This window comes from Myripristis murdjan, chromosome 13 (assembly GCF_902150065.1).
Source record: "Myripristis murdjan chromosome 13, fMyrMur1.1, whole genome shotgun sequence".
NCBI classification, from domain to species: domain Eukaryota; kingdom Metazoa; phylum Chordata; class Actinopteri; order Holocentriformes; family Holocentridae; genus Myripristis; species Myripristis murdjan.
Window position 1 is genome coordinate 23,212,371 of NC_043992.1, and position 137,688 is coordinate 23,350,058.

Here is a 137,688-nt window from a genome sequence, read left to right on the forward strand (position 1 = left end):
AGCTCATCAGGCAGCTTCTTCCTGAACCTGGAGACCCTGATAAGGCTCTTAGGGAGTCACCAAGGATGGTGGAAAAAAACAAAGGTTGTGGACTTCATAGTGAGAGGCTGGCAACAGCTAGCTGATGTCAATGTCTGATCCCATGTGATCCATCTGCCCTGGTTTGTCGGAGCAGACCCATACTTGCAAACTAACATTGTTATTTTTTCTCAGCTGTGAATGTCTTTGGTGATGTCTTTGGAAAATCATTTTTGTGTTGTGCTTAGATGTTGCTGCTACTATAGCAAGTTTCCTACATTTCCCATTGATGCCAACTCAATGTGGAAACTTGCGGAACTTGCCTGTTCTGCAAGTTTCCACATTGGATCATACATTTGTAGCAGCCTGTTTAACAGTGTTTGATAAACTCCCAAGTTTATCAAAAAAACAGGTTATGATTTTGGAAAGCTGCATTGGATGATCTTAGATTTGTCCTCATTTGGTTGTATACATTTTGGAGATATCTAACATTTCATATCTGGTAGTGAGCATTAAGTTGAGACAAATCACTAAATGTGTGGATTTTAGTGGGACACAATACTGAGTGTCATTAGGGTAAACGTGATGGTCATTTTCATATGACATGATCCAAAGAGAGCATACGCTGTATATCAAGAACAGTAGAAGACCAAAAATAGACCTTTGAGGAACACCACAAGAGAACTGAGCCATAGAAAATGAAACATTCGATACAGGTAGTTAGAGCTAAAAACACAACAGTTCAAGGACAGACCCGGTTGGACCAGCCCTTTTCAGGTCAGTGCAATAAAACGGTGTCATTAACAATATGAAAAGCTACAATGACAGACCAAAATGGAGCAGTGACCTCTATCTGCTGCATGAAACAGGACATTACTTTTATTCAGGAAGACAAAGGTCCAGACAGCCAGTTCTCAAAGATACCATTGTTGTTAATAAAAATCTATTAGTAGGGATGAGACCACTTTCTCCAGCATCTTGCACAAAAAAAAGAAATCATTTGGAGATTAAATTAAGGGGGGAATATGCCATTGTACAAGGAGCAGTTAGTAATTGATTAAAACGAAGGACTATCTGTAGGAACAATATCTCATTGGCAAGAGGATGATGTCGCTTTCTCTAAAATCTAAAGGGCAAATGTTCACAATGGGTTCATATTTGCCAAGTGACTGAAAGGTTCACTGATGAGGAGGTAAGAGAGCATTGAGAACAAAAGCACTGTGATCAGATACATCCACCAAGTTCCCATTTTCTGGTGCTAGGACTAGTTTAATGTGAGGCTCCTTTGACAGAGTGAACTAGACTGAATGTCTCATTGAGATTTAAAAATTCTCAAGAGAGGAAGAGAAGAACATATATGAATGCTGAAATTACCAAGAATGAATACTCTATTAAAATAAGCATGACTAGTGACAAGAGCTTTGAGAATTTCCGAATAAAATCACTTCTCATGGGAGGTTTGCATAATAAGACATAAAGCATGGGACTTGGCCGGTAATTAAAAAACTCAACACTTCAAAGGAGCTGAGAGTGCCCAATGATACAAGGCCAATAACTCCAGTGAAGGTGAATGTGTAAGAATTGTGGGGAGGCGGCCTCAATCAAGGAGACCGACTGCAAAATTTTACATTACAAAATGGTCATTGGTATGAGCTTCCAGTCATGGTGCCAGAGCACACAAGTGTTTCAGTTCCTCTGAAAAAAGCAGACATCTTGACAGATATTTTCAGTCGTATTGTAACACTGACATGACAAGTACTCTGACCTCTAAATTCTTGGAGAAAAAGCATACAATGGTATTCATTTGACAGCAGGAACGAAACAGATAGAAAGAGAGAAATGAAGGAAGGGAGGGAGAGATGGACATGCGGAGAGAGATCATAAAAACTGAGACAAGGATGGAGAAAATGGACAGATAGAGAGAGATAGAGAGGGGGAAATGGGAGAGCCAAATAAACAGAACAGAGAAATTAAATGGAAAAAAAAGCCTGAGTGAGAGAGAGCAAGAGAGAGAGAGGGAGAGGGAGAGAGAGGGAGAGAGAGAGAGAGAGAGGAATAGAAGGTGAAAAAGGAGAAAAGAAGGAGAGACAATCAAGGGATGGAGAGACAGAAGAAAGAGGCAGGCAGAGCCACAAGAAAATATAATGAGATCTGATATGAGAGCAACAGCAGCGACTGCTGAACGATAAAACACAGCAGATACACGCACAAGCTGATCAAAAATACGCACACACACACACTCACACAAATACACACACACACACATACGCACGCACGCACGCACACACACACACACACACACACACACACACACACACACACACACTGCATATCAGGGTAAATGGAGCAGTGAGCAGGACTCCCAATGGCCCCGAAAGGCAGTTAGAGAAGAGAGGAGAAAAATAGCGTGATGAGGGCTGGCAGAAGTGACATAGTGCATAAAAACACACACACACTCATAAACACACACATCTGCTTGCACTCGCTGATTACACAGGATACACTGACATTTAATCGGGTACCCCTTACAGTGCTAATGTGATTTTCCATGGCAAGGTAATTAAGAAGCTCAGCAACCTGTAGACTCTCTGTCTCTTTCTTTTTAAACCACTCAACAGTCCCCCCCTCCCACACACACACACACACACACACACACACACACACACACACTAAACAATTAGCAATTACGATGTGATAAAAAAAATAAAAATAAAAACAATTAATAAAAAGATCAATCAAAAGACAAAATAATAAGAACAATAAGAATAAGAATAATGAAGCGTAACCAACAGCCAACAGCCGAGGGAAGTGCAGTTTCAGTACATGAAAAACACAATATAAACAACAAAATTACAGGTCCACGTCATGTGAGGAGTGGTGTCACAGGTTTTCCCTTCAGCTGTGGCAAGCAGAAACATATTTTGTTGCCAGAAGTGCTGTGTCACTAATCTCCGCCAAAATGTAGGGAAGTTTGCCTTCTTTTGTGCATTGAGGGAGAGCAGATTGCACTGGCTTTGAGGAGTAAATCTTCCCTTCAGTCTTTGTATTTATTCTGCATTTACTCTGTGATGAGCTGCAACTCTGACTCGATTTCTCCATGCTTGCACTGAGTACATAGTCTTTCTACTCTCAGCTTCCAGGTTTGCCTGTGTCCTCTTGTTTCAGTGGCTGGATTGTGAATGTTTTCTTAAGCGTTTTGTCAATTAATTTAGTTAGGCACGGTGCTACTGCATATGTATGATTAAAGACCAGATAACAGTCAAGTTTGTGTTGATTTTACTCAATTGGTTATGTAGCTTTCTTTTTCATTTGGGCTATTTACAATTTGGGTTGGATTTTTTTTGTGCTAATCTTAACATTGTCCTATCATTGCCCTCTCTCTCTTTCTCTCTCTCTCTCTCTCTGTCTCACCAACTTGCTAATTCTCACAGAAAACACGTTCTCTCATACAGACGTGTTTTAATGAGTCCAGTTTATCTTTATCTCATTTAATCGTCCCACCATTCATTAACAATGACAAAAGACGAAACGTGCTCCAGGGCACTGTGAGTGTGTGTATGTGCATGCAGGCATATGTGTGTGTGTGTGTGTGTGTGTGTGTGTGTATATATGTCTGTGCATGTGTACGTGTGTGTATCAAAATCTCTGCTTAAGCAGCCAATTAGACCCTTCATCCTAAGACAAAATGTAGCAGCTTACTCCCCTTATCTTCTTTGCTGACTCATTGTACGGCAGCATATGCGAGCCTCAGTGTGTGCGCATGTGTGTGCACTTGTGTGTGTGTGTCAAACTGATTACCATATATCAGTACGTGCATGTGTGTCTCCATGTGTGCAGGAGCTTCAACACCACACTGATCTATGACAGCATTTGAATTTACAGCGACTGCTAAGACAAGATCAAAATATAATGAAGGGCAATGAAGGTTAATAGCAGCCCAGAAAGCACCTAATAACATTTTACACACACTCACACACCTCACACACAAACACATACACACACACACATACACACGCTCTGTCCGTCACATGCATACACAGTCACAGTCAACACAGTCTCTCTCATAGCCACATACACATTGACATATTCACACAATGACACAATGACATTTTGGAGGTTAATAGTCTGTTCAAATGCCTTATGCTTCCAGTCATTTGTCCACATTGGCTTGATAAAGGGGCAGTTTATTGATATATAAGGGACCAGCATTTTACACAGTCAGAAACATTTATTATCAATAGCTTTCATGAAATTATGGAGGAAGTGAGGGAGTTCAGGCAAAGGAAGAGTGGGAGGAGAGGGGTGTCATCAATTAGTGGCATCTTAAACAAATGATGAAATTTCGTATCTTTGTGGCATAATTTAAAATCAGTCATGGTATGAAAGCACACTACTCATGAGATTTGGTGCAATATTCACAAGGATGCTTTCTCAGCAGTCATCAGACCAATCCAGATGCTTATATAATGGGTGTAGCCTGTTTCATCAGCTCCAAGAAGAACTGTACATGAATTGATTTGACTGACATAATTTGATTTGTTTTATATTCCCCTGCCATCAGGAGATGTTGAGAGTGAACTGGCACCAAGGTGATTGAGAGACATTTGGAGACAAATTGTGACACACATTTTGATTAACAGGGTTTGGGATTGATGGATTACATGTAATGGCATTACATAATTAAATTACAAAACAAATGTAATTGTAATCTGTTACAGTTAGTATTATTATTATTATTACTATTACTAATTTCTAGGGGTGTAACGATACACAAAAATCACAGTTCGGTACGTACCTCGGTTTTGAGGTCTTGATTTGGTACATTTTCGATACAGTATGGGAACAAAATGCAAAACATAAAATTGCTTTAAACAAGCAATTTTATGTTTGTTAGGAACTCTATTGTAACATTATACAAAATATAGAGAAAAAAAAATAGAATACTGCTGCCAAGTGCTGGTAATAAGTTTTCCAATAAATATTATCATTATAAACAAAACATATAAAAAATAAGTTTTCCAATAAATGAAATATTCTCAAATAAACAAAATATATATAAAACATGTATTTATAAAAACTCCGATGGCAGTTCAGCTTTGGCCCGATCTGAACAGCTAGGGAGAGGCTGTTTGAATGCCGTAGTCAGCTGCGTTTGCACTAGGATGTTTTTTTTCTTGTACCAGAGATAATCACACTTGAATTAAATGAAATAGCATTTTTGTCATGTTGCCATGAACGTACCCGATCTCAGCTGAGCAATGTCAGCACACTGCCTTCGTTTTATCCACTTGTCTTTGTCCGTTGCAACATTTGACCAGGAAGCCGAAGTGTTCCCAAACAGCGAGATTTTAACGACAAGGGACGGTCTTCAAGCTCTAGTTTCTCGCTGGTGCCGGTTTCGGTAGCATTAGCCGTAGCCATGACATCAGTGCTCAAGCTTCAGGTCATGCTTCAGGTGTAGCTTATTATGCGACTTCTTCGAGAGACTAGACGCTTCCCTGGCATACTGCTGCCCTCTACTGTTTCACACGTGTAGCTGCAGGTGGATATGGATAAATGAAAATGAAACTTATATTCCACCACCTATTATACTCATGTGGTAACTTACCTGTGCTGCACACCTCTGTACCGAACCCAACGCCCTGTACTGAACCGAACGCCCTGTTTCGAAAATTTTTAATACAAATACATGTACCGTTACACCCCTACTAATTTCTGTATTAAAGTACAGTTACTAATCATAGTGTCGGTGATTACAAAGGGGTTACATCTGAATATCTATTTCTGTAAAAAGCAAACGTAGAATATAACATTAATTTTTTTGCATAAAATATTTTAGCAATGCAGGCATGCCGTGTTTGTATATGCTCTGTTTAAGTCAGGTATCATTCATTACCATAAGCAGCAGAAAAACACAAACAGCACTGAAGACGCTAGGCTACAACAGCGTGGAAGAGAGGTGATTTGCAGCTGTTCGCGACAAAAAAGTAAGCAGGCAGCAGCTGGGTTGTTAAACAGAAGTTGTCACTAATTGGCTGTCCATTGTGTTTCCAGACTGTTTCTCTTCAAACGTTGGACTGTTTTCATCTTTTTTAGCTCGAAAATAAAAAACGACATACAAAAAAGTGTTGCATTGTTCTCCAGCACTAGACCAGTGTGAGCAGCTGCATCACTGAAATGAGTGGAGTTCAAAGTGTTTCTCTGAAGAGAATGGCGCATTGCCTTCTGCTGTTACGCAGATGATACGCAGGTATATGTGCCGATCACTCCAAAGGGACTAGCCTAGCTACACAACTGTCTAAATGTTATTAAGAGTTGGATGTCCCAAAACTATCTACAGATAAATGACAACTAGCCTGAAATAGCGCTAATTGGCCTGCCGAACTACACCCACACAAGGATCCTGGGGGTGATTTTCGAGGAGAACCTTAACTTTGAAGAGCAGATTAAGAAAGTTGCTGAGGCATGGTTTCTTAAACTCAGAACTATTTCTAAAGTTAGATCTTTACCATCCTTGAACAATTTGCAGAAAGTCATTCACAGCTTTTATATCCTCTCGCCTGGGTTAGTGTAATTCATTCTACTCCTGCCTCACTCAAAAGCGAATATCATTTCTTCAGCTTCTGGGCAATTTCCAGACAATTTGGGTCAGCAAAGTCACTGGGGGAACATATTTCAGCTAACTAACACCAGGCTGCAGGACAGCAAGGAGCTGGCTCTACTTAGCCTGGACAGGCTCCATTCGTTTGGCTAATGCTTAGCATGGCTTTTATAGTAGATAACCCTTGAAATGTTGCAACCTCAAGGCATTGCACACTAGTTAAACACCCTAGATAACAAAATAAGATGACTCTTCTCATTCATTAGATGCTCTGGCTGTAAGAACTGTGTTAAATTTTAACACAGGGTTTGTAGCTAACCCTTGACTTCAAGCTGGCTACAGCATCAGATATCTCTGGCTCTTGGATATTTTTATTTATTTATTTATTTGTATAGCCCAGAATCACAAATTACAAATTTGTCCCAAAGGGCATTACAGAAAAATACAACATCCTCTGTCCTTAGACCCTCACATCGGATGAGGAACAACTCCCTAAAAAAAAAGGATAGCACTTGGAAATATTGGAACTACAAATAAAACATGCATAGCCAGTTGTAAAATGGTAAATATGACTGAGAAAAGCTTAATCTTCAGGCGTGCTTTAGAAACAAAACATTAGAATGGTAATTTGTGTTATGTTTAAGAAACGAAAATAAAAGACAGCACTGAGTGCTTTCCTGAGGTTTGCACTAACTGGTTTACATATTTAAAGCTGCACCACATGATTTCTGACCGGTAGAGGGTGTTGAGAGGTCAAACTCCATCTGAAAACAGTTAGTCAGTCCTCCTTCTGGGTTCACAGCAGCTTGGTTGAACAGAACTAAAAGGTAGGGCAAAAAATGCATTTATGGGATTGAAATCAGGGATACATTTCACTCTCAAAGGGCTCTTGTTGGAATACTTGGATTATTTTGTCTCTGACCTCCGATTCAAAAATGTGGTGAAGCTGCAGACTTTCATCTGCAAGGTAAGCTGCTTTCAATGAACTTTGTCACCACAGTGCTAACTGCAACAGAGGCACTCACATGACTGAAATTTGAATATCTTTATCTGCATAAGGTGCAGTTTCAGAAAAGCTTGGAATGATGTTGAAGTGGCAAAGAGGTAAAGAGGAGGGCAGAGGGGCTTATGCAGGCCACACAGAATTTTAGAAAGCTGGCTATAAATTGTATTGTGGAAAGAAGACCCCCACTGATGACTGTCACATTGCAAGAGGTCATTTTACTCTGAAAAAATGCATGTAATATTCTGGTTGGTCTGGTTTAAAACATTCATTCATAAAGTAATAAAATGTACATTACTCAAAGTCACATTACTTTGATGAAGTATTCAGAATAGTATACAATATTTGTGACATGACTGAGTGACTAGTGATCTGTAACCCAATAAAAAATAGCCTACACTGCCGATATATCTCACTAAAGAAAGATGAGTTCACAGACACGCAGGAAGGACAGATGACTGATGCAGGACGGAGGGCGCTGTGTGTCCAGGCTGTGACGGTTCTATGTTGTCTAATGTTCCTGTGTGTCCTTCCTGTTGGGGAGCTGCTGGAAGACACACCTAACAGCTGTCATCATTTGTACACCCACACACTCAAACATACACACATATGTATACACACACTGACGGGAAACAATTTGGCAGCTCACTGGGCAAACTGTGGTCGTTATAGGATAATATAATGTAATGGCCATCTCACACCACCATCAGCTAGAACAAACACCGCTCTTTTCCACATTAGGTTTCCTGTATGGGAGGAGTGTCCACTGGAGAAAGAAAGGATTTACGCTCAAGCAGAGATCTGGGCTCCCTGTGTAATGATCAAAATAATAGTATTGAGAAGAAGAAGAAGAAGAAGAAGAAGAAGAATACATTTTATTTATGGCACACTTTTCAAGCAATAAGCCCCAAGAGCTTAGCAATGAGAAATCTCAAAACAATTGCAGCAGAACAATAGCAACATTAAAGAACACTTGCTAGAGCTGGACATATGCATACAGACACACACGAGTTAAAACATAAGCAACAAAAAGCAGCAAAACAATGGCTCATGAACCAAGGAAGAAAACAGTTGTTAGGAAAAGTCATTTTGGTGAGTTTTAAGATGAGCTTTAAAAGAAGATGCCAGATTGGGGAAAAAGTATCAAATGAAAAGAATTCATTATTTCTGTGAGGCAAAACGTGACAGGACACTTTTTTAGACATGCAACGTGATGAAGCTGTTTTACGGTGCATCACATTTGGTCATGTTTTTGCTTACAGAGAAGCAGCATAAACAGATGCTCTTCGTAATCCCCCTGTCTCCCTTTAGTCTCTCCTATCTCCCACACACTGTTTTCACATCCCAGGCTCTCAAACACAGACATATTCCAGAAACGTTTGGTGGGATTACCATAGCAAACACAGGTGCTCCAAGAGAGAAACGGTTGGAAAAGCTGACTGAAACTGATCTTACAAAGTAGAACAGATTGACTGTTTTTGTGGATGACAATTTTTGCTATCTATAACTAAGCAAAAGCTGATATTAAAAGTGTCAAAACTAATAACAGAACCTTTAATAAAACTACACCTAAAATGTAACTAAACCTCAAACCTAAATCTCCGTAAAGCCTGACTAATTGTAAAAAGCATGCTACTGAAATAGCCAGTTCCTACTGGCTGATCTTCGCTGCAAAGTGACGTCACCATGGTGACATCACATGGCACCATACTTTTGAGTGACTTAGGTTTAGGCTGAATTATGTGTGCATGCCTGTGCACATACACACACACACACACACACACACACACATACACACACACACTTTAAGCAAAGTGTGTGTCTCCGTGTTGTGCACAGACTTTCTGACAGTAGTTTAGTAGTAGTAGTTTTAATTGTTTTTTTGTTTTTGTTTTTGTTTTCTTCTGTAGTGGTAATTATGTAGCATCTCCTGTGACTTCATATACTCTCATAAAACAGCAACCTGAAGACAAAATGGATTTCTTTCTACTCTCTGCACACATTTGATGAACAAAACAAAGTCTCCCCTCTTTCAAGCTTAACTCCCACACACATCATCACATCATCATGAACCAGCGGAAATCCAAATAACAGCCATGACAAAAATCAAAATTTGGATCCAAACACTTACACAAGGATTAATTCTAGCAACACCAAAGAAAGTAAAACATCTTTCAGTAAGGTCTGCTCTACCCCACCATAATTTGTCTCAAAATCAAAATTGAACAGAATGACCAAGGTGTCTGTTGAATTAATTTAAACTAATGCACCTCCACTCTACACTGACAGAAACTCACATGTAGAGACCATGCACAAACACACACACACACACACACACACACACAACACATGCCCACACACATAAATACACTCATGAGCACACTTTAAACAAGAGTCAGTCCAGCCCAGCTGACGCACTGAACAATGTGGTACAGTACACAGCCAGCCAGCGCATCACTCAACTTATTATGGTTCCCCTGTGGTAGAGAATACACTGCTTTCTGCTATACACACAGTTTTGCCCCAAGTTCCTTGTGAGCTTACGGGAAAAAATTGAAACAACATGCTTCATTTTTGCCCTTAAAGCACATCACATCCGCTCAAATGCCCCTCGGATGCCCCCACAGAAGAAAAAAAAAAAAATTCTGCCCCAAGTTCCTTGAGACCTTAGGGCAAAATTAAGCATGGAAGTATCCCATTAAGATGGTCAGATGAACAAAAGTCACAGTCTGATGTGCTACCAGGGCGTTCCTATGGTGGAGGAAACACACTTCATCTTCCCTCTTGAGGATACAAACGAAGCATGAAAATGTTCCATGAGCCTAATGAGGTTAAATAAAGATGAAAAAAAAAAAAAAAAAAACATGTACATCACAGTTTATCCATATGCCATTGAAAATCATTACTACTATAGCATGATGGTTTTAATGGCATACAAGATTAGATACAAGATTTAAACATGAATTGCTCTTGTTATGTAGATAGCTGGCCATACATAAGCAATTTACGAAAATACTAATTTGAGGCTAGATTTCCAGTTACTGTTGCTTGGGAAACAAAAATATACAATAAGCTAAAGTCATTACAAAGGTATTAAATAAAAGCAGAAGATGCACATCTGCCTAGGTTATTAAAAAGACAAACTGACAAAACACATATTGGATACTGAAAATAAAATGAACCTCTAACAAGAGAGCATCATAGTAAAATTGTGCACATGTCAGGAGTATTGGATTGTCTTGGCACAGGGCCAGGAACTGCAGTGGATTCATTCTTTAATATAATACCGTGAAACAAAATGAGAATATCCCAGCTCAAAACTCAGGTTGCTCTTACAGGTTGTTGACAGATCGTTCCCTGCACCTCCTGGCTGCTGAGAAGAGAGCAAAAATTTAATTTTGTAAACACTTCCTCTGTGGTTTGGAGCAGCGGCAGAGAAAACAAATATTAAAAAGTATGGCTTGTCTGTGCACACAGGCCAAGACTCACTCTCTCTCTCTCCCTCTCCCTCTTTATATTTTTTTTCTATTCTTCCTCTACACTACCTTTTCCCTCATTTTTCGTGAGTTCCCTCGCCATCCCTCCATTCTGAAGAAGGTCAGAGCACCCGGCCCAGTCGCCAGGAAAACATGCTGGCATTTTACGTTTCTGCAAACCAAAGATGCATTGAAATGTCACATTTTCAGGTTTTGCCACATAGCATTCTGTTCAAGTCGCGTGTCAAGCTAGAGAAGTGTTGGTTTATTAGCGAATGCAAGCTATATTTATTATTCGCAAACGTTCCTAACCTTAACCAAGTGGTTTTACTGGCTAATGAAGCAAACGAAAGCAGCTAAAACTGCTAGCAGGTTCATGTTGGCTCCGGTCACCTGACATTGACTCGGATGCCACCACACTGGCTGTAAATGTGTAAATGTTGACATGCAACATATTTTCGTTCAGAAACATTGGCAATTCAATATATTTGTTGTTTTACAGAAATGTAAAATGTCAACATTTTATTCTGTTGGGTGTGGAGCACCTCAATGAATAAATTACGTTAATTAAGTGGGACCTAACAATGCAGTACAGAGAGAGGAGCAGGAGTAGGTGAGAGAAATTGAGAAAAAGAGGAGGAGCAGGGGAAGGGAGAGAGAACGAGAGAGAGAGAGAGAGAGAGAGAGAGAGAGAGAGTGCATTTGGTCTCAGTTCTAATGCATTATGTATCAGACTGAGTAGATGAATAGGAAAAAGCATATGGGGCGTGTATTCTCATATGCCCCAGTGTTGTTTGTTTGTTTGTTTGTGTGTGTGTGTGTGTGTGTGTGTCTGTGTGCGCGCACACGTGCACATGCTCATGCATTTGTTAGGTACGACAGACAAAAATGAGTTGAATTAAGGTTAACAAGGGAAACATATCACATGCATCACAAAAGTAGAAATATGGCTCATCTATGAAAGCTGAAACTGAAAGGGAAAGATGTAACATGATGTAAAGTAGCAACGAAAGGAGCAAAAAAAGGAAACTGACAAACCAGAGGACACAGAGAGGGAGAGAGAGAGAGAAATGGAAGGAAAGAACAGCAAAGAGGGCAAAAGGACAACATCTTGACTTTTTAGTTTTGTAATGACACATCGAACATCAAAACAAGAGAAAAATAGAACAAAGAGCTCCTTAAAATATCAGCAGCTCCCATCCACAAGCACACAAAGAGTAAGAAGAGGAAGAAAGGGAGACGAGAAGACAGAGGGATATGGAATGAGAAAGACATACAATGGGAAGTGAGGAGTCGACTGGAAGAGAACAGGGAGGAAAAAAGGCAAAATGAGAACAAAAGAACAATGGAAGAAATAGAAAAATGAGAGAGGAAGCTGGACCGAGTTGGAGAGAAAAAAAAATAGTGACTTTTCTTGACTCCTGATTAAATGAAAAAGTCACCGCACATGCACAAACACACACACGCACACACACACACACACACACAGGCTGTAAGTTATTATTACAATCTGTCTGTAACTCATTATTCCACCCATCCCTCTGTGTCTCTCCATCTGTCTGTCTCCCTGACAATATGTCTGTCCACTGTCCTTCTCAACATTTCTCTCATTCACAGGGGCTTTTTTTTTTTTTTTTTTTTTTTTGCACTTCATTAGACGTTTCACATGTCCTCGTTAAATTCCCCTCAGAACTTGCTCTCTGGCGAATCCCTGCCGCCGCGTAAATGTCATTGAAATTTGTCTGGAAAAAACCCAGGTGGATTCCACTATGTCAACTTTTCAAGGACGAATGGAGCAGGTATACAATGACAGTCACTTCAAAGGTGAAAATTAACCACAGAGCCTTAAAATTACTTTTTATTTGTGATACAACATCAACACCATGGAAGTCAGAATGAAGGATGTACACAAGTCAGTAAACAAACCAATAATCCTATGTCATATCGTGGAATTTACCTCTCTACGTAATTACATCACCCTATACCCTCACAGAACTTTAATAGCAGTTATTTCTGGTTACCTGTGAAAGTGTCACGGTGCTACAGTGCCAGACGAACGCTGGTACCGAGGGATAAGGGCAAGTCAACAAGGGGAGATGAAGCAACTAATGACATGCAGCACTTTTCGCTATGTATTCTTCTAAGATGTAGAAGTGGTTGCAAAGGTGGGCATAGTACCAGTGAGGCAGGTACAGTGGATTTCAAAGTTAAAAAGCCTGACCGGTGGATATTTTATTATTAACCCTTTATTTAACCAGGTGAAGACACACTGTGATACGAAATCTTATTCAAGTCTGACCTGGCCAAGAGGAAGCAGCACACATATACAACACAGAGGTTACCAACAAACCATGAGAAACAAAGTTTAAGACAGATTTACAGTATGAGAGTTAGCCGTATCAAAAACTTTGAGTACACAACACCTGTGAATAGAGTCTGCCCCCAATTCCTTTGTGAGGGCTTTAAATGAAATGTTACAGATAAAAGGGGCACAGAACCTAAAAACTCTCTTACCCACCTCGCTTTGTACCTGAGGTAATTCAAGTAAAAGTAAACTTTTTGAACGCTGAACAGGGAGTTACTTTTCTGTGAAATACAAGAGATCAAACAGGACGGGAGCAGACCAAAGAGAGCTTCATAAATAAAGAAGTACCAGGGGCGCAGTCTCCTTGTAGACAACTCAGGCCAACCAACATGAGCATTAAGGGAGCAATGATGGGGAACAGCATTACATTTTAACATAAACCTCAGTGTCCCGCGAGAGACCGTGTCTGTAGTCTGTAAGTATTGAAGCATGCTGAAGCATGCATGTATAAAACATCGCCATGATCAAGGACAGGTTACAACCATTACTGCAATCAAATCACATCTAGTCTTTTGAAGAGAAACGAGTCTGGTTCTGACAGTAAAAACCCAGCTTCAGCTTCAGTTTGGACACCAACTAATGGACATGTGACTGCATAATCTAAATGACAAGAGAAAATGATGGATTTATTCTTAATGGGTGTGCATATCTTTGATTCCTGCTCTTATACGACCAGATTCACGCGGGACAACATGCACACTGCCAACGTCACCCTGCACAGTGACCCTGTCACCAGTGGACAATCTGTCCAGCAGGGACAGCGGGTCGGTACATTGTTGTTTCCCCTGAAACAAGGTATCTGTGAAGAGGGAAAAGTCAGAAACATCAAAGCCATGCAGTGTGAAAGTTAGCTGGAAACAAACTCTAAAGCCTGCAGCACAATCTGTATTGTAGCAGATGGAAAGCCCAAACCTCTGATTTCAAGCATAACTTTGAAGCATATTTTCCTTACAAAGTATCATCTGCTAAACTTTTTTGGGGGGATGTGATGACAACGACAAGACACTGTCCTCCACCACAGCTGTGGAGGTAAGCAAACAGAGCTCTCCCTGGAGCTGATACTGTTCAAGAAAATCTGTCAATTTAATCTGTCTTGTTTTTGCTAATCACAGTTAGTCTGCTGCTTTGCAATTAGGCAGTAACAAAGTTTCAAAATGAAGATACCTCCCAAGTTTCAATATTTCAAAATTTTTTCCCAACATATCTGCACAAATTTGTGACAAATTTTAAACTCTGAATATGTGTTAGAAACACTGTGAAGCGTGCCACAGTTGTGCAAAATGAAAACTCAAAATCATGTTTGCAGAGACTTTTAATTTTTTTTCATCAACACTTCATGGAAGCCTTTAAAACTTAAGATTCCATCTGACGTAGATTCAACCTTTTATTAGATTTCAAGGTTTCAAACACTGGATTTTGACAAATGGCAACATTCGTCCAACATCATATCACTGTCTGTATACAGAGCAGTGTGTAGTAAGAAATATGTGCGACAAATATCAACTCATTCACCTCAATGCATGATGCAACATCAGCAGCTGGAGCCGTGTATGGTACGTGCTGGTTCCTTAATTATTATTATTTTTCACTGGCATTCAGCTTCATTAAGTCCAGCTGTGCATAACGTGACCTTCTAGTCAGAGCCATTGTCTTGTGTAATTTTCAAACGTGTGACTTTCACTCCAGCCTTTCTTTAGCTGGTTCTGCCAGCACTTGCAATATGCTGTAGTTATACATTTGCCAACTCTCCTGGGGAAATTTTTTTTTAGTTCGTCTGGACTCCTGGGAAAAAAATTCCCAAGAGTCCAGGTTTCTGTGCTGCTCTCCTGCTGTTTTCATGGACTTTCATTTCTCCCAGTTTTCTCTCATTCTTTGATAAGAGTTCACAATCTCTCCATCTGTCCTGACGGTATCTTGGACATTTCAATCTGCTGTACAGTGGGTACATGTGTGGTAAATTCCTTTTTTTGTGATAAAGGGCTATATAGTCAAATTATTTACTGTTTTCTGAGCTTGTCTTTTTCAAAGACAATACATTTCTACAGGAAATAAAGATATGAAGTTTTTGTACTATATTTTATATACTTATACGCTTAAGAAGTCAATAGATTGCAGGAAATGAGGTTGGTGAATTATCCTCTATTTCTGGATCCTCCAAGTTGTAGTTAGCAGTGTGACTGAGTGGCTGGTAGATAATCAGAATACAAAACAGAGTCAGGTGGCATCCAGATCATATGCCAGCAATAGTGAAAGAGCCAGAGGACTGCAATATCAACAAACATGAGGTGCAACTGCTTGACTCAAAAAGGGATGGCTCCAATCAAAACTAAATCCACCTCCTCATTACCAACTCCAAACTGCTGGCCACATCAAAGCAGCCTCCCAGACTCTTCCCCGATGAAATCTCACTAAGAAGAGGATGGGAAAGGGTATGACACACTAGCTCGCCTCCTTAGCAGCAGGGCAAGGACTGAGGATAAAAGAGACAGACAGCGAAGGAGAAAGGATAAACAGACTGATGCAGATGCTGACAGAGAAAGACAGAGCGAGGCAGTGCGACAGATAGAGAGGCAGAGACTGAGATTGATAAAACAGATGAGAGCCGGCATCTAAGTGTGCCCCCTTTTAGACATCAAGCCACTCCAATGTGAGAAAGCCTCTCACAGGAGACTTTAAAAAGGTGCAATGGGCCCATCAAATTCAACAAACTCTCCCTCTTCTCCTTAAAACACAGAAGTTAGTGCCATCAAAGACAGACCAACTCTCTACTCTCTGACTTTGATGTTAATAAGGAAGTTGTACCCGGAGATACCACCAAAACTAACACGCTAACACCTGTAGGTACCTGAGTAGATGTAAACACATCAGGCTGTGTGTATGCACGGACAGAGGCACGCATGCACACACATCTAGAGACATGCAGCAGCCGCAGTCATAACACATACACATGCAAACACACATATATTTTCAGATATAATACATTAAAATGGAATATACACGCGTGAAAACTCACATGGATTACAGTGTTTTAAGGGATGGGGTCTTTAACATGCACTCTGTTTGAAGCACACACACTTAGATACACACATGCAAGTATATGCGAGCAACATACACATACTGTATATACTGTACAGAGAGGCACACACACATATACACCCACACAAACAAACACACACACACACACACACACACACACACAGCAAGCCCTGCCAGGCGCCTGCTGGGATCAGAAATTGTTCATTTTTTGCCTGAGATGACTTGAAAGAGAAATTTTTAAAAAGTAAAGAGAACGAAAGACAGGATGAGAGAAACAGAGAGAGGAAATGCCTCTAGGCAATTATGATTGTGTGTGTGTGTGTGTGTGTGTGTGTGTGTGTGTGTTGATGCATATGCATTAGGTTGTTTAGCTATACTTGTATAGACCAACCTTTGAGACACCACTGCTCTGCGAGGACAGTTTCAGTGGTCGACACAAAAGATGAACGTAAGTCAATACAGTGTTCCCATGAAGATAGAAATACCAGCATGTATGTGTGTGTGTGTGTGTGTGTGTGAGAGAGAGAGAGAGAGGCTTTGCCGCTGTGTGTGTTTACTGGTGTCTGTCTCTGTGTGTTATCATTCGGAGGTTATGGGAGTTTGACTGACGGAAATTGTCGGAGGAGTGCTCCTTAGCATGTGATTAGCATATCATAGGGATGCTGATTCAACAGCCAATCAAACTGAGAAAGTACTGTATGAATGCAAATGAATTCTGTCCTGTCTTCGCCAAGTTTTCATGTCACTTCTGCAAGAATCTTTCAAACAGTTGGGGTATGGGTATGTGTGTGTGTGTGTGTTGGTGTGCGAGGGTCACGTGTCTGTAACCTTTCCTTTAGCACAAATATGTTGCCCAGGGCATGGTGTGCTCATGTTGGAAAACAAACAAGGGTCAAGGACAAAGGACTTTGTGTGTTTGTGTGTGTGCGTGTGTGTGCGTGCGCGTGCGCACGTGCGTGCATGTGTGTGCATGTCTGGGAGCAGTTTGTGGTCTCTGCCGCTGTGTTATGTGCATGTGTACTCACATGAGACACTCATAAACAAAACAAACCCTCTCCATTCTTACAAAACCAGCGATGCTTCTTTTGGAGAATTACTGTGTACTGTGCAGACATGGGGATGAGGGTGGGGGTGGGTTTTGCCCTGTCCCAGCAGTTTAAAAAGTGTTTCAGGGGATCTTCTTGCCTTAGTTTGGTATTTTGTATAACAGTTTGCATAAGATACGCTTAGCATGACCTTTTCTTGACTTACACTCCACCGCATATGCTCTCTTTTCTGTCTAAATTAGAGTCATATTTTTTCTTTGGACTGGTATGACTCAGTCTGGATAAATTAGGCGTTCTCCCTCATCATGAAAATAAACCCAAATATATTTGTCAGCACAGGCCCTGCTCACTGATCTGTCATAAAAACTGGACTGGTGATGAGGTAATACAAAGTGGTGCAACCACATTGCCACATTGGTATTTCCACATTTATAGCACATTTAAAACTGAGGTGCTATTATCACTAAATCTATAATCTCCAGCTTTAGTAACACCCCTTTAGGTTTTCCCTTTTAAATGATTTCCCATTCATAATGCTGATAATCAGTCAGCTATGAGCTTTAAAAGAGGAATGAATACAAAAAGAGGTTGGATTTTTAGTTTGCTTTTATCATCATCAGACTGGTAACTCTTGTCATCCCAGTCATACACAAACAGAACAAAAGCAGAACAAATAAACTGCCCCTCTTTAACTGATATTATCAGGGTTATGGACCGATCTACCATTAGTGAATGAGCTCATTGGCTGTTAGCCTAACTGCCAAATCAATGCTACAATAGATGGTAAGATTGTTAACAAAAGATTTAGACAATCTGCAGCCTTTGTAAATATTGATTCTATGTGGTTACCAGTGGCCTTCACAGACATTTTATAATATTTTAATGCAGCAGTTCAGGAAAACATAGAAGTCGATCATAACAAACCTAATGCAAAGTGCCAAAGTAAACAATGCAGAGGCACTTACATTAAAGGTTTTATATCTCTGCACTGATGAATTCCTGTGCCCAAACATTCACAATATATGTAGAAACATTTCTATATCTACGGAAATTCCCCGACCATCAACCAGTGTGTGACCGCGTATAGACTAGATTCCAAATTGAGATTCTTGAGTAGTAACTTGACACCTGTGCAGAGACCCTTTTCAACTATAGTATACAATGTGCCTCAGTACGTTAACAGTTACAACTAATAAACAAATTAGTTAAGCTGGTTTAGGTTGTTTACAGATGAATGAGTCATTCAGTAAAATTAGCGTTAAACGGCATTACCATTTAGACGATTTAGGTAGCCAGACCAATATCCATGAATATGAAGCTTTCTCTTAATGTTACTATCATCTGTGGATTATTTTCCCGCACTCTTTAGTGAATAAAGTTTTTCAAGTGTACTCTGCACATCTTCAGCTTCCTTTGGACATACCAACGTGGCCCATCCCCTGTTTCTGGTGGCTTCAACTGTGAGGGACAGTCTTTTATTATGTTAACCATCCACCATATATTATAAATAGTGTTGTGCACGCGTACTGAAAATTAGTAATTAATTAAAATGCAAGTTATTTCTCTCAAAGGTAATTGAATCAACAACTGCTGCATGTAAAAGTATTATGGAAAGTAACATTTGTGTTACTTTTAAATGTAAGCTTCAGTTGTCTTATTAATGCACCTGCAGGCTATTTGTCGCTGGTATTTTGCTCATTAGTTGTCTGACGGCAACGAACTCAGCTGCTGACCCAGGTTGCAAGTCTTCAGCGACATTCCTGGTAATCAGTCTGTTTAGTTCTGCCTGGCTTACAGACTGTGAGGACAAATTCTTGGCTTTAAAATCAAGCTTTGGCTGTTTGGATGGAGGTGCTCCTCATTAGAAAGCAGAGCCAGCGCTGGGTCTTTTGCGATTAGCTTTATAAAGCGTGTTGTTTTACTAGGTGCTTCACAAGATTAGAATTATTATTCTTTGATGTGGATAAAGTTCTCACACCGGCACATAGACTACAACTCACCACTATATTTTTGTGCTTGATCTCCAGGAGGTAAAAATAATGATCATATTTCCAGGACAGAAAGCTCACACAGCACATATCCGAGGAATACGCTGCATTTGTGTAATATCAAGACAAAAGTAATGAGTAACGAGCCCATTTAATTTCACTAATTGTAACTGAATAATTTAATTTGAAAGAGTAAGTAGTTACATTTCTAGTTACCACCAAAGACCGTAGAATTACAGTTTGTAAGATGTTATTTCCAACACTGATTATAGGTCACTGGTTCAGCTCCCCACATGTATCCAAGCAGCATTCAACAGGGAGCAGAGTCAGCCCTCTGGGGGGAAGCAGAACTGAACCCAACACATATTTCTGACATATGACATACTAATTTTGAAAGACAAGCCTACAGGAACATACAATCCTATATGTCTTTAATAAGGAACCAGAAGAAGAGGAGGCTGGGGTGGCGGAGGGAGATAGCCGGCCAACAACATCATGCAGGGGTGACCCAGGAGCATACAAGTTAAATAATGCTGAACATGATTGGTGTTTGTTTGGATCAGTCAACAATCAGCTGATATGTGGCACATGACTTATGTACCTCTGATATTGTCCTGCACAGTGCTTTTGAAGTGAGCGAAGGATGATAAGCTCCGCAAATAATTAATAGACAGCCATTTCTCTTTAAAGTTGGATCAAAGCATTGAATTGCAGCCATTTCAGATGCTCACTGTATGATATACTGGACTCCAGAGTGCTGACTGATCATGCATTCAGCCTTAAAGACACATATTCTGATATATTCTGATTTATTTACCCATCCAACACTGGGGAGGTTATATTCCTATACTGTATGTTGTTGAGCTGAGTTTCTCAACCTCTTATCTCCTCAAGGCCTACTTAATTCTCTCAGAAATTAGTCAAGGCCCCATTTCCCTGAAATGCTCTCTCTTTAATAAAAACGTATCAGTGCCTAGGCTGGCATGAATAAAAGAAAACTACATTTTTACTCCAGTTTTTAAAAACGTTACTCCATCTTTACAACAAATTATGTAAAATTATATACTGTATGTAAAGACACACTATCAATATACAGAAAAGCCAATCAACCACAGGAAAGTTAGCTTTAACACAATAATATAATAATGTAAATCCATTGTGGGGCAGTGAGGGGGCAGGGGGCGCCATACAGCTTCATAGAGCTACTTTGAAATGACAAAATACATTATATAAGAGCTAAAAATAAGAGGAAAAAAAACTTCTCCATCTGACATTTTTCCAAAGAAGGATCTAGATGTTTGGATGGTGGCTGACACAACCATCTAAACTTATCATAGTTTAAATTTGATCAAATAGAGATTATGGCAATAGATTGTAGAACTTTCTAATAAATCTATTCCATCATCATTGTTCTTGTGGGAATATATCTGTATATGTGTCATCTTACAAACTGATGGTGTGTGTTTACTTGTGATGGTTTCTATTACAAAGCGCTCTGAAAGGAAAGCAGCCCTTCTTTTTGCACGCTGCTGCCTGTTTTGCAAAATGAGCCTGTTTCAATGGCTTAATGGTGCAGACAGCATGAACATAGTTATACAAAATGTGTCAAATCAACTGTGAAACGCTATAAAGCAGCCACCCAAATTTCACCTCAAGTCAAGCCAAGTCATATCCAATTTTATTATCCCACCAGGAGAAATCATCATAAAAATCATAACCACACAATGCAACAATTCTAGACGGATCACAGGGACAAACGGTGCAAATGTGAGAATGAATGGAATGAAATGAGGACAAAAAACAGCTGAATCCCAAATACATGCAGGAATACATAGGAATACAAGTGCTTTGCATGCAGGGGGGATCAGGACGGACCCTACTTAGGTCCTGACCACTGTAGAGGTCAGAGAGCTACAGCTGACTCACCCCAATGACTTTACTGGCCACTTTGACAAGCCAACAAAGCCTGTTCTTACTGGCCAGATTCAGGCTCCCAAACCAGGCCACGATACAGACGGACAGAACAGACTCAATGAAACGTCTATAGAGCAGAGTCATCACTGTAGTGCATGCCTTAAAAGAGTTCATTTTCCTCAAGACGTGAAGGCGCTGTTGGACCTTTGTAGAAACTGCATCTTGAGTCAATGTACTCTTTTCTGGTTATTTAAGTGAATCATTTTGTGCAGTTCCACTTATCGAGCTGACAGCCCGACAGTCAACTCAGCAGTCTGCAGCGTAATTGTGTTTTCAGAATGAAAAAAAAAATGAAAAAGGAGTGCTTGCAGGTTTGGCACATTTAGATTGTAAATTTCCAGTCTTTCACATGAATGCAGCGAAGCCTTACCAAGGGAGTCACCTTACACACACACACACACACACACACACACACACACACACACACACACACACAGAGGAGTACCTACACACATAATGCATAAACAGAGGTGTTGATTCATGTTTGCGATACAGTGACAGACAGAGTTTCAGGCAGACCAAAAGATGAAAACACTGAATGTAGTGCTGAAAGAATACCCCTATATAGAGGGCAACCTGTGACACCATTAGTTGCCAAGCAACCTGAACTGCTCTTTTGATAAAACATCTGCCCTTCATCTATCAAACCATCTCATCACCCTCGTCCTCTCTCCATCACACCTGTCCCCCTCTGCCTCTCTCTGTCTCGCACAGGACAGGCGATAGAAACATGACTGGAGGCTGGGAGGGGGGCAGAGAGGGTGGGATGAAGAATTAATCTCTCTGAAACAACAACAAACAAAAACAACAAAACAAATCTCAAAACCAAGAGCCATAGCCAGACACAGAGGTAAAGTGGCAAACACAAATGCAGACGAAAAGACGGTCACACTGTCAATGGTTCCTCCGTCCATGTGATCAATGTAATCATCCCCATGTTTCCATTTAGCCAGCAGCAATAACATACCCACTGAGTGTTAATGGAATTTATGTCACAATGTGTGTCAATGTGTGATACTGTGAAGCAAATACGATTACTGAAGCCATCCCACACACTTGTTTGTAGCTTAGTCAGCCTTTTTGAAATTAATTAAGCATGGTTTATGAGCACTGAGTATGTCTGGTATAGTGTGTGTGTGTGTGTGTGTGTGTGTGTGTGTGTGTGTGTGTGCGTGCGTGCGTGCGTGCAGTCAAATGCGTGCCCATCTGTGTCTGTGCTTTTCTGTTCTGATGTGTGTTCATGTGCTCTCGAAGTACTCATTTCATTCAATACTACAAGAATCACAAAATCCCAGAATGCCCCAAATGCGACACTATACAGCTTATTTGATGGCTTGATGTCTGTGTGAGGCAATCAATAGAGTCGATCAATAAGAAAAAAAGCCCACAGACAGAGCGAGGCACTGGAACACATTCTGCTACTCTGCAGAAGAGAGCGAGCACAACAAGGACAACGATAACAGCACCGATAACAACCACTGTGAAGACTTCTGTAACAATGACAGACCAAAACTAATGCTACAGCTGCAGCAGTAAAACAACAATGATACTAACAGCAACAGCAAGGACAAACAGAAATATTAATAACTCCCACAATAACTGCCACAAGAGCAACAAAAAACAACTGCGAAAGTAACTGCAAAATCAACAACAACAGTGAAACATACTGCAACAATGCAACAGCAACAACTAGTGCAATAACTAGTAGAACAGCAACCATGATAGCAGCTACGGTAACGCAGATCAATATCAGCCATGACAGCAGTGACAGAGATAACAACACAGCACTAACAAAACTAACAAAACTATATATTGACAACATTAACAAAACTAATTAATACCAACAGCACTAATGAAACTAAATAATAGCACCACTAACAAAACTAAATAATAACATTAACCAAACTAAATAATAACAACAACACCAATAAAACTAAAAATAGAGTGCAGCTATGTAGAGTCATGGGTGAAAGACTACAGTATCACTTGCCATGATCAACAGCACAAAATGAACACAACTACTGTGCTTTTTCAAAAATAAAAGCACAGGTATGAGAAATAATCTCTCCTGAATGTGACTTTCCCTGTGAATTTGACTTTTGTGATGCTATCATCGTCATCATTATTTTTAATACTGTTATTATGACTAGTGGAAAACATCTCATACACAGGTATAAACCCTCTCATAAATATGAAATCAGATTCCTGGCGGTGACAGTTTCTGATCCATGATCTCATGACCCTCTCAGCTCTCTGTTCTCTGATCCCTCCGTGTCTGTGACCCCTGCAGCTTTCCACCTGTCTAAAGGACAAAAATACACACTGGCTGCCTGCAAACAGCAAATGGGTAAGCCTTGTAAAGGCTTAAGCTAAATAAGACAACACACACAGCTGTTCACCCCATCATACCGTAAGGATGCTTACTTCTGTCCTTTCAAGCACCGTTGTTACACATTTACACTAAATAAACCATAAATAAACAATACACTCAGAGGATCGGTCTCTTTTCTTTGGTATTCCCAACAGAGGAAAATTCAGAGTTCCTTCTTGTTAGCGTTCATTTCTCATATCTTCACACTGTGACCTCAAGTTATCACAGGTTGGAAATTTAGACGGTGGAAATTTCACAAATCTGAGTTGAGGTGATTGCAGCATGAGCTCCAGAATGGTGTGGATGAATACCAGCCAATATGTGATTGTAAATGCTAAATAAAACTTGCTATTAAGGACTGTTTGCAACTACTTTTTGGGTGGACACTTTCAAGATGTAATTGGCTGTGCTGTGAGTTCCACATTTTCAAAGAGGATGTTCATAATGTTTTTTTGAGTCTGAAAACGAGTGTCCTGCTGGGCTGTGTTTACAAGTAGCGAGAAGCTGCAGGATACTGGTAACTTTCTTGTCACTAAACTAGCGGTGAGGTTGTGCTCTGTACAGTAATTAATGATGCGCATCAATATTTTAATGCAATCCGGGTTGACCAAAAAAAAAAAAAAAAAAAATTCACCCAGACTGTAAATGCTAAGAGCCTGACATTAAACCTAATTTGCCATTATGTCACCATTTTGGAGGATTTCGCATATATTTTCATATGAGGCTATTAACTACTCTGGACATACTGTAAGTAAAGAGCGCACACACACATACAGACAAGCACACACACTTGCACTGCTTTCCAATGAGGTCTCACCAAACATAGAGAGAGAGGCATTCCTCATTAAGCCAAAGCTCTGTGTCCCAAACACAGCTGCCTCAACTCCCACCTCTATCTTCCAAAGGAGAAGACACACACACACACACACACACACACACACACACATACACACACACACACATACACCTGTCTGTGGCAGCGCTCCATTGAGATAAAAAGGCTGACATGAGCTGCTGGAGCTAAAGCCGGGAATCATGGGAGCTGTCAGGCTCATTTCCTTGTGACACCACCAAGAGTGCGTGCACACACACACACGCACACACACACACACTCTGATCTATTCATGTATTGACCTCACAACAGCAACAGTATAGATCACTTACCCACACACTTACACACACGGATAGCAACACACTGTGGAGACACACACATTCCTCACACACATACAGGATTCTATCTACTGAACCAAAACACAGCATTTATTTAGCATTTCTGTCTGCCTGCTGTGCTGTTAGCCCTGCCACTGTTCACAAACTGCAAATTGGTAAGAGTTAATCATTTTGCTTAATTTCAGGCATTAAGGAGGCAGTGGCAGCAGCACTAGCAGGTTAGCTGTACCCTGCGAGCACGCAGAGATCCTGTGTGTACAGTAAATAATGTATGCACGTTCGCTCACACAGAGAATAGTATATTTTATGGAGGAACATAGAGGTTGGACTCACCACAGTGCTGCTCTTCACAGTTTCAAGCAGCGATCTTTGTAGCTGATGTCTTCATTAGCCATTCAGTGTATGTGCAATTGTGTGTATGTTTGTGTGTGTTGTATTTATATATTATGTGCATTTTTTACTGGGCTGGAACTGAGCAACTGGCAATTCTAAGGAAATTTTCTGACCGTGTTTTACTATTCAGCAGCCTGTTGCATCAGGTAATATTCAATTCAAATAAATTCTCACAAAGCCAAGTTTACAAAAAAAAAAGTTTCACCAAGTAAATAAATAAATAAATAAATAAATAAAAAGTTCCAATAGTTCCAGCTGAGACATAAGTAATTACTGCATAGACAGGGAAACTTGCTGAAAAATCCAGAGGGACGAATTGTGATGACACTGACGGTCGTTAAGGACAATAACTCTGATGCAATCCAGGAGCACTCCATCTTCCACTGCTCAGCGTCACCAAAACAAAAGAACAGCTTGTTACCAACTCTGGCCCAAAACACATTCCACATAATCTCAATGAAAATGAAAATGAAAATGAAACAGGCGACACGCTAGAGCACCTCAAGTACCTGGGAAACGCCCAGGCACAAGATCCTCAGTTTTGATCAATGCACCACTGACAATGACAGCAAAGACTCTCTGCCATCCATGAACTCCAAGCTCTTTCTATTGATCTTCATGTTATACTTCTACTCTACAAAAGCATCAACCAGCTCATAATACTCTACTGCTCCCTTTGTTTCTTTATCATGTTACCTGACACCAGCAGAAACAAACCTAACCACATCTCCCAAAAATGCACTGGCCTCCCCGGTCCCAACCCCTCACATACGACCCTGCACATCCTCTCAATCCATACTTCACCATGTGCAGACCTCTGTCTTGGAAGCGGGCCAACCTCAGCAGGAGTTTTGTCTCCTCAGCAATTAAGGCCTTCAACACTATCTGTCAGTGAGGACTGAGGGGCCCTGTCAGTGGATATGGTGCTGATATGATGTGCTCACAGTGTATATGGTGTTAATTATGGGGTAATTAGGGTGAACCAGTAAGAACAGTATATGTGTGTATTATGATGCATGAATATGTGTAGGCAAATGTATATGTGATGGTATGTATGTGTGTGTGTGTGTCTGTGTGTGTGTTAGGGATGGGATTTGAAAAGATTTTAGCGATTCCGATTCCATGATCGAATCTGCTTATCGATTCATTTGACTGGAGAAGTTCTGATACTACCTGGTACTGGATTATTTCGCTCGATAGCTTAAAAGGTATTGAGTACCGATACCCAGCCCTACAACGTATACAGTATGTATAAATAAATAAATTTAAAATAACCTTAAACAAACCTAAAGCATAAAAAAAATCTTCTTCCCTTGACCCAAAAACAAAACTGATATATATATTTTTTTTTAAATTAAATTCTTATGTTGAAATTAAAATCCAATAACACTTTAACATGATACTAGACGCTCCTTCCTTTTTAAAAGGGTATATGAGCTGAGCTGCCAAAAATAAAACCAGTCCAACAGTGGCAAATACAATCAATGTAGAAAACAGTAAATTAATGTAAATTAATGTAATGTAATGTAAATAACAGTTTAACATGTTTCTAGACAATGCTAGCTTTAGCTGCGATAGCTTTAGCCACGATAGCTTTAGCTGCGATAGCTTTGGCCACGCTAGCTTTGGCTGCGTTAGGTTTAGCCACACTCCTGCTGTTGCTTGGTTGAAATTCATTAATGTTAACCATTAATGAATTAACCGGTTAACCGGTTCTTAACAAGAACCGGTTCTTGAATCCCATCCCTTGTGTGTGTATGCATGTAGCTCTAAGTCCATAAGGCAGAAGAAAAACAAATAAACAAAACAAATGTAGAACACTAACACTAACTCTGTGCAATACCATCTGTATATTTCACATCTCACATCTCATATTCTTAGGTTAGTATTTATTGTATATACTTAGGGCTCTATCTTGTGCCACCCACTACCCGCTGCCACTACCCGCTACCCGCAAATTGCGGATTTAGGAACTTCCGCTATCCCTAAACGGTATCTTGCGCCACCCGCTACCCGCTATCCTTTATGCCGACTCCGTCATTTGCGCCTGGAGGTGTGTCCATGGGCGTGTTTCATGCGCTATCCCTAAAGCTGCTATCTTGCGCACACACTGTAGGGAAAGCGGATAGCGGGTGGTCAGCGGGTGGTCAGGACCACCTCCTAACAGCCCAAAAGTTTGGGCTGTTACGAGAGCGCGCCCAGGCGGCTTCAATGCGCGCCCCGATGGAGCCTCGCCACGCACACGGTCGGACTGATACCGGGACGCCGCCGGAATGGACTGAGTATATTACTCATATAGACTGTTTAGAGGAAAGACTGTTTTAATTGGACACTTACGCCAGTGTGTTTTATTGTTTTATCATAAGCCAGCAGCTGTGCTATATTTTTATTTTTAATATTTTATTTGCCCAATCTACCTTGTCAATAAATTAGTTTACACATAGTTCCACCTCTGCCTCTTGTGTGTGTGTGGTGTGGCCCGGGGATTTTACTCAATCAGTACAACCTTGTGACACGTCCACTTGGACACATGTGGCTCCACCTCCCAAATTAACTCACCTATAATATAATATATAATATGTATATATATAAAGCCAACTTGCTTTAGCCTCAGTAGAACCCCTGAAAAAATCTACCTCCCTCTCTCCATCGCGGGTTTAGGATTTAGGATTTAGGATAGCGCATCCTGCCCTTAAAGGCAATGGCACCTGGCACACTGATTGGTTTAACTGGCGTAACGCCCAAAACACGCCTATGCATAATATAGCGGGTAGCGCAGGTGTTTTGCGGCTAGCCGGAGGTGCACAAGATAGCAACTTTTACGGGGGAACGCCTCTTCCTAAATCCTAAATCCGCAAATAGCGGGTTTAGGGAGTCTGGCGCAAGATAGGGCCCTCAGTCTTTATAGCATGTATTTAGTCTTTATTGTATATACTTCTTAATTTTACTTATGTTTCTATTGATGCTGCTGTAATGTGGGAATTTCCCAGTTTGGGATCAATAAAGTAAATCTATCTATCTATCTTTCTTTCTATCTAACACTGCAGATGAAAAGTAGCTGTAAGATAAAGCTGGAATGCATCAAACGGTGCTTAATATTGTACATGGCCCTCTACAAATGAAGAACATAAATTAATTAATTTAGCGAGCTTGCAGTAACATGCATAATGCTCAGAGTTTGAGGATGTCAACACTGTTTATTTGTTGCTTTGGTCAGGGGTTCCTTTCACCCTCCACTAGTGGAGATGGACTGTAAATCTTCTTAGTGCAGCTACACAGAGACAAAATGACTTATGATCAAATGCACATCTAGCTGGTTCAATGGCCTGCAGGTGTCTGAGTCTTTTTTTATTGATGCGTGCAGGGACAAAATATAACCATGATGTTTTTCTTGTTTTGGAGACTGCAGCTTAACTGAACTGCAGCTGGCTAGTCCCATGCCAAGCACACTTAAAGGAAATGACATAAAGCTAAATTCTGGACCACTACAAGTGAATTCTCTAGTCTTCATCCCATCCATTAAAATGTAAAAGAGAAAATACAGTACAAAATACAGTACATCCGACCTGTCCTGGATGTGTTTTTTCTGTTCTGTGTATCATCTGACAGCCTGGTTGTTCAAACATCTTTAAATGTGTCTGAGTGAGTGTACTTGTGTGTTAGCTCAATTGTGCGTGAAAATAATGTGTATGCATTTAGGCAAAATGTGTCTGTGTGTGTATGTGTGTGTGTGTGTGTGTGAGTCTGAGGATGACACTTCAGATACAGCAGGTAATGTGCGGATGTGTGTCTGTGTGAATAGGAGATAGCTTTGAGCCATTATGTCAGTATAACCCAAATGTGTTGCTGCAGCACACACACGTACTGTAGACCCTTAACACATACGCACACACACATGCAAACACACACACACACACAAAGTGATTCTCTCTGCTTTCTCTTTGTCTCCCTCTTCCCTCTCTGACTATTTTCCACCCGCTGTCTCTCTCTCTCTCTGAATATTTTAGTATTGATGAGCCCATTATGGATGATAACACAGTGCAATGTCAGCATCTTCACCAACACACACACACACACATACACACACACACACACACACGCTCACTCATCACGTGTCAGGTTACAACTCTGCTGCCTCTGTGTACTTTTATACATTTCTGTGTGTGTGTGTGTGTGTGTGTGTGTGTGTGTGTGTGTGTGTGTGTGTGCAGGAGGATGGGAGGTCGGACTTCCTGCTGTCAGTCCAGTAAAGTGCAATATTTTTTCAGATTGAATTCAGCTTACACACACACACATGCACACATGTTACAAGGTCAGCGCCTGCTACTAAACTGATGATGCCATATTAATAAAGAGCACTGAATATTAACATGTTCTCCTCAAACCATGTTTATCACTCTCTCTCTCTCTCTCTCTCACACACACACACAGAGCAAAACAGATAGATAGTTTGAGAAAGTGTGTGTGTGTGTGTGTGTGTGAGAGAGAGAGAGAGAGAGAGAGCGAGAGAGAGAGCAGCATCTTGGCACACTGCATCAAACGTTATGAACATCAAAAGCATCAGCTTCCTGATGAACCAGTGACATCACTGACTCCTGACTTGTTAATAATAACAGAGACTCCAAGCTCACGCACCTCTAATATATGCTCCTCTTGATACTGAAGAGTTTGTTCAGATTTTGTGGCCATGAACAACTCTCTCTCAAAGCTAAAAATCAAGGATACACAGCTCAGCTCTGTGATGCTGTCAAGCAACAGTTTTGACAAACAGCAGCAGGCACAACAATACCAGCTCCACCAAAGCAAAGATGAATGCAAATAGGAAAGAATATATATGAGAATAATAATCATGTTTATGCAGTTTTCCCTCCAAAAGTGCTGTATGAAATAAATCACAGTAAGAAAGCTGATGTAACTTTTCTAAATAGCTGCATTTTTTCATAGTGTTGACAGTCTTTCACCAGAAAAAGAAGCCCTCTATGAGTATGGTTCTACCCTCTACAAAGTCAAGCTTATGTTTGCTGTCAAAGGAGCTCTGAGAAATATTTACTGGCAGCATCACAGTTTATGATTTTCTCCAGCACTAAACTTGTAAGCCTCACCTCTGTCTGTAAGCCTGCACAAGGTGAAGGATGGGAGAGGGGGAGTGTGTCTGCAGGTGAAATCAGCTTTACAACGATTGCTTGTCAGAGATCACTAATGTCCACCTTATAAACTGGTCATGACACTAATTATTCCTTCACAGCATGGGTAAACTGCCCCAACAGGGGCCAACAAATGTCCACATGTATTAAAGGGCATCTTGATTTTGATCCAACTGAAGTTTTTTTCTTGAACACATTATGGAAGGCAGCTACATGAGGGAGACTTAACTCGTCAACAGTATTACTGCAGCAGACGCAGATGAGTGCATGTAACCCCAGTAAAGAGTTCTCACCAATACAGTGTCCACTGTACATGCGCACGGTGTTTGATCTATTACACTTTTTAATTATGACAATAAAGCTCAGCAGACTTTAGCAACAAACGTTGACATCTCATCAGCCGTGGCGTGAAATCTCACTTCATTTGGGAGCCAACATAGTGTGTTTCCATGGCAAAGAGTTCACTTCAAACAATACAAAACCTGGTTCAAGATCAGTGTGGACTTTATTATTTACTGTTTATCTAACTGACATTTAAAATGTCTTTTAGCAAAGCGGTGAACACTATGACAAACATAAATGTTGCACACAAACAGCACTACATGGCCTACATCACAAGTACTGCAGGCTAATGAGACTGTCTCTTATTGAAGCACAACTCATAATCCTAAACTGAGTTTTAGAAGGACCTTGTGACAAATCTGGAGGTCCATATAGGAAGTATGCAGGAATATTATTGGGATACTTGTAGAGAAATCAGTGTGGTGCGGTCACTGTGGACTACAGACGCACAGCATGGCCCTCTCTAAATATTTCTGCTGTGAGACGGCTCTGTTGAAAACTGATAACACCAGCCGCCTGCCCGGTTGTGGTCGGCTGTGTTGTCAGGGGGTAAAATGCCACCAGCAGTTCAGACGACTGACCACATTTGGCTCGGGCGCCATGTGAAGCTCACAGCCGCTCCGCTCGTGCGCCCTATCAAGAAGTAGCAAGAAGCTTCACGAAAAAACCCAAGCCCGCGCGCACTCGCATACTGTACGGAGCTGTACAGTAAACACAACACACACAGAGACGGGCTACACAACGCCACGCTGTAGCCAGGACACACACATAAACACACACACACTCACAGACATATACACATGCCGCACTTACATCTCGGAGGACGGCGGCTGGCTACGACATAGGAGCGCGTGTCCGCACGCTTGTCCCATCGCGCATCCTGCCTCGCGCCTCCCAGGTAAAACCAAACAGCTGCAGTCAATCTGTCAGTCTGGGGGAAACCGGCGGGTGAGGGGCGCGTGGTCTGCACGGAGAGGAGAGAGGAAGCTGCAACCATGTGTGTGTGTGTGTGTGTGTGTGTGTGTGTGAGAGAGAGAGAGAGAGAGAGAGAGAGAGAGAGAGAGAGAGTTGTTTAAGTATATGTTTGTTTTCTTACGTGAGTGAATTCGTTCGCGTGCGCGTGTCTGTGCGTGTATGTGAGTCTGTGAGTGTGTGTGTGTGTGTGTGTGTGTGTGTGTGTGTGTGTGTGAGTGTGTTTGTCAGGCTGGGATGGGGAAGAGAGGACGGATGGATGGGTGTGTGCTCCTCTTGGTTTTTCCTCCTCTCCCTCACCACCTCTCTCCCCCTCTCTCTCTCTCTCTCCCTCTGTGTGTGTGTGTGTGTGTGTGTGTGTGTGTGTGTGTGTGTGTGTGTGTGTGTGTGTGTGTGTGTGTGTGTGTGTGTGTGTGCTCTCAGCTGTCTCCTCTCGAGCCCTGACAGCGCGCGGGGATTGGTCGGGATCCGGTAACTGATACTCGAGCTGCAGTGAGCGAGGATAAAGCGGCTGAGCGGAGACGGCGGCGGCACACAGAGGCAGAGTTCAGGCGGCAGCAGAGACACGACAAATGTCGCGTCAGGCTGGAATTAGGGGAGAAAAATAAACGCACCCTGCAAACGATGCTATGGGTATACCAGTTTGCATTTCCTAGGATAGCGACGGGATTTTTTTGTTTGTTTGTTTGTTTTTTTTACATCCTGGATGGTCATTGTGGCGTTTTGGTTAAGGTTAGTGTTAGGAATAAGTTGGTTATGGCTCCCATTAGGGAAAGGGCTGTCGAGAATGAACAGAAGTCAGTTAGGAAAGGCAAACACCATTGGTATCGTTTTATTTAGGTGGCCCACTGATGACTGAGAGCAGCCTGTCTGTCAGCAGGAGTTGTTCCAGCATCAAATGATCCACAAACTCTCTGTATCTTTGACAGCTAATTATAAGTTGACTGTCAAGTTCACATTAGAGTCAGTGCAATCGACTGTCATTACACACTCATAAGTCAAGGTTTAGTTTAACCCAGTGGTTCCCAAACTGGGGTCGGGGGATCACCAGGGTGCCTCGAGAGGGTTGCAGTGGGTCCCCAGCAAACCTTTTTGCCATTCCCTGGATAATAAAGTAATACTGGAATATATAATGTGGTTATTTTGACAATAGCCTAATTATTAAAAAGGTTAACCTCGTCTGGTCATTGGTTGACAACTTTTGTTATCCCCACACAACAACAGAATCTTCTCAGTAGGGATTTCTTACCACAAAATCCTTTCAAAAGGGGGTCCATGGTCTACTGTGCATGTATTTTGAGGATCCTTGACATGAAACAGTTTGGGAGCCCCTGGCTTAGGCGCAGGAGTCGTTACCATTGTTAAACATGATGTTTTTCTTAAAGGAAAGAACAAGAAAATCTGCCTGTTGGATGAGATAATCCCACTTGTTTCCAGTGCTAGTTTCACAAACCAAGTGTCACTTTCTTGACACAAGTGGGCTAATCTGCTTTATTCTGCATTGTTTCAACATATTTACTTGTTCACCTAAAAAAAAAATTCAAATAAGTGAAACTGCTTTGGAAACAAATCATCCCACTGCCTTATTTTTTCACTTAATAAGATTTTAACACTGACTGTGAGACTAAATTGAGCTTTTGTTTGCAGTGTAGGGTTATTAGACATTAAGTCAGCAGTGTCAGTAAGGCTGACAGTAAAAAAAGATACAGCTGATGAAGTCTGTTGATCGTCCCTGTAGTTGGTTGAATACATACCTGTGTGTTGGTCGTGTTGGCAGTCAGCTGACATGCAGAGAGTCAACAATGAACTGCTGAAGTGCTGCCCTATCTCCTTTATCAAAGGAAGTAAAAAGGTGTGTTGTGCAAACTTTCACTTTCACAAAGTGTGTATCATCACACCTTAGCTGCAATTTTTTTACACAACTCCCACAATCCTCCTCTGGTACTCAGAGAGGACTATAGTGTGTGCCCCAGTGGGTCAGCACGCAGCCTGCAGGTTACTGGTTTCCTCTCTGTTCCCAGGAGAACAGATTTTATCAGGTCTTGCTGGCGCTGTTTCTTATAAACTACATGTTGCTCTCAGCCCCATTGTGTATATTACATGTCAAGGTCCACCACTGATCTCCTTCCTTATATGGACTTGCTAATAAAAGCAAGGAAGCAGAAGGGACTCGCTGGAGCAATGTAGGACAAAACAAGGTACTGACAAGGCCCTTGGAGAGTCTTCAAATGTTGTCAGCTGAATTATCTTGATTCAATGCCTTAAAAGGTCTGAAATATTGTCAAATCTGGTTTTAGATATCTTGAAATGTTTATTTCTGTTGCATTATCCTTCTCGTGATACATTGCTGTTCTGCAGATGTGCACTTTGTCTATGTCGTCATTTCTTTTCAAGTCTTCTGACCGATTTTGGTGGTGAAATTAGTTTAAATTACCATTAAAATGGTCATGAAAAGGCAGAGTAACCTGGATAAAACTGTAGAAATTCCCTCCCTCTTTTAAGCTTCAATATGCCAGATTAATGTTTTGTATTTAAAACAGCGTATGGAGGAAGCACTAGAAGCTCCATGTTGCGCTCCACAGTTGTCTATAGGTTGCATGAGCACACAGGTTGCTTATATGTAACCACTGATAGGCTATCATAGTTCAAAGTTCAGAGGTTTTCTGGAAGGTTCAAAGACTAAATCTGTTTATTCGCATTTCATGACATGTGGATCGTCTTAACATTGTCTAAACAGGTTAAATCCTATTCAAGCCAGACTATCTCATCATAATAGTCAGCCAACAGAAGATCAGGGGTGAGTCAGAACATTAGATGTGCTGCGTTAGAATCAGGATCTTAAATGCATATACAAGAAATTCTACTCGGTTGCTCTAAATACACATCTAAAATCTAATGTAATGAATATAAAAAATAAATAAAGGAGGTATCAGCAAGAACTGACAAGTGTATAATGTTAACAAGTGTGTAATGTCAATCGGGGTGACCCGGTGACTCAGCGGATAAGAGCATGTACCACTTGTTAAGGCAGAGTCCTGGGTTCAAATGTAGATGGCATTTACACTTTAAAGTAAGAAAAATATTTTTAAAGACCCTCTCCACTCAAAGACATGTTTTGCTTATGTTTATGTCCCCTAAAACGTCTGAGCTTGACTATACTGACTTGTATCTGTGCAAAGTTTGTCACTAGAGAGATGCTGTCACAATCCTCTGCTGAAGGTGGAGGCGTCTGTGCTCGCCACTAAACTCTGAGATTCAGACGCACAAATCCGACAGCCAGTCCCATCAGCTGACAGGCTGGTGCTTTGCATATCGTTAGCACCAGTCCTAGCGATCGCTTGAGGGTTTTATTTTCAAAAAATCAACAAGACCAACTTGAAATGCTTCACATTAACAATATTAGTGTAACTAAAAGATTCAGTCTGTGCTATTTGCATATTCATAGATCGGCGCATACTTAATGAGTGCAAGGTGTAGAGTTATATCTAAGCCGTTTTAAGGCATGAAGGGATGTTTATCATGTTTCTCAAACTATGTAATATGTAATATTGATAAACAGATGATGTTTAGGGGTTCAATCAATGACTGGAGGGGGACTTTAAATATTAAAATTTTGTAGTTATTGTGAATTATGGCTGATTATTAAACACTGTAATGTTTTTTTAACATGAAACTAAATGGAAAACATTTGAATTAGCAACACTGTAATTACATTTCCCTGGCTTGGCTGTATTTTCCATGTATCTTCTTATTGAGTCTGGCCGCTGCCCATGTCACAGGTTATTTTGCCATAGCTTATCATGCTAGCAGCCATCTGATCTCTCTGCCTTAATCAGGTTTATCGGAGGTGAAAGGGAGCAATTAGCTGCGGTCGGCCATGCTGACCAACAGGGAAACAGAAAGCAATGAGTTTTGCTTTAGCATGTTTTGCACCACAGATCATCTGTTTAGTAGTTGCGCTGTTTTGGATGATGTGCTTTATTTTGACTTTTCAAGTCTTTCCAGATTTATTTCCTCATTTTGGTGTTTTGGGGTTTCTCGTGGGATATATGAAGAGGGGAATGTGGGGAAGAATTTTCTCTTTTTAGCTTCATTTTTCTGCAAGCTGTTGACAGCCCTTGACAGTTTTTTCTTTCCTGTCATGTCTACCTAATCGCTAACTTAGCATCAACGTGAAAGGTGCTGCTTTATGCTCCCCAACTGTACCGTTACATAGAAAATGCTAAAGACAGCAGCTCTGCAATTTCTCCCAGCCCTGTGTCTGCAAAATTTCCTGTCAACTCTCTGTAGCTGCCCCTTTCATTCTCTATAATGTAAACCTTGATACTGACGTGTGGTTTCTCCAGAGAACAAATTTACACGGAAATGGACATTTCAAGCTTTGGATGATTGAAGTTAGATGCACATAATGACAGTCACTCCTCCAGCGTATGGACTGTTGTGTAATGGATGCTGATTGATGTTATGAATGTTGTTGGGGTTTTCTGTGCATTCCATCACTCTGAACATTTTTCAAGCATCTTTTATCTTGAAAACACTATTATTTATAAAAAAAAAAAAAAAAAAAAAGTGTGTTATTGTATCAGAGATAGGATAATAAATAGGATGTAGAATAAATTGATAAATTTCAATTTCACTTAGGAACACACCTGATGGAGGCACACAGCTCTAAACACTGAGCCTGAAGCAACACTGATTTAGTCGACATACACAATGCTGTATGTGTTACAATCCCTGCAATTTTAATAGAAGCAGCTTAGGTCACCCAGCAGGAGCTGCCAGTCACTGGAGAAGAGAGAGAGAAGGAGCTGCAGAAGAGGAGAAGTCAGAAGAAGAGTGTGTGGCAGAGGACAGCAGGAGGGGGTGTTAGACAGCAGGGGAAAAGAGATGAAGAACATGAGAGGCAGAGAGAAAAAGAAACAGGTACAGAGAGAGAGCTAGAAACTTGAAGAGTATAAGGTGCAAAGGAAAATGGGCGCTGAGGGGGACAAAGGGAGAATAGGAAGAAAGGATCAAGGCAAATGATAAAGGGAGAGAGGAGAGTTGTGAGGGAGAGCAGGTGAGGCGGAGTGAGGGAGACAAGTACACATGGCTCTCTGCCTCAGTATTGCTATGGGAAATCTGCCTGTGTGTGTATGCACGTGTCACATCTGGTGTGTTGGCATACAGATCTATGGTGCTCAGCTGTCGCTGTGAACGTGTGTGTGTCCAGGGGGACCCTTGTGCTTATGGCCAGATTCAGATCAGACAGCATGGACACTGACAGATCGTCCACCGGGGCTCCGGTCAAAGTTACATCTGCACTGGGCGTCCATCACCAGCTGCAGACCATATTTACACCGGTGGTTTAACAAATAACTTTGAATGACTTCTCTATCAGCAGCAAATTAATAGCAGCTGCTGTGAGAACTGTTCAACTGACTGAGATCGAAAGGAAAATGACCCCGACCATATTTTACAGAGGAAAAGAAAATCTGTTGTTTTTTTTTTTTACCTTCTGTGATCCAGATCCCATCTCTTCATTGCCACATAGAGTAATCACTAAATTCTAGCTGGTTGAAATATATCGAAACCATGAAGAGAGCTGTAGTTATCCTTGTCATTTCCCTGCAAGGGATTTTCAGTGTTGCAATCACTTTATTTATTCCATCGTCTTTTTTCACTGGTATTTTATAGCAGTCATTCCTAAACCCATCACAGTTGTGTCAATTGTACCTTTCACTAACAGTTTTTATCAGCAGATAAAGCAAATCCTGAAGAATAGATAAATTTCATGCTTACATACAAAACTCTGTAGGCCTATAGACTGTGAGTGGTTGCTGTCTGACAGCAGTATCTAACTGGTGCCCTGTAATAAAGAGCATTCAAGCTTATTTTTATGAGCGGGGAAATTCCTTTTGCTCTTGAGTTTGTACTCAAACAATGTGAGCAAAGCTGCTGCTGCCTTAAATAAGATGTGACCCAGAGGAGCAGCCAGGCACAATGCTCGCTTCATTAAAAAATTCATCTCTTAATATGTGATTGAAATTGAAGTGACCCATAGCACTGAGCTGGCACAGTATTATCCTCTTTAAAACTAATCAATTTTTGCATAAGACTAAAATGCATACCATTTCACTTCCCTGAGCTGTCATCAAAAAATGGTGATGAATGTGCAAGCGGCTGGACCGCTCTGTTTCTAATCTCACTATAAAACAGGACATAAATGAGTTTCAAATGGAGAGAGTCACATGTGCCTGGATTTTATTGGCTCAGCCGGATCAGAATCACAAGCACACTCAATACTATTCAGCGGCCAGCTGCAAGGTGTAGTCGAGGCCTGCGCATGAAATGAGGTCAAGACGGGAACGTCGGTACAAAAGTCCAGTGACCGTGAACCAAGAGTTGTCTTGTTTTGACTCAAACATCAAAGCTATGCATCAAAAAGAAAACATGACGCACATCAGCTGAACTACTGTCCTTCCCCAGAGCCTTGCTCCCATATCAGCCTCTTGAGTTGATTACATCTTGACTTGATTAGACCTTGTATCCTCAGCCTAGCATGTTTTCTGGCGACTGCGGGCAGTCAGAGTAACCAATCGTTATTACTTCCTGGAATTTGAGAGCGCCGACTGAACAGACTCTTAATAATTCATGATCCTTTCTGTGCCCATGGCCTGATTGGTAAATAGCTCTCTGTTGACCCATAATATTAGTAACAGAGCTACCATACAAAAGATTATAATATACAGCCAAGATTGTGAGCCAGCACAAATATATAGTGTAGGCATTTGGACTGGTGAAATATTGAAGTATAAGGTATGAGGACACAAAGAATATGGGCTAAGTAAGAGGTGTTATTGAGCAAAAATATATGCAGAGTAGCTCCAAAATGCAGCCTGTGCATCTTCTGCCCTTTAACTGTCCTTCATGTCCAAAAATTTTGGCTGCTCTCCCGAGTCAGTAGGAGCCAGGTGAAATCACTGTGGTTGTATTTTTCTCTGTGTGTATTTGTTTGTTACATCACCATCACACACCGTGATCGCCATCTCCCTCCCTATCTCCTTGACAGTGTTTGTGCTTGATTAGGCACAAAAACAATGCTACCCAGCGAGCAACCTCGCCCTGTCCAAACACCACAAGCCTGTCTCTTCTCTCTCTCTCTCTCTCGCTCGTCTCTCTCACAAGGTGTCAGCTCGGTAACAAGCAACAAACAGCGGTTTCTGCAGTCCATTTGTGGAGGCAAAGAAACCGAAAGAGAGGACGTGGTGAGGAGGAGATGTTGCAAGAATAAATCAGCTGCTACCAGAGAAAATGAGCTCTTGGTGAGCTTACATGCTTTTCAGGCGTATCTCACTCCTCTTATCTACCACTCCTTATTTTAATCCTTTCTTCTCTTTCTATATTTCCCTCCCTTTTTCACGCCATCCTTCCATTCCTCTCTTAATCCCCACTTTCTATCTTTACCTCCCTGTTTCACAATGCAACATGCCTCCTCCCTCCCTCTCCTCCTTCATCCTCCCCATTCCTCCCTCCTGCCACCCCTCGCCATATATAAGCTCCTTCTTTCTGCTATCAAACCGCTGCACTATCTTGAAACCCTTTGGGCAATGCCATCTTCATTTGATCATTAGTGGTTTTAAAGGAGGAAGTTGGAGTCCAGGGTTTTTCACAGCCCAGGGCACAGTTTTCCCAAAAGTAATTATGCCCCTTCGTACAGCATTCAACCCAAAGTCAGGTTATTTTGCTCCAGTGCAAAGCTAGCTAGCCCAGGGCCAAAAACACTGCCAGTCCACTTTAGAATGTGTCCGTGTAAAAATTTGCTCTACATTGCATTATGTTTAGGGCTAAGGCATATAGCATTGCCAGCCATAATGACGCAAGTCATTGAACTCCAAATTGAGACCCAAGCATCCTGGATATAAGTAGCATTTCAATGCATTTACTCGTATGTCATGCTTGTAAACAGTCACATCTGGCTACTGTGTGCACTGTGTGCACTTATGTTCCTGCATATTTGTGTACGATCTTAAGCTGTGCTGACATTGCAGTCCATGTGATCCTGCACTTGAAGAGACTACACTGGAGAACATCTAATTAATTACATTATATCACAATACACTCTCTCCGACAAAGGCAATGCTACAGGCAGCTCGTTCACTGATATCACTGTCTAATGATCATACATCGGTGCTATGTTACACAGCTCCTATGAACTGCCTTTGGTGTGTATATTCCATTATTAACCAACACAGTTGTGTTTGATCTACAACTTACCAGGCAATATCAGAGAGGACTTGAAAGCAAATCAAGTCTCTAAACTTCCAAACGGTGCTAAATGAAAGCACAAAGCAGGTCACTGGGACCACAGTTTATACCTGCAGCTGCATTAAAAAAAAAATATATCCCTGATTTTATATTTATTTATTGGATAGGGATAGCGCATTTGAAATGACTGATTCAGCCTGTAGGCTAATTTACATCTTAAGTGCCTTGGTGGGTTGATGTTATAATACAAGAAACAGCTTGCAATAATGTTAAATAAACACTCCAATGTCTTTGGTAAAATACTCTTTTTCTGACTTACCCAGACTGAGACAAAATGTTTGATACCATTTTCACCTCTGCAGGTCCAGTGGTTCAATTCCTGTGGGTAGTATCTCATGTTAGCTTAGCATAAAGTGTTGAAGTCTATGGGAGTCGTTAGCCTGGCTCCGTCATAGTGAAAAAAATAAACCTTACTGTAACACTGAAGCTGTCTTATTTACACAATGTATCATGTTTATATGAAATAGCTACAGACGTGAAAATGGTATCCAACATCGTGTCAGTATGGATATGTCAGAAATACAGTATTTCACCTAAAACATTGGATTATTCCTTTAATATACATGATACAGAATAGTAAGCCTCATGCAAAGATATTAAAGCAAATGCGTGTAGAAACAATGCAGGTGAAATATTCCAGCAGTATTACTTTAATGATGAGGTGAAGTTAGTTGTTTTTTGAGCAACACACTGATCGTACCTGCTCGGGGTTTGGGTGTCACTCCAGATTAGAGAGTCTCCTGTATCCTGAAAATACAAACTGTAGACTGGACAGTGTTAGGGAGAGCAGTCCGGGTAAGCTGACACAACATTTTATCCATGAGCTCGCCGTTAGCACAAAGACAGCTGACCACACCAAAGTCTGGCAGTGAACCTATTGCTGCCACAGTGTGTTGCTGTAGTCGTCAATAACAAGAGTTCATCCATCACATGAACAGCTTGAATCCTGCCCCCATATTTCTTAAACATTTTGTGTACATTCCTTAAAGCATGCCATCTCTAGCAACACCAAGTCCAATATGTGTATCTAATATATCCATATCTATATCGATCTATCTGTCTAGATAGAAAGACTTTTCATGCATCTTTAAATCTTTTATGGGCACAGCGAGTTTAGTGGACCTGCAGCCTATGAGACTCTTTCAGAAGTCAGTGGATGGTTTTACAAATCTATAGCCAAGAGTCAAAAAATGAAAAAAAAATTCTGCCTTTATGAGTAAAAAATTACTGGGCAATTCCTTTTGTGGCATGTGTGAGAATATGAGAAAGGGAAGGAGAGAGGGTTTTTTTGTTTTGTTTTTTTTTGTCTGACTGCTCCTTCAGTTGGGAGCACTTTAGTCATCCTGACCTATAATAATATCCTGTTTCTGACTGCATGCCCTCACATTGTCGCTCCCAATGAGTGGAGTGTTTGTGTGTGTGTGTGTGTGTGTGTGTGTGTGTGTGTGTGTGTGTCCAGCACATGAGAGCATGACAGAGAGAAAGGCCCTGTTCACACCTGGCATTAACATGCGTCTAGAGTGATCTGAGTGGACAGCTCCAAGTACGTCCGTTCACACCTGGCATTAGGATGCGTCTCCACATGGATCTCCAGTGACAACTTGTGATCGGGCCTCCCTTCCCTGCTCCACATGCAAACAAGCACATACATCATTTCCTTTTGAAAACACCAAATGCGCTGTTGTTTATAACCGGCGGGAGGCAGCAATGCACTTCGTGTGTCTGGTCTGCTGCAACTCCTTGTTGCTTCTTCTTCTTTTTGTTTCAAACTTTAATATATACACATTTGCATACACACACTGCTAAAAGAGTGTGGTCATATGCAGCCCAGACCACCTCTGGACGTGGTCGGAGTGACTGGATCTCAGTGCATCCTCGGTGCATCTTGGGTGCTTAGAGCTGACCAATTGTGGTCGGATCACCTAAGACACATTTTAACGCCAAGTGTGGACAGGACCAAAGAGGGACTGGGTGGATGCTGTGTGTATGTGTATTTGTGTATATGTGTATATGGGTATGTGTGTGTGTGTGTGTGTGTGTGTAAGGGAAGCCAGATGGCTGCTGGATGGCTGAATAGCAGGAATTAAAGGGAATCATACGAGACATTTGTGCTTATCTTTCCATTAATACACTTCAAAGAGTGCCTGATATGAAACCCCCCCCACAGACACACACACACACACCCTCCTCCACACACACACACACACACACACACAGTACCTTAACATTGCTTTTGTCATTGTGTGCTGACAGCAGAGTTTAAAGGTTAATTCTTTTTTTCTGTGTGATGTTTTTATGGTTCCTTAGCACAGCAATATTTTAACAGCCTTGTGACGGTGGAGTGCGTGGTTTGTTTCTCTACTACTGCTTGTTCATTTAGCTGCTAATACGGTATGAATGTCACTGTGTCAAGTAATGTGTCAGGTACTTTTAATGTAAAGACCACCTCCGATTGCTGAACATCAAATTTTTAAACATGACATTTTGGAGCAAAACAATTAAGAATGGCTGCTTCACATGAACAATATTAGTGTAACTAAGAGATTTGCTTAAAAATATTGTTTTTACATTAAGTTGCATTTATGCCATTTTAAGGCATGAAGCAATGATTTTTCATGGAATTTTTTTTTATTTATTTATTTTTTTAAATCTAATACTGATGAACAGAAATGATGATTTAGGGGTTTAATCATGTGCCTGCAGGAGGACTTCAAAGGGATGATCGACCCAGTTAAAAAACATGGATTTTCTTTTTAGTATTCTTGAGCACTGTCTTTATCACCCACCAAGATTTGACAGTTCATAAAAGTTAATAAACCATAATAAAATGGAGTTTTAGGGGTTGCATTTCTGCAGTTGTACATTGCAGCAGGGCTGAGTGGGCTTGAGATCCCCTTGTACCAACTATGCAGCAAACTTTGCCAGAGGAGATGTGAGGAAGTTGATGTCTGGCACTGCTGCCTGTGTAGCTAAGGGTTATGTGTTGACCCCATGCTTATAAGAAATAAACAATAACACAGAGGCTCCATGGGCTGAACCAAGACAAAAAACTTTTACTGCAAGACTATTTCACTAAAAGGCAACTCAGTGAAATAGCGTACTCTGGCTACAGCTCCCTAGTAGACTGCGGTGCTTTGCTCGCCCCCGTTTCTTCTGATGTAAGGTTAGCTTGGTAAGATAATCCTCAGCATGCCCTGCTAAAAAGCTAAATGTTACCTTTACTGTTGTTTGTTGAGTCTATTAGAAGATAACAGATGCTCCTGAGGAGTCAATCAAACAGGGGCAGGAGGAATAAAAAAAGCTGCACTATGATGTGTAAGAGTAGCTTTTAATCCCCAGCATAACCCAATTGTTTCACTCAGGAGAAATCAGCTGATAGGCCTCTCTCTGCACAGAAAGGTCATCAGACTTTTGCGATTTCATGATGTTTTCTCCAATCACTGATGACAATAAAACACATTTTGAAGAAAAATTGCGTGTTCACCATCCCTTTAAAACAAAAAGCTGTCGTTGCTCTGATGACACCTGTATCGTGGAGCATCAGCAGAGGCTAACTTTTGATTATTTGTTTATGTTGCTATGAAAATTACAGGAGAAGCAAACCATTCCAGCACTGGAGTCTGTCCTGGGTTTCTCGCCCATCTCTCAGTCCAGAGCATGATCAGTATCAAATAATACAAGTGAGGATTATCCCTTAAGTAGAAAGCAACATGCGTAAGCACACAACACAAACATTCAAGCGTCAGAGTCACACACAGATGGTAGCATTTGTTAGAAATAGCTGATATTTTCCCATGGCTTAGCACAAGCCTGTCGCGTCACACGCGCGCACACACACACCACACACACACACACACTGGTATGAATAATGAATGTGGGAGAGAGAAGAAGAATCTGGTGAGTTTGCAGAAGAGCGAGAAATGAGGAGAGAAAAGAGGATTATGGGACAATGTCAAAAGTTCTGAACAGACTGAAAAACCTGTCGGTGAAGTTTGCAGAGTCATAATAGGAATAGACTGTGGAATTACTGCAGCGTGTGTGTGTGTGTGTGTGTGTGTGTGTGTGTGTGTGTGCCTATTCATGTGTTTCTGTCTTATTTAGGTTACAAACTTTGTGTCATTCCAAACCATTGCTAAAAGCAGATTGTATTTATGATACTGTTTTCCCCCTTTTTACTGTGAGCAGAGTTTAGCCTTTTCCCCAAACAACTTACATAACACTGAAAGAGCATAACCCAGCCACACACACACACACACACACACACAGCACTATAGGAGAAGACCCCGTGGCTACATCATCTGCGCAGTCGCTCTATTTTCTCTCCCTTCCCTTGAACCGTGCTGCACCCCTGCTGCTTTGTGCTCCGACGGCTGATGCTAACTACAGACATGCATGAAGACCTCTCCTGTCTGCCTTTATGCCTTAATTCCCAACTCTGTGGCTCAGCCCTCATCACAATATTATCACTAACCATAAGAATACAGTTCACACAGCCATGCTCACGCAGGCATGCAAGAACGTGCAGATAAGGCTCGGGCGTGATTTACACTCAGTGTGAGCCCTTTTGTTGATTTCGAAAGCAGAAATCAGCAGGAATGTGCAGAGCTGTGTCACTTGTGCACTTAGCAGAGCAGAGCGCGTACAGTACACGGTTTTACGCCCGTTTGGCAGACAACCAGTGACAACCACTCGGACCAACTTTTATGGATGGTGCAGGATGTGAATAAATAGTGTATTTGTGACCTGAAGATACCAGCAGCCCCTGCATGCAGCCTTGGGCAGACCAGTCAGTATTTACTGAAGCCATTTCTGTCCTTGGCTTTGAAAATAAATGGACACTAAAGATTTTTATCTGCAGCAGACGATTCTGTTCAAGCAATATGACCGGGCGAGAGCCGTGTGATATTTACCATAACATCACTTTATCTTTATTATTTGGCTACAACAGCTGTCGAACTAACAGCTAAATGAAACATCCTTCATGTTCATAACAACGAATATATCTCCAAATAAAACTGGTTTGGATTATGGGTCTGAGGGACAAAATGTAAGCATAAGCAGCATCACAGCAGATGAGTTGAAAAAACTGGCAAAGAAATGAGGAGCCACAAGACAGACGGTTATGAGCCCTCGTGGCCCGGGTATTTTGTGGCTTCCAAAAACGCTTTGGTTGGATGGTTTTATAACTCAAAAGAAAATGAACTTGTGAGATCGGCTACCTGTGTGAGTTTAATAAACATGCATTAGAATGTAAAGCTATCCTTTTCTTCTGAAATGTGAAAAAAAATCAGGTAACAAAATGAAGCACTTAAATAGTGCTTATTTTTAGACATTATTGACAGAAAAGTTGCAATTTAACACAGAGTTAGCTGTTTTTTAAGAATTGTGAATAATTCAGGGTGTCCTGGTGGAAGAGTGTGTGTACCATGTACCAGGGCTGAGTCCTGATCGCAGCGTCCTGGGTTCAAATCCAACCTCAGGTCCTTTGTTGCATGTCATCCCCTCTCTCTCCCCTGCCCTTCCTGTCTCTCTCTGCTGTGACTGTGAAATAAAGCAGAAATGCCAAAAAATAATCTTTGAGAATTGTGAACAATTAATTTCAACAGGCATTTCATATCAATTCAGGCCACAGTCAGAGCGATTCACTCTCTTTATTTCTTCTAGCCGACTGACGCGGTCGAATCGTCATAATTCACAATCAATATATTGTGCAGTGAATGAATCATTACAGCCCAGCTGACAATGCCCATACATGTCTATCAAAGCACTCAAAAAACACACTGGAACACATACAAATACATTACAATGGACACACACATCCAGTTGTGGCTGTTCATTATGATCCCAGGCATTATAACACACTTTGAGTTGCTAGTATGCAGCAGCAGGGTCAAGGATTGAGGAAAAAACAACAAACAAACACACACATGGAAACACAACATAGCCATAAACAGAGAGAGGAAATCAAGAGAGAGGAGCAAGAGAGGAAAACAGAGATGCAAGTGCTGTCAGAATGCTGGAGGAGATTAATTTTATGTATGCCACTATGCCAGGAGAGGAGAGCATGTGTGCCAGTAGACAGATTAGGCTCCCGCTGCTACGACACAATGTAGTCCCGTGACATCATCTGCCCCGCGGCGCTCTGCCAGCGCGCTCATCACGTCAATCAGGTTTAATTAAATGTACAGTGATTAAGGGGCATACTCCTCAGTCTGTCAGCTTGTGCACATCCCAGTTCACCCTCACTCACATATTCTCTCACACACACACGCACACACACAGCAGACAGTGACTAGTGGCAGACTAGCCCACAGCATCTTAAGAATGACTAATCTACTATTAGCACTTGTCTCCCGGGCCGCCCTCCTCCTCCTCCCTCCTGCCTCCTGCTCTTCTCTTCCTCCTCTATCAATTTCAGCTGAAGGGGCTTGATGAAGGTTATGGCATCTGACCCGCATTGCCATAGCAACTAAAAAAAATAAAACCATAATAACAATGGCTATGAAATGAAACACTAACAGAATAGCAATGATGGAGATTTATTAAAATCTTATAAATAAAACGAGTCAGATGGTGAGAATTGTAACCACTGTATTGTAACATTTATCCTCCCATCTACAAGGATAAAGGTATAGGCAGATGCAGCACAAATTAACTTCTCCTAAAACAACCCAGGTTTTTTTGTTTTGTTTTGTTTTGTTTTTTGTATATTCCAAGGCATATACTTCAAAAATACATATTACATTGAGTAAATGAGACAGCCACGGGGTTGCTGTAAGGTTTATTTTTTCACTTTGGCAGACCTAGGCTAATGACTTCCATAGACTTCCAGTCTTTATGCTAAGCTAACACGAAATGCTACCCATTTGAACTGAACCACTGGACGTACAGAGGTGAGAATGGTATCAAACATCTTGTCTCACTTTGGGTATTTTGCCCAAAATGTTGGAGGGTTCCTTTGAGTTATCAGTGTGTACTGTATTTTGGTAGTTTCACTTCCTCTCCCTGTTCTCCATATTCTTATTCTTCATCCTCCTCCTCCTCCTCCTTCTTGTCGTCTCCCCACATTCATCACCTCTTCCTCCTTGACCATCAGTTCCACTTTCTGCCCCTTCTCTCTCATCACTCCCTGCCTTCATTCCCTCGTTTTCCCTCTCTCCTTCTTGTCCTTTTTCTTTCCTTTCCAAGCATGCCTCCTTCATCATCAACCTCATCTGCTTCTTTTCTTTCCTGTCTCCTCCTCTTCTTCCTCCTCTGTTTATTTTCCCCTCTGCTCTTTGTCATCCCCTCTCTCTCCCTTCCCTCACAGTAGTTTCTTCTCGCTCCTCCTCCTCCTCTTCCTCCCTCACCACAGTGATTGTGTCCGAGAGATAAGCTGGGTGTCAGACATGAAATGTTCTCCAATTTCTCTGTCTGCCACCGGTGAGAAAGGGGCAGACTGAATGATACCAAGAGAGAGAGAAGGGAAGAAAGTGGAGATATAAACAAATAGAAGCCAAGGAACACAGAGAAAGACTGAAAGACAATTTAAGTCTTATGCATTTTAGCTGCGACTGTAATCCAGAAGTGCTTGTGGCTGAGTACAACAAAAGAAAAAGCTTAAATTGCATATCACAGCTTGAGTGGAGCGGTCAAAACAAGAGCAGCCAGACACGAGTACCAGCAACTGAGAGGCTTTGAAAGCTCTGGAATGCTTTTTTGGTTTGTTTCTGTTGCTTGAATGTATGTTTTCTCAGTTCAAGGTGACAAATGGTGAGAAAGAAATGACAGAAGAGAAGGAGGTCAGAGCAACAGATGAAAATGGCCCAAAAATAGCCTCCTCCTAAAACCTCTGAAAGTGATATTTGGTTTCTGCGCTCACCTCTCCCCTTTTGCCAGTCTGGGGCAGGACAGCTAGACAGTCGTGGTCTGATTGACTGTGCAGGGAAGGGAAGAGGAGAGCGGTTGCCATGGGGATTGGGAGAAGGGTCTTTTTTTCTTTTTTCTTTTTTTTCTTTTCCTCTCTCTCTCTCCGTAGGACCAGTAATTGGTGATAAACTCGGAGGGAGGGGCTGGAGGGGGGCAATCAGATGCAGTGAAGCACAGCGACTTTTGCAGAACTGAAGAAGCGCTGCAGCACTCCAGGAGTGCGCTTGCTTGAGAAGTTAGTTGGCATATGTGTGAGCATGTGTGTGGGAGAAGGACGGACTGTGTGTGTGTGTGTGTGTGTGTGTATATGTGTGAGGTTGTGTGCCAGAGAGAGTCCTTGTGAGTGTGTTTTCCAGTCAGCTGGAGGTGACTGAAGACAAGGTGCTAATGAAATGTATTAAAGGAAATTGTTCAGCTGAACTGTATCCAGCTGGGAGTTCAGCTCCATTCAGCGCTGCACCTTTTAACTCTCTTAGCACCAGATCGACTCTCTCAACCCCATTTTCATTATCAGCTGCAGCCTGCAGGAGCAGTTTCAGGGATGTCAAGGGTCCTGCACAGATACACCTGCGAGTAGAAAAGACGGTCAAGGGTATAGGGCAGGTAAAGGGCTACAGGCTACACACACTGAATGTAAGAAATAATAGGGACGCCTCGCTGAAACTGAGTTGCATTTCCTTTTGCACCGTCTGCACTTCAGTTATTTCAAACCTTAAAGCTTCTCTAACTTATCTGCTTCTCTTGCAAAATGTCAATCAATAAAGATTTCAGAAGATGCAATCAAAACTTCTTGATTTTCAAACATGAATTTTTGCTTGACATACCCACCTTATAATTTTCTGCCTATGTGGCTAACAAACATGTCAATATTCATAAACCACAGGCACCCTGGTGGCTCACTGGACATGAGCACACACCACATATCAAGACCTCAGGCCCTTTGCTGCATGTCATCCCCTCTCTCTCCCGTCTTTCATGTCTCTCTCTCCTCTCACTGTCAAATAAAGCAGAGATGCCAAAATAATAATCTCTTCCATCCATAAAAAATCCATAAACAACAGAACTGCTAATTGTCTGTGTAAAGCAAATGTTTCCCTGGGAACCATCCTCTGGCAGAGAGACCGTTTCCCTCCGCCCATAAAAACACAGCATTGCTGCTGCTTTTAGGAAGACTAATGTGGACAATTTTATTAAGGATTTGGAATACGGGTGTGAAAAAAATAATAAAGGTAGAAATAATGACATCAGAGTTGGCAACTATCACTGCTTGCTTTGAGAAAGGATTAGCAGAGAAAGTATATACATGTTGTAGATATTAGGCTAAACATGCTAAATCAGTGGTATGTTCCTTTAAGAAGATATTCAGTCTCATATTCACTCTTAAAATCTTTTTCTTTTTAGGGTTAGTTTTTTTTTTGCATTCTGCTGTATTCATTAGACGGTGGCAGTGGAGAGTGGAGACGACATGCAGCACAGGGCTCAGTCTGGATTCAAACCCAGGCCGCTGTGATAAGGACTGAGCCGTGATACGTGCTCTATCAGGTGAGCCACCGGGGGGCGCCCTCAAAATCCTCTTTTAAAACAAGTGTAAAAACCTGCCAGCTTGATGAGATTATCTTCGTTTCCACTGCAGTTTCACTTGTTTCACTGAATATTTCACAGAACAAGTATAACTATGATGAAACGAGGCAGAATAAAGCAGATCAGCCCACTGGTATCAATAAAGTGACGCTTGATTAAAGAAAATTCTAGAAATAAGTATATGGAAACAAAATGGAAACCAGTGGGATAATCACATCTCCCTGGCAAACTTTATACACTTGTTTTATGAGAAAAGATTTTAAGACTCAGAATGAACTAAATGATTTCAAATGGATATTTTTGCAGTGTAATCGGTGGCTGCTGCTGTTTTGTGATTGCTAATGAGGGAAATGAAGGGATAATGGCTTTTACCTGAATTCACCTCATCAGTGTACTTCATGATTCATTGTACTTCGGTATGAATTGGATTATGGGTCAGAGGTTTTGCAACAGGATATCTCTTGTGTAAGAGATTGCACCGGGTCAAACATAAAGAGAGAATGATGGCTGTGAAAGGAAATGTGAAAAACAATCAAGTGTTCCTCCAGAATGAGGGCAAACAATACAGGACGATAAAAAAAATGAATGTCAAACTGTCTTGTGAATGAAGTCCATCTGTGGAAGACAGTCCAATAATCTGAGGCACATTTACTGTGATGAAAAAAGGTAAAAGTGAGTAAAAATTCAATGCATTTCAACTATCATCATCACAGATGGACTTCATTCACAAGGCAGTTTGACACTCATGTTTTAATGTCTGGTGAACGCATGAAAAGACTTAAATGTCCTTAACCATTGGTACTTTCAGAGCACATGTGAAGTCTAAGCTCCTCCATAATTATTCTCTCGTGGCTTTCCCTCAGCCTCTACAGGAAAAGTTTGTTAATAATGATGTGGCTTCTAAAATAAAACAGCAGTAGGTGACTGATAAGAATTTTTTTACAGTAACAGAGAGGTCGGAGCGCAGAGTCAACCAGGACAGGTGTGTGTGGACAAACAGGGACTTGAGTGTTTCACTCAGCAAAGCTTATGAAGGCTGGAAGTCTGTGATCTGCCATTGTTACTGAGCGCTTTTCGAAAACTTGTATTTATGACACTATTAGATGAGGGTACAAAAACAAACTGATTTTATACAGAGAATGACTGCAATCTATTTCCCTATGACATCTATTTCCCTTATGCTCTCCTTCCATATTTTATATGGTCCTAATAAAAAAATGTCTTTCCATTTGCCCCCGCCCACTCTCTTTGACATGAGTTTCACCCTCTTAAGATCTGACATGTGATTCACCCCATTACCAGAGCAACTGAGTTACTGATGGAGAAAATGATGTTTAGAGGTGCATTGCAACCCCTGCATTTTTTCTTTTCTTTTCTTTTCTTTTTTCTTTCTTTCTTTTTTATTTTTTAACTTGCAGTCCTTTAATTCACCTGGAAGAATAATTCACGCCAACTTCCCTGCAGGAAGCCTATCTGCTATGTCATTTCAAGACTTTAGTCACCATTCAGGCAAATAGAAACCCGGTCACAGCAGGGCTTAATAGCATGTTATGTACTGCAGTTATCAATCACAACTAAAATATTTTGCTAAATTACTCCTCTTAGGGAAGATGTTTATCTGTTATTGAACTACAGGAGGTTGTTTTTTACTTTTTCTGGATTGTGGCAGCAAAATCTATACTGTTGTGCAGACTTGTCACCTTAAGGACGGCCAAAACAGGATGCACAAAAGTCAAACTGGGTTGCTTTAAATTACGATCAAATCAATAATGCTTCTACTTTCACTTGTTATTCTAACAGGAAAAAAAAATGTAACCAATCTATTCCTCATTTTGCTCGGGACCACCTGTGACCCTCTCAGTGACCCCTAATGGTCCCTAAACCCCAGTTCGCTCTAACTTTTTATATGTAATATCAGAAGTGACTGAGTTAAACTATGTGGCAAGTTTTAAGATAATCTAATATAACACACACACACACACACACACACACACAAGAAAAAAAAAACACAAAAATAAAAAGTAAACAAGTTTGGTGGTTTGGTTTATGTACATTTCCTTGTGTCAGCACACATCTTCCGAACTTTGACAGCTACTTATCCATGTCTGCTACTGTACTTCAGCACTAAGATAACAAGCACAGAAAAAAAAAGAAGGGACACGCTGTCTATGAAAAATGTGTCAACTTGCTGACACAGCATGTCACTACCAGCAGACTGCTCTCAATTAACACTTCAGACAATAGGCCTACAGTGAGCCTCAGACAATACTGGTTTTCATAGCTTAATGAGTACAAACGCTGCTAGATGAAGATCAATACCTCTGATGCGAACGCCGCTTGTTTAATTGGCTTCCTTGACAACAAAGCGGAAAATTTGGCAGAAGATCCTGTTCAGGGAACGAGAGCCAAGGGAATAAACCAGCGCTGTGTGTCCAACCACAAGTAATAGATTTGGTATTGTCATGTTGTGTGGTATTGAAAATTTAAGACAACATGGTGCTCATGGTGTAAAGAAAAATGGAAATTTTCCTGACACATTTTCTTTCTTCTCTTTTCTCATTTATTTTGAATTCAAAGTCTTTCTGGCATTCAGTAAATAGGCCTACACTGGCACATCTCACTAGTTAGAATAATCATAATCCAGTGTAACAGAGTCATGCAAACATATCTGAGAGATTTAAAAAAAGAAAACTAAATATTAAAACAGCTGCAGAACATTTTAATTACCATGTGGTTTGAATAATTAAACAGCACACAGGTAGAGTTGGCTAAATGAAGCTCTTGTAACATCTTAATTTTTTAATCATTAGAAAATGTTAACAATTAAATTATGCAGCAAATTGAAAAGCTTAGCAGTAACGTCATGGTCCTCTCAGTTTCCAGTGGAATATTTTTTCCTGTAAAAGCATCATGATCTGTGGACCTCATTTTCTTTAAAATGGTTTGGTGTCTTTTCGCTCTGTGTTGGAGGCGAGCGAGAAGCTGCGGCAGAGCGGGGAGTTTCTCATCACTAAAGCTTGCACCGAGGTTGTGCTATGCACCATTAAAAATAATGGGTATCAACATCTTAATGCAACGTGGGTTTAAAGTTACCAAATGTATTAAGCTGCAACTTCCAAACATGACTTAGCCTCATCTCTGGCATTTCTCTTTTTTCTGTCCCTCTCTCTCTCTTTTTCATTCATGTTCTGTTCTGTCATTTGCCTCCGTCGCTCTGCCTTATGCAACCACTGCCATGACCTATATGGTAAAGGCCACTTGCACTGAGTGTATTTAATCATACCCTCGTGAGGATGTGTGGCCCCCGGTAGGTCTTCTTTGTATGTGTGTGTGTGTGTGTGTGTGTGTGTGTGTGTGTGTGAGTGTGTGAGAGAGAGAGAGAGAGAGAGAGAGAGAGAGAGAGAGAGAGAGAGAGAGAGAGAGAGAGAGAGAGAGTGAAGGTCTCCTGTGCGTGCGTCCTTTGTGGGTTTCTCCGGTGTGTATCTCGAGGTACAGAGTGACCCTGATGTGTCAGCTCTGCTTAGAAGAATGAACCGAGAACCGGTGGACCACTGACTCACTCATTCACTTTCTCTCTCAGACACACACACACACACACACAGGAAACCTCCTGAGGGTTCTCCCTATGATCACTGTACCCCGCCCACCCACACATAGGCCTGACATTTTTCCTCGAAGCACATCTACAGGCTTCCATTTTGTGGCTGCAGCGTGACAATGTTATGAAATCCACAGGACCAGCAAAAGCTCTGGGCCCTTTGTATATGTGTGTGTGTGTCTGTGTGTGAGTGTTAATACACATGTGGTGTATATGTGATGTGTGTTTGTGTGCAGTTTGCCGAGCTGTTTTCAGAGCAACCTGACAGTCTCTACACTAGTTTAATAAAAAATAAAGAAGACACATAAGAGGGTTACTATGAGAGTAATGCAGTGCTGGAGGGCAGCGCACACACACACACACACACACACACACACAGACACACACACACACACACACACACACAGAGTTTTGTGAGTATAAATAACGATGTAATTATATGCACAATCAGTGATTCACTGCACACGCAGAAAAGCTCAAATTCAACTGTTTGAATATGTTTATTAGAGTTTCACAGATGCACAGATCAGTAAAATGAGGAGAAATATAAGCTGAGACATGAGAAAACATAATTACATTTCTACATAGAGCAGAGTCTTCTCTTGACTCTCTCTCTCACACACATACACACACACATGCACGCACGCACGCACGCACACTTACTTCAAACATAGGTAAAAGTGTTTCTACACTGAGGCTAAATTTTTAGCTGAACATGATGTCATCCCAGAGGATTTGGAGCAGATGCGTTCAGCAGCTTAGCACCTATAGCTCCCTCTGCTGTCCAAATAAATAAGTACACTTAACAACGGGGGAGGGGGACTTGCCGGTACACAGGCAACACCACAAAGTAGTGAAGATGGGCAATATTTAACACCTGGCAGCTTTTGGCAGGTAAAACATGAATGTGTAAGACAATTTGGATTAGGTTTCTGCAGAAATGAGGATTCAATAAATTCAGATTTTGCTCCTAAATTTGTTCCATGTGCACCCAGTTTTTATACAGTTATGATTTTTTTTAAAAAAGGGTTATAAAAATATGGTGACAGGTATGGCGGTATGGTTGTCATTTTGTTGGAACAAAATCAGTGTGGGCTTTAGATAAGGGAGAAAGGAGACATTTGTTATTCCAAAGTGACTCATCCACAATTTGAAACCCATTAAGTACCACCAGTTCTAATCACTGGCAGAGCCGCTCATGCATATTACCTCAAAGAATTACCTGTGTATCACAGGCTTTAGCAAATGACCTAGAGAGAGGAAGCAACACTGAGGAGTGTGTAATGAGAGGGGGAGAGAGTGCAGCAGGGCACAGTGGGACAGTCATGGTTACTGATCAGGCCAGAGCAAAAACGGCAAAGGAGAGCTATGATTAACAGAAGATGGGAAACCGAAAAGTTGATGTATCATACAAGAGAACGTTGAATCAAATCCTTCTCTTGATGTTAAAAATTCCATAAATATCCGACATCCAATTTGCCCGAGTCTGAGACTGACCCCACCACCCCATCCTCACACACACATATATTTCTCCACTCCACTCCCACTCACATCCACAAGACACACACATATGCCAATGTCCACAGACACAGACACAGACACACACACAAACACACACACACACACACACACACACACACACAATTGTGACCACCTGACTATGGTTGACACGGTGCACTAAGTATGAAAACAGAGCCAGACACTGATTTGTCATCCATCACTGTCTCTTGTCGCAGTCTCAGCCCCTGTGGAAAATCAGGTTACAGCCTTCTATGTCTTCAGCTTTGCTTAGCAACAAAACATTTTAAACTGAGGGATTGTCCTGATAATTGTTCTTGGGGGAACAACGCAGACAGGGGTTTAGAGGCATGTCAAAAATCAGCTACAACTGTATGCAAACAAACACTTCTATTTTCTACAAAAAAGGATCAAAAATCTGTTGCCTTAAAAATGAAAGGGCAGTTGCTATGCACTCTGAGCCAGTGCCTTCATAACCTGACTAAATCTTTATTTCTGCAAAAATAAAACGTGGTTTTCTCTCAGCACGTTGTTCATGCTTCTGTCTCATAATGCAACACGGTGGTGATGTCACGTGCCGCCGACCGATGACGACAGTGGAATGTTTCAGGGCGGGCGCCAGACTCGGTGCACTTTGGGCCGGAGATAATGTAGGACGTATTGAAGAGCGACTGTGGTCCATAAATCTGGTCTGCTTGGCCACTGCTGGCCGTTTTTGTCTCATTTCATGCCACAGCTCCCAGCTGGTGCCAGTGGGCAGCCACTGTGCATCACTTCATGGAGTTAAATTCATTTGTGCTTAAAAACGATGCAGATCCAAGCAACCCAGTGTGGGTCCATTTTACATATGATACTGATGTCTGTTTATTTATTGGTCCATATTTGTAGGAGCAGACGGCAGTGTGGGACACACTCCACGTAGCAGTGTCTGTGCTTCCTGAGTGTGTCTTGCTGGTTCCTACGGTTGCAGAATGATGATGTCACTGGGATCTTCAGAGGGCATCTGCCAGCCATCTGCCTTGTGAAGGACGGACATACGCAGAGTCAGGGAGGCAAGATCAAAGTGCAAGTTCACATCTTCAGCTTACACCCATTTTCAGCAACTTTTACACAACTATTTGAATTTTAACACATTTTATAATCAGAGGTAACAAAGATCTTGACTCTGATGATACATCAACAATACACATTTTTTAAGTCTCAGCTGACTGAAAAAATGCAGATCTCTGTGGTTATGAGGCATTTGCCCTGAATTGGCTAGATGTCTTGACATTTTACCTCAGTAAATACAAGAAATATCACTTGTAGCATTTTTTGCCCCACTTTTTTTGTTTTAAAAAATCCCAGCAATCGCACCAACTTCCTTCTCACTGCACTAGTCAGACTTTCTGTTTTAAAGCTACTTTTGAGAATGATATTTTATGCACTGCCAAAATCACCGATCAAACATGGCAGATAGCTGCTGGGTGGCAACCGGAACAAAGCCCAAGTGGAAATTTTACAGTGAGCTCTGTTTGACCCAACACTCGGGTTAGGTTGCCACCTGATGCAGGTCCTTCAAATCAATTAAAATAAGCCACTATCTTCAAGAAGCTGTCACTTTTTATTAACGGGTATTGTTGGCTTTCATACGCTAGCACCTTGTTTGCTAGCAGCTGTCCAACTCTGTTTTATGTGCGCTCACCTCTACTGTGTGATTCACTGTCAACCTGTCGATCAAAACTCTGTTCTGAATACAACCATGATTACTGAGGGTTAGGAAAATTAGGGTGCCTAAAAACAGGATTTATTTTTGAAAATATAGGCGAAGATGCTTGTAGTGATTTTATTGTACTTTTAAACTGATTTGCCAGCAGCACAAATTGAATATTGAGATACCAGTATTTTTAATGACCTTTGATGAAACTTTAATGTATTGCCATCCCTAACCCTCTAGGGGTCAAGACTAAAGTTTCCCTGCTGACTGTGAAGGTCTCTGAACAGAGCAGCCGGATAACAAACTCCAGATACGATGTGGACTCAACAGGAAGCAGTCAAATGAACAGATAACACCCACCACACTGACAGCCAAAACAATGGGCTGGAATTTATGATATTTCAAGTTAAATGTTAATCCATGAGCATTGGTCTCAAGCAATGCACAAGATACAAAGCAACTCACAGGGCTGTTACAACACAGAGTCAATGGTCTTTTTCAAAATTACTTTGACATTAGTAAGTCTATTAGTAATTCTGTCATCCATCCTAAAACTAGTCTGTGTGTGAAAATAGCCTTACCTTACTCTACGAGTTCATTATCGGACATCTCTAAGGAGCTGAAAGATAAACAATAGACGAATTATGACAGGGATCCAGCTGGAGAAACTGGAAGTGTAGCGAGAGAAAAACAGTGAGAGTGTGTAAGGCAATAACATGGCAAACCTGGAAATCATGTTACTGCCTTGGAAAGTGATAATGGACTGTGGTGAAATGTTAAGTGTTGCTGTAATATGCAGTAAAGCAAGGAGAGGTATGGGATGGCAGCAGGATAAGACAACAGCATGATCACATTGTGAATGTGGGCCCACAGCACCGCCACTGGGGGCAGAATTGGGGACATTGTGAGGCAAGAGAAATGGTTATCAAATAAATCTGATTACACCGTGTCAAACTAAAGTCATGCAGTTTAAAACATCCAATGACATTCAACTACTTTTGATTTTTAACCCTATAACTGCCACTTTAAGTGCCTAAAATGCTGGCAGTTCAACATTTGCACTAATATGAGGAGGTAAGACTTGGTGTTGCTGTCTTCTATCTCAAACAACACCTAGATATCAGTCAACACTGCAGAAATGCAGAGAACACATTTTAGTGTATGTGGTCTCTTTGAAGAACAGAACAGATGGAGATGATATCGATGCTGCTGAATCCGTCTGGTCCAGTGTCAGCCCGCTGATTTATTTTCTCAAAATACAACCCAACAAGCCTCAGGCGATGATGTTTGTCAATTTTCTTGCCAATTCTATAAATCTGTGAGCTGATATTAAGCTGGTACTGCAAATCACAGTTATCATAGTTTGCCTCCGGGCCCTGAGTTCACGGCAAATGTGTTATTCTTTGTTTCTCTCCTGTTTCCTTGGTTTTCTGAGGAAAGCTTTGGCAGCTGGGCACAGACAGAATAACTCTCAGTCCAGCACTGGTTCCATGCCCAAATGCCCTACAACATGAAAATCCTGTTGTCTTCTCCTCTGCACATGGTCTTATGGTCTGGATTCTTCAACATTTTCAGAGCAGGACCCAAATATTGTAAATAATTAAGTCTCTAAGAACAGTGTTTTATTGTAGTGAAATGAGGGGAATAACAGGGAGGATGCCCACAGCCCTTAGTTGGAGAATCCTGATCATATCATGAGTTAATCAAAAGAGAATCACCGACAGAGATGATTGATCCTGTGCAGGTGCAACCCCAACCTCTGTTGTTCTGCTGGTTGGAGAACAACAGAGTTTTGCATTGTGAAACATTCCTGATGTCCTGATGTCCCATCAATCTTGTATCACACAAAAAAACCTCAGCATCACCAGATATCAAGGGCATTGAGTGACCAGTTTTTTAAACTCAGATCTTTACTAGAAGGGACTCAAAATGGCTGTGCCAAAAAGGCTGATCTGGCATCAACACAGAGCAAAATGTATTTTGTCACTGTGTCATTCTGATTAGAGATTTGTTTCCCCATTCCCAAACACAAACCCATACTATTACAACAAACTACACAGTGGCCACAAGATCAATGCAGATCTGTGCTGCGGTACCCTGGGGGAAGCACAGTTGGGGTTTGGACCACCTGTTCAGTATGAATGTCTCTGATTAGCCAGCAGCTCTGAATTGAGCTGCGTTGTTGTCCACTCTGCCCAACTGATTGGTATAGTGACTCACAGCAAGTGCGTCTTGGCTGAAAGCTGCTACGCTGTTCCGCATCTCATTCTCACTGCCGTGCAGCGGTATCAGTGACACGTTACCATGATGAGTATCGAGCACACGGCTCATGCGTGTCTGCTGTAACCCGTCCACAGGCCACACATCACCGTCATACTTTAATGAGAGACAGGCGGAGGGAGAGAGAGAAGAGGGAGAGAAGAGTCGATTAAACGTTTTTATCAATGTGTGGTTTTATGCTGCATCAGTAATTTGACCAGATTAGCCCTATAGAACAAATTTCAACCATCAGATATGGATTTTCACCCAAGTGTTGGGTGAGTACAAACTGCTGTACACAACATGTTATCACAGCTGGATTAAGCAGCATTTGCAAACAGTATGTGATAATTGTTGTAACTTGCTTGGAGAATCAGATGAGTGGTCAAATATGACAATACAACAAGTACTGCCAACTCAGGTTTAGATCATCACAGGACAGAGTATCTGCAAGCAAATTTAGCATACTTTTGGCATGACTGGCATCTTATGTGAGCTTATATGAACTGTTCTGCTGCTCTAAGCCCACTCATCTGGCACTCCATGCAAATGCTAAGGATTATATCCCAATACCACATGATCCAAGTCTGGCATTTGCCCACCGTTAGGATTTTTGGAGACTGGAAAAACCAGGAGAATATAGCAATATTTATGACTGCAGTGGAGCTGCAAATAGTCAATTATGCCTGTTGAAGACAGCTGAGATAATGGATTGTGTGTGATCTCACCTGGATACTGAGAAAAGTAGCAAACCACTCCCTCATGTCTGACTGAGTATCGCAGCAGAGATACCTGCAGAGACAAACAGCAAGAGAGAGAGAGAGAGAGAGAGAGTAAAAGAGAGAGAGAGAGAGAGGGAGAGAGGGAAAGAGAGAGCAGTAGCAGGGAGATTAACTGAAATTGACATACTCTCTCTTACTGTGCCTGGTGGAAGTGCCGGGAGCATAAACACTGGGTGTGATTCCTAATTTAAACTCCCAACAAAGAGAAAACCTGATTAGGACCCTCAGCATGTGTGTGGGTGTGTATGCCTGTGTGTGTTACATCTGTGTGCCTGCATGTGTATATTTTTATGCCACTCAGCTTGCCATCAGATGGCCCTCTGAGTCATCAGCTGTGCTGTGGTGCTAGGCAGAAAGCCTTTATTTATACCGTCATTATTATGAGCGCAGGTTTGCGCCAGACAATCATTAGAAGGCTCTCTACTGAGACACAACAAAACATAACGCTGATACATGAATCACAGCTATACAGGGGTGTATAAACTCAAACACCTACCCACACACAAATAGGCAATAGCACGCTGTGCATACATAAGTGCACACCCACACATGTAAATAGAGCTACAGTGTGGAGACGTAACATGTGCAAACACACACATCACGTACAGAGAGCTCCTCCTGCTCTCTGTGGGGGTTTTTATCATTAGCGGGCTTAACAGAGCTCATTAGTGCTTCTTAGGAATCATTATGTCAATAGGACAGCCACCCTAGTCTATCAACACACTCACACACACACACACACACACACACACACACACATCACACACACACACTACACATATTGCAATTCTTATTACATTTCTTTTTAGTTTTAAGGCAATTAATAACTTCTCATACAGCAGAATATCCAATGATAGTTATATAACAGTGCAGTAGAATAAGCAAATGTTCATTTATCATTATTGCTAAAAGCTGCAAGGGCATTACCGCACCAGATCATTCCAGAGAGAGTTTTTCAGCATTGCTGTAAGCTACTCTGCAATGATTGCTAATACACTGCTAAAAAGAAAAGAAATAAGGCAGAAGTAGGGTACAGGGATGGGATCAGTTATATAATAAACATGATAAAAAATATCCAATGTTCAATTCACCCACATTTCACATTGCAACAAACCATTTTGCAAATCATAATAAAGATTTCACAACAACATAATCAAAATCCCTTAATTTTCAAATATGAATCTCTGGTTGAAACACCCGCCTTATAATGTTCTGCTCTCTGGTCAACAGAAACATCGCCATTCATAAACAATGGAGTTGATAATTGGCTGTGAAAAAAAAAAAAAAAAAAAAAAAAAAAACATTTCCCTCCACCCAATTTCAAGTCATCAACAGACAACAGTGCTGCTGCTTTTAGGAAAACTAATGTGGACTTTATTATGGTGAGTTCTAAAATGGTCATGACTTTGCATTTTCATACTGTTTCATCTCAAATAGGTTAAAATTAAACATAATCAAGCTCAGGTGGGCAAGGAAGACTCGCAGAGGGCTGACACAAGACCCACAGCCATGGGCCTGAACACTGTGAATGTACACACACTCACTTTTTCACCCTTTCTCACCTCATTTTTCTCCACTCTTCCATTCACCAAGTTTTCTTTCGCTTAATTTTTTTTAACATTTCCCCCTCTCTGCATAACACCTACATTCTCTTCCTTCCTCCATCTTTCCCATTCCTCTTTATCTTTTTTTCCACATTCTTCCCTCTCTCCCTCCATCTCTTCCTCTTAGATGTGTGTGTGGGTCTTTTGTGCAGTGGGGGTCATGCGATGATGGAGCGTGACAGAGAGGTGTTACAGTCTACAACGTGGTGAGAACAGCACTCCCATTACAACAGCACTTGGGCCTGCTGCTGTTGACACTGAAGAGCCTTGTGTAACACGAACACACACACACACACACACACATTCATGCACAAAGACCTCCAAGTGCATGCACATGAACGCAAACGCACGGGTGAACAGACCCAGATTAGCATAGAGGCATCACTACAGGTGTATTTAATGTTTCCCTCCTGGGTGAAGGTCACCTTTAATGTGCCTCCATCTCCACTCTCTCATGCAGGGATCTGACCTGGTTTCCCTGACTAAACACAACTCGCGAGCTTTCGCTAATAGAGGCCATGTTTGCCTATGCGTCAAAAAAGTGATTATAACATAATTAAGGATGCAAGTAAACTCTGTATTCTGATTCATAGTGGAAGTAAACATAACTTCAACAGCGTACTGTGTGTGGAGTACGCCAATTTTATTTGCATTAAGAGAAAGTGGGTGAGAAGTGTGCATTTTTTGGATTCTAGTCAAGTAGCACAGACTGCTCTGGGCTAGACCAAAATAGTGGGTAGCAGGAGTCAACATCTCTTAACTTTTGAGAAGTTGTGCTTGAAATAAAGATCTAAGTTTCCAAGTACTTGCAGACTAACAAACTTAAAGGAATACATTTTGGGAAAAACACCTTTTTTCCGATTTACCCTGACTGAAATAAGATGTTGGATACCATTTCGACCTCTGTACATCCAGTGATTCAGTTTCTATGGTAGCTTTTCATGTTCATTTCAGCTTAGCATGAAGACTTGAAGCCTATGTGAGTCATTAGCCTAGCTCTGTCAAAATGGAAAAAAAAAAAAAAAAAAACATTGGAGTATTCCTTTAATGGGTGTCTTCCCATGACGTCTGAGTCTGGAGGGGCTGTCTAGTCCCACAGTTCATCACATCCACAAGGGGGGCTCATGCAGGCCTCCATGTAAACTCTACACAGAAGCTTTTTTAGGGTTAGTAAGACATGGAGTGGGTGTCTCATTTATCCCAGCCATGCACTTTAATAGCCTTAAAAGCACTAAAGCACTTTATCTTAGCACCAGCATCATGTCCTTTGTTTTATGTTTTAACGTCTTGCTCACATGGCTTTTAAAGTATAAATGCTTCTGCCAAATCAATTTCCATGTGGAGGGGGTAATAAAGTTGATTTTGAATCTTGAATCTTGAACTTCCCTGCTGTGGTGCAGAACTCACTGCTGGGATTACTCAACATTCAGAGTGGTAAGGACGGGACGGCGTAAGACATTACTGAAATACAAAACACAATAAATAATAAAAATAAAATGATGGAAAAAAATCCACACAAGGTCTTCCTTGTAAATAATTAACACTTAATATAGCTTTAATCCTACTTATTTGCAGACATTTATGTATTTTTTTTTTTAATCACTTTCGTCTTACATTTGTAGGGGTATTGATGTAGTGGGGTTTGATATTACAGGCATGCACACTGCAAAAACTCAAAATCTTACCAAGAATATTTGTCTTATTTCAAGTCAAAATGTCTTATTTCTAGTCAAAATATCTCATTACACTTAAAATAAGACATGATCACCTAAGAAATAACTTGTTTTTAGACAATCTTCACTTGTTTCAAGCTAATTTTCACTTGTTTCAAGTGAATTTTCACTTGTTCCACTGGCAAATTTTGCCAATGAAACAAGCAAATTTTGTCTAAAATTGTCTAAAAACAAACAAATAAGACATTTTGACTTGAAATAAGACAAATATTCTTGGTAAGATTTTGAGTTTTTGCAGTGCATACATACAGTAAAAGGGCTAACAGTTTCTTGAAATGGGATTTGTATGGCGTGACTTCCTGTCCAATTTGTGGTTTTTGTACCCTCACAGCCCGACGCCCTTGCAGACTTGACGTAATGATGCAAAACACCCACAGTATGTGAGACCAAAGTCTGCGAGGGCTGAGTCTGCTAGTCCAGAGTGCTGACATTTGGATCCAGCCTATATACACAGATGAGATGGGGGTGCAACTGCTGTAATGATGACATTTCTATATCAAGAGATAGGAGAGACAGGAAGGTGGATTTGTCTAAAGAACTGAACCAGTTTGCGTCAGCTGGGAAGCACTGCTGCACACAACAGAGCTGAAGAGAAAAACAGCTTAGAGTGATAACAACTTGCAGGGAGTTTATTTGTTGAAAACTGTTCTTAAAGGCAAGAATACACAAAAAATGTGCAGAAAGAAATTCAGCCAAGACAGAAGTGCTCTGGACTATTATAAATGTAAATGGTACACAAATGATTGGACAGGTTACTCACCACTGCTGCCTCTCCGGTTTATCTTGTTTCTTACTCTCATACACCACTGTCAGGCCCCAGCTAGAGACACAGAGACAGAGGAAGAGACGGAAAGACAAAATGGTTTCAACAGCCGGTGTGACAGTACTCATTATCTGGTTTATTCTGCCCCCTAGTTGCCAAAGTGATCACAAGTTCCTTCGATAGATTGCACAAGGGGCAAATCATTGCATGCAACCAAAACTATAGAATGATGTTTTTCAGATATTACTTACCATTTTTTATTTAGAATAGAAACAGAACTGATTGGTTTCCAGTAGTTTTAAAATGTGGTTTCAAATTGTGTGCAGTTAGACTCATGAACTGTGACGTAAGTTCTGGTTCAATAAAAATCTATCAAAATGCATAAGGATAATAAATTCTCCGCTGTTCTCTGCTTATTTTGGATGTACGGTATTTATTAGTCAGCTCATGTGTGAACAGGAATTAATGCTTCATCATACAACTGCTGTGGAGCAGAGCAGGCCGAGGAGCGCCTGAGCCAAAAACACACCTCAAGCTCTGTGCTTAGAAAATATAAGGTGTGTGTGGACAATAAACCCCTGGAAAAGAGGTGGATATAACCCAGACATCCCTCCTATACCCTTCACCACACTACAGGTGCTCACCAGGTGGGAGGACGGAGTTTCTTCTTGATACCCAGGTAGACCTTTAGGTTCTTTACGGGCCAATCACGTTCTGGACGGTTACTCTGACAGACAGAGAGAGAAGGGATGAGTCTGTGTGTACATGTGTGTGTATGTGCAAGCATGTCGTTACATGAGGGATACAATCAGTGTGTGAGTACGTTTGCATGTGTGTATGTGTATAGGAGGGCATTACTTGAGTGAGTGTGTGATTGTGTGTCTCTCTCACCCTGACTTCTTTGTACATTCTGAGGGAGCCAGCGCTGAGGATGAAGTATCTGTCATTGAAGCTTCCAGAGGACAGTCCTAATACCGGGATGCTCCGCTCCTCTCGGTATTTCATAATCCCGTGTTTGGACACGTCCACTTTACTGGCTAGAGGGCAGAATCAGGATTTAAAGAGCAAATCAACACTACATTTCACAGATTATTATTTTTTTTTGCAGCTTTCAAATTGTTCTAGACACACCAGAACATGTGATGTAAAAGGAGGTGCCTCTGACAGCTGATGGAAAACACTGCTCTGACATCAGCGATTGGGGTAGGGCTGGAAGTATAACATGCTTCTACATTTTACCCACAGAAATCAGTGCAACAATAATTTCCTTTGAGAAGAAAACAATGATGTGGAGGTAAAGCAGCACACTGGTTCACAGAGACTTTTGGGTACCACTTTACATTTAGACTACCTTACATAGGGCTTATGAATGGTTTATAATTAAGTTATTCATTAGGCTGTAAACACTTTATAAATTATTATTAAACAGTTATCAGCAAGTTATAACACAGTTTTCATACATCGGTGTAGGATCACTATAAGGGTAGTCTTATTGTAAAGTGGCACCAGTAAGCTAAGCATCTAGCAGGAGCTCAGATTTTACAGAACAGATGCAGTGCAGCAGTAACTTGATCCGGCCAAACGGTGAGCGTGCAGTGGACAATGGGCAAGCAATCAGCATGAGCGAACACTACAGTGGAAACCTCCAGGCAAGCTAGCTTGTGGTCAGGAAACTGTTTATGTTTGCCACTATGTGATCTGAACCTCCTGTCCTATCGCTAACGTTACTGCGTTTGCGCACCTCACAATTAAAAATGTACCGATGTACCAAATCTCAGCACCGATGAACAGGAGGGATGGATCGGGCAGCTGCACTGTTCAATTCAGCTGCTTGATTTGAGTTTGTGAAGCCAAAAAATTGATTAAATGAGTAAATCATAAAATGTTGTCTTATTATCATTATTTAACGAATAATACACTGGATATCATCAAAGTGATTCGGTCGTGGCCTTGTGCCGAACATGATGACCGCCCTGATGATATCTAGCATGAAAGCACTCCCTCTGGTGTGATGTTGCTTAATTAATGATTTATAAAGCTTCAAAAAAGATCTCAAAACCTCTCTCTTTCAACTTGAATTTGCATAATTTTGTGTGTATGTATATGCATATGTATGTATGTTTGAGTGTGTGAATGTCTGGGCGCGTGTATGTTTATGTGTCCGTGTGTGTGTGTATGTGTGTGTGTATGTGTGTGTGTGTTGGTGGATGTGGAGGGGGCAGTTTTATTTTACTTATTTATTTATTATTCTGTTTTTCTTTTTATTTCTCTCTGTCTCCACTTCATTGATGTAAAGCACTTTGAGTTGCACCTGCTGTATGAACTGTGCTATACAAATAAAGTTATTATTATTATAAAGTGATTACAGCCAAATTAATAATCTAATTATAAATCGTTCATAAACCCTTTATGAGGGTAGTCTTACTGTAAAATGGTACTGAATGTGTGTGCATGCGTGTGTGTGTGTGTGCGTGTGTGTGTGTGTATGTGTATGTGTGTGTGCATACCCAGGTAGACGGTCATTGCCTCCATGGCGAGGTGTTTCTTGATGAGCAGATAAGAATCGGTGCCGAGGGAGTGAAAGATGGGTAAGACACGCTCCTGATGGTGCAGCAGACGCTCTGAAACAGAAAAGACAAGGACGTGTCAAAAAACAGGCTAAACAGCAACTTTCAGTAACCTCACACACAGTTTGGACATGTGCAAATAAGCCTTGAAGGAATTTTTTATAAAACTATTCGCATCACATCGATGAAGTCAGACCAAACATGGGATTTGAGAAAGATATTGCAAAAAAAATCTAATCTTCCTGTAGTCTGATGCACGTGAATGATTATGCAAGATGAAAGATCAGTTTTACAGTCAAAACAAAATCTCATAATATTAATATTTGTTAATATTAATTAAGTTAAGTTATTTTTTGTAATATAGGTCCTTTGCAAATGTTTGTGACTGGGACTGAAGACTCATTACGTGGAAGCTGATGTTATTTTGTATTGCTTATTACTGTTCGCATGGGGATAGCATTTGTAATGCTGCAAAAACATTTACTGAGTTGAAATTCTTAAGTTGAACATACTGCATAAAATAAAGAATAAAAAATGTTGCAATTTATTTACATGGATATCCAACATTCAACCTCATCGTTCATTTATACCATTTATAGGCAGACATATTCATGTGCTGTGAGCTCAAATTTTGAGGTTTGTAAACATTACGGACTGTCTGTTGGTGAGGGTCTGAAAATTGTGCATCAAGTTTGGTATAATTTGAATATGAACATTTGAGTTGAGTTTCATATGGGCTATATTAATGGATGTATCTCAAATGCTAGAACTATAGGATGTACCACTGATTTATTGTTTTTTTTTTTTGTTGTTTTTTTTTTTTGTTTTTGTTTTTGTTTTTTACACCGTACTGTTTCCTGTGGCACCACTGCCTTCCTTCCCCTTTCCTCTCACCTGTCTCGTCCTTCTCGCTAACCTCCCAGCAGCTCCAGTAGTTGTTCTCTTTTACCGGTATCTTGCGCCGGTCCAGAATATCACAAGTTAGCTCTGCCGCTGTCATAGAGCCAGGGATCTGAGGAAAAGACACACACTTTGATGCTACAGGGCTAACACTTTGCTGCCTACTGCTGTATTTGTTTTTACCCAGCTATTATGATATTCATATACTGATTTTTCACTGTAATAACACTGTACATCATTCTAAATAAGGGCATTGGCTAAAAGCTAAAACTAAAATATGAAACATGACCAGGCTCTTAGGTGACACTAAGTAGGATGAAAGGGAGGCCTTAAGTCCAGGGGTCAGAGGTCACCTTGACATGCTGCTCTGCTGTGTCGTTCTTTTCCTCCAGATACACTGTGCAGATGAAGTGCCCTGAAACAGTGCCCTTCACACACAAACACACACACACACAAATACAGAGTTGCATACACATGTACTCAAGTTCAAACAATGATTTGCACTGACATGTGTGAAGACACTTGTTGTGAGAGTATGTGTAACTCACAGGAATTTTGTTGTTGAGTTTCTCATGCAGTTTGATAATCGCGGTGATCTCATCCAGCTGTCTCTTCAGCTGCTGCTCATCCACCTGCAAATAAGCACGTACACATGCATGCACACAGGCAAAAAATAATCAGTTGTCAGCTACCGTAACACCTTGATTACTTTAACAACACTGCACAAGTCAAAAGGTGCTGCTGCCTTTCTTATACAACACACACACATTCGACGCCTCCTGTCCCAGTTGTTCCAGACGTAGGTATCTCATATTACAGTGTATCCACCCATCAGATACTTCTACAGTGCACCAGCCTAATGGTATCAAGCCAACCTCCGAGCCAACATTCTTCCTTGCTTGAGAGACAACTCATGACTGCAAAACTGAAGCAGATGTTGAAAGTAAAAAGTACTGCCTTAAGTTGCTATTATTAGTCTTATGGGGATCATTTCCAGCAGTGCTGCTACTTTGGGTAACTAAAAATCAGCAAATTTAAACATTAAAGGTAATCTTTGTAAGAGTTTTACTTTTATCCAGCCGACAATCTTCTCGGCAGGTCAAAAGAGGTGGAACGATGAACTTAGCTCTTCATCCCAATTTTGATCCTCCCATTACTGTGGATCTACCCACTTATAACCACTCAGGCTCATCAAACTTAATAAGCGATGGCGGTGTGGTGGTGGAAGAGCAGCCAGTCGCGAGGCCAATAAAACCCCAGGTTGGGTCCCAAATTGCCTTTGCCAGATCAAGATTAAAAATAAAAATTGGCTTTGTTATCAAAAGAGGGAAGAAACTGAGCCCGGAATGAAAATGTGAGTTGGACATTTTTCTCTCTCATTTTTCTCTTCCATTACTCAGAACCAGGCTGAGCCTGATACAGGCAGCCAAGCTGGCTCAGTAAGAATGTGAAAGGAAGGTTGTGCTCAGCAAGTGGCGCCTTTTCTTGTCTTCTTTAATAAGAAACCATGTTACAGAACAGGAAGCAGACCTTCAAGAAATGATGAAGTCTGGAGGGCAGAAATATCTGTTTCATGTTCTCTAACATGGTTTCTTATTAAAGAAGACAAAAGAAACTCCTGTCGCTGAGTGTAAACCTCCTTTAGATTTTTTCTGACCTTAAGAAGTTGTTTCCATTACATACAGAGGTAACAATGCTAATATTAGCATGGTATCTAGTGTTATGCTGTGATGCAGCATGTGCCAAGTGGTCAAGCCAAGTCACTTTTATTTATACAGCACATTTAAAAACAACAGGAGTTGACCCAAAGTACTTTATAATCATGCCAGAAGAATTAACAGAGCAAATGTACATAACTTAGGAGTAATAACATTGTTGTTTTCTGTATTCTGTATTCGGTACATGGTATGACAATGTTGTGTCATTTTTGTAAACACCCATTCAAATAAATTGTTACCCAATAATCCATAGCTCACAAGCCCTAGAGTGTTTTACCCACACAGATTGTAACTTTTTGCTGTGTTGCCTTTTGCATCATTTCTAGTAACATTATGATTCAAAGTCATGAGTCATTTCTGCAGGTCCTCTGACATATATTTGTCTCCTGACCCACTTGTGTTGTTATAAGTTATCACAGTCAGTGGTAATCTATTTGAGAAAAGCATTTGTTTTTCTAGGTAATGAGAGGCATATTCAGTGCCATTATGAACAGTGGAGACATATTATTCCTTTGCTTTGATTTAAATTCATCCTTCATGATTCTTCTCAGCATCTACCTGGGGAGCCATCTGACACTTGAACAGTTTTAGATAGTTTACCTTTGAGGCAAGAAACATGAGTGGGCAAGTACTATTTGACTTGTTCACTCTCCTCATTCGATTTTGAATTCAATCAAGAGCAAACCCTAGAGCCAAGAACTGTACTGTGAAAGTCACAAATGTTTTTTTTTCTATGAGTATACAATGAGTATAGGATGGACATCTGTTAAGATGAGAGAACACAATGCTTTCCCTTCATGTCATCCCTCTTGTCAAAAAGCAGTGAGTCTGACCTCAAAGATGTGTGTGTAGTGCTGTATGAGGTCCTCTATGACACGGCCGGCTGTGTAGTCCTTCCCGTCGGCCTGGAACAGCGTGGGACCGAACACTATGGCCAGGTTGTGGATGTTCATTTGGTTCAGCTCAGAAAAACGCTGCACACTGACACACAGAAAAACAGGGCACACATACACACATGGGTATATACACATGCAGATACATGCACAAACACAAGAGCATGTCAGTGTGTGCATATGTGTGCGTGGGTCTCACCAGTAGAGATGGTTGACCAGGGCTTCTAGTGTAGCCTGGTTGACACGAGGGAGTCTGCTCAAGAGCAACTGGTACTGGGAGATTTTCTTACTTTCCTCCTGGAGGGCTGCAGAGAGAGGTAGAGACTGATTTTAGGTGTAACATATAGACAACAGAAGTGAACGTAAGCAAATGGGGAAAAATGGGGGCAATGAGCTGCCTGGCGACACTTTTGTTTTGAACCTACTCATGCTGTTGAGAGCTGATCATTAATATCTAAATTTGATTAACTTCATGTTCAAACATGTTCAAATAATTACATGCTTAGCACAATAGCCCTTTTTTGCAGCATGAAATATCAAGTGAATGCAGGTGTTGCTAAAATTAATGAGGGTTCTGTGCCCTTTAAGAGCAGCAGAGCCTTTCCAGTGAGCCAGCACGAACAATATCAGCCCTGGCTGGGTTGAATCTAAATGGAACAGAACCCTAATCAATGCCAATATTGACACTTAAGTTTACCTGCTATTCATTTTAATTTACAATACGCAGTACACTAACAGTCCTATGTATCTTACCAGCAGTACTGAGCCACTCCCTGGAGGCGTTTGATGTGAACACAACCTCCCCTGACTCCCTGAAGAAGCGTTTGAGTGTGTTGGAGACATCGTCCACCTGGTGCTCTCCTTCCCTCAGATGGACGCTCCGCGCATCGCAGCGGAAAGCCTCACACAGCGCAGCCACACGCGAGTTTACCCCGCTCTTACGATAGATCCCCTCAGATGTCAGACCTAGGCAAAGACAAATACAAAAAACACACACACAAGCAAAGAATGTTACAGACAGAGATACAAACAAACAAATACACTCTTAGAGTGAAGAGCTCATTACTGTCGGCTGAAAAATCTCTGACTCCAATTTTGGTCACATTCAATTTTAAAAAATAAGCCGTCCTGTTGACCCTTGAGCTGATGAGAGCCTTAAAAATGCTAAAAGCTGAAAAATGCATGGGCATTAAACTAAATAAACTCAACTTTAGAGACAGGTTAAATAAACTTAAATTTGGATATTTTGTGTGTAGCTGTAGAGCAGCCACTAGAGGGCTTCTGGTGTCGTTTAAGAACGCTCCATTGTCTCTAATGTTTTTTTTTTGTTTGTTTGTTTTGTGGTCTTCTTTTACCACCTGCCTGAGTATTGAACCATGAAGACTAAAAGTCACACAAAAGCCCAGTGTGGGCAAACATCAAGGAAGTGCAAACCTGTTCCGAGCAGGGAATGTGGATTAGAGCTGTCAATCTGTGCAATGGCTTCACAACAATGATGAATCATCTACGAGGTATTCAGCAAAGATGGTCCTTGCTATGCTCAAATAACAACTCTAGCCCTGAAGGAAAATAATTCTCTATTCTTCTGCTCTTGCAGATCGGTATCGGTGAAGAACTGAAGAACAGAGTGGATGATGACTGGAGAGTGAGCCAGTGATGTGAGAGAGGTGAAAAAAAGGAGACAAAAAAAAAGAGACTGGAGTTTTCAGTAACTTTTAATTAGTGTGGCCATCGGGAATCTTGTGTTTTTTGGTTATCCAACCTTGCATTATTTAACATAGTTCTTCAACAACTCTTACCTTGGACTGCTGGAGGACGAGGACATGTTTGTGAGTAAGGCAAGCTGCGTTTGACAGCTGATTTCACTGAGACCAAATGCTGTGGAGTTTGTGAGGAGTGTATGTATGTATGTATGTATATGTTTGTATATGTACACACACACACACACACACACACACACACACACACACACACACACACAGAAGGAGATACCACAGTTTGGTCTCTTTGGTGCTACATATACAGTGATCTCACATGTAATTTTTAGGAGTCAAGGCCAGTGACTCCCATAATTAAGATATTCCTTAGACATTTTTGCCTTCAAGTGATAGAGACAGAAAAGAGTGACAGGAAAATAAGGCGGAGAGCAGGAGTAAAATGAAAACCCTTTACTTTTTCCAGGACACTATAGCTCTATTCATTTTGAAGAAACACTAGATTGGGGCAGTTCAAGAAGTGTTTCACAGTTATTGCAACTTGAATGACTTTGCAATGGGCTAAGCTATAGGCCTACTTTAAGCTATACTTTCCCAGAAAATCCCTGGTGAAGACCCTAGCTCTTGTGGGATCCAATAACTGAGTGACTTATTTCTCACTTGGACTCAGGGTCAGCAGGTTTAAACCCCCCCTGCCCTAGACTTCAAGCGAAACGGGTCATTACGTCATCAGATCTTGTGTCATGGTAAATGCCCACTGCCGGGATGTGGAGGTGAAAACAAGGAAAGTTCTGCCCTGATTTCCAGGAAAGCTGACAAGCAGGATTAACATTCCAGACTGAGAACTAAAGGATATCAGCGTAAAGCAGCTCACACAAAAACACACACACACTCTTACGTACATATGCAAACACTAGTGTATAAATGGATAAAGAAGTAGGGGTGAAAAGAGGACAACAGAGGGGGGTTGGAAGGGGGTGAGTCAGAGGGAAAGCAGTAAGGTGACAAGTGGGAAGGAAAAGAGCGAGACAAGGAGTGAGAAGAGTATGGGATGGAGGTAAACTAAGACAGCAAGGGAGAGAGAAAGAAAAGAGACGAGGAGAGAGGAAGGGGGAATGGAGCTGGAACAGAGCTGTTTTGTTGCCTTGCAGTCCATCGGTCTCTGCCACAACTAGAACTCCTGCCATTATAGTCACATGAGGTCACACACACTCATAAACATACATCTAATAGATGTAGCACAGAGCAGAGACAAGATCACATAAAACAATGCAGACAATACAAACATCTACCAGCAATGTGTATGGGTAAGTGTGTGTGTGTGCTGTTTGTCCATGGAGTGGTCAAATGTGAATGAAGACTGTTTCTGTGAGTTCTTTTGGTTTTTGTGTGTCTGTTTCTTTGTCTCTCACCATGTTGTGTGATGTATTCGATGCAGCTATGCACTATGACTGGTATGTCTTTGTCTGTGAGCTGCTGCTGGCTCAGTGTGTCCCCTCCGCTCCCTGCTGCCCTCTGGATAGCCGCACACCAGCCACCAAAATCCAACTTCCTCTCTCCCTCAATGTACAGAGTCCTGACGAAGATGGGAAAAATGGGAGTGGGAGAGAGAGAGAAGAGAGAGACAATAACAGTCAGAAAAGTCAAAAAAGCAATGCAGTCTTTTGGACTCCCACTGTCTGCCCTTCACAATGTCCTATGCGTGTGCCAGACATTTGGAGGTAGGCAGCAGCTATCTGTGTGGCCTTACCTACCGGCCCAGTGTAAAACCATATATCTTAGCGACAATACCAAAACATTCAATTTCACTAGACACTCTGATGTAGCTGAGAAGAAAAGTAATTGTGTAGCCCAAATAGCAGGTCAGAGTTTTTTGTTAACAGAAAAATATAGCAGCTGTAGAATTCACTATACTATATTTGACCACAGATACTTTTGTTGTTGTTGAGGATTAATTTAATTTAAGCTATCTGCTATCTTTGAAATGTACCCCATTGTAGCTGCATACATCTGCCATGAAACTGAACTTGACAGTAGAGAGAGAAAGGAAGGGCAGAGGAAAGAAAGATGGGCGTGACATGCAGCAAAGGGTTCAGGCCAAATTCGAACCTGCTGCAATAAGGACTTAGCCTTGATACACGCTCTACCAGGTGGGCCATCAGGGTGCCCTTCATTTACCGACCTCTTCATTACAGACTCTGGACAAGTACACTAACTATTTGATTTTGGTCCCACCATTACTTCCACCAGTATTTCCATGTCTGGCATTCAACCCACTCATTACTCGGGACATTCCTTGGAGATCAGAGACGCCACCTCAGCCTCCAGCAACGGCATCCCAGAAGACTTTATCTGAGCAGAATCCATTCTGCCATTAACAGAGCGGTATGGAGGAAAACACACAGAACAGCCTGGTGACAGACGCTGTTCATGAATAGTCTGCTGGCACTTTGGGGGGAGGCTTCTATATATTTCTCATGATACAGCCTTGGAAAGCTACATCACTAGCGTGTATAGTTACTGATGCGTTCAACAAACTATCCACTCATGGAGATAGGGTGGTGATGTTTGGACACACAAATACAATCTAATCACTTGCAAATACTAGTCCAGACAGTCTGTCTTAAAAATCTGATTTGAGAAACAAATTTGATTTGTTTGCAGTCTGACCAAGGCCATCATTTCACTCTCAGTCAATAAACCTTTAAACACATTTTGTTTTTGGTGTGGTCCTTGCTAGTGAAATAAGGTGATAATACATGCACGGTATATCTTGTAGCATATATTGTAGTATTAAGTCAAACTAAAACGAAGGCATCGGTTCCTACTTTAAATATCACTGAAAAGAGTAAAATGTAATTATTAATCGACAACGACCCTCACCCCCCACTTCTTACCTGCCTCTCTCCACCAACACCAGCACATTGTCTTGTTGGATAGCTGTGACACACAATACAAAGTGATCACATTATTCAAAGGAACCATGCGCTTGTAAAGTATAATTCATTCATAGTATGACAACAAGGTCATAATGTGAATGTGTTTCAAAGTGCATGAAATATCTTGATTCTAGATTTGTGATTTACAAATGATTAGTCTTTGAATGATTACCTTCAGTACTTTGTCACACTTAAAAGTTAAAGGATGCATGCAGTACATGTGCAGTTTGTGCAAGTGTATGTATTTCTGTATTCCTGTACACAAAATGTATCTTCATCATTGCATCTAACTCACAGAGCTCCTGCAGTTTGCGGAGGTGGATCTCCTCCCCCTGGCTGTCTTCCAGGTAGGCATGAAGTGTGGAGCCCACCAGAGCAAACCAACCAACCTTCGGTGTTTGCAGGTTCAAGCCATCTTTATACTTCAGCCGCCCAATCCGCTCAAAACTCAACCTCAGTAAAGGCTCCACATTGGCTGGGATGAAGGTCTGTAAAGAAAAGGGACACACTGGAGCTCTGTAATAAACTAAATATCAATCAACCCTTTTGATTTTAATGGTCTGGTGATGCCTGTGAAACCACATTAGGCTGCACGTCACTGAAACTCTCAACTAAGGCCAGTGAAACTGATATAAGAAGGATGAAACCTCCTGGAATTCGGTGGCGGGGGAAACGCTGACATGTAGCGGGATTCCCAGGCAGCTGCACGTCGGCCAACTGAGCAGAGAAATCAGTGAGTGTGCAACCAATTCACCTCATGCTCAGCTCATTCTTCTGTTTGGCTAGACGTGTGGGAGTTGCAGACACACCATCAACATATTGGCACTCCAGCTTGTCATGAAAAAACTTTGGTACTTTACACTGTTTTTGCACTGGAGGAAAATGCATCTCTTCTGAAGCAGTTACTTCAGTTTCACTGTACATATTCCGCCAACTAAGTCACGTCTACTTCCAAGCATGGAGCAGCTTTTAGCAGTTGACAGCACAGAGCCAGAAATTTGAAATTACAACACAGCTGATAATCATCTCAGTTTAAGGCTAAGTAAGGGGTGTTTCCAGACCAAGGAGCTGCATCCTACCGAATCAACAGCATTACACACACTGGTGCTTACCTTGGCAATGGACTTCACCCATTCCTTGTGGCTGTCTTCGTCATCAGTGCCAAACAGATAGAGACGCTCTGAGTTCGAATACAGCTCGAAGGTATGGTCATACCTGGATTTTAGACAGAGATGGGAGCGTAGAGGTGAGGAGGAGGATGACAGGCAGAAAAAGGACAAGATGTCAAGAAAGAGAAAGAAAGCAGCTGTGTGACAGAGCTGTGAGCAATGGACCTGGTCACTGATGTCAATGACATGTGATGCATATATGTGATATAACTATATTCACCAAGGATTAAAAGAATGGTTTGTACTCTTGTGCCGTTCAGGTGTACATTAATTCATTCATTCATTCATTCAGCCCGGATACAGTATCTTAGCACGTACCCATGTTTCATGGGTGTGTTGACAGCCAAACAGACTATCTCAGCAGCCTTCAGAGATCCATTTGGGTTTGAGTTCTTGTCGCTCTCATAGTAGCTGAAGCAGCCGTCATTCAGCGTGCACCATCGACGACTGAATTCTAGAAGAACAGAGGAAGGTTTACTGAGCTTGCTGATAATGAAAGTACAAACACAAATACAAATATATTGGCAACTAGATGGACTGCTATGGCTATGCATGTGTTACTGAAGCAGTGTAGGTGTGTGTGTAATCAGCCTACCCTCACGGGCCTTGCTCTCTGGGGGCCGTTGCATGGACCCAGTCTTGAACAGGAAGCCATTGTAGGAGACAGAGGGCGGGGCTGAGTAATGTACCGCCTCCATTGCCCCACCCACCTCTGAACGTGGCAACTCTGCAGGAAAAACACAGAGAATTTAAAAAATAAATAAATAAATGAATAAAAAATTGTAAGACCTATCAAACTGCCTTTGTTATGGTTTACTGGAAAAAGTACATGGTGGCTGAAAATAGTAAATGCACCAAACACTTCTGTTTGTGATAGGAATTTAGGGGAAGCAAGACAAGGAAGTCTGTTTTGTGTGTGTGTGTGTGTGTGTGTGTGTGTGTTGTCAGTGTTTTTTTCATCATCCTCATGCTGAGAAGTAGATATTATCACTGGTATGATAGCAGCACATCTGAGAAGACATGCGGAAACAGACAAAGAATTCCTGACACGAGAGACCGGCAAATATGTGTTTGCATGTGTAGGAAGATCAGAGAAATAGATAGATAAAACAGCTAGATCTGAAAGAAAATCACAGTGAGGGTTTGCAAAGCACTTAAACAAGCTTGAGTGCAAACTACCATCTAACATGTTAACATTAAAAACAGAGGTGTGTGTGTGTGTGTGCGTGTGCCCCTGTGTGTGTCCAGTTTTACCTGTGTTGAGATTGTGGCTAAGGAACTCAGCCTGTAGGGGCTGAGAGTGGGCGCTGGCCAGAGAGAGGGGGGAAGGACAATCGACCACACCAGTGGAACAATTCACATCGGCGCCGCAGAAGACCAGGCTTAACGTCTCCAGCACATCACTGCACTGCACATTTATACACAACGCCTGGAGAGAGAGAGAGAGAGAGAGAGAGAGAGAGAGAGAGAGAGAGAGAGAGAGAGAGAGAAGGGGAGGGGGTGTTAGTGCTAAAAAAACAGATTGGTAGTGCCTAAAACATTACTGTATTGTACACTGATACCAAATTTACTTACACCAAGCAAAACAGTATAAGGGTCCACATATACAAACTGTGACATATAAACTGGTAGTAGGACAATATGAAGAGACAAAATCACAACAAAGTGTCTGAGCGTTTTAGTGAATGACAGTATTATACAGTAAAGTACACCCATCTGGTAAAGACTAAAGAAAGAAAGCAGTAATTTGCAAATTCGCAAAATTGTTTGAGGTAGGCCTGGCTGATACAGAGCTCCAAGTGAGGAGCAGAGAGACACTAAAATGAGGCAGGGGGAGGGGAGCAAGGAAGAGAGAAACTAGGGAAAACATGAAGGAGGCAGAGAGGCATGCAGCGTGAGACAGAGAAGGACACAGAGTGAGAAAAGATAAAAAAAAAAAATCAGAGGAGGATACTTTGAAAATGATAATAAACTGTTGACTTCAGTGCTTTGTCCAGCGGCTGCTGACCTGGCTTTAATGGTACCACGTGATGCTTTGTCAGAGCTTTCTGCTCTGAAGGAAACAGATGAGGATGACCTCAAATAAATGAAAATAACTAAAGCAGTCATGTCTGTGTGAGCATGGGGGCCGGCCTCAAGCTTCTTTGTTATTCATCCACGGCTGTACAGTGTGGGCTTCCACAATTAATGCCCACGTAATTCAATGATATTGAAGTGTTAAATTTCACAGGTGTCATATTTTCAACTCCCCTGAAAGTCTTGGTGTGCTAAATCAAGTGTTTCCATGTTGCATGACCAATCACAACCTCTGTGACGCGCACCCATGTGACCAAAAACAAATTTCCAGATGGAAAAACAGGCAGCCCTGGTGGGAAAGAAAGAAGGAAACCTGACGTACCAATCTTTACAAAAACAGAGACACAGGCACAGTGGAAAAGAATGGATCAACTCAGCATTAGAGAGGGAAATCCTTCTCCAGAGTCTGAATGTTAAAACTTTGTTTTAGTTCTTAACAGTGAATTAGTGTCTGTCATTTTGAGATATGACTGGATTACAAGAAATACAGGTTTCTGAGCAAAGTTTGCCTTTGGGTTGAAACTGCACCCTAAAGCAGCAATCATTTGAATTTTGTAAATAAAGACAACTATCATACACAGTAAAAGGTAAAGTGTGACATAACACACTGAGAAAAAAAAATGTTTCCAGTAAGATTCCACTGTATCTGAATAACCTGAGAACAAAAAAACAAATATGCTAACATGACAGTTGCGTTCCAATGTCACATTCTGATGAGAGCTTGTATCTGCCAGTACTGGCACTCTGAATGCATTCTTATGTATGCATCACTCTGTTTACCATCATAACCTGTAATTAATCTGATAAAGAACTAACAGATGACCTATCAAACCATAGTAGCTAATAAACAAGAGAGGTCATTAGATGGAACTATTTTAGCAGAAGCATTTTTTCTCAGTGAGTCATCCTACAAAATTAGTTGGCAAGATGAACATATTTTGCAGTATACAGCCACAAAGAGCAAACATCAATTCCCATTCAAGAAGGGGACCAGTGAATTAGAGGTGACAGGGCATCTTGCCCAGTCCCAATCTATTTCTTCCTGACTCATCCCCGTCCCGTAGATTTTTGTAACTGCCAATCCTGTTCCATTCCAATCCCGTCCTATTTACTCCTGATCCTGCTACAATTTCGATTATTTCCTGTTAGCACTTACAGAACACCTACCCAAACCATCTCTAGGTCCACCTGAGGGAGATGAAAGGGGATGCAAATGAAAGCTGTTGTTTTTTTTGTTTGTTTTGTTTTGTTTTGTTTTGTTTTTAAAGTATCAGATTACAACTTCATGGAACTACTTTTGGATTATTAGAACATAAAAGACACCATTGCATTGCTCCAGACTCCTCCTGAGGCCTAATTTTCCCATCCCATCCCTAAATCACAATGGAATAGCCCTGCTGTCCCACAGGGCTGATCCGATGCCAGCCTCTAGAGTGAATATGTCAGCATTTATACTGTCGGTTTTACAGAGAGGGGGGTAAGATGAGACACAGTGAGTGGACCGAGCTCTTCCAGACTGTTCAACCAGACTGAAAAGAGAGAGGCAGGAGGGGGGCGAGGGACAAAATAGGAAAGATGGTATGATGGTGAGAAGGAGACATTGTTTTTACAGCTGAGGAACTCAACTCGGAGTCATGCAAACACACACACACACACACACACACACACTCACTCACAGAGAGTGTGGTTTCTCTCTAAACCAACAAGATCATTTGGATCTGATTGGGAAATTCCACAGTACTCTGTCACACACACACAGAACCCCTCCTTTATCGAGACCACACACACATGAACACACACACACACACACACACACACACACAACAATTAGCAGAGATTAAACATGCATAAGACACTCCAAGCACACACCCAAAACATGCAAACTATGTCTCTCTCCCTCTCTCACACAAACTACACTCTCATCCCAAGGTTGATAAGATTTCCATCACAGGACTGCTATACAAGGAGGACTGTGTGAGTGAGTGTGTGTGCCATTAAAGCAGAATGAAATCAGCTCTCTGTCCCACACTGGCATACATTTACAGGTGGTTTATGTAGGTCACGCACTGTAAATGTACAGATTGCCAACCATGTGAGATCTGACCAAGGAGGAGAACCAATCAGGACAAAGTATGAGGAGAAAACGGCCTGTGTGAGTATCTGAGGACCTACCGCCCTCCAACATCTGCAGCCTATGAAAAAGGCAGCAATGAAATAACACACACACACACACACACACACACACACACACAGGAGGGAAGGGGATTCAAAATTCTTACACAATATCCCCAGAGAGAGCAAGATCTAATCTGGGTGTGTCTTGAATCGTAGGCCTCTGTCTGGCCTCGGCTGTTTTACGGTCCGGAGCAGGAAGAAAAGAGAGAAATGAGAAGAGAAGAAAGAAAAACAGGGAAGGGGGAGATGAAAGTCTCCGGCAATCAGAGACTGATTGCAGACCCCAAACATACCCTTCATACCACACACACACACACATACACACACACAGCTGCCCCTACTCTGTCCATTCTACTGTATATTCAACACGCAAGCACACACACACACACACACACACACACACACACACACACACTTATTCTGTGTGTGTGAGCATATTTCAGATCCAGATGATCCACATATGTTCTATCATTACCTCACAAGGGAAAGTGGACAGAGGGGAGGGTGTGTGTGTGTGTGTGTGTGTGTGTGTGTGTGTGTGTGAACGCAGACCAGACAGATGGAGGAGGGGGAGAAAAGAATGAAATGAAAAGAATGAGAAATTACAAAACGACAGACACACAGACAAAAAATGGGAGTGATCAGGAAAACAAAAAAATGCAAGAGCAAATAAATGAATGGGAGTAACTGAATACAACCCAAAAACCCGAAATGGGAATGAGGGAGTGAGAAGACTCAGATGAAGCAGGAAAGAAGAGATGGAACAAAAGTGCAGACAAAACTAGGATAGGGGAGAGACTGACCAAGGGCAAGGGAGGGGGGAAAAACAGATGGTATAAAACAGTGGAACTGAGTTTTCCTCTATGGAAGTCATTTTCCAAAGCTAGAAATGCACAAAAACAGGCCCATAAAGCTTTTTTACTGCTGCCTCAGCTATGTTGGCATACTGTAATAACGAGCAATAGCAGGGCGTCTGTCAGCGTACACACAAAAACAGGCTCACAGAGACAGAGCACTGAACAGGCCCAGAGTTGGAGTTGCACTTAGGAGTGGAGGGAAAAGTGGTTGGCCAGGTGGGAAGAGAGCTGGACTCAGGAGCTGCTTATTTTTACACTTATAATGAGCATAATAAGTTTTACATTCTTTTTATGCCAAGGACAATTTTTCTTTTTTTCCAACAAATTCAATAAAAAAAACCATACTCCTGTTTCCCAGGACAGTAGCCATAATAGTTATCGCCAAGCCACACTCCTCACATACACACCCACACACACCTGCAGTGTGTCAAATGCCACTACCTCACTCACTGCCTCAATCACCAAATGCAATGCATTTATCCCTCTATCGATACTTTTTTATGTGTGTGTATAATACAGTGTACAATAATGTGACATGGTGCTTAAGAGGCTGCTATTTAATAATTTAATCTAATTTAATATTTACAGTGGTCCCTCGTTAATCGCGGGAGTTACGTTCTAAAAATAACCCGCAATAGGCGAAATCCGCGAAGTAGTCAGCTTTATTTTTTACAATTATTACAGATGTTTTAAGGTTGTAAAACCCCTCACTCCACACTTTATACACTTTTCTCAGACAGGCATTAACATTTTCTCACTTTTCTCTCTTGTTTAAACACTCTCAAAGTTCAAACCTTCGTAGAAAAATAAGGACGCAGAACACAATGCGCTGCAAAAAAAAAAAAAAAAAAAAAAAAGCACGCAAAATTGCACTAAAAAAATCTGTGAAACTGCGAGCCCGCAAAAGGTGAACCGCGTTATAGCGAGGGACAACTGTAATGTTATTTAATGCTATTTTGTAGAGGCCTGTGTCCTGATTTTCCCATTGACATCTGGACATTTTTGATGGATGGATGCATTTTCAATGGACTGGTATGGTCAGTGCTGCATGACAGGGTGCAAAGTTGAGATGCAAAATCAAAATGGTGAGGTCTATGTGACAAAATGACAGGGTGGTGTGTTTGTAGAATGTAGGGAATTGGGTTTCTCAAATCCTAAAATGATGTTGGTCATGTGTTGCAAGAGAGTGTGTAGCAACATTTAATGAGTTGAAGACTACAGGGCGCAGGCACAGTTGACTAACAAGTGATGGAATGCTAATAGCAGTAAAATCGTGGGATGCATACATAATTTATATTGGAAAGAGGGCAGAGAGAGAGAGAGAGAGAGAGAGAGAGCAAAGGCAAAGCGAGAAGAGATACAGAGATACACAAGGCGCAAATTCACAGAGAGAGAGAGAGAGAGAGAAAGAGAGAGAGTCACAATACCATCCATTGACAGAGGTGAGCCTATCATCTACACTGAACACATAGAAAGCACATGGCAACACACTCACACACACACACACACACACACACACACACTCACACACACACACACACACACACACACACACAGAAAGAGAGAGGGAGCAATGCAGAGCAAAAATGCAAAAAGGCGCACAAACATGCCCACACAAACACATTGATATGCATGTTAACACTTATCCCAGTTCACAGTGAACAACATACTGTACATACACACACACACACACACACACACACACACACCCCAATGTGGCTGCCCTAAAACTGTCAGACAAAAGAAAGAACAGCTATCAGTGACACACACACACACACACACACACACACACACACACACACACACACACACACACACACACACACACACAGATTGACATATGTCCAACTCTCAAAACTCTCTGAGAACCAAAGTTCAGTGACACACACTTATGCAAACACTAACACACATTCGGTTTTTATGGGGCTGATTCACATTAATACATGAACACACACAGCACACTTTCACTACCCTGTCCTACAGCTCATGAACACAGTCCTATTCACACACACAAACACACACACACACACTTACCTGTGTTCCTTCAGTTCTCTTCAGCTGCTCCTGTGCTTGAATTTGTTTCAGTGAGGGTGCACACACAGACACACACACACACACACACAAATGCTCACACACTCAAAAACAGCTCCAAAGGCAGAATCGAGCTTTGATCCTGTGCCCTGTCAGAAAGTTTAGGGAATGACAGTCACACACACACACACACACACACACGTACGGAAATAGACAGAAGTAAAGAGAGAGAGCAACTTTCTCTGGCCGTCCCAGCCAAACAATGAGACAGAGGAGGAGGAGGAGGAGGAGGAGGAGAGGAGGGGGTGTAGAGGGGAGGGGTTACTGCAAATTCCAGCTCAAGCAGCGAGTGATGATGTCACATTCAGAGAAAGAGAGAGAGAAGGGGCAGGACTGGATAAACAAACCTACATGTGCCCCAATACACTCTCTTTCACTCTTTTTGCCTCTCTTTTGCTAATATACAAACTTTTTAAACACACACTTACTCACACTCTCACATGTACACACATACATACACTGCCTCACCGGCAGTGTGCTGGACTATTTTCTTGCCTTCTGGCACAACTGCATAGTTAACACAGATACCAGAGCCTATTATGTTGAAGTTGAAGTTGAAGTTGAAGTTGAAATGGAGAGCGTAGTGGCTCAACAGCAGCAAAACCAGTGAACTCCTCTTTGTAAAGAAGAGGAGCTGCATGTGCTAAAGAGGAAAAAAAGAAAGCTTGAAAGATCACATTCCTGAGAGTGAGAGAGAGAGAGAGCGAGAGAGAGAGAGAAGGAGAGAAAGAGAGAGGAGAAAGTCCCAGGGGAAAGAGGTGGACAGTGTGGAGGAGGACTAAATGAAGGAAAGGCCAGCAGCAGAACAAAGACTGTTTATAGGCCAAAACTTGCTCTGTGTGTGTGTGTGTGTGTGTGTGTATGTGTATAGACACAGTAAGACAACTTCCTGTATTGCTTGCTGCACATCCCAGTGACTAACACACACACAAACACACACACACACACTTGGCAGGCTTAACTGCTTGAGGGAGGAAAAATAGCACTCACAGTCAGGTGCTAAATGTGAGTCGAGCAGCCTGCATTGTTTGCGGTAAGTGGGTTAAGCAGCTAATGAGTGACCCAGCCAGGCCATGAAACACTGAGACATTCACTACTCACACACTAGAGCACAGCAAACACACAGTGCGAGACCTTCAACACTAACTATTCCCAAAAATGTCCACATGGGTACTTGTGACTGACCTGTAACTGATCATGAACACATGCAGGCAGTTTTGGGCTCTCCTGGGATTAGAGTAAAGGATGTCTAAAGAGACAGAGGCCACTGCTGAATGTCACGCCACTGCTAGGAGATCATGAGTTTCTGCACACACAGGACACTCCTCATGCCACAAATGGCCCATTAAAGTTTGTTTCAAACCTACATTACTACCGAGCTACACTCATTTGTAGGCTTAGTTAGATTCTTCTATACTTGAATCAGGACAATATTATTGATGTGAAAGCTGTTCATATCAGGACATGAAACTGAGTGACGGTTTCATGCTGAGTCTCATTTACTCTCACTTTGAACGTCATCTCCAGCTGACAAAAATGAAACTTTTTTTTTTTTTTTTTTTTTTTACATCTAGCAACAGCATCATTGATATGCCAAGCTGTTAGTACATGTATTCAGGAGTTATGCATGTTATAGGATGAGAAATACATGAATGAAGCTAAAGGGAAAAAGCAATTTGTTCACAATGATTGGCAAAACTGGCCATCAATGCCTCTACACACTAACTGTTTGTGATGGCCTTTCTTTAATAACAAAATTTGTTTAACTGCCTGAGTCTCAACGATGGTCGAGGTTTATTCAACCCAGAAACATTCTGGTCTCAAACTCTGAAAAAACTTATCTGAACTATAGGAAAAACACAGAGCCAAAAGCGAGGGCAGCATACTGTAAACAAAACAACAAAAGAGCAGCATCGTCTTACGTTGTTGAGTTCTTTCTGGTTACCGTAGAGCGGGTGGTACTTCCTGTATTTGCCATGGCGGTATTTGTTGGTGATGAAACGGCGTCTCTCATCACTGCAGCTCGAGGGCGACAGCGCCTCACTGGGTGGGACGTTCGCTGCCCAGAAGCTGTTCACCCGCTCGTTGCCAAGCAACAGGAACACCTGTATGAAAATATTTCCATATTAAAGAGGTTAGGCTTGTGTGTGCATATTGTACATTATAAAACTTGGTCCACATGTGTTTTTTTGACATAATAAATGAATGTGAATCTTTCCCTGGCTTTAGACAGTTGAGTAAATTCCAGCAGTCGCTCACAACAGAATGGACTTCACTGGCTTTATGTTGAGTCCTAAAGGTTGCTGTGTGCTCTTTTACCGCATAAACAACAACAACAACCAGTATAGTGTCTTAAAAAGAATTCTAACACCAAATCTAAGCCTGTGTATAGCCTGTCAAAACCTGCTGTACATCATGGAAGGTAGCAGTTTAAGTAGCATGCATTTTTTGAAAAATCATTAGATTTAAGGGTGTGCACAGGTTTGATTTTGGTGTCCCAAGATTTTTAAAAAGTGTGTACCTGTATGAGTTCCTCTGTCCACACCTTTCTGTCCATCTTCAGACTACGAACTTTAGAGATGCTTGGACCCAGTCCTCTGTGCTCTCCTGAAACATGCCACCCACACAAACACACACACACACACACACACAAAATTGCATCCTCATTGCATAATACTCTATAGCTAGTATGAAATTCCACAACCATCTTGTGCAAACATTGTCTGATTAGCAGTAAACTGATACTCTGCTGGCATATTTATTCAGTCAGTACATCACATGCATAATTCTAAACACATTGTGCAGACAACTGTCATTGCTGATATAATCCTAATAATAACAATCCAAACAAATAACTGAAATAACGTATTGATACACTCATAGAGTGGTCAAGTCCACTGCCTCTGGATCCGACCTGTCTCCCCTGTGCTCTCCTACACTGACTCTCACTACAGAGACAAAAACACTGCAGGAGAGAGGACTGCCAACAACTGTTCAAAACAATTTTGCTTTGTTAGAAAAACACAAACATGATTTTTTTTTTTTTTTTTTTGTGGTCGCACTGGAGAATTTGAAGTTTAAAATAGGTGAAGTTTCCAAATTGCATTTAAATGCACACAGCTTTGCGCTAGCCGAGACTGTTGAAAGATAATTCCAGTGTTTTTCAACGTGGGCCCAGTTTTCCACCTTTTGGGGTCCAAATGACTGATAAGGACAAAGCAATGTTATCACACGAGGCAAGTTCACAAGTCAAATTACGTCCACTAAAAGTGCTTGTTTTTGCCACTTACAGGCTCAGATTTTTGTCTCATTCATTGATCCCATTCTTAATTTAGGGCCCAGGCTGAAAAACACTGTAGTTATCCTTTAAGCACATGGCAAGCTGTAGCAAGAAATTAAATCTGCATCCTGCTGAACATTCATGAGATGACAGGGAATCGCATACAAAGCTGCAAGTACTTACAAGTGTGCTGAAAACAATATAGCGACAAAATTCAGTTTGGTAGAAAGTACTCAAAAAGGTCTACACACCATAAACATACAAAACGCAGTTAAAAACATACAAACCTGCACATCGTTTGCAGACCACCACACACAAGTTGATGGCGGCCCACTCCGGCTTCACTGCCCTGCAGTCGGCACAGTAGCCATTGCTCGGCACCGCCCAGATGCGCTCTACCACCTCACTATTGGACAGGGCCTCACCTATGGCCTCACGCATGGCCTCCACCCACTGGTCTTTGAGCTGCTCCGACTCGGCGATGAAACTGCGGACAGAGACACACACACGGCCGAGAGTTAGAGCCGACATGACGGTGGCATCGCCAGCTACCAAGTGAGAGAACAGAGTATGGCGTGTGTGCGTAAAAGCTCAAGAGCACACTGAGAAATGTGCCTTACTCTGCTCTCTTTTTACTAAAAACAGAGCAGTCACACACTGGAATCCACACACACACACACACACACACACACACACACACACACAGACACAAGCACAGACAGATTTGTGACTTGACGCAGACCCGCGTGTCTAAATTCTTCCTCTTCTCATTCGTCACACAACATGTGGGCTCTTTCAAACACATCTACACACACACTCAGTTGTCAAATGACTCACAGATAGCAGCTTCAAAATGCTCTGCGCGCACACACACACACACACACACACACACACACAGAAACTATTCCCTTCTAAAAGTTTTATAGATCTAGACACACCACAGACACACACATGAAAACACACACATTCCAACTCTGCTGCAAACACACAAGCCTTTTTAGATTCTCCCATCCTGTCAAGCTGAGCTTTTCTCACTGGAGGCTGTAGAGAGTGTCAGCCAAAAGATCACACACACCACACACAAACACACACTTCCCTCTTGCTTTGTTTCTCTCTCTCTCTCTCTCTCTCTCTCTCTCTCTCTCTCTCTCTCTCATACTCACATACACACACACACTCACACACACACACACACACACACACACACACACACACACACACACACAAACAAATCAATGGCTTTTTCACATTCCCCAGTGGTATGCAGCTGAGGACTCTCATGGGGAGGGATGATGCAGCTCTCAGTGAAATGGTTGGGCCCAGTTTCCCCATAAGGATCTTGTCACTAATCAACTCACCCACTGACTTCAAAAGGGGCTATGATCATCTTTATCTTAGAACTTAAATTATTTTACAAAACAGAGCCCACGACTGAGGAGAGAGTGTGAGTTTAAGTGTGTGCATGTGTGTATGGAGAGAGAGAGGGAGCGAGAGAGAGAATATACCTGAATATGCGGTACGGTGTCGTGAGGTCAAAGCTGCGTCGGTCGGTCTCTTTAACGTTCCCTACATTCATATCGATGGACGTGATGCCCACTCCTATACGGTAATCCTGGAAAAACAGCAGCTGTTAACTAAGTGTGATTCAAAATCTGGGACAGTGTGTAAAGTTGGATCAGAGGAAGATTAAGGATGGTCTAATTATCCCGGTTTAACCCTCCCACTTCCTTCGACTCCGGGTCCCACTGACCCGCTCCCTTTTCGCTCCTTTTCGCTCAGTGGGACCCAGGTCAGTGGGACCCAGAGCGGAAAGGGAGCGGGTCAGTGGGACCCGGAGATGAAGGAAGCAGGAGGGTTAAGTGGCTTCAGCATGTTTTTGACTATAAAATTCAAATTTTTTATGGCACTTATTTGTACAATTGCATACGTTGTCATTTTTGGCTTTAATTGTTTAGTTTAATAACAATTAGGTGATGCAATGACGTGAGAAGCGTGTGCTCTTTTCTTTGACAAATAATGTATATGAAAGTATGAATGCATATAATGTATATAATTCAACTACAACAAACTGCTGGCAAGAAAAAAAAAAAACCAAAATGTTGTATTTTTTTATTTTCTAAATGTGCAAAAGAGTCAGAGTTGCAGACAAACTAAATTCTATGTATTGCCTTGTGCAAAGCCTTCCGAAAAACAAAACTGAGATTCTTTAAAACCAAGAGGGTGTCCACAAAATGTGTCTTTTTGCCAAGTAAAGTGTCAAGTATCCATAAAATCAAGAAATGCTTTTTTTCATATGAATATAGCTTTTCCTGCAATTTTCAGAAAGTACAGTAAGTGCATTCCTTATCAAACTATCTGATCTCTTCTGCATAGTATTTTTTCAAATACAAACTACAAAATTCACAAAAGAATGAAATATTCGATCAACATTCACTGTGTGCAATGGAAATACTGTCCATCTCAGTGTGCACACTTCCACAGAAATAAACACAGTGCCTACCTCCATGTTTTTGTAGAGGAAGACCTTATCTGACACAACAACAGTGTAGAGTTTGGAGCGCAGCCCTCTGAGCTCCAGATAGCCCTGATAGTCTGGGGTCAAAGGTGAGAGGGGGTTCACGATGCTGCTGCGCTGGCGTCCCTTGGTGCAGTCCTGCAGCACAGCCACCCAGGCATTTCTCTCAGCTGGGTGTATACAAGCAGAGAGACACACATGAATACACATGCATGCGGACATACATACAAATGTAAAATAAATGCATGCACTCATAATACATGATTACATACACAGATGTGCTGTATGTATGCAGAAACAGACACCATTACACTGACATGAGACTTTTTTTTTAATCCACAAACACACACATACACAGATGAATAGTCAGAAAGTAAATGGACAAACCTTCACTCTCAGCCTTGAAGAGGAAGGTGCGGTTGTGTGTGACAACCTCAAACTTCAGCTCTCCCACACTGCTCACATTAGTGATGAAGGCTGTGGAGATGATCCGCTTAGAGTACACCTCCTGGAACGTACACACACAACAACTCAGTTAACAAAACGCACGTTTAACGCTCAAGGATGAGAAAGTGTATGTTCATGTAGGAGCGTAGGAGTGTGTGCAGGAGCTTGTGCATGCGTATGTGTCTATTTGAGTCATAAGATTACAAAGTGATTGTGCATGTAATAAAGGAAAAAGTGTGGGAGTGAGTTTTTTCATTTATTTTTGTGTGTTCCATAAAAATTGAATTGAGTTGCTATGGTGTGTGTTATTACCTTGTCAGTGTCAAAGTATCTCAGGTAGTCAACATCGAGCTTCACCCATCGTCTCTGGTAATAAAGCGCCCTGCACACACACAAACACAAACATTTCATCAAACATTTCATCCCCCTTGCTAGCAAACTCACCAAAATCGGACAAGAAATGAATCAAATTATTTCCTCAATGTGATTTGCTAAACCAGAAGATGCCATTTTGCCCTCATCTAGGAGAAATGTTCACCTTTTCATCTACATCAAATTATCCTCTAACTGCAGGTTTCATGTTGTTGTTACGGTGGAAGACTAATAGCTGAAGAGAAGAAGAGGAACAACAAGAATAGCAAAAAAAAAAAAAAAAAATCAATGTTTCCATTACATCCAAAGAAAAAATAACCAAAACTGTCTACATGCAAATCTGACATGTTTACTGCTTCTGATAGTGAAACAGAACATGCTAATTTTTTTTTTTTTTTTTTTTTTTTTCTTTTGGCTTTGTTTTGTTTTGACAATACAGCACTCTCAAACACTCAAAACACTCAGTATACAACTCCTGGTCAAAATGATATGAAATTATTTAGATCACTGCAGGAACAAGGAAACAGATGCTTACAGGGAATATCTTTTTTTTCAATCTAATGCCTTGTTTCAACTAGTGAAAACTTGAGATTGTGTTGATGTTAACCACATGACAGATCAGAAACTCAGCTGCAGAACTGGATGTGCTGAGCTTTTTTTTTTAAACTGTGTTAATTTCCTTTAAAATAGAACACCCAGCCTGTGCGTGTATGTGTGTGTGTGTGTGTGTGTGTGTTTTGCCATCCATACCCCTGTGGTGGATTCTTGTCCAGCCAGCCCGCCTTGATGACAGCAGACTGATGGGAATTTTCTTCCTTGGTGGGTGGGGGCAGTCTGCCTGCGGCTGGCAGGTACACACTGCCTTGAGCCGTGTTAATCCCAAGGTCCTGCCACGAGTCAGCACTGGGACATACATAAATAAATATAAAAGCACATACACACATGGTGAAGAATAGTGACAACAGTATGCCACAAAGAAACAATATTTGTCTGATACTTGCATGCTCTGTAACAAGTAGATGTCTATCTACTACTTTAATATGTGATAGATTTCAGATTATGGGTACCCACTGCAAATTATTTTCTGAACTTTTTCAAGCTGCATAAGCCATAAATTAATCATAACCATGGAACCCAGGTTCATGAATTCAAGATTTAAGCAGTATGCCAATGAGGAGTTTCTGTTTCAGTGGTAGTTTTCATTTAATTTGAGTGTGTGTGAATATGCTGACAGCAATGTGAAGAAATCAGATGGATTCAAGGATTCAAGGAAACTTTATTGTCATACCAACAACACATGCATGCACATGAGGAGGTACGAGATGCTGATTATCTTTACAGTTAAGTTGGTATTAAGTCATATCTACGCAACTCAACCTAAAAATTTGTGAAGTTGCACTGAATTCACCGTCTACATGGGTATGACTGAAGCTTCACTCAGATTATTCATAATGACATACCTATTAGTCTTTTTATATGCCAGTCTAACTAGTCTAAATATGCAAGTGTGCAGAGATGCCAGTCAGTGCTTTGTCATCAGCATTTCTGTCATTCTTGTCACATGTTCCGCCTTCAAAAAAGTATGGGGAAGTAACCACTAGATAATAATATGCTTACAATTTACCCACAATGTGCAAGCAGGATGACCCCTGTGTACTTCTTTAATGCAACTTGATGATACTCTGGAACAGGCACAGGAGTAGATACAGTCCTGTTCAAATCAAGATTCTTCGATCAATTTTTGCCTTGTGCACTTACAACTGCGGCAAAAGACTGTTGAGAAAGCTGATATCTTACTGTCAGATTCTAACATGTCACTTGCAAGGCACTTTAGGAGTGCACTGCAGTTTGCACTGCACAGTATTTACTGCTAAGGCTGGAACAGACAAGAAGCATAAGTGCATATATGTGTATTACTCCAAATCGTAAACACTATATCAGGTGCACGGTTGCAAAAAGAAACAATGCAAACAGAATACCAGCGCTCAAATACTCATTGATGTTCTATTTATTGTGGGCAAAAAATAAATGTGTTTCAGAAATAACCTATCATCGGCGCAATCAAACCAGCCAAAATAAAAATTTATAGAAACAGGTGAGGGCAAACTTCCAATCTGCATACATAATTAACATACATAATACATAATAGAATCCATGTGTTAAATAGACCGCCCAGATGTAGCCCCTCCTACTGAAGGAGGGCTCTCACAGTGTGACAACAATAATCACTAATGTCACAAGCTGAAAGACAATAAATATATACCTGAATTTCAAGACCACAAACACACATCAGGAAAATATAAATAAATGAAGATGCACATAAGTGTCAAACCAAAGATTATAGAAAAATATTAAACATAATATACATTCACTGTTACTGTGTATGACCTAGACTGAGGAGAATTGCCTCTAATGCGCTAATGGATGCTATTTGTCCATGGAGGGCTCAAACTATTAAATTAGTATAAAAACAAATCTCTATTATAGGATTTTTCTGTAAAGGGGACAAATAGCTTGTAAAGGGAATTACAATATCCTAAAAAAAATGGCAAGAATAAGTGCAACTACACATTGTAAATATAATATGTAAGTATATTACGGACACTGATTGATTAAAGGAAATAACCCTGTTTTGACGTGTCACTTAATACCTCTTAAGTACTTTGCCTGCAGCCACTGAGAACAATAGGTGCACTTGTTGACACAAGCATCTTGATGCCTTTCATCTGAGCAGGATGACAGATGGTTTTTGCCAATCAAGCTGACTGGTAAAAAAAAAAGCATTCTAACAATGTTAATAATTCCCATAACAAACAGGTTGCAATGCTTTATCAACTGCTACACTGCTATGACAGCTTTTACTGTAGCACGATGTGTCAGCAGAAATTATACAGAGAAAGAAATCTTTGCTCTGGTTTAGATTTTCTACATTATTTCTACAAGATAAACGAGAATGGCTGGAGCAAGCAGAAACTGAATCCCAGCGTGCAAACTTACAGCACTTATACCCTTTGAGGCCCACCGCCACTAAATCCACAAAGGTTTAGGACTGTCTTACTGGAAAATTAGCCAAGTGCTTAAGGGCTGTGATGTGATTTTTTTTTTTTTTTTTTTTTTTTTGGAGCCCTCCAATAGGACTTGTAGCAAGTCTGCTGCCCACCAGACTTTTCAAAGGGAACTGCCTATAAATTACAGCATCAGTGACGTCAATACATGGATACACTGAGGACGCGTCGAAATAAAAAAATATGGCCCATCTAACATGGCAGATAAAATGAAGAAAGAGAAAAAAACAATCATGTCTGGTATTTACAAGAAATGTTCATCTCTCACTGTTGATATGTGTCTTGTGTTATATTTTATTTGTGACTGTAGATTTCCAGATTTTTTTTTACCATGACTGATGATAAAAAATGGTCAAGCACATCTGGGCTCTCCACGAGACAGTATCCAAGGCAACGTCTGATGTCATCAAGCCTGTCTCGTTTCTCCTTTTGATACTATTTCAAGCCCTCTTGCCATCTCACAATACTTTGAACATGTGAGTGATGCTGCTCATAAGAGCTCAGTGTCAGTCTGGACACTGGATGCCACTGTCTCATGTGGAAATTGCAGATGCACCTTTTTTTTCAGTACTTGAAAAACAGCTGGATCAAAACACATTTGGAAATCTTAGGCTAAATGCATAAAACCAGCTGGATAGATGTATAATTTACAGATTCTAAAGACAAGCATAAGTCATGTTGATTATGATGCACAAAATGCTAAACATAAGGTGAATTCTATTACATGTTATATTACACTGCACATTGCAGTTTTACAGCCAATCACAGCTGACCACTTAAAACCAAAACCAAAAGATGTAATGACTACAAAGGCCAGAGGTAAGGTTTGACTCAATGGCTGCTTTTTCACTATTCTACAACTTTCACTATTAAACAACTTCCACAACCGTGTGTATGTGTGTGTAGGTTTGTGTGCTAATGCATGACTCACGGGTTGGTGTTTGGTTCGTCATCATCTAGCAGCTCATCATCGCTGTACAAAGAGCTGTACCGGCATTTTGGCTGCCTAGGCACTGACAGGAACAAATCCTATTGGATGAGGCAGCTGTTACTCACACTATACAGAGGGCAGGAATGAAGGAGGAGTAGGATTTAAAACAAAGATACATTTCCTATTCGCTCTACACACTCTTACCTTGTCTGATGAATTCATTGGAGGGACACTAGGGCAAAACAAGTCTGGATCCTCATAGTCATCAGAGTCACTGACTGAGTCTGACCCTGGGAGAGTGAGAGAAAAAACAAGATTTGTTAAGAGGTGAAAACAGAGGCAGCAGCTGATACAACAGCAGCACATTTAAAGGAGAAATGTACCCTAAAACACTAACACTGCTAAAAAAAAAAAAAACTGCTGCTGCTGGTGCTGAAATCTGCAGTCCATTTTGTTGTTCAGCAGTGCATTTTTCTTATTCAGCAAATAACTGGCAACATGACTGCATTTCCTGCAGCGCTGTTTAGCCAAGGTATGCTGCCTTTGCAAGAACTGTTGGTCACCTTTCCTGAAACATTCAACAACACCTAAAACAAGAAATATGGAGAAAAGTCGCCAGTACAATCACATTTCCTGTAGTCCTATGACAGGCCTAATCTGGCAACACTGCTTAGGCGTAAAATTTTCAACCACAGATCCAGTTATTTTCAGCGCACAGTGTCAACCAATCAGGAACTACCAGGAAAAGCCAAACATATTACACACTTACCATCATCGGACAGAAAAAAATACACCCTTCGACACACAGACAAAGATTGTAGGCAAGGGCGTAGCCATCTTTTCAACATTTTTTAAACATAAAAATATATTAACCACTTTGTGTCACTTTTATTGTGTATATATAACCCCTTTGAAACGTGAGATGGTCATGATTCACTTGATTTCTCCAAAAATATATTTAACTCATTAAACTAGCGATGAAATTGCCACAAAATTACCAAAAAAATTTATTTCATCACCACCACTAAGTTTACAGGATTCTCTGAGGACTGTCATATGCATACTCAGAGAAACAGAAACTGGAGCAGAGGTAGGCAAGGCAAATTAAGGAAAAAAGGAAAAAAGGTAAAGGCAAAGGTGAATTATAGAATTATAATTATAGTTATACAGTGTAGGAGTATGCTGAGATGGAATTTTCCTTTAAATAAACCAGTGCAATTAGCAGTGGTACTTTCTCAATCCCAAAGTAAGAAATTCATTTCCTGCAAGAATAACAGATTCTAAAGTGCTGGTGACACTTGTTGTGGACGTATAATTGTGTTCTGATCCTGGTTACTCAGATGACCTGGATTTGTGTCTGCAGATGTAAACAGCATAACTGGGTTAGAATAACTTGGGGAGGCTCTGATGATAAGAAACGCGGTCAACATGCTTGGCTTATTATGAAATGAACCAGGTTACAGTGGCATGTAAACATCTCACTCCTTTCAAGTTTTGCCTTTTGTTATCTGCACAAACTCAGATCTTGACAGCTTAGAGCGTACACGTTGATGTCATCTAAAAAAAAAAAAAAAAGATGTCAGCGAACATTTTTTTACTGATATAATTAGGATCGTCATATCTCTCCACAGTGTTAAAAGTAACCTACTGATCAGTCAAAGAGGAATAAGAAGATGGCAGACTTTTCATGCTTTGTTGTTGGTGAAACTGCTGGTGGGAAAATTAGGTTCTAACAATAATAATAGTAATATTATGTTAAAATTATTGGTTTGTTCGTGGCAACATTGATATCAGGCTATCAGAGGTTATTAAAGTGCAAGTAAACAGCGTAAACAGCGCATACTTAGAGTATAGTAATTAACAAAGTGACTATGCAAACCTAAAAAAACAGAGAGATGGCACCACTGTCATATATTAAAACACTTCTGAGTTTTGAAAGCTTCATACAATTTTCATATTTGAAAGTAAAACAAGTGGTAACTGCACAATCAGACAGAGCACGACTTTTTTCGGGCAGTCAGCACATTCAGTAAATGGAGTCTACTGCCAACCGAAATAACATTAAAGTCATGAGGGACCTTAATACACAGCTCAAACGATGGCTGAAATAAAGTCAGAACTACATGCACTTGTGGTTCTCATCATCTTCGCGCTGCTTGTTTATCTGTGGTTTTGTAAATTGAGTATAAAATGGATGTTTCCATTGTCTATTGTTTAAGTATCTTGCTGTTGCACGCATTTTTGTGTATCTGTAACTCTTATTACAGTTATTATAAGTGTGTTTGTGTGCATGTGTGTTTACGTATCTTAATATTTATGTATCTCAATATATCTTTATAACATATATATAAAGAACACCAGCTTCATATGTTTGTGTAAACCAGTAAAATGTTGCAATGTAAATTTGCATCGTCCCTGTGTGCAGATCCCAGGTGTGAACATGTCAGTGTGTACGACTCTCACACCTGTAACAACTGGTCCTTCAGGTTGTGCCTCTGAATATTGAGTATCAAATATGTGGCAGAGTTACAGCCATATTCCCGCAGGCACTACAGGACAGGTTGAACAATACTATGGAGAAACTCTTTTGCTACATCCACACAGTAACTTAAGCTATCTCAAAAACACAAAAGCAAATAACACAATCAAATGTATTCCTATCATAACAGCTGAACTGATTTTGTATGATTTGTAGAGAGGCTGTTTTGATATTAAGCACAGTCTGCTGAGGCTACTGCCGAGTGAGTGCATTTCATAACAAATTGTCCTGGAGAAACCTTTACAGCTCAACTGCATAAAGACCCTGTTGGACACAGGGACTGAATGTGCAGACAAATTTAGGTCAAGCATCGCCATGGATTTAAATTAATTCAGCACTAGGTCCGTGGAATGTGGAACAACTGGTAAAACTACCCAGGCACCTTGTGCTACCTTACAGGACGCAGACAACTTCGGGAAATCATATTGTAATATTTTTGCCACTGCGTCAATGTAGGCATTTATAATAGACAAAATAGACTATTTTTGTAAGATTAGGGTTTTAGTGTGTGACTTAAGAATGATACCAGGGGAATAAGCAACTTATTCACAGTGAACAGAAAGTTAAGTTTTGTCCTTCCCTCAAGATGGTATAATAATGTCTTCCTCTTTGACATCTGTGGAATATCCCACCACTTGCACAGTTAGTCCCACCATTACACTTCTTTCATGTGTATCCCCTTTAGGCTTCCTAAACAAAGTACGCAAACTGTCATCTATATGATGAAGATTTAATACGTATATCCACAGGCATCTTAAAGCAGGGAAAGGTCATATAAAAATTTGATGATTTAATTGTAAAATTCTTAGTATACACTACTCACTTTTCTCAAGAGGAGGCTGGGGGACCTTCCTAGCTGGAGCCGGCTTTGTGTCAGACTGCGCTGGTTTCTGCGTCTTTTCTTGTGTGCTCTCTGCTGTTTGGGACGTCCTGATGCGGGGTGGGACGTGTGGAGTTTGCTCTATCTGCGTCTCATCAATGGCTGTCTTGCTGCGAGGAGGGCTGAGGGAGGGAAGGGCAGAGGACACATGAACGGAGGAAGCATGAAGAGCCGGAGAGGAGTCCTCTGTCGCCACGGTAACGAGAGGTCGGTTAAAAAGCCCAAAGAGACGGCTGATTCTGTACATCCTTTGTCCAGAGAGAATCCCTTTCTCCTCTCCTGTCTTCTCTTTTCTCACTCCATAGGAAAAAACTAGAAGGCTGACTGCATTTTGTTTTCACTCCCAGGTTGCAGTCATCAAAGTTGTGTGTGAGTTTAGTGTCAGTAGCAACAATTTTCTCAGCAAACTAAAAATAAAAAGAACAACCCCTTGAATTTGGTCTAAAAAAAAAAACACACTCTATCTTCACACATAGAACCATGCGCCTATATCCTCAAGAGGGTGGCTGCTGTTCAAGCTGGCTATAACTCTGGTAGCTGGAGTTGGTCCACATCTCTGCCTGCATGCCAAAAGCTTAACCGTTCAGCTCTACAGCCCTCGTCTTCAGGAACAGCTCCAGAATTCACACTGAATCTGCGGAGTCAAACCTGAAGTCCCTCTGCTCTCCGCCTTTCTTTCTCTACCTTTGGCTAACAGCAGCAAGTCCAAACCTGCCTCGTGCTGGGAGATAACACTGCCATGTAAACACAGCATACCTCTCAGTGTCTTCTAAATGCACACAAACACACACACTCACACACACACACACAGCCATACACACATACATACAGTGGGCCTACAGTCCCCACACATAAGCACAGTGAACTCACACACGTACACAGTGCAACAGCAATACTGACCGAAATGACTGCAGTGTTAATTTTTTTCCAGTAAAGTACAACCCTAACACACACACACACACACACACACACACACTGCATTAGACGGGAATCTCACTGTGGTAAATACAGCATTACCACATTCAAGTCTACTCAGACACTGACACTCATTTATTCAGCCAGAACAGATTCTCACTTCCTCATCTATCCATACCAGCCAAGAAACACACATAGCAGAGCCCTCTTTGCTGGTCTACTCGTCTATCCATTTTGCTCTCACACACACTCAAGATGTATCGTTTTCAACCCGTGTACCGTCGTCTAAATCCATCTCCTATTCTGAAATGAAAATCCAAAATTAAAAAACAGGGCTTTAAAACAAAAAAGCTCAATTAGATAAGAAATGCATACCAAAGCATTTTCTGACATGAAAGAGAATTTATAGAAAAATGCCAGAAATTCTGTTTTTTCAAGTTTCGTTTTTCTTGATAAGGAACCTCAATGTACAGGGTGTCTACAAAGTCTCTTTACAATTTAAAAAAAATCTATTACAAAAGTAATTGATGAGATATAATAATAACTTTATTTATATAGCACCTTTCCAAACCAAGGTTACAAGGTGCTTTCCAATAAAACAAATAACAAATAAATACATATAAAACAATGATAGAACAAGCTACTAAAAGATCCCATACAACAATAAAAAACATACTACAAGTTACATTAAAAACCACTGGTTAATAAAAAGCCATGCGATAATGAGTCTTAAGAAGAGATTTAAAAGAAGAAACTGAGTTTGCCTGCCTGAGATCTCCAGGCAGGGAGTTCCACAGCTTAGGGGCCCAGACGGCAAAGGCTCGGTCCCCTTTAGTGATGAGCTCGGCCCTAGGAACGGCTAGTAGGGCCCTGCTGGAAGATCTCAGGCAGCGATCAGGCTCATACGGAATTAGCAGTTCACTAATATAGGCAGGAGCCTGACTGTTCAAGGCTTTAAAAACAAGCAGTAAAATCTTAAAATCAATTCTAAAACTCACAGGCAACCAGCGGAGGGCAGCTACGACTGGTGTAATGTGGTCAGTTTTCTTGCTACGAGTTAAAAGCCTGGTGGCAGCATTCTGAATCAGTTGCAGTCTTCAGATGTTTCGCTTGCTTATACCAGAATAAAGTGCTTAACCAATAGTCAAGTCTGGAAGTGATGAAAGCATGGATGACCTTTTCTAAATTTGCTGGAGAGAGGAATGACTTGATTTTGGAGAGTTGTCGGAGGTGTGCAAAGCAAGACTTCATTACTTTAGTTATCTGAGTATTAAAAGTCAATCCACAGTCAAAGATGACTCCTAAGTTACGGGCCTCTGTACAAACAGTGTATGACAGGGCACCCAGACTGAAGGAGAGATCGTTTAAGGTGCTCGCACTGGGGTTGGAGGGAGTAATTATGATAACTTCTGATTTGGAGTCATTCAGCTCAAGAAAATTTTCCAATTTTTAACTACAGACAGACAGGACAAAATGTGCGAAACATCAGAGGAACCAGGTTTTAACGGGATATACAACTGGGTATCGTCCGCGTAACAGTGAAAGTCGATACCATAACTATGCAGGATTTGCCCCAGGGGTAACATGTAAACAGTGAATAAAAGGGGTCCCACAAACAAGAAAAGCACAAGAGGAGCAGGCATCTCCAAGCATAACCGAAAATGATCTACTGGACAAATATGAGATGAACCAGTCCAGTGCCACATCACAGATGCCAACACTGTTTTTCAGACGGCTGAACATTGTGATCTACTGTGTCAAAGGCCTAGCTGAGATCGAGAAGAATTAAAATGGAGTACAGACCAGAGTCGGCTGCAAAAATTTGATTGTCATTCATAAAAGACATCAACTGAGTGGACACAATTTTTTCTAAAATCTTGGATAAAAATGGCAGCTTAGAAATGGGTCTAAAATTACTTATGACAGAGGGATCTAAGGAAGCTCTCTTTAAAAGATAATATGTTAATCAGATTTGTTCTATGTACACAGTGGTTATCAAAGTCATCAACGACCTGAAGCAAAAGATCACTGATGCCATTGCCACCATTGATGAGGCTGTGCTACAGCGAACATGGCAAGAAATCGAGTACTGTCTTGATGTGCTTCGTGCAACTAATGGTGCCCATATAGAGGTGTATTAAATGAGGCAAAAAAAAAAAACTTCAATATCTACTCCTCATTTTGTAATAATTTCCACAGATTTGTCTATTCATTTGCTTTTGTAATAAATTTGTTAAATTGTAAAGAGACTTTGTGGACACCCTGTATATTAACCCTAACCCTTCAACATTATTAGCAGCTACAACACTGATAGTTCAGTTATTTTTCAGAGGCTGTGTCCAGTCTATAAATAAGCACAGAATAGGCCACACACAATAAGTGCAAGACAACAGTGGTGTGCCTACAACATGCAGGATAATCTTCATATTCAAACTTATTAGCCTATCCACACCCATATAATTTCTCAAACTCTAAACTTTTCCAACTTCAACATGAATTGCCTGCAACAAAGATCAAACATCCTCTTAATATATCACATCCACTAATCTGTCAGCCTAATCCTGTGGGCAAATGCATCTACTAGAAATCTACTTATTATATAAGTTGATGGTGGCATGTTGTTGAGGGTTTTCTTCAGCGGTGACACTAATATAGGTGTGTAACAGGTCTGACAAAGCACAGTCCTATATTGATTATTTGGTTAAAAAAATGCCTACTAATAGCAGTAATTATCCTCTGTACCCTCTGAAAAAATTGGTAATGGTGAAAACCTTGTAGGCTACCCTACATATTATAGAACATAGGTTTTTATGAATGTTAATGGAATATATTAAATGTCATAGCCACAAATCCTATCAACAGCCAGTGGGTGCCTACAATAGCCTAATCACCCTGTGATCATAATTAATTAAACCTCATCAGACATATCTGCCAAAATGGAGAGGTCTGACCATTAAAAATATCAATCCCTGACCACAGAATAAGTAGCCTACACTGGCTACTTCTACTACTGTCATAGTTCTTTCATCACTATTGGACATAATTAAAAATATGCTAAGCAATTTACAGCCATGTTGACAAAACTAGCCTAGAGGCAAACAGAGCAGAGAGGAATGCCAGATAGCGCACTAAATGCTAAAGCCACAGAGCGCCATCAGTCGCAGACGTTTCTATTGCAGTCTGTGGGCGCCTTTAATCATCGAGACAGTGGAAAACAGCTGCTCATACATGGAAGTGAAGGCACTGGAGGGCAAATTTCATTGTAACAATATTAGGCATCAGCTTAAGTGCTTTTTGATGTGTGGTAAGAACATTATAGATCGTCAGCTTTTGCTTTGTGGCGTGTTTCCATTTCTGTGGTGCACGGCGCAAGCACAGGTGACGTTGTCTGAGCTCAGTGTCTGCCTGTGTATCATCTCCTTCCTAACTTGCTTTTTGTCTTCAATTATCTACTGGAGCAGGAGTGTTTGTTGCAGAACCTGTCTCAACTATACTCTTATTGGGTTATATTTTTTTACCAGTGATGCAAAGAAGAGATTCTACAGTGACAAAAAAAAAAAAAAAAAAAAAAAAAATAGCAACTTTATAAATACTGATATACTGATTAATAAATACTGGTACTCAAGATATGACTTCACCTTTGTGTAAAACCTGATAAATAGATAGTGCACTGTACTATCTCTTAATAGTGGTTAGCTGTCATTCAAGAAAGATTCTGCATTTCTCAAACAAAATATAACATGCATATATTGGACCTCTCTGACAACATATGCAACACCTTGAGCAAAATCAAAATGCTGTAGTCACTTTGAAAATTTTGTTGTAACTGTTTTATAATCTTCACAAGCCTGCCAGTACTAAATAGGATTTGGTATGAAATGTCTTTAGCCCTTTAGCTGAGTCAGACAGAGAATGTGCACAGAAGCTGTATAATGTAACCTCTGTGCTTACAAAATACTCAACATCAAGAACTAAATGCCGTTATGTTCTTGCAATCATCTGCACTGCAGCAGTGAGGTGATTTTTCTTTGTTGTTGTTTTTGTTTACATATGTGCAACACACATTAAGACATATTCAAAGCATACAAACAATGTCATAAAGTCTATATAAACATATATAAATACACATATGCTTGTGCACACACACACACACTTGGGAAAGTCTTGAGTGAACACAAAGATCTGCTTTATATTTACCCAGTATTGTGAAAGTTCCCCTTCTGTCAATTTCCTTCTCTTTTGAGTCACAATGATGGTTATTTATACTTGCAGTGGGACTAGAAAATCATGAACATTATACACATTGCTTGGCTCAATGGCTTGACACAAATTTAATCACATTAACGCACTGTGGACAATATCATATGGAAAAAGTCCAACAAATATTTGTTTCAGTAAATAATTAAATATCTATACCAGATATGGGTCAAACTGTATGTGCTAACACTTGTAATGGTTTATTTTAGTCCACTTGGGTGCCAGCGGGAATGGGTTTGCTGCATTGGTCAATGAGACAAGCGCCAGAAATGTTAACAATCACAGGAAAGCAGCTGTGAGCCACTTTTCTCTACCTCTCTGTGACGGACCACTTGCTCAATTCCATCTGATTGTCCCGTTGAACCCCACCCTGTAGGTTTCCAAGATGCTTTTCTAAGAACAAACACTGAAAATTATTTGCAAATTCTATTTCACCTGGATCTGATCTGTACCATTACAAAAATTGTTAATGTTGCTAAGCTGTGGACCTCACTCTAGACTGCGACTGTCATGTAGGCTATAAGTCATTCATAAACCCTTACACAGCATGTTGTGAACCGACAAGTTTCAAAATCATCTTCTGACGTATTGTTAATACCAATGAAAAAGGCACGTCATTGAAATACGTGGTGGACATTAGTGCAGCATGTCTGCAAATTAATAACAAAGTATGTTCATTACCTTATTTGCGAGCACTGAACCTTTTCAGGAGCACCTTGGGTCAGTTTATGGCTTGAAGCACCATTATTTGTTTTAAAGTTGGCTGAGATTTGAGCTGAGCACTTTCCTATTCTCTCTGCCTCTGACATAGAAACAAACTGTATTCTACTGTCAGTTTAATTTTAAGCGGTATTTAAAGGGGGGGCCATAGCTTTGTCCCAAAAGCATATGCCAAATAGATTCTTACCAAGTTTTGAGTATGTTTTGAGTATGTAGTGTGTTTACAGTATTTTGAGTGAGCTGTTACTGACATAGGTCATATGACATGGATGAGTTGCCTAATTTCCTGTTAGTAAAAAATGCTGTAGTATGTTGAATTTCTATCATACTAACTCCCAAAACAGTACACTATGGAGTATGAGTACAGAGTAAGTACTGTTTAGTATTACTATGTAACAGGCTTTTGGGACACAGCTCATGTCTTTGCTAGCTGCTCTGTTTTACCTTTGTTGTACAAATTTATGAAACATGGTCCACTGACCGCTCTCTGATGGAGCTTCACATGACATGATACTTTTAATAAGCCTGGGTACCATCATGAGAAACTAATTTTATCCTGAAAAAAATTGAGGCACGATGCTTTAAATTAAACACGAGTCCTTGGATAATATGTAATAAGCTTCTCAATAGTTCTTTGATAATAAACCAAAAAAAGCTGCACAAGCCCCACAGTGAAGGGAAACTGACCTGTTGATACAGTTCCTCCTTTGTCTCAGAGGAAGAGTGCGGAGAGTGGTCTGCGACCTGGACGCTATATTTAACCTGTTCTCTGCGAGCCCAGAGACATCATTAGGCTGCAAACAATGACCTTTCCTTTCTCCTCCCACGCTGTGAGTGTGTGTGTGTGTGTGTGTGTGAGTGTATGTATGTGTGCATATTTCTGTGCTTTAAGCCATGGAACACAGCAAAAGCACCTGACAGTAGCGACTAATGGATCCATTAGTCATATGGTGTTGACAGATGAGATTCATAAGCAAGCACATTACTCTGCTTCTCTGTTGTTTTTTGGTCTGAGAAACTGGCAAAGTCTACTGCTATTAACCCAAAAACCTACTCATACATACACACATCTTTTGCATGCAAAGCAAGGCAATCTTTCCAGTGCTTTTTTCATTAGGCTATCTTATATACAAACTCCTACTCTAGATGAGAACAACCCTGCGCATCCTTGTTGCCTCAAAAAACTGATGTAGAGAAAAAGCATGATTCTGTGACAACTGCCCAGACCACAAATCATTCAGAAAAATCCCACAGGCAACAGTAAGGTAGGTCTCTTAACTTTCACAACCAAGGACTCCAACAGGATTTCTAGTTTCACTGTCTGAGACTGAGGCTTATCACAACTTAACCTACTCTTATCAAAATAAAAGGAAAACTTGTAAACAACGTGAAACTCACCTAAACAGTAGCTCATTTCCTATTCAGCGACACAACACAGAGAACATAATCACAACTACAAAGAAAGCCTGTCTTGTTTGAAACATCAACACAGAGTGAGGAGAGGGAGGGGGTAGACAAAGGGAGAGCATGAGAAAAAGAGGTACGAGAGAGAGGAAGGTAGATGAGAAATGGGGGATATATATGATTTGTATCCAAATTACCTGTCCTGGCATGTTCCACAGGTCTCCTCCAACGCTTAGGAACAACAAACGTTAGACATACACACACAAGCACAGCTGAGGAGGGGAGAAAATGAAGAGGAAACAACCGAGTCACCATAAGTGGGGAGGAGGCAACTAGAGGCACAGACAAGGAAACAGAGTGGTAAGAGACACATGTGTACGTGCCTTTGTGTGTGTGTGTGTGTGTGTGTGTGTGTGTGTGTGTGTGTGTGTGTGTGTGTGTGTATGTGTGCGTGTGTGTGTGTGTGTGTGTGCGTGCGTGCGTGCGTGCGTGCGTGCGTGCGTGCGTGCGTGCGTGCGTGCGTGCGTGCGTGCGTGTGTGTGTGTGTGTGCGCGTGTGTGTGTGTGTGTGTGTGCGTGTGTGTGTGTGTGTGTGTGTGTGTGTGTGTGTGTGTGTGTGTGTGTGTGTGCGTGTTGACTGACCCAGCAAAATACTTAAAAGGTAATTCCTGGTAATAAATCACTTCCGTGTTTCCTTCTTGTCCCTTTCTCTGCGCGTGACACTTTGACAGTCTATCAGGTGAGGAATTTAAATAGCTCTGTATCACTCTCTTTTGTGACTTCCTCCCTCTCTACACAGTTACTGTGTCTGTAAACCACACAGAGTCTGAAAGTGCATTCAATTTGCTAACCATAACGGGGGCCAGGTCCAAACCTGATGCAGGGCTTTTGCTTTCTTCTATCAGTGACGACACACATGAGCGTAACTACTAAGTTGTAGGAAACTGAAACACTGTGCTTTTTCCCTGTGTGCTCTGAGCAGGAAGTACACACACAAACACAGTAAGGGACTGCCACAGTTTGAACTTGCTCATCAGCTTAGCTAGTTCAACAAGGTCAGCCAGCTATGAACATGTAGCCTCTCAAAAGACTAACATTGCATTAACACCTCCATAACTTTGTCAATACATCACAATATGTGCAAATAGTAATGCAAAAAACATGCATATACAATACTCTAAAAATGATAGAAAACATACAAAAAGCAGCATGTTGAACATGAAACTAAACAAATGGTGAAAACCTGGTTATCAGGATGCCCTTGACAACAACAAACCCACATACAGGTATACTTATACACACACACACAACCCAGTGCGGCTAGATATGAATGACCACAAAAGAAACGGCAGCTTCACAGACCATTGCAATATAACCCCTGCAGAGGCTGTGTCACACTGGTGTCTACATAAGCGTTGTATAAGTGCTGCAGGATTCAGTCAGCCAATAGGCTGTAGGTCTGCTTTGTCAAAGCCAATGAGCACCAGCTCTCTAATTCCAGGAAGTCTCAAGGAGTCACAAATCACATTTTTTCTCAGCTACCACTCAAGCCTGCAGGAGATGCAATCCACCATTTTGTACAATAGATGTCAGCATTGACCACTAAAAACAAACAATAAAATTCCACAGGGCTGGGATCCTTGAATGTTTTGCATTTAATAGGTCTATGTGTGTCTCACATCACTGACAATGACTCATTTGACTACTATTGTAATATCCTAGCAAATCAAACAAAAAGCATATTACTCTGAGGTCAAAAATCACTGTAACAAGCACAAACTCACACACTCCGATGCACACAGTGGAATATACAAGAAAGGGCAAGGCAATGTTCACACAAAATTAAATATCACAGTATCTGGCTGACAAAAAAACCCTGATATCCATATTGTGATGATACTGTAGTAAAAGTCTAACAGCCATGAAAAGCAGTATAAGATGATAGAGACGCCATATCACAATGATAATCAAAATCTCAGATGATATCTATTCCCATATCACAGTACTGCTACAGCGCTGATATGCTGTATCACCCAGCCCTAATGAGAACAACAGCAAACTACAAGCTGTCATTAGAAACAACAGATGATTTTTGGAGCAGCATCAATGTGTGCATTTAAACACTTTACCTGTGAGAGGGAGCACTCCTGGCAGGCTGCACAGGAAGCCGTCGTGGGATTGGTGGAGGGGCTTTTGGTCCTGCCCCAGATTTTGGAGGGAGGGGTGGTGCACTCCTGTCTTCGCCCGTCTCTGCTGAGAAGAAAGACAAGGAGGAGGAAGTGGAGACAAGGGAGGTGATGGGGGAAACGGGTGATGTTTTCCTCGCTGTGTCACCGGTTCCCTGCTGAAAAGCTAACGTCTGAGGCCGAGTTTGGAGGGGGGGGAAAGTAGGAGGGTGGAGAGGGCTGTGTGTAGGGGTAGTGGTGGAACTGTGTGGGGGGGATCGGCTCGGGACAGCTGGGGCTTGAGCCACACGGCGGTCCAGTTTGGGCGAGGTAGGGGTGTGAGACGGGGATGAGGGGCTGAGAGTGGAGGTGAAGCGCTGTGGGGGGCAGTTCGGCATGCTCCGTGGGGGGATCGGAGGTAACGGGGGGTCTGAAGTGGGAGAGAGAAGTGGGTTTGGGTGAAAATCCAAAGGGGGAGCAGTGCGGTACTTGGTTCTTTCTTTAGGCACCGGCTTCTCCTTTTCTCCATCCATCCTTCCATCCCTCTCCCCATCCTTTCCTGCTCCAACTGTTGCTGGTCTCTCGTTAGGAACTGGCTTCCTCTCTCCAGTCTCTATACTCTCTTCCTTCAGCCGGGACACTACCCTCTCCCTCGGGACTGGCTTCTCCCTTTCTCTGGGTACAGGCTTCACTTCTCCATCTCCTTGTCTTCTCTCCCTCTCTTTCAGATTGGGTCTCTCTCCTGGGGGGACAGGCACGGGTCTGTCTCTTGGCAACGGTTTGGGACATGCCATTTCTCCCTCCACTCTCTCAGGGTGTGTCTCACTGTGTGTGCTGGCATGCGGAAGGTGTGTTTTGTGCAGGCTGGCCAGGATGCGCCTCTGGTGTCCCGGCAGGGTGATTCCCATCTTGTCCAGCTGATCTGGAGTCAGGTTCCGGCATTCCGGTAACGTCACCAGCCCGGCATTTCTGAATACCTCGGAATACTGTTCTAGGTGAAGTACACTCAACCAGTCCCAGACGGATACGCACATTTCAGACTGCGACATTATCTGTGTGTATGAGAGAAGCATGTACAAATTGTATGTATGCGAGTGCAGACAGAATTCAGACTTCACTCTTCAGATCATGGCTCACACAACCTGTGGAAGAGAAAAAAAAAAACAAATATGTGCAAAACATTAGAAAAAAGATGGAGAAATTTGTCTCTGGTCAGATAGTATTAACATAGTAAAAGTCATTCTGCCTGTTGAAAGTCACATTCAAGGACTGAGAATCCACGACTTTTTCAGGTGTAACACTCCAACAAGATTAGACCATGGGTATTTCATGAGATTTTTATTTATGATTTACTATGGAGATAAATAACGGTCTACGGTAGGTAGAGAGCTAACATTTAAACCTCTAACAAAAAAATTTTCATCCTTCCGTTCTCTCTTTGTGCTAACTTGTGGGCAAATTAACCTAGTTCTCATTTTCCGAAGACACAGAAAGACCTCCCACAGACCCTTTCAGGTCTCTGGCCCCACATTAGGAACCACTGTAAATAACTTTCTGTGACCTGGATTTTACAACTACACATTTTTTTGTATGACAGAATATGTTCATGTGTCTATGCTCACAATTTCTCAGTTATAGTGATCAGTGGGTGTTCTGGTGGATCCTGATCAGCACTTTATGAACCATATCAAGACAGTTGTTCAGGCTAGCTCACCCCAGTTGAGAACCGTCTCCAAAACACTGTGATTTTTATTATCTGCAGACCTTGAGAAGGTGATTCAACCCACCCAAACAACTGCAATCCTCGTCACTCCTGCTTCTGCCAGGACTGTCTCTCCCATCTGTAGCTGGTGCAGAACACAGCTGCCAAGGCTTTTAACCAGATCAAGGCAGAATGATAACCTTTGTTCTAGACTGGCTGTACTGGCTGCCCATTCAATGTAGAATATACTTTAAAAATTTACCTATCAATCTCAAAGCACTCAATGGATTAGCACCTTGCTATATCTCAGACCTTTTAATTCCCTGCAAGACAAATAGCTGCCTCAGACCGTCAAGCAAGGGTCTGCTAGTCATTCCACAGTCCAAACTGAGAACTAAAGGCCACTGTGCCTTCACATTAAGAGCAAATGTACTGTGAAATGACGAGCCTGTGGAAATCAGACCTTATACCTCATTTAAAGCATTTTTAACAACCTAATTTTATGTGATTGTTCTTTCTCATCTGGTTTATTTTTTAGTGCCTTCTCTTGCTCTCCTGTTTTATCAATTGACCTACATGCTATTCTGAATGTCTATTTTGTTTATTTCTACTGTTAAAATTTCATCTGTAAAGTGTTTTCTATCTCAGCTTTGAAAAGCATCATAAATAAAGACGATAATTTTTATTATAATAATCATCTATCTACTTCTCCCTGTCTGGAGTAAATTATGTGCAATAAAATACAATGATGGGGCGGACTCTCACTTCTGTAAAAGAGGAAGCTGCTTAAATAATCTGAAGCTTTGATGCTGATTAAAATGACCCTTTTCAGTAGAGCTTGTGCTCAGTCTTTGGTCTGTACACAGCTTGAACACACATGGACCAAAAAAAAAAAAAAAAAAAAAAAAAAAAATCTGGACCATAACACATTTCAGCCTATTCATCTACAACTATATGGGTCCTTTTTTATTTTCAACTCTATGATCTACTTTTGACAAAAACACATGTCGAAACGTGATGTATCACAATAAATCTTCACAATAAATGAGTTTCTGTTGAAAACAAAAGTGTTGCAGTCTCCCTCTAGGATTTCACTTTGAATACATAATATATAGAAAACATATTGAACCTCAGATTACTGCTTTTAGGCAGCTAGCACATGGTTACTGACACCGAACAGGTCACCGGGGGGAAGTGTAACTGACACAAGAAGTATTTGCACACACACTGGCTCACACTGACTCACTGAATTAACTCATACTTAAATGATGTAAGGGTCTATTAAAAATCAGCTTCCCTAAAAATTTCACCATCTCTTAGCCTTTAGCAGCACATTATCCACTTTTTAAACCGGTGTTCTAATGTGGCATGTCCCCGGATAAGAATAATGCACTTAATGGGGTTTTTCAAACAGCCTGACTAAGCTCATGGGGCGTTTCTTGGATGAAGTTCTCCTCACGTGAATTACAGTCACAATACTGGGCCCTGATTAGCAGAGAGTGGACAATACCAGCTCCCATGAGCCACATGATGCAAACCTGCATGCTTGTAAGCAAAAGCTTATGTAGGAGGGCCAAACAAGTTCAGTTATGAGGAACAAATTCCAGCTACTACGTAAATGTCTGGAAAAAAAATGTTTGAAAATGAAACAGCTTTGTTTAACTATGGAATTAAACTTTGAAAATGATTATTGCAACAAAAACAGTAAGTGCCACACAGACTATCTACAACAAGTACATTTACTGTCACAGGGCCGGGTTAACTTTGCTCTGTCCGTTTTTTTCTCTCTATATGCCTCTTATTTTTGGATATTTTGGTCACAGCAGCTGCTGAGCTAGAACACAGTGCCACCAACACTCTGATCACATACTTGACACATGCACTTTACCAGTTATTCTATAAGAATGACTGGTAAAGTTAAGAAACTTCCTATTTCACAACTTAGTTACTTTATTGCTGGTTTTAAGTTGCCCTTCCCCAAACTTCCTCCCATGCTTTTTATATTCACTGTTTTCAGTCTGTGCAGAAAATTGGCCTGTTTACACCTTACAGTGTGTGTCTATCAAGATAAGCAACTGAGACGTTTTGTCACACTTTGACAAGAATTAAGCACACCAAAATACTGCTTGCACATGTTTTATGAAACCTATCATGACTATATAAAGAGGCACAGCGAACTGATAGAAATGTGGGCAAAACTTCATTTGCATATCACAATCTTATATTTCATAAACACTGCAATTCATGGAAATGTGATGAAGTTGATACAAAATGTTTTGTCTGTTAGACTAATTAGTATATTATAATGTTGGTGGGGCTGTAATTTACAATCATTTTAATGCTGTTCCTACTGTATGCCATTGTGGTTATGATTATTGCCTAATGAATAACTATAAATATCTTCGTTTGATCACTGCTTGCTGCACTGCACACTAATATGCCTTACCACACCATTAAAGAACATACGCTCTAACTAGATATTTTTAGTTCATGAAAACTGCAGGTGTAGTTTTACACTGTTATCAAAACCACACTTAGGTCTAAATTTCACCCAAACACTGAAAAACAGCACAATTTCAGGGGGGGGGGCGACATTTACACTCAAAATTGAGTTTGTTTGAAATTATTTTTCTACATAAAGCCCGGTCATCTTGACAGCCAGGATTCAAGCTGAGTAACTGATCTGTTTAAAGATACGCTATGCAGGAGTTTGCCCTTTAAAATATTGTTGAACAACCACACTCTATCATCACTTCACTGGACTGGTATCTATCCATGACTGGTGAGTCTCCCTGCTTCTGCCTCCTCCGTCAGCCTTTCTGCCAATCTGTGTGGGGGTTGTGGTACATTCAAAACTTAATACATGTTCTTATCACACATCATGAACATCGTAATAGATGTTCACCAAACTCACCAAACCGACATCAAACAACTAGTGGCAACAAAGGCCGACTGCTGAGATGCCTCACATCGCCGGGTTGCACTTATACTTTTAAGTGCAACCCACAGTTGCAGTGTGTATAAGTTGCACTTGTACACACTGCAAATACTACAGCCAATGGCCAACTAGCATGTGCATTCTGCAACTGCGTGACAGAAAATAACAAACACACCAGCAGTTAGCAGTAGTCAGTTTTCATCGTTCAAAAAGGGAAACCAGAGAACCTAAGAATGCAGACCATAAACAAACCAGATCTTGCGTTTCTCGCTGACCACAGACGGTTTTGTAACATACAGCGGCTACTCCTAATCAAGAATATGTCTGATGTGAAGGTGCAAATGGCACTGGCAGGGTGTCAGCCATTGGTCTTTTGGTTGTGGAAGACAACAGGAAAAAGCAGAGCCAAAAAATAATTCCTTTTGTGCGCTAATTTGCTTGGCTGAACAGCCAATTAGAGTGATCTCTCTCATCAATCGGGGCCGATTCATGCCCAATCGTCCTGAAAAACACCAACAGGGGTCTGACTAGTGCCAATGGTGCGGGACACACCGCAAAAACCAGGGCCACAGACGCTCACTGACGGCCAAACACTGGTCAACCATTGGCTTGGTGTGTTACAGACTACTTTACAGACAATGCAGAACTAGATGGTGGGGATCTCAGAGTCCCAAGTCTCCAACTAACAATTGCAAGATAGACTGACATTCAAATGGATTTCTGCTTTCCAGTAGCAGGAAGTTTCCCAGTTCCCAGTTGTCCTGAACAACAGTGTAGTGTGCACTCTGCAAGACTACCTTTTCTAGGCAATAGGGGACTCAGTAAAAAACAAACAAAAAATAGTGAAGCAAAAAGAGCTTATAGGTCACTTGTATTTGATTTACTGTTAAGGTGTAATTTACCTCTGAACACTAGAGGGTGTATGATAAAGGCTGAGTTTGGGTAACATTAAAATGAAGCTTAGAAGTAACAGATCTTGTTGTGAACTTATTAGAAGTGATGGATTTTGCATATGGATTACAGACAATGGTGAGATGAAAATAAAACTGTTATTGCAGTCAAAGTATTGGTAATCTTGGCAATAATTTTTCTGAGCGTGTCTCCCTACAGGTACATACTGGCATAGTCACTACACTTGTTCAAAAATTCGAGTCAACTTTAGCCAACGAGGGGATGAGGTGCGATGCTGCTGAGTTGGCCTTTGTACTAACAGATAAGGTAACAGAGTTCCTGTTTGTCAACACATCAATCATCCATCATCCATCATCATTGTTATTAGATATTGCTTTCTGCCCATGCGTGTCCTTCACACTGATGGTGAATCTGTGGGAAAGCAATTTGAATAAACAACAAGGAAATACAACAAGTAGCTTCCTGCATAGTATTTCTTCAAGGCTGGTTCAGATAGAGCGTAATAAATTCTGCCCTTACTTGCATTGCGAATTATATACATACATATAGTGAAGCATATTTCAAAACCTTACTTCAGTCTGACTTCATGAGGTCACTGGAGGGCACTGGAGGGTTTGTGGAGCCCCGACAAGCAATGACCCACACTATGCAATTCAGGAAACAATGTCCTAAGAAATAAGATGCACAAGTGTGTGAGTGTGTGAGTGTGTGGGTGAGTGCAATTCATTTCCTGTTAAATATTTCCTCTAACGGGTCAGAGACCACAGGGCACAAGGACAGTCTGAATCTCTCACTCTGTTTCTCCCTGATCAAACGCAGTTCCTATTTTCGAATTGAGGAACTCACAAGACCAAACAGCAAACACTTCACTTGATGATATACTGCCTGATTGCTGCTCAGTCACCATCGACCTATTACTAACAGACTGCATGTCCGAGTGGAAAATATGACTGATCTGAATCCCTAAATCGGCACACGCACAGTCAACTGACAGGCCTCAGCATATTTGACCAGGCACAAATTTACACTTCAGCACTTTGGTCCATAAACGTCTTACTCAGCCTTGTGTGGTCTGTGTATGTGTACAAGTGCAGTGTTTCCTCTGGATTTTTTTTATGCAGTTGGTGCTTTTGATAATTCAACCTTTGTCCCATATCCGTCGCTGTTTGGGCCTAAGTTATGCTTCAAATTGAGATTCTAATGCTGACAATGTTCTTAATCACAATATAATAATTACTAATAAAACAACAGAGTAAGTTTTTAAGTTTTATTTAATTGCAAGACACAATTTATTTTAATTTCCCGTTTTCTCTTGCAGTGGTGGTTAATTTCCTTGCTGCAGCGGCACACCACTGCTACATGAATACAGAGGAATATGGAGGTTGTGTTTATGTGTGTGTTTAATATGTGTGGAGATGTGGTCAAGCACTCTACAAAAATAGGACACAGTAAGAAAGCACAATCCCTGCGTCTCCTCCGTACATCTATTTCTCTTCTCGGTGACTCAAGTTGGATTTAACACATGAAATCAACAAAAAGCATTACAGTTCACACATATATTCACCAAGTGTTTTCTATTTCATGAAAAAAGGAGGTGCTCCACAAGTTTTATAGACGTGTGTGTAAAACTTGTGTTACTGTTCAGCAACTACTGACTTCCCTTTCCCCAGTGCTTTCTCATTTTCTGCAGTGTCAGACCAGCATTTTGCTCTCTGGTTGCTTCAATTCATAAGACTCCCCACTCTCACCCTTGCTCTCCATCTCTAGCTCTCTCTCTCCTTCCTCCCCCCTCCCTCTCAAAGCCTGCCAATAACAGAGCCTCTGTGTTGCCTTAACAATGGAGCATTCTGTTGCCTAGGCGAACACACAAACACACACATATTCACGCACACACACATGCTCACTGACAAGAGGGAAGGAAATGCAAGGTGGGGGCCAGCTCCTAATACTTTGGATGGAATTAGGATTCAATGTAAAAGACAACAGGGATCAATAAAAGATAACTTTTTAAGTCTGGTCACACACTCTAATACAAATATTCACTACTGAAACTCTGTGTATGTGTACTTGTACATGTGGGTTTGTGTTTGTTTGTGTGTGTGTGTGTGTGTGTGTGTGTGTGTGTGTGTGTGTCTGTGTCTGTGTGCACAGACGTGGTGTTACTGCACATGTAGGTGTTCCATGGCCTCATATCCCCTTTCAATTCCACACACACACACACACACACACACACACACACAAATTCAGAAAACATCTTCATGAATTTGGCACGCATATGTGAAATGTACGTTTTCATGTGTTTTCTTCAAATGCAGTGCACTGAGCTCTGCCAGGAAGCTGCATTTTTATTGATATTGGTTGTGCAGGCTGTAGTCGGATTCGATATGACCTCAGTTTCAAAGTGCACACATAACACTGTCCACTATCCTCTCTCAGCCTGACCTCTCGTAGTGTTTTCAGTCCTTTCATGCTGTCTCTCCCTGTCTTGACATTCAGTAAGTGCTGAGCTAGAATACTGGCACAGCACCAAAAATGCAACAGGAGACATAAATAATTGCAAATATTTACTACCCTCTCCTGTCTGCGTGTTTGTTTACAGCACTGTGCCTAAAGATCACTGTATATTTTCATTTTCTCTTTCTCTTTCCATATGTAACACATTGTCCCCACACCACATCAACGGTTTAACACATTGAAGATAAAGGTAACACAACAAAAAATAAAATAAATAAATAAAATAAAGGCATATGGCCAAGTACCAAAAAATAACGGCTTAAATAGTTTAACACTCACCAAACACATGACTGGCCTTCCCTCCTATATGTACTCCACAAATTAACACACCAAGTCTGATAAATAAACTGCCTACTAGGAGGTGTGAGTGACAGAAAATGTGTAAATATGTACAGTATGTGAGAGAACGAGACTTCCTCTGTGAATACATATCAACATATACATCATCCAGAAAGAACACAATTCACGCTACAAAGTTATAATAAAGCTATACTATCAGGCTGTGGTCAGTAGGAGAGGGGAAAAAGGCAATTTATGAGTGCACACATGATAATATAGTACAAAATATCAGGATCACATGTTCCTTCTATGCAACAGACTGATGGTTTTGTTAATCTCACTTCACTAATAAAGAGGAAATGTCCATGAACTCTTAATGATTCTTAAGCCTTAAGGCCACTGACATATGAAGTGTGTAAAAGGTGGCACACAGCAAGGTTTTTCCTCATATTACCACCCAGTCTCTGAGAAAGCTCAAGCTACTCTAAAAGACCATCAGCATCCACTTTATAAAGAATTAATACAATGTCCATCTGAGCTGTCTGTCTGTCCAGTGTCTGATATAAAAACATGTGTCCGAAACACATTCACCACACAGTATTTAATTTTTTCAATTAAAAGTTTACAATGACTAAGGACCTCTTGTTAAGTAGCTTTGTTGACTGATCTGAACAGGTTTTGATGGTAGTAGGCTAATTATAATGGGTATGTGACATTATGGAGGCACAAGCTATTCTAACGAAGTCTTAGCAACAATGTTAGCTTTACTGTTATTGATTGCAAATTATTCCCCTTTTTCAGCTCGGTGCCATGTTTGGTTAACTGACTTCGTGAAGGGGGTTAGATGCACAAATGCCACAGACTCCAGCGTTAAAAGTCTGCTATAAAAATACCATTTTAAGAATAGTACTGAATAAAATGTCATAGCCATAGTTTCAAAGCATGTATTAAAGGACTTCAAATACATTTAACCGTCACTGTTTACATGACATAAAATGAATGGAGGTGAATGGCTGCTCTGCTGATTGACTTTCATTCATTCTGAAGTAATAAAGCGAAGGTAAGAACGCATTGCTGAGCCGTGGGAAGTGTTTTATTGTAGCTACTGAGATGATTTCAAGCTGTAACTGTGATTAATCCAACTCTTGAGAAGGTATTTTATAGCGCAGTTTTAATATTGGAGTCTATGGCACTTCCTCATCTAATCCCTCATGATGTCAGTTAATCAAACATGACAGCGAGGTCAAGAAGGCAAATCTCTCTCATATTTATTTATTTATTTGTCAATACAACAAACTAATGATCAACAATATGAAAGATCTCTATTTCTGTTCTATCACTGTGCAGTGCTGGGCGAAGCTGAGAGTGTCTTGCCTATAACAAGTTACACTTTTGATTTAGTTACGTCTCTGAGGTATGGTTGAAATGCAAGGAAGCAGTTTTCCAAATTGGTGTCATCATTTCTTAGCACACACTAATAGACAAACAATGTGGAGAACGCACTGACTCCTGACCTTAAGAATCCGGTAATCAACGAGACAAAAAGAAAGAGATGCTTCCTCCTTTCCTGTGAAAAGGCCTCACTGATCAGGACTTATCTCTATAAATTCACCAGTACAAACACTTACCTCTAGATTAACTGATGGCTACACGTGGATGTGCCCCAGCTTGAGTCAAAGAGCTAAAAAACTAAAAAGTGTTTATTATGAATAGGCATAGTCCACTTTTTCTTTTGTAATCTTTTGATGTATTTTCTATCCTACACCACTGTCTACCCTTTTCTATCCTAAACTGCACTATCTACACTTTTCTACACTTCATGTCATCATTATTAATTAGTACCAAAGCGTTCACAAATCAAACTGTACATCATACCTCACATTAGACTGAGAGAGAGTGAAAAAGAGAAGAGAGGGGGGAGGGAGGATGGGCAGGAAGTATTCTCATATCTTATCAAAAATCTCAGTAATGATAAGCACGCAGTGAAATTCTCCATCCAAGGACATTCCACTGACATCGATCTCAAACTTAACTAAAAATCTTTAACTACAAAATATTCAAATATACCATAACTTTAAACATAGCAAGGTGGAGGACAGCAAAGACAGAAAAGCACCACCAGAGTATGGCAGAGCACTAAGTTACCACTTCATTTTCTTGGCAACCCAAAAAATAACACTGATCCTGGTTGATGTGCACCTCTATCTCCTCTTCAGTCCATAGCATAACCTTCAACTTCACTCTGCAACCATTTCAGACTCATCAAATAAACTGCTCTATTCTGATATTTTCCTCAAGTTCACCCAAGGTGTTGCCTTCATAAGCATAGCTGTACAAAAACACACAGAGACCCATACACCCACAGGGGACATGACTCATACACCCACCATCATACACACTGCAGCTTCCAGCCCTCTTTCAATTAGAACTGAATAGTGACTCAGTCCTGTCAGTAAATAAATGTCCACTGACAATTGCCTCTATTCTCTGGGTATGAGTGTATGTGCATATGTGTGTACTCACATCCCCCCTCCAGGGTTCAAGAATTCACAGGTTACCATGGAAGCCCACTACAAGCTACCATATCTACACTCTAGGACACATCCTGTGTTAGCCTACAAATGAGGCACAGCTTGTAGGCCTGCATCACACAGCAATTTTTGACACAGATGGGTACAGAACTTTTTTATGTCCACAGGGTGATGGATTTTTCTTCACACAGTGTCTGACAAGGTTAGCTGATGTTACTGTAAGCCCAAACTGCTCACACCACATACTTACAAGAAAAGAGCTTTGGCCCTGCCCATGCTATCTGTGTTTTCTTCCTGTTGCTGTTTTCTCTCCTCCCCCCTTGCTGTCTAGCTGCACCAGTGTGTTTCAAGCTGTGGATCAAGACTCAAAATGGGCCATTGGCATGTTTTCTATGGGTCTGTGTAATGTGCACGGATCTCACAGTTATGTTACATGCACTCAGTTTGGGCTAAATGGGTTTTAGAAACCCAACTTTGCATAATATAACGTGCCGAAAGACTAATCTATACATAAGAGTGGGACATTCATGTCATTTACAAAAACACCTTTCCTTTCTTTGAGAAAACCACAGGTTTCTCTGTCAACAGTCTGGTCTCATTGTGTCAAGAACCGCAAGTTTATCACCAAACTGGATGCTCTCTCATTCTGTCTTGAAAATTTAGGCTCTCAGTGTGGATTTTATAACTACAACTTAACTTCAATATAGCCTCTGGTTGAGAATTCTCTCATAACTGCAATCCTCATTCAGGCTCTGTGATTTATAACAGTTTATCTTGACTGCAGGCCCAGACTGTCTGATGTATCCTCTGAACCAGTGAGTTCCTCCTCCTCTGAGCTCATTATGGAGTGACTCAATGGCGAGTAATCATGTGAGTGTATGAGAAAGAGAGGTGGCGAGGGCGAGAGACAGGGAGAGATAAAGAAGACAGAAGAGGGAAGCCGAATGACATGGAGCATGCCAAGGAAGGCCACAGAAAAAGCCAGACAGGCCATGATGTCTAACAACTGAGGCAAGGACGAAGCCTTCAGCTGCAACTTGACTTCAAACAAAAAGATCTCACACATCAGTCCATGCAAGGAGTCACTCTGAAGAGATGGAGAAGTTGGATAAGGTCACATGGCTGGTGGATATACCATCCTTCATCTGACTCAGGCGTGTGAATCTGAATTGACTCAGTTGTCTTGATTGTAATTACTGGTAGACACTGGGGTTGAACAATACGGAAATTAAAATGACACATTTTATGGATGTGTTCACAGTTTTAGTGGGAATGACAATTTTGCATTGTAATTCTCACTTTCAATGTAAAAATATAGGCTATATATTAAAAATGATGATGTGATTTTTGCTGGGTTCTGCACCAAGCAATTTTTGTCACATCTAGAGAACACAATTTGTAGGCCAGGGCATCTCTATAGCACTACAATAATTTTTGAGTGGTAAATTTCAGCTCCTGTGTTCTGGATATTGCATTTGGCTTTATTGTGATTTCAACACTACAGAACTGCAATTAACTGTCCAGTCCTAGCAGCCACAGGAATTATATATTCAAGACTAGAGACATTCACCCCTATAGCAAGTTCAGTCCTTGACATGTTGTAACACTAGACTATGTAGTCGCCCAGTTCCCACTTAAGGGTCAAAAAGGGACAGTCCTGGGCTTACTCAGTCCTATTTGTGCAAGAACAAATATTTCTGTGGTTCTTTTTTGTCTTGGTGCCAGAAGCGATGAGTTGTTGGTTCTTCAAATGAACAGTCAGGGTTTCTGAAACGTGCACTTCACCCTGGCAAGGCCTGTACCCGGCTCACAATTTCCAATAAAGACAACAAGGATAAATCTATCAAGCTTCCTTGACAGCTCTGCGTAGTTTCAGTGGGACCTGTGCAGTATAAGAATTTGTTTGCTCAGACCGGCCTCATTATTTTGTTTTCATTGCTGTATGTTGGCCCACTGAGTCATTCAATCAATTCTTGACATGCATCTACCAGAATACCTGTTCTGCGGGTCTGTGGATGAGCAGACTAATCAAGCAAAATGTTTCGACATAAAAAACCCAAAGCTTTGCTCTAAAGCTCCAGACGTTCTGTTAGCATTAAGAGGAAACAACTGCAGAAAAAAATATTATCAGTTTCCACTTGTACTGATAGTCTCTCTCTCTCTCTCTCTCTCTCTCTCTCTCTCTCTCTCTCTCTCACACACACACACACACACACACACACACACACACACACACACACACACACAGCATGGGAGGATTCATAGTTTCACTATTGATCATACTACCCATCACTTATCCGGCTAACTCCTTCTATAAACTTACCGATACCATCTCTGAGCGAGTCCTGGGTTTATTTTAAGAGTCAGAGCAAAAAAGTACAAAATATTGTGTGTGTGATGGTGGCGTTGGTGGGGGGCAATAACCTCCCTTCATTATAAATGAGTGGATTTGTGTACTCTAGCATACAGTAGGCAGTTTGGGTTTAAATGAGCACCTGTCAAAAGTCCACCTGTTTATACAAATAGTTTACAAACGTGTGCATGATGCATGATCGTTTACGTTTTTTTTTTTTTTTTTCAGACAGACGAGGAAGGACGAACTACATGAGCAGTTCCGTTTTCTGCAGAAAATTCAAGACTTAATGATCAAATCATCCGTGACGGCCCGAATAAAAATACTGAATTCCTCAGGGGATAAACAACCTCGTCAGCAGTCAATTTCCATTCTGCTTTAGCTAGTCAGCGGAGCGAGAGAAGAAAGAGGAGACTGTGGCAGCTGAGAAAAACACCCAAACAAAACATTTATCCGATTCAGTGCTAATAAATGATGCCCTCCTGTTCATTGTGCGACCTTATAGCTTCCAAAAAAGCCAAAGTGGCCAAAATAGACTGTCCACAACTGCGCTTACTTTGGTGCACCTTTAAAAAGTAACTGTTTATTTTCAGTGCAGGAAAAGTGAGGTAACCCGGGCAAACATTTCGGTTTAAACTACAACACAAAATCTGTTATGCTGGTAACTTTAGTTTGTGTTCACTCTTAGTGAAGTTGGGCTAAGATAACTGTTCTTGTCTAATGACGTTTCCCTTGAGAAGAGTGTCAAAACCGTCTCATTTCCTTACCTTTTGAACTTATGGCAAGTGTCCGGTCCACTGTCTAATGAAGTTTTGCATTTGAATTGAAATTACTGCTGGAGACTCCGACGCGAGCTGGCGGATAACATTTTTCTCACGCCTGAAAAGCGGCAGCAACAAGAAGTCGGCACAACTGCTGTCATGCCACATAAAATAAACAGACCACTTCCGGTCACAACTTTCAAAATAAATTGACGTCCGAACGTTGCAACGTTTTATTTTGAAGGGTAGCGCCTCCGCGTGCGCGCGCGTGTGTGCTGGCTGCCGGCCGTGCTCCGGTTCTCAGGCTGACCTGAGACAAATCCTGTGAAAAACCTCCATACGGCCTTCATGTGACCGCTGAAACACAGCCTCCAGTCTGGTTTCATGAAAATATGCAGACTCTTAACTATTCACTCAGTCACTCACTCACCACCAAACACAAGGCATAAAACAATGATTTAACAAGAATACTATACTATAAAAATCATAAATAAATACATACATACATACATACATACATGTTATGTGGTTACTGACTACTCACCTGACTGACAACCCTATGGTCAAGTCACCAATCATTGTATTGTTCACACAGTGATTATTTACTGTTATTTACTCACAGATCTCTCACACACAAATTTTATAGGATAAATACATTGAACTAGTTAGTAACAATATTAAATACACTTGGTAGTGGTTCCCAAAGTGGGGATCTGTGGGCCACCAGAGGTCCTGGAGGGGATTACAGAGTCCACCATGAAGAAAAAAAAAAAAAAAAAAAAATTTCAGTCTCACTTCACTCAGTTGAAGTTAGGGCAGTGAAAGAGAGATGTAAGTCTGTTTCAATGACAGGTTTCATTCTCATTATTCACTCACAGTATATCTAGCAGGCCACAAATCATTTCTAGTCAATAAAATCCTATGACATGGAGGCCCACCATTTAAAATTATAGGCCTACCCATCTGTAAGGCTGGGCCATGGAATGAAAGCACCAGGATATATTAGTACCAGTATTAATTATTATTATAAATAGCCATCTTACAAATAATTCAGAGCACATTTTGTGACCATGAATAATGAATAAATAGTGGAAACTGAGTAATTTCAAACAAATGTTATCGATGTACTGATGTGACTTGCAGATGAATAACACCTACAGGCCATGTGTCTGTGAAGTTTCTCAGTCATCCAGGTCATGATTACCCAAGTAGGGTTGAATTGAGGGCAACTGGTCTTGGTTGTGTACATCCTTGAAGTCCACTTGCCCTCAATTCAACCCTCTTTGGATACTAGAGGCTATGTGTCCGTTAGCTGTAGAGTCCCACAGGAACCACAAGAGGGCTACCAGTGACCATTTTAGGACACTCATGAGGGCTGTTAAAAACAGAGAGAGATAAGGAAAAAAGGGAAAACAGGTTTCTCATTGTGATTCTGATTCTGAAGTAATACTAATGCTAAACAGCTGCAGCCTGGGTTTGAATCTGCCCAGACCCTCTGCTGCATGTCATCCCCTCTCTTTCGCCTATCTTTCCTGTCTCTGCCCACTGTGAAGGTCTAATAAAGCAGAACTGCTCAAACAATAATATTCAAAAAACAAATCTCAATATTATTGCATTTCAGCTACAGTGGAGAGAGCCAGAGAGAGGGAGAGAGGGAGAATGGCTTGCAACAAAAGTTGTGGGCAACACTAAATTCAAACCTACAGCTTCATAAGCATACAATAGGCTTCATGTCATGATCTGGCTAAATGGAAAAATTGTAAACATTGTCACTGTTTTGGCCTGGGTCTATGTGTATTTTCAAATTGGTGTATGCTTAGTGTTCCCTTACAATGTATTCAGAGGCTCAAAGGACCAAACACAATGTTTAAGCCTGCAGAAATCTGAATGCACAATATACTGACGCAGTGACAACTCAGTGAGTGTTACTCAACTAACCTGAGGCAAGAAACAGGGGAAATAGAGTTAGAAGATAAACAGTAGGAGATGAACAAGGGGGAGAAGGACGAGAAGATAAGAGGAATTACAAGAGGAGGAGAGGGAGATGAAATGATGAATGGACAGCAGAATAGCAGTGGATGGAGAAACTAGACACTGGAGTGAAGAAAATTAAGTGAGAGGGGGTGAGATGGGGAGGGGAGTAGAGGTAAGAGGAGCAAAGGAAAGGAAAGATTCAAAGGAGAGGATTGAGAAGAGCAAAGGGGGGATGAAAAGAGGAAGGAGCGATCAGACATGAGAATGAGGAAGAGGAGGGGGAGAGGAGGAGAAAGATGAGGATAGAGTATGATGGATGAAGGGATGGGAATAGAAAAACGGAGAGAAAAAGAGGAGAAAAGGAGGAAGGGGTGCAGAGCAGATGATAAGGGATTGCAACAGAGAACGGGGGAACACAAGAGGTGGAAGGAGAGGAGAGGAGAGGAGAGGAGAGGAGAGGAGAGGAGGGGTTGTGATGAGTCATCACCAGTCTATCAGCCCTGGTGGGCTGGGTTGCTGTGGGGGTGGCAGTGTGACACATATGTAGGCGCACACACACACACACACACACACACGCACTGGGAGGCTTGCAGTCACGCTGCTTATACGTCTCCTGCTGTGGAGGTGGGTGGGAGGACAACGCAGGGATGCCACCGGGACACACAGTTCACAGCACACACATATTCAGCCTACGTACACACACATGCACACACACACACATTTGAGGATGATGGCTGAGTGTGTGAGCGAGAAGGCTCATTAAGAGGCTGAGGATGTATGGATTGGTTACACACAAGGACAGAGGGCTAAACGGTCGATAAAACAGGAGAGAGAGAGAGAGAGAGGGACACCCCTGCTAGTCACACACATTTCTTCCTTTAATATTATATTGATCATTTATACTTTATTACATAGCACTTCAGTGGCAGATGAGGTAGAAGATCACAGACAGTGATGATCGTGGAGAAGCGACAGCGGATGGCTTGCAAAAAAGCCAGGTTGTTTGTCCTCCTCTCACCGCTCCATCGATGTGTCTGGAGACATACACACACACGGACAAGCGAACACACACACACACACACATTCTGAAAGATACCATCTTGGCATTTACGATCATTCCAGCTTATGTGTGTCCAACATGTTTAATACAGCTGTAGGTCGCTGACCACTCTTATTGTTTACTGTCTCTATTCTGTGTGTGTGCATGTGTGTGTGTGTGTGTGTGTGTCATGCAAGATAAGATGGTGTCACGTCATCCAATTAATCTTTCCAGGGGAAACAAAAATGTTGACATGCATGTAAAAATGTACACACACAATCCAATCCTGCATGGGGAAGAAGGGGCAGACACCCTGCGATAAGTCACTTCTTCTGTGACACGCAGGCTCTCTCTTCGCCGTGTCTCTCTTTGGTGCGGAGCCGATCTCTGAGTTGCCATGCCAACAGATTGAGGGAATCCTAGTTCTGATCTAGGCCACAGCACACACATGCACACGCTGGTGTATCAGTGCACACTCGCAAACACACACACATACACACATGCCTGGGCTAAAAAATAGTTCATCAATAGTTAATATCCCAAGGGTGTGTCCCTACTCTGATCCCATCAGTGTAGATTTACAAGTGTGTGTGTGTGTGTGTGTGTGTGTGTGTGTGTGTGTGTGTGTGTGTGTGTGAGAAAGATTGTGTGAATGAGACTAGATCAACTAGTTAATTAGGTCAATGATTTGTTAAACCTTTTTAGCAGCAGCATGACACCAATCAGCAGGCAGCATCACAGACATACTGACACACACACACACATACACACACATATACACACACACGTGCAACTGGTACATCTAAGGAAAGAATGACACAGATCACTGGTGAAAGTTGAAAACCTTTGTAGGAATCTGTATTTAATTTTTAAACTCTACATACATTCATACATCTCAAGAGTAGAGGAGCACACAGTATGTGTGAGAGTGAATGTCAGTGTATGACATGTGTTTGTGTCTGTGTGTCTGTGTGTGTATGTGTGTGTGTGTGTGTGTGTGTGTGTGTGTGTGTGTGTTCCAGCTGCCTTCTGCACACCTGCATATTTATTATGTGCTAACAAGGGGAGACGTGATCCAGACACATAATGAATAACAGAGAAACACCAGGAGCAGAGACACAATGAGACCGTGTGTGTGTGTGTATGTGTGCATGTCTGTATGCATGTATGTAAATATGCATTGTGTGTGTCTGTGTGTGTACACGGGTGTGTATCTGTATGTGTGCATATACATGTCTATGCATTGGGGCTAGCACTGAGAAGTTGACCAATCTATCACCACCAGGAGGCGCTGTTTTGAATTAAAATAACTTTTAGTTAATGTATTAATTTCAAGATCCATCTCCAGGAAATTTGTAATTTGCAGGGGAATGTTTCCTCATTATTTTATGTAAATTGGTGTGTTATCAAGTCAAACTGAACATCAGATATGAATTTGAGAAATGAGAAGGTGAAAAAAACGTCACATTATGGACACGCAGGACTATTGAATCCCATCTGTGGTGGTAATATATTTACAACCACATTTTGAAAAATCAGAGATTGTATGACCAGTCAACATTTCATTGACTACTTTTTAAAATTACTAATTCATTAATTATTATTTACCAAGCTGTAAAAAAGATGTAGTCGTGCAGCCCCTTGCAAGTTGGTGTGTGTGTGGGTGCACATGAGTTTATACACTTATGAGACTTGAGTTTGTATGAGTGTGTCTGTGCGCATGAATAACTGTGTGCATCCCGGTGTATGAGCATATGTGCATGTATATACACCTATGTGTGAATATGGATGTGTATTAGTTATGCATGTATCCCTGCACTACTGTATGTGTGTGAGTGCATCTGTGTGTGTGAGTGTGTGTGTGTGAGTGTGTGTGTGTGTGTGTGTGTGTGCGAACGCTAGTCACTGTCTCTCTCCTGGGCCTCGGCGAGGGAGCTCTCGTCAATATTCTCCAGGCTGTCAGCGTGCTGGATACTGAGCTCAGACAGCAGGATGCTGGGTAATGTATTCTGTTCAGGGTAGAGCCAGGGCTTGAAGCCGGGGTTGTGTCTCTGCTTCCACTCTAAATACTTCAAGCACGCCTTGTTGATCTTCTTCATCGCCTAGAGAGACAGACAGAGAGACAGCGAGAGAGAGAGAGAGAGAGGGAGAGGGAGAGAGAGAGACAGGATAGAGGACACAAAAAAGAGAGAGAGCAAATGAGACAGCATATTCATTCATTTTTATCAATCTGTATTGATCCCCATTGAATTTGTCACACTTAGCACACAGATGCAGAGAGAGGTGGGGGACAGACGGCAAGTGAGAGAAATGGCAAGACTGACAATACATGGAGAGATGAGGATGGATGAGTGGGAGACAGAGAGAAGGATGGTGATGAGAGAGAGGCAAGGGTAAGAGAGATATGAAGGCAGAGAGGAGAAACACTGTGAGCTGATTCTGTGTGAAAACAAATCAAAGGAAAAATTAAATCCCTCTTCAGATGTCTGAAGTTTTACACAGATTGTCAGTGAAATGGAGTTACTTCTCAACGCCTGTCACCGTAGAGGTCTCTTCAAACAGTTTTCATACCAGAGGTGTCACGGCGGATTAGACTCACCAACCAGCTGTGTGCATAATTACACAAAGCCCTCATTCCAACAATGTGACTATTGACTAACAAAGCTAAATCAAACGGTAATACCTCAAAATAAAACTCACAGCGTAACCTGGAAATAGTTTTGCTTGGATTTATTAGCTTGGGAAAATCACTGGGATTTTCAAATAAAGGAGGTACTCATTTAATAAATATTATCAGCACAGCTTAAAGAGGGTTTAGCAGCATGACAGACTTATGCGCTTGTATGAAGCCGACTTCCCTGCTTTTTATAGTCACTGGCACAGACGCTGCAATTAAATCAGTCGTTAGCCAAAATGTTATTTCATGTGTTTGTGTGTATATGTGTGTCTTTCTGTTCCTATTTTTAGACACTATCATCAAGGGATCTCTCCATCCCAGGGTGCTCCTGAGAGATGTTTTTTGCCCTATTTCAACACACACATATACAGAGAGAGAGAGGGAAAAAAAGAGAGGGAGGCAGGGAGAGAGAGAGCGAGAAATTCTGTGATGTGTAAAAAAGATCGTACATTATACATCAGTGTAACTTCTGCATATTCCCCTCTTGACAGGCACTGTGAGTTTGTGACATAATGCATGAACCACACCAGTTAACACACACACACACACACACACACACACACACAGACCATTTGTGACTTACTTTAGGAGCAAGAAACTGGGAAGACTTGTTGACAACCCACTTGGGTAGTGAACCTGCAAACAAAGAGAGACAGAGAGAACAGAAGGAGAAAGAGAGAGAGAGAGAGAGACGGAAAAAGGAGAAAGAGGAGCAGGATGAAAGAGACAGGGATTTAGAGTAGCCTTTATTACATGTCATGTCTTCCGGGATCAAAGTGAGGCTTTGTAACTTACTACTCTTGGCAAACAGATGTGTCACAAGCACGCACACACAGACACGTGCACACGCTTGCACACACACACACACACACACACACACACACACACACACACACAGACACTCACACACACGTCAAAAGGGGTGAACTAAGAGATTAACACAAATTTCAGCAAGGCACTGACAGTACAGGGGGGTGAACAGAGGGGGGGGGGTGTGAGAGAAAGTGATTAATGGATAGAAAAAGAGAGGGGAGGAGAACGAAGAGGGGCAGAGATTGAGGGAGAAAACACATGTTGTCCTTCATATATAGTTACTATGGCGACTCCTTTTGAAATAAAGCCAGGATAATGAATCATTCATTCTCCTGAGCACACATTACCCACCTGTGTGTGTGCATGTGTGTGCATGTGTGTGTGTGTGTGTGTATGTGTGTGTGCGTGTATGTGTGTGTGTGCGTGTTTTACTTCCATTCACATGTTCGTCCATGCATGTAACCTTGTGCGATGATGTGTGCATTGCTGCCTGTGCCTATATGCATGGGTGCTTGAGTGTGTACAGGTTTATGAGTCAACTGAGTGTGCAGCATGCATGGCATCATGTGCTTCTGTGTGTGTGTGTGTGTGTGTGTGTGTGTGTGTGTGTGTGTGTGTGTGTGTGTGTGTGTGTGTGCTTGTGTGTGTGTGTGTGTGTGTATTAGTTACCTCGTGGGTCTACCTGGGCCAAGTAGGTGAGGGTACAGTGGTTGGGTCCCTGGCTCTGGATCATGTAGCCAGTTTGAATGGACACAGCTCGCACCATGTCCTTCTTAGGAGGGTGTTTCTGCACAGAGAACACACACATACACACATTCTTATGCTTATTCTCATTGTTATTCTCGGTGTGTCCTGTCAAAGTGTCCTTCAGAGAGACACTGAACCCCTATCTGCTCACTCACTGCCAGTAGCTCTATATACTACACCGCACGTGTCAATATAAATGACTACTTTGAAGCCGTCTTATTTACATGGTGTGGCAGGTGATAAGAGGATGTGAAAATACTATTTGAAATACATGTCTTGGTTTTTTTTTTTTTTTTTTTTTTTTTTCAAATCAAGAGTCTTTTTAGGACAAGTTCAGTGATGAAACTGTAACCACTGAACACATTCTTCCTTCTATCGCAGTGATCTGCTCCATGGAGGATCTGGCACATAACTTCTCCTAAAAAGACTTTTTAAAAAAAAAAAAATCAAGATGTGTACTTTTAATACACATGATACATTGAGTAAATAAGACAACTTTGGAGTTGCTCTAAGATTTATTTTTTAACTGTAAAGGAGCGAGGCTAACGACTTCCATAGGCTTCAAGTCTTTATGCTAAGCTAACATGAAATGCTACCCATAGGAACTGAACCACTTGGAGATATGGAGTTTAAATGGTATCGAACACCTTGCCTCAGTCTTGGTGAGTCGGAAAAAAGGACATTCTGCCCAAACACTGGCATACCTCTTTAATAGCATGATAATGGCATTGGTTTTCCATACTTCTTGAAAGGCTGCATTATAGCGAAGGAATGCAATTTTCTTAACTTACAGAACTTCTGCCTGCTTGGTCATAATCTCCACATTAATAATGCAACAGCCCTACATGAGCATGAGCCACATGTAATCTTTCAGGTCTCTTAAGCTGTTATGGATGTCTGTGTATGGTCAAGGGTTAAATAATGTAAAATTGCTGGGTTTGTTTGTTTTCCTGGTATTATTGCTAACAATCAAAAGTGGTAACAGTCTGGTGTTCTGCTTCATACTCGTCATCCTGATGCAAAAAGCACAACACTGTCGCTCATCACAGCATGGAAAAATGCCAAATTTAGCCCACTACCACAATGCTTACTTATTCCTTTGATTATATTGATATTGATTATATTGATTTATTATTCATGATTCAAAGTCCAGCATTGGTCGGCCAGTGCTAACTGGGACAGGCAAACTGAAGGGCACTTAAGATGCACACTGAGCAACACTCAGTGACAGCACTGGTATCAGAGGAGACTTTTAGATCATGTCGATATCAATTCCTCAGCTATTTGCTGTGTCTTTTTGCTGCTTGCACTTCTATCCATTCCCAGGTTACATTGAATAATTTCTGCTGATGGGATTATCATGAGTAATTTTACAGTACAAAAGCAGCATTCCTGAATCATCATATTTACAAGCTACTGGGGGGGAAAAGGACAACTGCAACATTACAGTGTTAGGAGCTAAATAAAAATAGTGGGCTACTTTTTGTGGGGTCGCACTGGAAATTGAGTTCAAATTCAGTTCAGCATTTGTGTTCGGCAACCAATAGAGTGTTACTTTACAGTCCTAATTGAAGCAATCCACCAGCTGAGAAGAAGAAAAATCCTTTTATTCATGAAGTGGTTACATGATGCAACACAAGTATCATTTACTCACTTTAATTTATTATGGTGTAGGCCTCTCTGGCAAGTGTGAAACGGTGTTCAGAATTTGGTGAAGCAAACACGTACTTGAAATTAAGTTGTTTATGAATAGTGGACAAAAGAGGAGAGGAGTGTAAGATGTCAGTGACTAAAATGTGTGTAATGTCATGCAATGTAATGCAAGTGGAGTCACAACCCAACTTCCTACCAGCTACCCTATACAGCTGCGCTCTTCAACTCAGACTCTCACATTACTGATTATAAAACTGACCTTGGCTAATCACACACACACACACACACACACACACACACAGAACCACGCTATCTAACATGCTCCTAACCACTCACTGATGCAGGAATGCGGAAGGCAAAGGAGGAAGTCAACAGCTAACAGTCACATGAGAAGCCTTATCCTTCTGTAAACATTACATTAAGAAGAAACAGAGACAGTGAGAAAGAAAGAGAAAAACAGAGAAAATTAAATTGAGAGACAGAGGGAAAGAGACAGAAAGAGAGGCAGGAAAAGATGGACAGACACAGAGGAAAGAGACGGATAGCCAGGAGGACAGAACGAGGTAATGAATGAATAAGCTTTTACACGGGGTAACTCTTGCCCTCGTCCTCCAGCTGGCAAAACAAAATGGAAATAGTGCCAAAATAAAGGCTGGATTTTCAGGCCCGAGTCCAAACTTGAACACGTCTGAGCCCTGTCTCACTAGTTGTTTTATTGGCTCTTGGCACTAGCTGTAACTTCAACAAGTTCCTAAAAAGCACCAACACAACTAAAAAATATATATATGAACTACACACAATGAACAGAATTACTACCAAAATATGTGATGTCACTAATACTACGAACCACTGAGCTGATTTTCCTTATCAGTACCTTTGCTCTTACTACTAAGTTGAGGCATCAAGTGCAGGAGGAAACGGAGTAGCATTTCAGTTTGGAATGGTGCCAAAAATATTCACTTCCTGGAAGATTTAGTTCCTCCTTTAGTCCTAAAAAGTTGACTTTTACACGAGTGACTGATACGACCTTGGTGTTATCTCTTTCTCTCTCCCTCACTCCCTCCCTCTCCCTCCCTCCCTCTCTCTCTCTCTCACACACACTCACGCACACAAACACAGAGCTTTGTATTTTGTCAAACATTTGAGGATTACTTTTTGTACTCTGCATCAGACCCATTAGCCTGCTAAACTGGATCAACATTCAAGTCGGCTCACCCGAAGATCAAACTCATTTCAAAATGGGCCATTTGTTTCACAGCGCTGTATTAGCATTCCAATGCATCTTTGTACAAACCCATACACACACACACTATATGGACAAAAGTACTGGACCACCTATACATTACGTCTACGGGAGCTTTTATGACATCCCATTCTAAATTCATAGGCATTAATTTGGAGTTGGTACCCCTTTGCAGCTGTAAGATCTTCCACTCTTCTGGGAAGGCTTTCTACCAGATTTTGGAGTGTGTCTGTGGGAATTTTCCATTCATTTTTCCATTCATCCAGAAGAGCATTTGTGAGGTCAGACACTGATGTTGGACAAGAGGGTCTGGCTCACAATCTCCATTCTAGTTCATCCCAAAGGTGTTGGATGAGGTTGAGGTCAGGGCTCTGTGCCAGACAGTCAAGTTTTTCCACTCCAAACTCAGCCAACCATACCTTTATGGAGCTTGCTTTCTGCACTGGGGCTAAATCATGCTGCAACAGAAAAGGGCCTTCCCCAAACTGTTACCACAAAGTTGAAAGCAAAGAATTGTCCAAAATGTCTTGGTGAGCTGAAGCATTAAGATTTCCCTTCACTGGATCTAAGGGGCCGAGGCCGACCACAGAAAAACAAGCCCATAGCATTATCCCTCCTCCACCAAACTTTACAGTCGGCACAGTGCAGTCAGGCAGAGATCGTTCTCCTGGCATTCACCAAACCCAGGCGTCCATCAGACCACCAGATAGAGAAACATGTTTCATCGCTCCACAGAATGCGTTTCCACCACTCCAGAGTTCAGAGGCGCCGTGCTTTACACTGCTCCATCTGACGCTTGCCATTGTGCTTGGTGATGTAAGGCTGAAGCTCCCGGTGCTCAGTTTTTGTGCTGATGTTAATGCCAGACAAGATTTGAAGCTCTGCAGTTATTGAGTCAGCAGAGCGTTGGCCACTTTTACGCACTATGGACCTCAGCACTTGGCGACCCCGCTCTGTAACTTTATGTGGTCTGCCACTTGGTGGCTGAGTTGCTGTGGTTCCTTCCACTTTGCAATAATACCACTTACGGCTGATGGAGGATATCCAGGAGGGAGGAATTCTCACAAACTGACTTGCTGCAACGGTGGCGTCCAATTACATTGCTATTACAGTACCATGCTCGGATTCAGTGAGCTCTTCACAACGAGCCATTCTTTAAAAAATGCTTGTGCAGGCAGACTACATGGCTTGGTGCTTGATTTTATACACCTGTGGCATCGGAACTGAATAAAACACCTGAATTCAGTGATTAGGAGGTGTGGCCTTATACTTTTGTCCATATAATACATATATGTACATGTACTATATAATATAGTACATGCACAAACTATAACTATAGAGTAAATGATTAGGGTCTCAGGTGATTGTGTGTGTGTGTGTGTGTGTGTGTGTGTGTGTGTGTACTCACAGCATGTTTGACAGAATAGTTCATGATGATGTAATCTTTTCCCATCGGCAGCCAGGAGCGAAGCGTGACAACATCACGGTTCCGAAGTGGCTTTGGACACTTCCCTGTTACAGAGCAAGAGACGACTAGTTAACACTACAATGTGTGTGTCTGTGAGTGTGTATGTGTGAATACATATGTATGTGTATGTGACATACATGAGTAGTAGCCAACATCTGCATTGACGGTGAGTTTTCCGATATCGAAGGTCTCAATGACATTTGTGTCCCATTTCCGTCTGTACTCAATGTCATGCAGCACGTCATACATGGTGTCAGCCGATACATCCTTACTCACCATCCGACACTGAGGAAGGGAGAGGGAGAGAGACAGGGGCTTCAATTTTAACTTAATTGGTTTCTAAATCTTAGCTGCATCTGTTTTCTTAGAAAAGATAATGTAACACTATGAATGACAACTTTAGTTTTCAGCAGGATAGTTAGTCAATTTGCCACATCTCATACTAAAATAGACTGAAAAAACAACAAGAAAGTCCACATAAATTGTTTGAAATTCTTTGTTTTCCCAGTGAAACCATCAAAGATGCATATATTCAACATCAACATCCTCTAGTTTGATATGATACACAGATTACACAGATACAGTCACTGATGTGTAAATGAGCTGGCATCAGATGGCCATAGCCAGAGAGAGGGAGAGGGAGAGAGAGGAGGAGAGAGAGGGGGAGAGAGAGGGGGAGAGAGAGGGGGAGAGAGACAGGCTACTGGGCAGCGATGAGTCACTACTAGACCTGAGCTCCTGAATGGAAAACACATTCAGTCCAGGACACACACGCATACACAGTCTCTTGAATGCAAGAGGTGATTCACAGGAGCTTGAAAGGCCATAGGTTCCTCTTTGTTTGGACAAAATGCATAAGGGATAATAACACTGTCACTGTCAAGCCCAAGTGAGATCAGCTGTCTCACTCTGCAGCCCATTAAAGTATACAAACAGACACACACCTACACACACGATGATTCAACCCAGGCAGGCTCAAGGCCCATCCTGGATCCTGGAGCACAGTTAAAGAAACTAGAAAACAAATAATGCATCCCCTTATATAGCAACAGGTGTCATAGCAAACTGTAACAGAAACAAGCTCCAGTCCCTCATGCTGAACTGGATCCAGTTTCTGCCGTGACTGTGTAGGTGTGTCACAGTTTATTTGTAAAACCAAGGAACCAGGGATGCACTGCAAGAAAAAAAAATCCATCTCAACAAGTAATTTATTCCAGGTCAAAAAAACGGATTTATCTGATACCAAGTGAAAAAATCTGACAGAGGAATTGGATAATCAGGAAATTTCATCAATCCAGTGTCTTGTTCTTGATGCCAGCAGGATGATCTGCCTTATTCTGCCTTGTTTCAACATATTTCTTCTTGTACCCAGACATAAAAAAACCTGTGAAACATATAGCCTTATATATGTATTTCTCTCAAGAATTTGAGCAACTGCAATGAACTCAATTTCTTCTCAGGGATCATTAAGGCTGAATAAACGACTAGAGGATGTCAAGGTGGAGTTTTTGCGGTGTAGAGGGCACCATGTTGGATGTAAACAAAGGAGGTGTCTGCTGCCCTCGAGTAACGGCGTTACTACAGTTACAGCTGCCAGAGGGGAATTATTTTCACAACAACAGGGAGAGAGTCTGAGTGAGAGTCAGAGAACGGGGGAGGAACAGAGAAAAAAAAAAAAAAAGAAAAGGCAGAGTGAAGTGTCAGACAAATACAAAGAGTAAGTGAGCGGGGGAAGAGAAACTGACAGAAACAGAGGGAGAGAAGAGTCAGAGGAATGTAGGGAGTAAAGGACAGAGAAAGGGAGAGGAGGAGGTCGTCTTGTCTGGTCTAGGCGACTTTAAATCTCATTACAAGTCAGTCCAGAAGCTTCATCATTTCAGCGAGACTCTCTTCTATCCCTTTTTCCTTTGTTTCCCCCGAGGGCCTCGCTCAGGAAAATATTTACCAACTTCGATCTAATATCCGTCACACGGCCACTTGCAGGCTCCTCTGTCAATAAGACAGCTCCTGAGATATATAAGCTCACTGCAAGTATGAAAGCACAAAACACACACAAACCTTTGAGAAACTCCAGATCTGTAGTGGTTCCATGACTGTTATCATTTATTTTTACCTGACTAGGAATTTCAGCCACAGGGGACAACCTTCATCATACAAAATCATAAAAGGGAAATCTACTACATGAACACATTCATTAAGAACCACAGAGTTTTTGCCACTGATTCATCAACTCAACACTAGAATCACTGTCGAGTACACACTTTTGATATTACGATCAAGATGAAAAAAACAACAGGACTTTTGTTTTTATAGTGAGAGCAACATTTTGTGCAAAAGTTTTTTGCACAAAATGCAATTAAGACTCGGGAGATAGTGACTTCTAGTGAAGTTGTACTGATATGGAGTGAAAAACAATGATAAAGGAGAAACTAGTGTAGCACCATGTGACCCTATTAGTAACCCCGTGACTACCAGCGTGTGTCCGAATCCCTGTTTTTTTTAAGAAATGTCATTTTATCACCAATAAATCCAAATTATAAACGAACAACAGTGAGGACAGGCATGTGTAAACTCTTGCGAAACACCTCCTTCTAAGTCCTTTTTTTGTCTGATGCTGAGACAAATAACTGGGAGAGAACACTGGTGATAGCTGAAATAACTATGATGATTCATTTTTGGGGTATCAGACCCTGATCAGTAAGACACTCTGTAGGGTCACTGGGACTGCAATGATGAATTAAACTGGAGCAAAAAACACTTGGAGCAGGTAATCGCATTTCTCTGATTTTTATCATATTTTGTGCTTTTGATTATTATGGCTTTTGGTTTTCAACATGATTTGGGTTCAGCACGTAAAATTCAGCTCAGACTCTTGATAGTGTGCGGCGGTACGTGTGTTTATGATCATCAGTGTGTGTGTTTGTTCGCATTCAGATATAACAGTTGTCCCTTGGCCCGGCAATGACATAAAATCCTTGATAGGGGTAAAAAGTTATAGACCAAGTTTAGCTTTGTTTAAAGGAAAAGAATAACTGCAACCATGTTTATCAAGAGCCTGCAGAGTTTCTCACTTTCACTCACCTTTCTGTGCATATTTTCTGGGTGTATTTCTCTCACTCTCCCTGCAAATGATTCTGCATTTATTTTCAGAAGCATCTAGGTGACAAATGTAAAATCACAAATGCATTTTCTTTCTGGAAAAGTGTGTGAGTACAGTCCTAATTTGTGTTTACAATGTGCACTGTAATGCTGTTACAAGTGTTCTGTTATAGCCGTGAGGTGGCTGTGTGCTTGTTTGTGTATTCAGGAGAGCCAAGTGTGTTTAAGATAAAGACAAAGTTTGTGAAGGACACAAAAGGGTGGGCGTTGTGGGAGGCTGAGGAATGAAATAACAGGCAAACGGCAAAGCAAATTAAAGAGAAAACATGCTGATTACGGCTGACAGTAGTGAAGACAAGGCTTGTTTATGATGAAATTACCGCAACAGGCAAATTTCTGACTCTTCTACTACTAGACATCATTCATCAGGGATATCCCTCCTCTCTTGGACCAAAACAAACCTATATGATGTTGTTTACAGCTGGCTTCTCTTCACAAGGTGCACAGTAAACGTGTAATTTTCAATAAATACACACTTACAATTAGCCACTCTATCAAAATCCTATTTCTTTATTTGGAAAGGAGGAGGGTTGCTTATGCATGTGTAGGAAAAATGCTGATTTTAAAAACATGCAGCAACATATATGTAAGGTTTTACATTTTACGTTTGATATTTTGTATTCATGTGTGCGTGTGTTTGTGTGTGTCTGTGTGTGTGTGTGTGTGTGTGTGTGTGTGTGTGTGTGTGTGTGTGTGTCTGTGTGCTGTGTAGGGACAAACCGGCTGAGAAATTGAAGGTTACAAAAGAATGAGGAGAATAATGGATCCGTTGTGTCCGCAGGCCAGCTGAAACAGGAGTGGCAAAATGAAGAGAAACAAAAAAAAAAAAAACAACAAAAAAAAAGCAAAGGAGAAAAAGAGAGCTTGAGAGCGAGAAAGGTATACAGAGAACAGGTTTGTGTGTAATTCTGTTATACAAACTAATTCAGTAAAGCCAGCTGATGAGGCTGCTGCAGGATGGACAGGGAGAGAGGGAGGCCGAGGGCCAGAGAGAGTTCAGACAAATAGCGACGGAGAAAGACAGACAGGCAGACAGGCAAGAAGGTGGAAAAATAAGAATTGTGTGTGTGTGTGTGTGTGTGTGTGTGTATGTATGTCTTTCATCTTGCATCATGGCCGGTCTGAGTTCAGATTCGGAGCCCACTCACTTCGCCCGTGACCTCTGGCCTCACACATCCAGCCGTGTCCGCCCACCTTCTCACTCTCTCTCTCATTTCATGTCTCATCCACTACATCACTCTCTCCCTCCCACTCTTTTTCCTTCCTTCCCTTTCTCTGCCCTTTTGTCCTTCCCTACCTTTCTGCACACGTCTTTGCTTTGTCTCTTTCCTTCTTTACTTCCCTACCTTTCTGCCCCTTCTTTCCTTTGTTCCCTCATTCTTTCTTTCTTCGGTTTCTTCCTTCCTTTTCCTTCCCTCCTTCTCAACACTTATTTCCCTCCCTCCCCCTACATCCTTGCCTCACTTTCTCTCCTTCCCTCCATTTCTCCCCCTACTTTCCTTCCTTCTTTCCTTCCCTTTCTTCCCGTTCGTTCCTTCCCTCCCCTCCTCCCTTACTCGGACCTGTCACATCTCATCATTCATTCTTCTGCTTGCTGATGAAGGAGTGCAGAAGGGAAGTATTAAAAAAAAACAGAAGGACGTGTGTGTGATTCAGAGCCGGGCTTCCCTCATATGTCCGCGGGGGAGAAGGCAACCCCAGGAGTCTTGTGTGTGTATGTGTGTGTGTGTTAGAGAATCATGAGAGGTGGGCAGCCATCTGACAGTTGGTCAAACCACTCAGGTAAACAGACCGACCACACACACACACACAGAGCAAACTGAATGTGTGTCGAGCCGAAAAATGAAATCCTGATGATGATGATGATGATGATGATGGTTATCATGAGTGATACAGCTGCAATCATGCAGTGGTATAAAAATCATTATTGATGATTATGACAATGGCGGTAATTAGAGAGATAATGATGCTGCTGATAATACGTCTACTAATGATGATGATGATTGCCAGGCCCTAGTCTCTCTCTCTCTCTCTCTCTCTCTATTTTTCACTCTCATTGCCTCAGAATTCATGTGATTTCTCTTTAGATTAATCAGTGTTACAGGCAACAGAGAAACACGCAGAGAGAGGAGGGAGAGAGAGAAAACGTGTGACAGAGAGAGAAAAAGACTGACAGAGGATGAGAGAGAGCATGAGTCTCAATGCACAAATTAATCATTTGACATGCATCAGCTAAGAGAGCATGCATGCTTTTATTCTGTCTATAAATAGAACTGCTGTATCTGCGGCATCGAAACCCTCCTCTCACAACACACACACACACACGCGCACACACACATACACACATACAAACTTATAGGCATGGCACAAGCCAGCCCACAGCAATGCGCACACACACACACAAACAGACACGCATACCATCCATTTTCCTGCATGTATTTACAGTAACAGACACAAAATGCATGCAGATAAAAACACACCTTCGAAGTGAAGTGAGTGAGTAGCTGACCGAGTTTGTGGGCTTGAGATATTGTGAATAGGAAATAGAGAGAGAGAGAGAGAGAGAGAGAGAGAGAGAGAGAGAGAGAGAGAGAGAGAGAGAGAGAGATTCCACTGAAAAAAGGAGCTACTACAACTGTCATAAAGTACCGGAGACCCACCCAAACAGCAAACTATCTGTGTGTTCGT

General features: G+C 41.4%; 3 protein-coding genes across 6 annotated transcripts in view; all 3 read right to left on the minus strand.

The window, feature by feature from the left end:
• Positions 1-31,863, minus strand: part of pde2a (phosphodiesterase 2A) — a 184,134-nt gene extending 152,271 nt beyond the window's left edge. The window contains exon 1 of the mRNA XM_030067144.1: positions 31,741-31,863. Coding sequence (XP_029923004.1) covers positions 31,741-31,799 — 59 coding nt within the window. The 5' untranslated portion in view covers positions 31,800-31,863. The remainder of the gene's footprint in view (positions 1-31,740) is intronic.
• A 21,915-nt stretch (positions 31,864-53,778) lies between these two features.
• arap1 (ArfGAP with RhoGAP domain, ankyrin repeat and PH domain 1) lies at positions 53,779-120,364 on the minus strand. 4 transcript variants are annotated; one of them, XM_030067028.1, is made up of 34 exons: positions 120,234-120,364; positions 106,202-107,379; positions 96,721-96,899; positions 93,563-93,648; positions 93,359-93,456; positions 90,113-90,265; positions 89,303-89,372; positions 88,931-89,051; positions 88,529-88,713; positions 87,534-87,640; positions 86,316-86,515; positions 85,270-85,355; positions 84,671-84,853; positions 76,804-76,978; positions 76,145-76,276; positions 75,868-76,003; positions 75,493-75,595; positions 74,676-74,868; positions 74,339-74,381; positions 72,854-73,017; positions 70,480-70,692; positions 69,926-70,031; positions 69,667-69,814; positions 67,664-67,747; positions 67,469-67,543; positions 67,110-67,227; positions 66,156-66,269; positions 64,540-64,685; positions 64,293-64,375; positions 63,646-63,705; positions 59,495-59,558; positions 58,811-58,883; positions 57,089-57,126; positions 53,779-55,829 (listed from the first exon to the last, which is right to left on the minus strand). In XM_030067028.1, exons 2-33 carry the CDS (start codon positions 107,308-107,310, stop codon positions 57,119-57,121), a joined length of 4,815 nt encoding a protein of 1,604 aa, XP_029922888.1. In that variant the 5' UTR covers positions 107,311-107,379; positions 120,234-120,364; the 3' UTR covers positions 53,779-55,829; positions 57,089-57,118. The 4 variants fall into 4 exon arrangements, with proteins under 4 accessions (XP_029922888.1, XP_029922887.1, XP_029922886.1 ...); XM_030067027.1 differs by having other exon boundaries at positions 53,779-55,825; positions 58,728-58,883; XM_030067026.1 differs by having other exon boundaries at positions 58,728-58,883.
• Positions 120,365-124,070: 3,706 nt separating this feature from the next.
• The window catches only part of stard10 (StAR related lipid transfer domain containing 10), a 17,548-nt gene continuing 3,930 nt past the window's right edge, over positions 124,071-137,688 (minus strand). Inside the window, exons 2-6 of the mRNA XM_030067893.1 lie at positions 131,979-132,126; positions 131,782-131,885; positions 127,400-127,517; positions 126,501-126,553; positions 124,071-125,342 (exon numbers count right to left, since the gene is read on the minus strand). Coding sequence (XP_029923753.1) covers positions 125,139-125,342; positions 126,501-126,553; positions 127,400-127,517; positions 131,782-131,885; positions 131,979-132,126 — 627 coding nt within the window. The 3' untranslated portion in view covers positions 124,071-125,138. The remainder of the gene's footprint in view (positions 125,343-126,500; positions 126,554-127,399; positions 127,518-131,781; positions 131,886-131,978; positions 132,127-137,688) is intronic.

Excerpts from the sequence above, each read along its gene's own strand:
- arap1 (XM_030067027.1), bottom strand. The coding sequence starts at position 107,310 with ATGCTTCTCTCATACACACAGATAATGTCGCAGTCTGAAATGTGCGTA. Across the intron at positions 67,228-67,468 it reads CAGCAGAGCAGCATGTCAAG|ATCCCTGGCTCTATGACAGC; the intron begins GTGACCTCTGAC and ends TCTTTTCCTCAG. Across the intron at positions 59,559-63,645 it reads AAACCGGAGAGGCAGCAGTG|GTATCTCTGCTGCGATACTC; the intron begins GTGAGTAACCTG and ends TTGTCTCTGCAG.